General features: G+C 31.6%; 6 protein-coding genes and 1 pseudogene across 7 annotated transcripts; 4 read left to right on the top strand and 3 right to left on the bottom strand.

Moving 5' to 3' along the window:
* The first annotated feature begins 3321 nt into the window (after nucleotides 1-3321).
* LOC113862841 (laccase-17-like) lies at nucleotides 3322-5579 on the top strand. Its single transcript, XM_027496087.1, has 6 exons — nucleotides 3322-3330; nucleotides 3477-3628; nucleotides 3740-3984; nucleotides 4086-4214; nucleotides 4606-5322; nucleotides 5449-5579. The coding sequence occupies exons 2-6, from the start codon at nucleotides 3477-3479 to the stop codon at nucleotides 5577-5579; spliced, it is 1374 nt and encodes a 457-aa protein (XP_027351888.1). The 5' UTR covers nucleotides 3322-3330.
* Nucleotides 5580-11397: 5818 nt separating this feature from the next.
* Nucleotides 11398-13860, top strand: LOC113863015 (laccase-17-like). Of its 2 annotated transcripts, XM_027496382.1 has the most exons (7): nucleotides 11398-11511; nucleotides 11610-11761; nucleotides 11876-12120; nucleotides 12209-12337; nucleotides 12605-12891; nucleotides 12952-13576; nucleotides 13730-13860. In XM_027496382.1, exons 1-7 carry the CDS (start codon nucleotides 11398-11400, stop codon nucleotides 13858-13860), a joined length of 1683 nt encoding a protein of 560 aa, XP_027352183.1. The 2 variants fall into 2 exon arrangements, with proteins under 2 accessions (XP_027352183.1, XP_027352182.1); XM_027496381.1 differs by having other exon boundaries at nucleotides 12605-13576.
* Nucleotides 13861-16082: 2222 nt separating this feature from the next.
* On the bottom strand, nucleotides 16083-18340 carry LOC113862851 (laccase-17-like). Its single transcript, XM_027496105.1, has 6 exons — nucleotides 18332-18340; nucleotides 18034-18185; nucleotides 17678-17922; nucleotides 17448-17576; nucleotides 16340-17056; nucleotides 16083-16213 (listed from the first exon to the last, which is right to left on the bottom strand). The coding sequence occupies exons 2-6, from the start codon at nucleotides 18183-18185 to the stop codon at nucleotides 16083-16085; spliced, it is 1374 nt and encodes a 457-aa protein (XP_027351906.1). The 5' UTR covers nucleotides 18332-18340.
* A 54639-nt stretch (nucleotides 18341-72979) lies between these two features.
* Nucleotides 72980-74079, bottom strand: LOC113862394 (annotated as a pseudogene).
* Nucleotides 74080-77762: 3683 nt separating this feature from the next.
* Nucleotides 77763-94401, bottom strand: LOC113861828 (galactokinase-like). Its single transcript, XM_027494880.1, has 12 exons — nucleotides 94044-94401; nucleotides 93696-93742; nucleotides 92722-92816; nucleotides 92506-92588; nucleotides 91879-91947; nucleotides 90959-91144; nucleotides 90140-90274; nucleotides 89882-90016; nucleotides 89472-89542; nucleotides 78493-78570; nucleotides 78132-78273; nucleotides 77763-78053 (listed from the first exon to the last, which is right to left on the bottom strand). Exons 1-12 carry the CDS (start codon nucleotides 94383-94385, stop codon nucleotides 77934-77936), a joined length of 1503 nt encoding a protein of 500 aa, XP_027350681.1. The 5' UTR covers nucleotides 94386-94401; the 3' UTR covers nucleotides 77763-77933.
* An 18287-nt stretch (nucleotides 94402-112688) lies between these two features.
* Nucleotides 112689-116381, top strand: LOC113862393 (WD repeat-containing protein 44-like). The gene is made up of 7 exons (XM_027495483.1): nucleotides 112689-114239; nucleotides 114341-114431; nucleotides 114809-114966; nucleotides 115094-115145; nucleotides 115273-115352; nucleotides 115447-115540; nucleotides 115621-116381. The coding sequence occupies exons 1-7, from the start codon at nucleotides 112689-112691 to the stop codon at nucleotides 116379-116381; spliced, it is 2787 nt and encodes a 928-aa protein (XP_027351284.1).
* A 4224-nt stretch (nucleotides 116382-120605) lies between these two features.
* LOC113863793 lies at nucleotides 120606-125523 on the top strand. The gene is made up of 5 exons (XM_027497508.1): nucleotides 120606-121250; nucleotides 123739-123796; nucleotides 123874-123991; nucleotides 124089-124206; nucleotides 125331-125523. The coding sequence occupies exons 1-5, from the start codon at nucleotides 120723-120725 to the stop codon at nucleotides 125382-125384; spliced, it is 876 nt and encodes a 291-aa protein (XP_027353309.1). The 5' UTR covers nucleotides 120606-120722; the 3' UTR covers nucleotides 125385-125523.
* Nucleotides 125524-144179: the final 18656 nt, after the last annotated feature.

Here is a 144179-nt window from a genome sequence, read left to right as displayed (position 1 = left end):
GGTTTTCATGGAGTTTCTCCATGTGTTTAGGATGAAATCCGTGAGGGAAAGCATTTCTTAGTGGATTTAGCGCGTGGGATGTCAATCCAAGGTAAAAGGGGACTCTATCCTACTCTTTTGTGCATGAATTGTTGTTATTTTGTTGAATATTGTGTTGTGGCTAAATTAATGGGTAGGAAATTGCTGAGAAATGTAATGTGGGCCATGTGATGTGATATGTGAACATGATGTGTGTTGATCCAAAATTGATGGATGTGAATTGTATGTAATGTTGATTGTTACATTCATTTTTCAGGTAATCAAGACGATCAGCACCAGACTCAGTGAAGGAGTGGATGGAACTGCTATAGGACTTAAGATATTATTTTGGAAAACTGTTGATTTGAATAAGTCTTATAACAACTGTTTGATATAATTTGTAACCCTTTCCTTTATTTGAAATGGTTAATGAAACTTGAATTAAAAAATAAAAATTTTATTATCTCAAAAATTTATGAAATTTCTTATTTATAAAAATTAAATTTAAAGTGTTATATTTATGACCTAACTTCCATAAACTATTCTTATTTACTAAATATGTCATATTAAGACTTCTTTAAAAGTCTATTTAATTCAAATGGTAACAAGTGAAGTTTCAGCATTCCAATACATGGGATGATGATATTGGAAGTTATTTATAATGACAATTTATATCTTTCTTTCATTACTTTTTTCATGAACTGAAAATTCGTACCAACTAGAATTTTCTTAAAATTAAACAGTGGGACTAATTAATAAGAAATTAATTCCGTAATTCTGGTAATGAAAATTTCTCATCAAAGCAGTTGCTTCTATATTGTTTGTTTTCTGCAGTCAAATGGTGACATGAATGATAACTAAAAATTTGGTGCAGTTCCCTTTTTTATTTCAAGTAAAATGTAAACAATATAATTTCAAATAAAGATTTAAAGCTAAATAAAAAATATATAATTAAACATCAATAAAATTACTAAATATGTGGATGAACAGGTAAACAGTTGTTTCAACTTAACTTTGTAATTTGGAGTTCGAGTGAATGCACTTGCTCAAGATTGTCTTGCTGCAAAAAAATAGTAGAATTAATTAAAATAAGTAAACAAAAAAATTATATTAAATTTACTGAAAAAAATGAAAATTTTAAAAATGAAAGGAATTAATTTAATAATATAGGTGGTTAAGATTTGAGAAAAAAAAAAAACATAAGAAATTCAAAAGTAATTATTTTAAGATATGTGATTTATAAATAAATTTCATTATAAAAGAAATTTTTTAAAGCAAATACAACAATAAATAGCAGCAATAACTTTATCTTGATCAGCTACATATAAATAATATTTCAAATTATTTTAAAACTAGAAGCATTAAATAAAAGAGAAATTAAGATACTATAGAAGATGTTTTTCACTCCCAGAGGACTCTATTTTATTATGCAGGAATGAATCATAAATTAATATATTACTATGTACTAACTGGACTCTATAAAATTGAGAAATTCATCAAGACGCATCTACGTATATGTCATAGTTCACTAATAGAACATTCGTATATAGCTTCCCTTCTTTTCATGCAGAGATATATTGAAAATGACGAATTTATACTTTATTAACAAGAAATGCTTAGTTTAATGAATCATGTATACAGAACCATATGTGTGTATGCTTCAGAGTGGAGAGAGGTTGCATGATATAGACAGAGAGGGTGGTTCGAAATATTTTCTGAAAGTGATATAAGTGTAATATAAGGGGCATGCATATGAGATTAAGATTATGATGCATATGTATACATTACTTTGCTCATTCCTCACTATGCATGCATGTTATTTGTCATGTAGTTTGTGATAATGTGAAAAAAAATATAGCAAACTTGTCTACAATAACTGTTTGAAAAAACCCCCTTCTCACTTACTTTGGCTTCAAGAACATCGGTTGTGAGAGTTACATCTTACCAAAATTTCTCAATGCTTCTCTGTTGGTGATGAACCTTCATTGGCACAATTTGCTGATTCCAAACTACTTTAAGGCTAAGCTTGTGATAAAATAAGTTCAATCAAATTGATTTGGAGATCTAAGATGATAGCAACTGATAGGAAAAAGCAGTTAACAATTCCATGATGAATTGAAAAATCTATACACCCTTTAATCAATTGAATGATGAATGGTAATGAGTTTTCCAAGAACATTATTAAAAAGAGCAAATCCAGAAAAGATTTGACTTCTGAAAATGATTGTCGTGTGAGGCATGTGTGTGGGATTAAATGTAGAAATGAACAAAAACAAAACTAGTTATATAGGTTTTATTAAGATTGTGATGCAATGGAATATATTAGCAAAGTATGGTGCTTACAGCTTAGCATGTTTCCTTGAAAAAGAATTGCGTTCATTGAGGTTTCCTTATTATGCATGCATGTTATCTGTCATGTAGTTTGTGGTAATGCAAAGGAATAAGGGAAGCAACTCGTCTACAGTGACTATTTGACAGAACTGAGAACCCCCTTGTCAATTGCTTTGCCTCCAAGATCATCGGTTGTGAGTGTTACATTTGACCAAAATTTCTCAAGGCTTGTAATGAACCTTCATTGGCGGTAGCTTTGAGGTTTCAAGCCAATTTAAACTTGTGGTAGAAAGAGTCCAATCAAATTGATTTAAGAGATACCCTTTAATCCAATTCGAGAAAACAACTGATAGGAAACAGCAGTTAAAAATTTCATGATGAAGTGAAAAGTCTATCGCTTTTTGTTTGTTGAACTGTGAGTTTTACTTATGTCACTTCATTTTTTCCATTGTATTAAATTTACTAACAAGTTCCTTTATACTTGAACAGCATGGACTTGACTGTTTTGGATATGTCGTTTTTAATGCACTAGAAAGTGTCAAATATATTGTAATATGAGTTTTGCAAGAACAGTGTTAAAAAGAGCAAATTTCAAAATGGTTTGACTTCTACAACAAGGAGGTCAAACTGTCAAGTGAAATTGGTTGTCTTGGACACCACTCCAGAGTTGTTCTAACAACTGATCTCATTAAAAAAAAAGAGAAAAAACATCTGATGGTCTTATAGAGACTTTTTATATTGCAACAACCACATGAGATCATTCCTCTATAAATTGCCTCCCAATGAACTCTGTTGCATCCACAATTCAGACTGAAAAGACAGTGTTAAAGGATCCCATTTTCTGTCTTGCAATCTCTATAACAAAGAAATATGGGTGTTCCACCTCTTCAATCATTTGCATTGCCAACAATTCTTCTCTTTTCTCTGATCATCATTCCTCATCTTGCTCTAGGGGGCGTTACAAGGCACTACCATTTTGATGTACTTCTCAAAAGGACTTCATAACTTTATCTTAAAGCTAGCTTATTTTCAAAAAATAAACTATTTGCATTTTATATTCTTTTAGCATAGTTTCCAATATATGTCTGTTTGCTTTGTACCTAATGGCTTGGCTTTCTGATGTATAGATGAAGTACCAAAATGTATCAAGACTATGCCACACAAAGAGCATGGTGACAGTGAATGGTCAGTTTCCTGGTCCACGCATTGTAGCTAGGGAGGGTGATCGTCTTCTTATCAAAGTGGTTAACAATGTTCAGAACAACATCTCCATACATTGGTAAATTTAATTCTATTTTTTTAAAAGAAACAAGTTAAGAAAGAAAATTGTGCATAATATATAAATCGAACTTTGATGTGTTAAGAAAAAACTTGGTAACCTTCCAAATAGGCACGGCATTCGACAACTTCAATCAGGGTGGGCTGATGGACCAGCATATGTGACTCAGTGCCCCATTCAAACAGGCCAAAGTTATGTATACAATTACACCATTGTAGGGCAAAGAGGCACTCTCTTTTGGCATGCTCACATTTCATGGTTAAGATCAACTCTCTACGGTCCTCTCATCATTCTTCCCAAGCATGGAGTTCCATATCCTTTTACCAAACCTTACAAGGAAGTTCCCATCATCTTTGGTAATGAATGACAAAGTTATTGACATCATAACATCGTGGCCCTATATTTACTGCATGTACTAAGGACTAACCTTACTTTGACATATAATAAAATTTTTTAGGAGAATGGTGGAATGCGGATCCTGAGGCAGTCATAACACAAGCCCTGCAAACTGGTGGAGGCCCAAATGTCTCTGATGCCTACACTATTAATGGACTTCCAGGGCCATTGTATAACTGCTCTGCTAAAGGTATCAAGTGCTAAAAAAAAGCAACTAAAAAGTACCCCCATGTTGTGAGATTACTAGTGGTTAACTTCCTAAAATTATGAAGAATAATACTTTACCTCATTTGCATATTCTATATGCAAATCATGGTATTTTTCAGATACTTTCAAGCTAAAGGTCAAGCCAGGGAAGGCATACCTTCTCCGTTTAATCAATGCTGCACTTAATGACGAACTATTCTTCAGCATTGCAAATCACACCCTTACAGTAGTAGAAGTAGATGCAATTTATGTGAAGCCATTTGACACTGACATTATTCTTATTGCCCCTGGACAAACCACTAATGTTCTTCTCGAAACCAAATCCCAATACCCAAATGCCACATTCTTCATGAATGCTAGGCCTTATGTGACAGGGCAGGGCACTTTTGACAACTCAACTGTTGCTGGAATATTGGAATATGAAGTGGCACCACAGTCTCTTCACTCAATAAATTCAATGAAGAAGCTTTCACTCTTCAAGCCCATCCTCCCTGCCCTTAATGACACTTCTTTTGCAACAAATTTCAGCAACAAACTCCGGAGCCTAGCAAGTGTTCAATTTCCAGCTAACGTGCCCCAGAAAGTTGATAAGCACTTTTTCTTCACAATAGGACTTGGAACAAGTCCCTGCCAGCAAAATCAAACATGCCAGGGACCTAATGGAACAAAGTTTGCAGCATCGGTGAACAATGTTTCTTTCACAGTCCCAACAACCGCTCTTCTTCAAGCCCACTTCTTTGGTCAATCCAAAGGAGTTTACACTCCTAGCTTTCCCGCTAGTCCATTGATCCCATTCAACTATACAGGCACTCCTCCAAACAACACCATGGTGGGCAATGGGACAAAGGTTGTGGTTCTTCCCTTCAACACAAGCGTAGAACTTGTGATGCAAGACACTAGCATTCTTGGAGCAGAAAGTCACCCTCTCCATTTGCACGGCTTTAACTTCTTTGTTGTTGGACAAGGTTTTGGTAACTTCGATCCAAATAAGGACCCTTCAAACTTCAATCTTGTTGATCCCATTGAGAGAAACACAGTTGGTGTCCCATCTGGTGGATGGGTTGCTATTCGTTTCTTGGCTGATAACCCAGGTAATTCATTTCATTCCCTTTATTATCACTATGCAATGTTTAAGACATTGGATAAAATATGACTAAAGAATCATCTTTGCTTTGGTGATATGAACCTTCGGATATTGTTAAAAATTATGTGTGCAGGAGCATGGTTCATGCATTGTCATCTTGAAGTCCACACTAGCTGGGGTCTAAAGATGGCATGGATTGTGTTGGATGGAATGCTTCCACATCAGAAACTGCTTCCACCACCAGCTGATCTTCCACAGTGTTAAATATTTACTAGGATTTGTGGTCATAACTTTTTTAATCCGTTATTATTCCGTATTTTTTCCCCCCTTTTATAGGGCCATTTTTGGCTAACCGATTGTGACTAGTTCTATTTTTTTGTTTTTTCATTCGGGAGATGAGGTGAAAGGGTGGAATATGTTAAGATGCATCTATATTTACAAATTCGTTTTCAGTGTTGTAATATTCTTTCATTTTAATGAGAATTCCATGGTTTTAATTAGCCTACATATTTGAACATTCTTTTCTCCAAACCTCTCTATGATTGATGTCAATAGATTTTAGGATTTATCTCATGAGAGGATCTTTTATGTGAAAATAAAAGGAGTAAATGGTAAAAAATACAAGTTCCTTATTATTACATGACCATTTGAAATGTTATATGATTTTTATATTTTAATCATCTAATGACTTGTTTCTTTTATTGTTTCGTAAAAAATGACACACTTATTTTTTTATATACCATGTCAGACGAGCAAACACACTAAGTGCACTAAATGCAGAAAACTTGCTCTTAAGGAAATCCATTGTTTTTCCATAGAGATTCACTTAGTGATGAAATAAAAGTTGGTAGACATATTTTACATTTATTCTATTTTATTAACAATTTAAACAAAAATTTAATTTAATTTTCTAAAATTGCATGTATTACTATATCTTATATAAGTCTCTCAAAAATTTAATTTATCATAATACAAATATTTCTAAAAAGCTATTGTGGTAAAAGAAAATGCGGAAACTAACTTGATAATAATTAGTTAAAATATCAATATAATTTTCATATATAGAATAGTATGAATAAGAATACAAGACTTTTACAAAAGGGATCCAAAAATCTAACAAGATATGATGACAATATTTAAGAACTCGTTCAGGGCTTAATAATTTTATAAATTTATTCTATTTTACAATCGTATTTATTTATTATTTTCTTAACAAGCTTTGTAATTATATTTAATTAAGTATAAACATTTGTCTGGAGAAAGTATTATAAAAACTTTGATTGATAAATGATATGGTCAGTTTAATATGCATATCTACATACGCAAACACGTAAAAATAAATGTTTGAAAAACAGTTGACTCTGATTTAAATAATCAGTTTTAGTTAGGTAACGAAAATCTCAATAAAGGCGTTGCTTCGATATTGTCTGTCATGATTAATCTATAGAATAATGGTGATTTGAAAGACAACCCATGAAAAATAATGTGGAGCGCATCAGACTCAGCTAAAATAAAGAAAAAAGTGATTTTATATATGGTGTAATGGTGTTATATCTTCTCGTAGGTATTACCTGTAACATCCTCGTTTTTCTTAAACAGTTAATTTGTTAATATAGTTATAATTTAGATTATAATTCTTTAATTTTTAAAAAAAAATAAAAAAAAAATGCTCGTTTATACCGGTTAAAATTGTTCTGAGGATAAAAATAGCATTTTTAATCTAGAAGAATTATTTTAAATAATAAAAATTTATATTTTAATTAGAAATAATATTTGGAGTGTAAAAATAATTATTTTGGTAATTATTGCTTATTTTTGAATTTTTGGTAAATATTGTTTTATGTGTTCACAGGAACTGTGTGATTTTTTTTTTTTCTTTTTCTTTTTAAGTGATAACTAAAGAGATATTGATGTCAAAAATTATGTTATAATTATTTTAATTGTTTGGTATAAATTATTTTTATTTTTGAGTTTTATTCATAATTATTTTATTTAATTACATTAAAATAGTAAAATAATTGATTATTATATTATTATTTCTTTATATATTTGACTAAATTGACCATTTCTTACGTAAATCTTCTTCTTCTCCAAGTCCATAACCCCTTCTTCTCCCTTATGCCATTTTCATTTTCTTCCACTCATTTAAGCTTGTTTTAAGGTATGTTTTTAATATATATCCTTAATTAAGCTTAATTAGTTGTTAATTATCATTTCATCCGATTAAAATTTTAAATTTTTTCTATTTTTGGCTGTCATGAACAGTAAAAATGGGTCTTACTTTACTTCAAAATTATTGGTTTTTAAACTTACTTTCTTTTGTACTATATGTAGACTATGCATGGCTTATATTGTTTACATAATTAGTTTTTCAAAAATGTGATTAAAAAGCACTAAACCCTCACAAGGGTTGGCTGCCATGTAGTTTTAGAGAAGGTGAAGTGAGTGTTTTTCAATTCCATTTTATTCTTTTATATTAGTTAGATCATAGAAACTAATTTTGTGTTAATCGGACTTTTATAGCAAAAGTTAAAAAATTTCAATTTTTACATATACATATAAGAGTATAAAATTAGCATCTCCTTAGTATTAATTATGTTTAGGCATGATTAATTGATTAGGTTGATCGTTTCGAAGATTGGATTGTTCGAGTTTTCTAAAGAATCAGAAAAAATTCATTCATATCTTCATCAAAGAATATCCGTAAGGTAAGGGGTGGGATAATTTTATTTCAATAGGTGGCATTAAGAACCATAAGGGAATGATTCTCTATTGTTCTAATCAAATAAAATGAATTTGGGTTGTTTTAGAGCTATCCCATAATTTTTAGAAGATTTTGTTATAGCACTTGACATGTGTGAAAGGTTGCCTTAGACCAGGAAATTGATTGAACAAGGACTCTCCCTTATATGTAAGGTCTTTTGTGTATTTAAATTAATGTAATGGAATGATTTATGGTTGAAGTGCTGTATTGAAATATTTCTTTATAATTGGTTGAATTCTCATTATGTGCATGTGTAGATATTCTTGTTGGTAGGAATGCCATATAATAGTAAAGATTGGAAGTAATATAGTTTCATGTGGTGTGAGCATATAGATTGATATAATCTAAATGTCCATTAAGACTTGTTGGAAAGAAGAAAATATGTTTTTAAGGTATATATATATAATTATCTATTTTATATATAGTACAAGTATCTTTTGACTTCTTTTGAAAATAGATTTAATAAAAATAAATAAATAAATTATATTACTGAGAAAGTAGTATTGGATATTTGGAAGGCTTGAATCATTTTTAAAATGATTAAGTTTTAAATTTTTAAGCATAAAAACATATTTAAAGAAAGAGGGGAAGATACGATTTCCATGGATTTTGAGATGATGGAGGTGGAATTTAATGAATTAGAAGTATTCTGGATTTTTTCTGGTTGTTTTACAGGAAGAAGAAAATTTTGGAATATCTGATTTACAGAGGAGACTCTGTCGAATTTTATTGAGAAAAGAAAAAGTTAAGGATTGTACTTAACAGAAAAGAAAAATTAAAGTTTTTCTCTAATTACATTAATTAGGAGTGAAGACATGCATCATGAACATGTGATAGTGTGATGAGTGGACAGGGAAGTATAAGAAATCTAGGGGCGGCTCCAGGGTAGTCTTGGGGATAGTGACGTGTGATTGAATCTGACAGTGGCCAAGGCTCGCCATCTTGTGCTGTAGACTCTCACTGCAAAACTTTACTATCCTGACTGGTTCCGAGAGATTCTTGTATTAGTAGAGCTGTTACTGTATTATGAGATGAACAAAGTTGGCAGATAAGTAACAGTGAAACTCCTGATCCTTCCCTGAGTAAAAGAAACATATTGATGGTTTTGGGCCCACATGCATGTGTCAAAATGTACTAAGTTATAATAATGGACTTGCATCACTTCTCATTCATGGCATATGCATTTGCTTGGTAGATTATGGGTGTTGATAATTAATTGTGTGATTGAAACCCTTATATGTCTTTTGCTGCTGGAGATTGAATTAAATTGTCTCACCCTTTTATTGCTATGTGTGTTGTGTGTGAATATGTTTATTAGGTGAGAACATTGATGGCTCGACCACCGTACCAATTCAGCGTCTCGATCAGATATGATCCTGAGGGAACATGGGTGCACGACTGGGAGCAACAACGATTCACCCACACTGGCTCTATTACCTTTTTGTTAGATAGAAATGGCCCAGGCCCACGAGCTTACCCTATCCCCATCCGAGTACCCATGAGACTTACTTTTCCATTTCCTCCAGATGTACAATTTGTGAGACCCCCTACCCCACCTCCTGTTCTTGTATTATCACCCCCGGTATTACCCCCAGGTTTTCTTAGACCTTTACGTCCTTCTATACCATATTTACCACCTGTTGAACGAACTAGTTTAGTTGACACACTTTTAGCAAGACTTATCTCTATCTCATCCACTTCCTCTTCGTCTTCCTCTAGTTCTTCAGACTCTCCTGATTCTTCTCACTGTGCAAACACCTCTTCTGCTATCGGAAGGAAGAGGACTGCTTCTCAAGCAGGACTCCCTCCTAATTTTACCTTCTCTGAGTAGGAATCTAGTGGAAAAGGAGAGTAGGATAGAGTCGAGTAAGGAATAATCTATACATATACGTAGGTGTAAGTACTTTTGACTGAAAAGAAAAATGGGTATATAGGAAGCCTAACCTTACCGTTGTTGAATTTTGGGAGGAAATGGGCACTTTGGTGATCATGGATCCAGGGGAAAGCTCGTGAGGTCTTCGTTTTGGGTTGTCGTCTCTGATATCGTGACCCCACTTTAGTTTGTATGTAATTCAGTTATGTATATATTTAGATAACTGGATGATTGTATAAATTAACAGATGATGTGTATATATGAAATGAATACTTCTAGTAATGGTAGTGTATTTAATTTCACTATATCTGAATAGATATAGACCCATGCATGTGATGTTCTTACTGCTTGGTTATTTTATGATTATATTTATATTTATTGCTTAGTAAGTAGTAAGGGTGTCACATTACCACTTACCAGTGACTTGGTTTGGTTTCCATTCTTTTTCCTGTCTTGTTGGCAGTGTCACTGTTTTCTACATGCTCGATGTTTTAAGCATGGTTTTGTTGCCTTAGTTTAAAAGTCAGATCATGCTATAAGTTTAAATTAGATTTCACTTATAAATGAATTATCAAAAGGAAAAAATAAAGTGTCATGAACTAGTCTTGAATCTAAATTCCTCTTGTTAATGTTATTCAATTGAGACATCAAATTTAGGAAGAATAAATTAGTTTATTTAAAAAACAACACATATGTCAAACTGAATTTCAGGACCCCAGGAATTGAAAAAATAGACATTTTAAACGAGACATGGCTGTTATTTTGTTTTATAATCTATTAATTTCATATTGGCAAAATTGATTGTTGAAATCATGGTAGAGAAATAAGTAATGAAAGAAGAATCATAAAATTAAAGGAATGAAAAAAGTGATTACGACATAGCCATGTAAGTTGAATGTATATTGGTCGGGACGTCACTAATCGTCTCACATATCACAATGTGATCAAACTAACAATGTTTGTTATATTCCATGCAAAATAGATATCCGTTTTGGGGTAATAAAAAAGAAGAGAAAACAGCAATATGTGGGCATGAACACTTCCTTACTTGGGAAACAAGGACATTGGTTGTGAGAGATACATGTGACCAATAATGATGCACAAAATAATCACTTCAGTTCCTTTCAGACGCCATCTTGCAGACACAATAGTTTGTCAAACGAACTAATTAATGGGAATTAAATCTTCAATAATTTGAACAACAAAAATTTGTTAAGGACTTTGACTTGCACAATAAGTAGGTCAAATGAAATTGAATGTCTTTGACACTACTCTAAATTTGTTCTAACAACTGTTTTGGTTAAGACACAGCAACGTTGATTTCAACATCTCTTTGAACATTCAAAACCATAACATCGTTTCCCTCCTATATATATTCACTTACATTTTGTCTCATTCCATCAATTCCTATTTCCTAGTAGTAGGAAGAGTTTAAAGATCAAAACATGGGTGTTTCCCTTCTTACATCACTCAAAATCTCAGTGTTCTTTGTGTCATTGAATATATTTTGCATTTTTGAGCTTGCACTAGCGGGCACTGCCAGACACTACCATTTCCATGTAAATGGGCAGCACCTTTTTCAATTCTACATTATCTATCATGATGTTTTAATTTTATTCATATGTAGTAATAAATTTGAGATTCTATGCTGAAACAGATAAGGTACAAAAATGTGACAAGATTGTGCCACACAAAGAGCATAGTGACAGTGAATGGCGAGTTTCCAGGACCTCGCATTGTAGCAAGGGAGGGAGATCGTCTTATTATCAAAGTGACAAATCATGTGCAGAACAACATCACCATTCACTGGTAAATAATAGCATTCTATGTTGACATACATAGAAGAAGAATAACTGTAGTGATTTTTTTAAGTTAAATATTGAGCATAAATAAGTGTAAAAAACATGGTAATCTTTGGAATAGGCATGGCATTCGACAGCTTCAATCAGGGTGGGCTGATGGACCAGCGTATGTGACTCAGTGTCCCATCCAAAGTGGTCAAAGTTATGTTTACAATTACACCATTGTTGGGCAGAGAGGCACTCTCTTTTGGCATGCTCACATTTCATGGTTAAGATCAACTCTATACGGTCCTCTCATCATTCTTCCCAACCGCAATGCTCAATATCCTTTTGCAAAGCCACACAAGGAAGTTCCGATCATATTTGGTAATAAAATTGCTAAAGGGATGAACCTTGGTCTGCCCATTTCTTAATTTGCATAAACTTATCATGCTTTAACATATATTATTTTTAGGAGAATGGTGGAATGCAGATCCTGAGGCAGTCATAACCCAAGCCTTGCAAACCGGTGGAGGGCCAAATGTCTCTGATGCCTACACAATTAATGGACTTCCAGGGCCATTATATAACTGCTCTGCCAAAGGTATCAATTGCTAATGAATACACGTTTTAGGAATATTATCATGTTGAAGAAAATAATTACTTCAACTGGAACCATGAAAAGCTTTTATACATAATTCCACTATAGATAAAAAAAAAAGGGTACTCCCCAAGTGTTTCCTTGAAAATGGCATTCACTATTTTAGGCACCAATTTTGGCATTATGATACGGTACAACTAGAAATGATTGACTTATTAAAAGATATATGGTTTAATTCCAAGTAAGAGACTAATGGGTCATTGTTGACAGACACATTCAAGCTGAAGGTGGAGCCAGGGAAAATTTACCTTCTACGATTGATCAATGCAGCACTGAATGATGAGCTATTCTTCAGCATTGCAAACCACAGCCTCACAGTTGTTGAAGCAGATGCAATTTATGTGAAACCTTTTGTGAGCAACACCATCCTTATGACCCCTGGCCAAACCACAAATGTTCTTCTAAGGACCAAGTCTCACTACCCCAATGCCACATTCCTAATGACTGCTAGACCATATGCCACTGGCTTGGGCACTTTTGACAGCTCAACTGTTGCTGCCATATTGGAATATAAAATGCCTCCTAATGTTCATCATTCAAGTGCTTCACAAAAAAAGCTTCCACTCCTCAAACCTGTTCTTCCTGCACTCAATGACACTTCTTTTGCAACAAATTTCACCAACAAACTCCGCAGCCTAGCAAGTGCTCAGTTTCCAGCTAATGTACCCAAGAAAGTTGATAGGCACTTTTTCTTCACAGTAGGACTTGGTACAAGTCCCTGCAAGCAAAACCAAACATGCCGGGGACCTAATGGAACAATGTTTTCAGCATCAGTGAACAATGTTTCTTTTACACTCCCAACCACAGCACTTCTTCAAGCCCACTTCTTCGGACAATCCAAAGGGGTTTACTCTCCTGACTTTCCAAGCAAACCATTGATTCCGTTTAACTATACTGGCACCCCGCCAAACAACACCATGGTGAGCAATGGGACAAAGGCTGTGGTTCTTCCCTTCAACACAAGTGTAGAGCTTGTGATGCAAGACACTAGCATTCTTGGTGCAGAAAGTCACCCTCTTCATTTGCATGGCTTTAACTTCTTTGTTGTAGGACAAGGTTTTGGTAACTTTGATCAAAATAAGGACCCTTCAAACTTCAATCTTGTTGATCCCATTGAAAGGAACACAGTTGGTGTCCCATCCGGAGGATGGGTTGCTATCAGATTCTTAGCTGATAATCCAGGTTGGTAAGATTAGTACTTGATATCAGCTTTAGTGCGTAGTTTATTCATTCTTAAAAATTTTACATCATAGTTCTAAAAATATGTCTGGGTACATTTTAATAAAGTATAAAAGTAATTCATTAATATGTAATTATGTTACATTGTATGTGCAGGAGTATGGTTCATGCATTGTCACTTAGAAGTGCACACAAGCTGGGGTCTTAAGATGGCATGGGTTGTTTTGGATGGAAACCTCCCAAATCAAAAGCTGCTTCCACCGCCAAAGGATCTTCCCAAGTGTTAACTTCAAGATGAAACATATGTTTGTTCAACTTAGGGCAATTGTGTTTTTGCCAGATGCTTTCATTTTATTTTATGTTTTTGTGTGCGTGCGAAAAACTGTTGCGGCTTGAATTGAGGTTGAGGGTGGACACTTTTCCTTCCTTCAGACGAGAATTTTATTTATACACCGCGCCTTCTTTTACAAAATTGTAACATATTCATTTGAATGAAAAATCTTTATGAAAATTTTTTATCATAAATTCTTGTTACTTTAGTTGTGTAATTCTAGTTTAGATTCACTGTCAAGTTATTAATTGACATAAACATCTAAATTTTACACTAATGGATCTAACTCATATAATATGAGAATAAAAATTAAAGTACAGGTCATCAAATCGCACATAACTCATCAAAATTAAAGATTAGTTTAAATTACGTGATTTCAACCTATAAAAACTCTATGATTAAAATAATGTATTTTATTCAATACTCAATTTTGAGGTATTTGAAGTAGAAAAGGTTAAAAATATTAGTCGTGGATAAGATTAATTTATTTTGACATGGATAATAGAAAACAAATCTTTTTTTTTTCAGAAATGATTAAATTATATTTAATACTTAATATTATGACTTTTTTTTATTATGGTTTTGCTAGTTTTAAAATATAGTAATTTAGTTATTCTAATTTTTTTTCATTCTTCACAATCTGTTCATTTTCTTTCTATGAAGTATTATTTTATGAATTAAGATATGTTAACACTTACACCATTTAATAACTTTTCATAGAATCTAAGATTGATCAACTTATATAACCATTAAATCATCTTATTATTTTCATATAATTTGAATATTTATAAGTATATTTTTAAAATTTTATATTTACTTGCATTTTAAAAATATAATATCTATTAGGATAAAATAATGTGATGAAATACTTATTAATTTTATTTTTTATAAAATTTTATAAAGATATATTTAATGAAAACATCCCAACCAACCGTTAAATTGATTAATATGATATTCCATGAAAAGTTATTAAGTGGTGAAAGTTTCTAAATTTAATATTATTGGAATGAAACATTTTTAAAGCATTCATTGACAATTTTGAAAAAAAATGAAAAAATGATATTTTAAGGGATCAAAATTTTAGTTAGTTGTGAATATCATTTTTTGATCCCTTATTTTCGTATGTAGATATGCATATTAAACTGACCATATCATTTATCAATCAAAGTTTTTATAATACTTTCTCCAGACAAATGTTTATACTTAATTAAATATAATTACGAAGCTTGTTAAGAAAATAATAAATAAATACGATTGTAAAATAGAATAAATTTATAAAATTATTAAGCCCTGAACGAGTTCTTAAATATTGTCATCATATCTTGTTAGATTTTTGGATCCCTTTTGTAAAAGTCTTGTATTCTTATTCATACTATTCTATATATGAAAATTATATTGATATTTTAACTAATTATTATCAAGTTAGTTTCCGCATTTTCTTTTACCACAATAGCTTTTTAGAAATATTTGTATTATGATAAATTAAATTTTTGAGAGACTTATATAAGATATAGTAATACATGCAATTTTAGAAAATTAAATTAAATTTTTGTTTAAATTGTTAATAAAATAGAATAAATGTAAAATATGTCTACCAACTTTTATTTCATCACTAAGTGAATCTCTATGGAAAAACAATGGATTTCCTTAAGAGCAAGTTTTCTGCATTTAGTGCACTTAGTGTGTTTGCTCGTCTGACATGGTATATAAAAAAATAAGTGTGTCATTTTTTACGAAACAATAAAAGAAACAAGTCATTAGATGATTAAAATATAAAAATCATATAACATTTCAAATGGTCATGTAATAATAAGGAACTTGTATTTTTTACCATTTACTCCTTTTATTTTCACATAAAAGATCCTCTCATGAGATAAATCCTAAAATCTATTGACATCAATCATAGAGAGGTTTGGAGAAAAGAATGTTCAAATATGTAGGCTAATTAAAACCATGGAATTCTCATTAAAATGAAAGAATATTACAACACTGAAAACGAATTTGTAAATATAGATGCATCTTAACATATTCCACCCTTTCACCTCATCTCCCGAATGAAAAAACAAAAAAATAGAACTAGTCACAATCGGTTAGCCAAAAATGGCCCTATAAAAGGGGGGAAAAAATACGGAATAATAACGGATTAAAAAAGTTATGACCACAAATCCTAGTAAATATTTAACACTGTGGAAGATCAGCTGGTGGTGGAAGCAGTTTCTGATGTGGAAGCATTCCATCCAACACAATCCATGCCATCTTTAGACCCCAGCTAGTGTGGACTTCAAGATGACAATGCATGAACCATGCTCCTGCACACATAATTTTTAACAATATCCGAAGGTTCATATCACCAAAGCAAAGATGATTCTTTAGTCATATTTTATCCAATGTCTTAAACATTGCATAGTGATAATAAAGGGAATGAAATGAATTACCTGGGTTATCAGCCAAGAAACGAATAGCAACCCATCCACCAGATGGGACACCAACTGTGTTTCTCTCAATGGGATCAACAAGATTGAAGTTTGAAGGGTCCTTATTTGGATCGAAGTTACCAAAACCTTGTCCAACAACAAAGAAGTTAAAGCCGTGCAAATGGAGAGGGTGACTTTCTGCTCCAAGAATGCTAGTGTCTTGCATCACAAGTTCTACGCTTGTGTTGAAGGGAAGAACCACAACCTTTGTCCCATTGCCCACCATGGTGTTGTTTGGAGGAGTGCCTGTATAGTTGAATGGGATCAATGGACTAGCGGGAAAGCTAGGAGTGTAAACTCCTTTGGATTGACCAAAGAAGTGGGCTTGAAGAAGAGCGGTTGTTGGGACTGTGAAAGAAACATTGTTCACCGATGCTGCAAACTTTGTTCCATTAGGTCCCTGGCATGTTTGATTTTGCTGGCAGGGACTTGTTCCAAGTCCTATTGTGAAGAAAAAGTGCTTATCAACTTTCTGGGGCACGTTAGCTGGAAATTGAACACTTGCTAGGCTCCGGAGTTTGTTGCTGAAATTTGTTGCAAAAGAAGTGTCATTAAGGGCAGGGAGGATGGGCTTGAAGAGTGAAAGCTTCTTCATTGAATTTATTGAGTGAAGAGACTGTGGTGCCACTTCATATTCCAATATTCCAGCAACAGTTGAGTTGTCAAAAGTGCCCTGCCCTGTCACATAAGGCCTAGCATTCATGAAGAATGTGGCATTTGGGTATTGGGATTTGGTTTCGAGAAGAACATTAGTGGTTTGTCCAGGGGCAATAAGAATAATGTCAGTGTCAAATGGCTTCACATAAATTGCATCTACTTCTACTACTGTAAGGGTGTGATTTGCAATGCTGAAGAATAGTTCGTCATTAAGTGCAGCATTGATTAAACGGAGAAGGTATGCCTTCCCTGGCTTGACCTTTAGCTTGAAAGTATCTGAAAAATACCATGATTTGCATATAGAATATGCAAATGAGGTAAAGTATTATTCTTCATAATTTTAGGAAGTTAACCACTAGTAATCTCACAACATGGGGGTACTTTTTAGTTGCTTTTTTTTAGCACTTGATACCTTTAGCAGAGCAGTTATACAATGGCCCTGGAAGTCCATTAATAGTGTAGGCATCAGAGACATTTGGGCCTCCACCAGTTTGCAGGGCTTGTGTTATGACTGCCTCAGGATCCGCATTCCACCATTCTCCTAAAAAATTTTATTATATGTCAAAGTAAGGTTAGTCCTTAGTACATGCAGTAAATATAGGGCCACGATGTTATGATGTCAATAACTTTGTCATTCATTACCAAAGATGATGGGAACTTCCTTGTAAGGTTTGGTAAAAGGATATGGAACTCCATGCTTGGGAAGAATGATGAGAGGACCGTAGAGAGTTGATCTTAACCATGAAATGTGAGCATGCCAAAAGAGAGTGCCTCTTTGCCCTACAATGGTGTAATTGTATACATAACTTTGGCCTGTTTGAATGGGGCACTGAGTCACATATGCTGGTCCATCAGCCCACCCTGATTGAAGTTGTCGAATGCCGTGCCTATTTGGAAGGTTACCAAGTTTTTTCTTAACACATCAAAGTTCGATTTATATATTATGCACAATTTTCTTTCTTAACTTGTTTCTTTTAAAAAAATAGAATTAAATTTACCAATGTATGGAGATGTTGTTCTGAACATTGTTAACCACTTTGATAAGAAGACGATCACCCTCCCTAGCTACAATGCGTGGACCAGGAAACTGACCATTCACTGTCACCATGCTCTTTGTGTGGCATAGTCTTGATACATTTTGGTACTTCATCTATACATCAGAAAGCCAAGCCATTAGGTACAAAGCAAACAGACATATATTGGAAACTATGCTAAAAGAATATAAAATGCAAATAGTTTATTTTTTGAAAATAAGCTAGCTTTAAGATAAAGTTATGAAGTCCTTTTGAGAAGTACATCAAAATGGTAGTGCCTTGTAACGCCCCCTAGAGCAAGATGAGGAATGATGATCAGAGAAAAGAGAAGAATTGTTGGCAATGCAAATGATTGAAGAGGTGGAACACCCATATTTCTTTGTTATAGAGATTGCAAGACAGAAAATGGGATCCTTTAACACTGTCTTTTCAGTCTGAATTGTGGATGCAACAGAGTTCATTGGGAGGCAATTTATAGAGGAATGATCTCATGTGGTTGTTGCAATATAAAAAGTCTCTATAAGACCATCAGATGTTTTTTCTCTTTTTTTTTAATGAGATCAGTTGTTAGAACAACTCTGGAGTGGTGTCCAAGACAACCAATTTCACTTGACAGTTTGACCTCCTTGTTGTAGAAGTCAAACCATTTTGAAATTTGCTCTTTTTAACACTGTTCTTGCAAAACTCATATTACAATATATTTGACACTTTCTAGTGCATTAAAAACGACATATCCAAAACAGTCAAGTCCATGCTGTTCAAGTATAAAGGAACTTGTTAGTAAATTTAATACAATGGAAAAAATGAAGTGACATAAGTAAAACTCACAGTTCAACAAACAAAAAGCGATAGACTTTTCACTTCATCATGAAATTTTTAACTGCCGTTTCCTATCAGTTGTTTTCTCGAATTGGATTAAAGGGTGTCTCTTAAATCAATTTGATTGGACTCTTTCTACCACAAGTTTAAATTGGCTTGAAACCTCAAAGCTACCGCCAATGAAGGTTCATTACAAGCCTTGAGAAATTTTGGTCAAATGTAACACTCACAACCGATGATCTTGGAGGCAAAGCAATTGACAAGGGGGTTCTCAGTTCTGTCAAGTAGTCACTGTAGACGAGTTGTTTCCCTTATTCCTTTGCATTACCACAAACTACATGACAGATAACATGCATGCATAATAAGGAAACCTCAATGAACGCAATTCTTTTTCAAGGAAACATGCTAAGCTGTAAGCACCATACTTTGCTAATATATTCCATTGCATCACAATCTTAATAAAACCTATATAACTAGTTTTGTTTTTGTTCATTTCTACATTTAATCCCACACAATGCCTCACACATCAATCATTTTCAGAAAAAATAAAAAAATAAAAAAAATTCAACAACCCTCTTACTTTCCTCTATTTTTCTCAAAAATGGTAGGTGTGAGGTAATAATGTTTAAACAACATAGTAGCCAAATTCAACATTTAAGCTGAATTAAGTGTTGTCTTTATCATGCAACCTCTTTCCTTCTCTCTGAAGCATATATAGTTTCACACATACTTGTGGTTCTGTTTATATGATTTATTAAACTAAGCAGTATTCCTTGTTCATCAAATGTAATTTCGTTATTTTCAATATCTCAGCATGAAAAGTAGAAAAGATATGATTGTTCTGTTCGTGGATTATCACGTAAATGGCTTTTTACCAAGTATTGTAAAGAAAGCATAATTGATAACACAAGGCACCGTTATTCTCCTCAATTATAATACAGAATTACTTAGTGATGGGTTGTGATATGTTCATAAAGTAGAGATTTTAGCATTATCGTTATAAATAATCATATGGGAATGTGTACAAACCAATGCATTATTGGAATCCTACGGTGAATCGAAAACAAGGACATTCTAATATTAGGTAAAAGGGATAAAAAGAAACTATCAAATTAATAAGAACATATCAAATCTACCAAGATGCGTCTTGATGAATTTATAAACTTTATAAGCATTAGAGTCAAGTTAATAAATAGTATATATATATATTTTTTATAGTTCATTCCCACACACTAAAATAAAGTCTTCAGATTAAAGACATTTTTATCACATTTTCTTTTTCTTTAAAACAAGTGACTTCAACAATTTATTTATATATCAAAACATTAAAATTATTAATTTATTTTTAATATTTTAAGAATGATTTTTTTTCTAGATCTCACGTTCCTCAAAATAAATACTTTTGAAGTTTTTGCATTATTTTTCATCCCAAATTTCGACCATTTATTTTCTTAAACTAATTCCTTTCACTTTGTTAAATTTCTCAACCAGTTATTATATATTTTTTGTTTATTTTTTAATTAATTATGCATATCTTTTGAGTACATCAAAGGTATTCCGTAAGTGATAGTTAGAGACAAAGTCATCTTGAGACATTATTGAAATGGGTTTTATTATAAAAAATTTCATAGACATAATTAGGAATCGTACCTGAATTAGTATACTTAAAGGACTCATCAACTGTGTTAATTGCTAGTATTGTTTATGTTAATTTAATTATTTAAGTTTTACTAAAAAAGACAAATGCAGGAAATGCTTCATGGTAAAGGTAAAAGTTATACAGGAAATAGATATCGGATAGAATATGAAAAATATGACTCGGTTGCTCCCTAATCAAGTGACTAAAAAGTGAGGGAATCTTGCTTTAATCTTCAATAAGACAACGTACGGATTAGAATTAGTCAGAGATACTTTCCGTTAATCAAGAAAAAAAATTAGCTCTGGCTAAGGTGAGGAAGCATAAGTAGAATGAAAGGAACCATTTCCATTTAAATATATAAAACACATTGATAGAGCCATGACATTTAAAGATTTTAGGAATATGCACTTTATGAGTGGATCAAGCTAAGAATAAATAATGAGAATGTCTTATATATTCCACGTTGAGATAAATAAGTGGTACAAGTAGTCAAGATCTTTGTGCTTCAAAGATAGAGTGAAATGGGGATGCTGAAGAACATTGGAGAGCAATTTCTCTATTGTTGTGTGCTTTTGCATGTTCTTGTCGCTGAAGGTGAAAGTCTAGAAGCACCAGAACTGAAGGTAACTAACAATATTTATAACTTTGGTTATTGTGACAGGGTTATGCACTTGTATAATAAACACTTGAATTAAATTGAAGCAATAGCTAGATTATATTAATTGATCATTTCTATTCCTTTTCATTAAGAAGCATGAAAATTTATCAGTCATGCGACAGGACACATGAGATGTTGTAGCGAGATTGACATACCACCAACATAGGTACCTTTAATAGCGTCTTTTTCCAAGACTGTCAAATATTCTTTCCTCCTTTAATTAGGAAAATATTTCATAAACCCTTCTCAAATGCATACACCTAAATATAGCTAAAAAGAGAATAAAAAAAATAAAAAAAATATACAAGTAATGTGATATGATAAGGAAGAGACATCTAGATATTATTCATTATGTAATAAAAATATTTAGATTTTTATAAATTAGAATTAGCTTAATAAAATAAAAATGAAAAGCGTATATTGATTAAAGAAATATATCAATTTTTTTTGTTATTTGGACAAAAGAATACATTATTGGAATGTACTCTTTTCTTTCTTTTTTCTTGCAATAATAATCGCATAAAATTTTGATTGCATGCCAATGTAGGATCCAATTGTAAAAGTCACAGGTATTTGAGTTACATCACTAAAGAGTTTTTCTAATAAACTTGTCTTTGCACATAGCAGAAAAATTGCACCTATGTGATCACCATAGAGACCACGTGCACATGGGGAGCTGAAACCTCAAACCATGTAAGCCTAAGATTTGGAGACACAAACTCAAATGACATATTGGTTAGGCACCTAAACTCGAAGCACCTAAGGAAACTTGACCCATTGGATCCTGTGGTTCTTGATGACATGCCAAGGGAACCATTTCAAGCATGCATGGTGGACCAATTTGAGGTCACAGCACCATGTGTTGAGTCCCCAATATGTTACTTGTACCTCAAGCTCATCGGAAACGACGATTGGCGGCCGGATTTCGCACAGGTTCGGGTGCTCGAGGGCTCCCGTCTCAGCTCCGATTACTTCTATTTCCGGCGATATCTCCCTAGACATGTATGGCATGGTTCAGATGTGTGTGACAGTGAAGTTACTCCTTTTGGCCTCAAGAAGAAGAGAAAGGTTTATGTGAACATTCCTTGAGTCTCAAGTAATAGGTTCACACTTTATTTTATTTTCAATCTTTCTTTTAACCAACTATACAATCAACAATCGGTTCTCTTGATATGTATATCATTTAATAGTGTCTTTGAAATAACGGGACAATTATATAGTAGTTGTAGACAATGTAAATTACAAAATAATTATGTAATAAATTAGACCCTGTAGAGAAAATATTATTTATAATTCTTAAAATTGAGTTTAAGGAAAGGTTTTATTAAAAAAATATATATTTATTATTTTAATACGATGCATGTATTTATCTCTAATAAAAATTTATGATGCGCAAGATTAGTTCTAAAATTTCAGGTTAGTAAAACTCTTTTTAATATTACTATTAATATATTTAGGGTTTAGGTTAGTAAAATTCCGGTTAGTAAAACTTTTAATTTACACATGTTTAAACTCTTTTAATATAAAATTATATTAGTTGTAATATATATTTTAAAAAATCTTCAATTTCTTTAAAATTCTAATTTATTGAATTGTATAGTTTTGCTATTATCCTCATTTAATTTATTAACAAAATAAGTTAAATACTAAATAAATCATGATCAAATTAAATAATATAATACAAAATATCAACAAATCAAAAATATATACAAAATTGATTAGATTAAAAAAGTGATATAAAATAACTTTTGTTTTGAAATGTTAAATCACTTGATAATAAAAGTTAACGTTGTTATAATATAAATAATTAATTAAATTAAAATGTGTGATGTTTGATAAAGTTAAAAATTAATAAACTTATTTATAAATTTTAAAGATTAATTTAGTTGACTTTTACACTTTTAAGAACTAATACACAACTTTACTCAATATTTTCAAATTTTATTATATATACATATCTCCATCATATTATATTATATTTGTAGCTCATCTTACATTCATACTTTCTAAATTTAAACAAAATAAACTTTTAATTTACACATGTTTAAACCTAATTTAGCTAGCAAAGTACAACCCATTAATATGAAACTATTATATTAAATATATTTAGTTAATAAGACTTTTTTAAAAATGTGTACGTAATTATTACTTTAAAACAAAGATTTACATATATTTAAAAATTAATTAAAATAAACTGATATTATTATTCAATCATACATTGTCACTACATTAAACAATATTTTTTCCAATAATTATTTTATAGTTATATTTACCATGAAATCTAATTAATTAATAGTGTAAATTTTTTTACATTAACGGTATATTAAAATTAAAATTTTTAGAAATAAATAATTTCAAATTCTCTCATTTAATTAATTTAGAAGTATTCAAAATTAATATTTTAGATCCAAATCTTATAAATAAGTAAAGAGAACGTTGACCAGTGACCTAACCTCAAATCCTATAGCCCACAACTGAAATCATGATGCACTAGAACAAATGGGCCATGACAATCCAAATTGATGCTCCAACTAGAAGTTAAAATTACACTCAACTAAAAATATAAAAACTAAAAGTGTCAACCCAATGGGCTAATTTAATATTGTGAGTTAATGATAAAAATTTTCACTCTATAATTGCTTGAACTACTTTCTATTTTTTGAAAAAAAAAAAAACTACTTTATATTTGAACCCCTTTTTTAATATTATATTACTTTTTATTTTTTATATCTTTTATTATACTTGGCAAGCAACATAGAAATTAATGGATTAGACTAGCAAATTGTCAGCTAAAAAATTAATTTACCCAGTTTTTCTTAATAGAAAAACACATTAATGTACAACAAGCTAACCTAAATTAATAGCTATGAAAAAGGCGTCTCTCTCATGCTTTTATTTTACGATGACACTCTTTGTAGCAAAGTTAGGAGCATCGTAAGCATTGTAGTCGTAGATAATAGGATACATGTTAATTATTGGTATTAAAAGTGGGAAAAGATAGCTAAATAAATGGAATTATGGGAATGACTTGGTGCTTGTTTGTATTGACCTTCCAATTCAACTTTCATTTTGTGTTGGTCAAATGGTTTGTGATTTTTTATTTGTGCTTGGGTAAGACATTTCTCATTTTAAAATTGTGAAAACTATAAATTTATATCACACAGTGAGTAAAATTTCAACTCTACCCTAGTTAAAGGTGACAGCAATGAGTCACAAGTTAGTATTTAACGTATAATATCTTATTAAAATATAAATAAATGTTAATTAATAAATAAAAAACTTATAAGTATTAAATTATGTAATATATATATATATATATATATATATATAATATTGTATGATTTTAATTTTATATTTTATTAAAAGATTATTAAATGATTTAATTATCGAAATTTAAAATTTAGTAAGAATATTTCTCGTTTTAAAAGTGTAACGATTGTAATTTAAATCATATATATATATATATATATATATATATATATATGTATAGTTAAAAAAAGTTGTGTTATTTTTTTCAATAATAAATATTTAAATATTCTCACCTAAATAAATTCCTGAATATACATGCACGATTTGTTAATCATATATGGACAATACAATATTATTTAGACTAAAAAAATGGTTACTATCTCTTTCTCTTTTTTTTATTTTTATTTTTTGTTATATGTGCATGTATAATATATGACATCATTAGAAGAATGATAATTTGGACTAATCAATCCATTAAAATTAAAAAATAAATCAAACTATAACAACTCTTTTTTTATTAGGCTGATTTGGTTTGAGTTTTAAAGAAAATTAAGAGAATACTCCCTCTAATGACTAGTCCTAATAAGAACAAATATAAAACTATTTTTATTAAGCTATATAATATATAAGCAATCAATTGAAAATTATTATGCGTGTTTTTAAAATAAAATATAAATTTATTATATAATGATATTTTATTCATCTTAATGAATTATTTATTTATTTTTATAAAAAATTAAAGAAAGAATAAAATTAAATCAATTTATTTTTTATTGATTTAGATTTTTTTCTTCAAAATAAAACTAAATTGACCGTAAATATCATTAATTTATATAAAATTCGATTAAATAAACATATACAATATAGTGCTTAAACTAAATAAGTGATTTGCTCGTAATATAAAGTATTAGCTTATACTATGATGTTTATTATGACATATCCAATGAAATATTATTCAAACAACTAGGTTCGTATAAAATTACATTGAAATAAACATTTACAGCACAAAACTCATTCTTTTAATATGAAACATTTACAACACAAAGTTTTATCACTGCATAGAGTAGCTACAATGTCTTTTCTATGGACCACAAGGGTGTATATAATGTTTAGTTACATTGCAACATCACTATACAAATGGAGCTAACTTGCATGGCCACTTTTCACAAAGGTGCTGCTGGTCCAAATAAAAAGGCTGAAATATTGATATGATGTTAAGCTTCTGCACGCTTTGCTTTGGCCCAGTTATACTCCCAACTTTAATATTAACACAGATGGTACTGATTTTTTATAGTGCTTCATTCGGATATTTTGTAAGTTCAATAGAAAGATATGTTTAAAGCTTCGTCCCCTTTCTAAATGCACCTTTAGATTGGTTTAGTTATATTTGTATTCGAAATTTGTGGGGTCCGCTCAAGGGCATTTATGATCTTAGACAAAAGTTATATTGAATTTTTTTTTTGTCATGTAAAAATAGTATATGGGTGTAGAATTTGCTAATATTATTAGTATAGGTAAATAAGTATAAATACCATACCTAGACTTAAATTCATTAAATAAATATTTATCTTATTCATCATTACTTTATTTTTAAGTACCCAATGAGCATAGAAATCATTGGCATTCCCAAATAGCTCTAAAAATTTTATATAATGGGAGTATAGAAATTATTCAACATTTAATTAGTTATTAAGAAGATATGAATTTATATTTTAAAATACATACTTTTGTCTCAATTTTAAATGTAGATAATAAAAGATTTTTATGCCGCTAATATTTTTATATGTTTTGTAAGACTTGATAAATGTGATAGGATAAGATAAATCATATCTTTTTTAATAAATATTTTGGAGAGCTAATAGAATAGGATAAATTTATCCTATTAGTTGCCTTGTCCTATTAGTTTAGTATAAGATTTTTTTTCTTGGGGAATGTTGAGTTTTAACTTATAATGAGTAGGATAAAATAATAATATCTTTCTTCTCATCTTCCTTGAGTTTCCTATCACTGCCACTAGTCAACTTGTATAACCAACAATGTCATCACTCAACACCTCATCACCGCAAACATTGCTTAATTCCCCCACCATTGCTATGTCGTCTATTATCATTATTTTTTTAATCATCATTTACTATTACTACAATAATTATCCAACAACTTTCACCAATGTTATTACCACCAGACATCATTTATCAACATCATTGAATGCCCTTCGTCATCGTCTTAACTAGTTAACACCTTTTATGATTTTCCTTCTCAGCAACTTTCTTATATCCATTCCTCGTACTTTTAATTAAAGTTTGACCTCGTGCAAATAGAAGTTTCATATATATTACGTATAAATGTGTCACAACATTTAAATTTAAAGAAAAGAAAAGAAATAATATAGTGCTCGATTAAAGGTATATTTATAACAATTTATGACTAGATTATGAAAATAATTCATCACTTTTATAATCTCTTTTTATGATATAGTTTATCAAAATGCTTTTTTATTTATTTCAATAAATTTTATAATCAAATTTATGTCATTAATTCTTCTTGTAAAATAAAATCTTATTGGATAAACATTTCTAAACTATTTATCCAAATGCATCCTACAATTGCACCTGGTCTTAAGGCAGCAAGCCAGTTAATAAGGTTAATTAAGCTTACACAGGGTATTAGTACATGATCTTGTTCTTTTAGCCATGCCATTGGCGTTGACGGAAACAGCTCCTAAATTATGACCAATCATAACAATAGTTTCTGTTTTTAGTGAATGAAAATGTGACACGGATCTGCTCAGAAAAGGGTGCACAAAAAGTCATGACAAAAGCAGGCTAACCTAAGAGGAAAAAGAGATGAAACATGGAAAAGAGAAAAAGAAAGAAAGCAAGTACAGAACTTATTGCATGATTGTGAATGTGAGTTGTTTCTGTTCTGACTATAATAAGTCAATAGCAAACGACACAAGATAGTGGACAACATGAACACTGCGTTCAAAGAAACCAAGTCCGAATCCTATAAAACTCCAACCAGACATGCTCTCGTAAGTGGACAGGGGAATCATGCTCCCATCATTACAATACTCTTATTTCGATTCTACCTCATGTCCTTAGTTTTCTTATTATTTTTTTTCACAATCAATGATAAAGATCGATTGCATTCACATCAGGATCAATAGAAGTGTTTTTCCTCGTTATAATAATTTTTAAAATGAAACGATCTGTGTCAATTTTGCAGATCCATTAGCATCAGAAGTTGCTGCTAAGTAATACATATTTAGTTTTATTTATGCAAAATTTTAAATTTAAATTTTGCATACGAAAAGAATTTCTGCTGGAAAAACTAATTTCACATACTGTAAAGGTTTACGACTCAAGCAGAATCGTTTTTTCTTTAAGGAACTGTGAGTTAAATATATATATATATATATATATATATATATAACTTCCTTTCTTGGTCTTACTAATATGCAAGTAACTAATGAAAAGGTTTAAATATTTTAAAATTTTTAAAATAAATAAATTTTACTATCATTTAGAAAAAAATTATTTTAAATTTAATATTTAATAAAAATCATCAATATGATTGTAACCGTTCACTAAGGATAAAAAATACTTAATTTTAATATTTTTTTAAATATAAATTAAATTTTTAGTTCAAACCATCCAAGCTTAAGTAAGTTTACCCTCTCACGCATTATTAGATTGCACTCCATCAAATTTAATGATAATAATAATATTCTTATTCTTATTAGTAGTATTAATTTATTTAAATAATACAACTTACTTTTTTAACTTCGCACCTCAATACCTCTGTTTAATTCAAAGATAAAAGACTACTTTCTTCCTTTTCAATATAACTCTGAAATTGACTCGATTGAAACCAAAAAAGAAGAAGGTTGATTTGACTATTTGAGTTTGTATTGATAAAAAGACGTGTGATTTGAATCATTTGTTTATTGTCGGGTTGGGATATCAAATCATATACCTTTTTAACTTGTTGAACCCAACTCAATTACCTTTTTTTTCCTGTACTTTTAATTATTTCTCGTGAGATTCATTGAATGTTTTTGAGAGGCATGCAGTTTCTTTGAACAAGAAGATTGAATCGATGTAATTAATGTAAAATATGTTGAGCTGAAATAAAAAAATATTATAAGAGTAAGTGCTACAATAGCACACTTTTTTTTTTAAAGTTTTTTAATTATTGACTAAATTTTTTTAAAATTTTAAAAGTAACGTCGGTCTCATCTTTTCTTACTTCTAATTTAATTTTTTTATATTTTTATAATTTTTTATAAATTTTAATTAATAATTAAGATTTTATAAAATATTTCGTTTATTTTGCTCAAAATTATAAAAATTTAAATGACAAGGTAGTGAGAATCAAACTAATTAAAAGGAAACTTGAAATAATATTAATATATATTGTTCTAATGAATTTATAAAATGTTAATATTAGCAAAATATACATCAAAATACATTAGGACTCATCTATATCATTTATAAAATACAAAATATGATAAATTCTAATGAGCCATCTATCCACTAGAGGACCAAAGCGTCATCCCCAAATTATCCCTCAATCTCTGCTATCTCCTCTCGGGATAAGTCCTCGTCTTTATTGAGGTCACCCTCGTCAACTACTAGCTTAAGGCCCGTGATTCTCTCGACAGTTCAACGACTAGGTCTCCCATGTCGGTCATGGTCCAAAAAGGTGTACAAGTAATTCCATGCATTTGGTAGCCTGGTCAAACTTTTGTATATAACTACACTAACAATATGGTGGATTCTACCACTGTCTAGATAATCTAAAGGTACATCATATCTTATGGTCATTTCTAAAATAAATATAATACCTAACTCGTCATTACTACGTACAATAAAACTACAATGCATAACCACTATCATTCTCTAGCTACTGGGTCTATTCTACTAGTAATGAGCAACTCTAACAGACTAACAAATCTTTATGGGTCTGTCATCTGTATTCCCTGAAAGGTTATATAAGGATAAGTTTTTATTCTCATTAACAAGTATGCATTAACAATTAAGCCAACAATACAAACGAAGGCAATACAACAAACTATTATGCCACAAGATCATATTCATATAAAAGCAACAATCAATAATTACTTGGCTTATTACATACCCTGTTTATTAATACTTGAAATTATCATTTCACACTTTCATTGTCCCTGCGATCCCTCGAGGTCTTATCTAGCATAGATAGTTGCTGGATAGTCACATCTACACGGATACAACATGTGCTGACTAAGGCTCTTTTAGCAAAAGCGTGGTCAAGAGTTTAAGTAAGAAAATAAATGTGAGGCTGTGATGCTCTTACTCTCATTTGTTATACGCAATTCAAGAAAAGCATCCACCACCCTCATTTTCCCAAGATTTCTCAATCGCCTCCATCTTCCACACCCCAAGTGTACCTCTAAACTATTCATACTTATCCTTATCATGTTTTTTCCTCATTTCATTTCTTTTTTCATATTTCCCATCTCATTTCTATATTTTTCATTATGAATCTATTATTCTCATTAGTCATTATGGCCTAAACTCTATTTATTATATCCCTTCATTTCTCTATTTTATTCATGTTCATTACTAATTCATATATCAATAAATCATTATCGAGGGTTGGTCACTCCCGAACTCAGTTCACAACATACATATATATACACTCAAAACAAAGATCATATACATCATCAAACACCACAAAAACATGCTTCAATCAAATATATATTCACAATCATGCATTACATAACAACATTTTTATGAACACAAATATACTACGTTCTTAGTAACAAGATAAAACTCTATTTACCTTGAAGTGGAAGTTTAGTGAAGGGTGTTTGAGAGATCTTGCTCAAAAGGCTGGATTCTTCCTAAATATCATAAGAGATCCTATTTAGAGTGATGGAACGATGTTTCGCTACTCGTTATGCACAAAGATTGTCGTTAATCCTCATCAAATATGCGAAGAAATGCATGCAGTACTAAGGTGTTGTCCTAGGTCGTCTCCAAGGAATTTTTGGTTGGGAACATACATTGAACAAGTGTAAACATAGATTTTAAAGCTAGTAAATCGGGGGGAGGTTTGTCAATTTCCAGATTTTAATCAAGAGCAAAATGTAAACTAGTGAAATTTAATCAATTAAGGAGAGTAATCCTTAGTCAATCAATGAGTTCTATCCCTATTCTTTCAAATGATTCAATAATCCCCTATTTTTTCCTTGAATTAAGTTAATTTATCAAGCATAAATTAACTTTAGCATCCCAATTAAAATTAAGCATTTTAATGGGCTCCAATCTCTATCCCTAAGATTAAGCAATCTCAAAGATTAATCAAAATTAAGCAATTTTGGATTAGAATTTTGTTTAGGTAATTTAGGGTTCATTAAGCAATGTTCCTCTCATGTAAATTTCATTTCATTCAGAGATTGGGGTTAATAAATCCAAGGAAAGAAAGAGTAATATTGCCATTAAACCCAAGAATTCAAGAACCATATGAGTTGACTAGGAATTAAAAGAGAATTTAGCCCTCCATATGGATCGGTTCACAAATAAAAGAAAGAAATGCAGAAACATAAGTAACATTAATGTAAACTCAATGAGAATCAAAGGAAAATTAGAAATCAAAACCTATAATGGACCTCTGGCTGTCACCCAAGGTTTCAAAGCTCTGGAAAGAAAATGTCTTAATTTGGCAAAGAGAATCAAAGAAAAGTAAATGTTCAAGTCTCCGTACCCTAATTCCTAATATCTATTTATATTGGAGGACATATCAGCAAAGTGTCCACTTTTGCCTTTGAAAGTGTCTACTTTGGCCCTTGAAAGTGTCCACACGCATATTTACGTAAGCTTGCCAATTCTCTGGAGTTGCCACTTTTCATGCTGAAAGTAGCTACTTTGGATGCGCGTAGCCACTATGAAAGGCAATAGTGACCACGCGCAAATTGTTTCCTAAAGTGGCGTCCTGGAGCTTTCTGGAGTTGGTACTATGAAGGTTGAAAGTAGCTACTTTGGAACCTTTAATGCCCAGACTTGCTGTAGTTGCTACTTTTGCTCCTGAAAGTGGCTACTTTGGGGGTAACTTTCATCCAAGGGCCAAGATTTCTCAAAATTAACTTGGGGACTCTGCAAAATTATCAAGATAATTAAAATTGCAATCTATATCTATGTAATTAAATGCAAATTAACCAAAAATTAATAAACCTATGATATTTACTCAAAATGTGATTTCTGTATTATTTGCACTATCTAAGTCCATTTTTTTTTCTATCAAAGAGCACCAAAAAGGCAAGTAAAAATATAATAAAAAGTGGATTCATCACAACCCCAAACTTAATGGACCTATAATGGACCTCTGGCTGTCACCCAAGGTTCCAAAGCTCTGGAAAGAAAATGTCTTAATTTGGCAAAGAGAATCAAAGAAAAGTAAATGTTCAAGTCTCCGTACCCTAATTCCTAATATCTATTTATATTGGAGGACATATCAGCAAAGTGTCCACTTTTGCCTTTGAAAGTGTCTACTTTGGCCCTTGAAAGTGTCCACACGCATATTTACGTAAGCTTGCCAATTCTCTGGAGTTGCCACTTTTCATGCTGAAAGTAGCTACTTTGGATGCGCGTAGCCACTATGAAAGGCAATAGTGACCACGCGCAAATTGTTTCCTAAAGTGGCGTCCTGGAGCTTTCTGGAGTTGGTACTATGAAGGTTGAAAGTAGCTACTTTGGAACCTTTAATGCCCAGACTTGCTGTAGTTGCTACTTTTGCTCCTGAAAGTGGCTACTTTGGGGGCAACTTTCATCCAAGGGCCAAGATTTCTCAAAATTAACTTGGGGACTCTGCAAAATTATCAAGATAATTAAAATTGCAATCTATATCTATGTAATTAAATGCAAATTAACCAAAAATTAATAAACCTATGATATTTACTCAAAATGTGATTTCTGTATTATTTGCACTATCTAAGTCCATTTTTTTTTCTATCAAAGAGCACCAAAAAGGCAAGTAAAAATATAATAAAAAGTGGATTCATCACAACCCCAAACTTAAACTTTTGCTTGTCCTCAAGCAAAGAAAATCAAAATTCAAGCAAATTAAATGAAGAGAGTTAGATTTATCCAATTTTTTTTTAAAATAATTTTCATTTCAACTTCATGCTTTAATTAGCACTTCCAACATCTTCGCAACCATAGACTCATTCAACAGAGGAATCATATTCATGTCAAATATTCTATGCAAAGTCCCACTAAATTGAAACAAAAGAATCAAGCAAGGTTTCACGTGACTCACATAATGCAAAGAAACTATCCATCTCACAAGGTGGTGTTTCACTCATCACTCAAGAACAATTCAGGCTAAGTGTTTTCCCTCAATCCATGCATTTTGCCTCACCCTACAATAGGCTTGCCCATATTCTCAATCTCCTTTACCTAGACACAATGAACCACCTATCATGAGGGCTTTGTTGGTCATAAATGGGGTTAGGATAGGCTCAAATTTAATCAAGGAGGGTCACAAGATCAAGTGGGTACTCAAGAGGAGGGAGTTCTTTTGAGTGATTTAGTACAACAACTAGAGTGGAATGCCTTAAATGATGTAGCTTAAGAGGTTCAAGCATTCTTGCACCACATTTTTTTTTAATTTGCCTTATGTGGAAATCCTTTTTCAACTCAAATGCCTTGCTATATTTTTCTTTCTTTCTTTTCTCTTTTTTTTCATTCATTCATTCATATTTTTGTGATATCATGGACTTTGACAATCAATTTTTTTTTACATGTATTATGAACATGTATGTTGTCCACCACCCCAAACTTAAGACATTGCTTGTCCTCAAGCAACTACAAGCATAATCAACACCCCAAACTTAGTTTCTTGCACTCAATCTTGAGGCAACTCAAAAGAAATACCTCTATTAAGGAAAGGGAATTATTTTTGTTGACTAAGTTTGGCAAAAGCAAGAAGTGGGGAACAAGGAAATGAAGTGCAAGGGTGGGGGGAAGGGTATGTGCAAAGAAGGCCTCAATCATCTAGATGGAAAATTGCCCAATGCATGTTTAACTAAGAAACAAGACAAGTTCTAGAAGATGAATGCAAAAAATACATGTAATATGCACACAGAAAAGAAGAAGAAAGGCCCAATTCACTACCATGGTAAAAGTGATAATAACTTGCAAAATGAGAGTACAATTCACCTGACAAGAAAATATGCTCAAAATGGTAGGGAGAGTAAATATGTATAAAAATGAGAATGAGTGAAAGTTGGATGAGAAATGCAATCAGAGCATAAAAGCAAAATTACAAAAGGGAACTAGATTAAAAGGAAAAGAGAAGAAATGAAATAAGGAAAATATTTTTGTATTTTAGCTAGTACGGTGCAGGAAAAGTAAGCTATAAATAAATGCAAAATAGGGACAAAGAGTTCACCCCCCTTTTATAGATGATGTACTCGAAGTTCAGGGGCACAATGATGCTCCTCCTGATGGAACTGAGGGCATCTAAGCAGAGAAAGAAAAGAAAACACGAAAGGTGGACTAAGTGGCATCTTCATCAGAGGTGGATGAGGTGGCGTCTTCATCTTCCTCTACTTCTTCTGCTTCCTCTGAGGAACTAAAGTTGGGGGCATCTCTGGGTGCATTGGGATTGAATGGAGGCAGGTCATTCTGAACAACAGCTCTGAGGAAAGGGGCAGGGAAACGGGGGGCATAATAGATCTGGTCTGAAGTCATCCCCATCTTCTTGCCAATGTTCAGCATCATGGTCTCCATGAGAAGGAGCATGTTGTTCTGACCAGAGTGGATGGCAGTCTGCCTCTTTGCTATTTGCTGCAGCTGCTCCCTGATTATTGTAGGGGTCTCCTTCTTACATTCCGCTGGCAAAGTGAGGCCTGGGTCTGAAGACTTCTTTGGCTTAAATAAGTCCTTCACCAAGGCAGTGGAAATGGGAGGAAGTGCTCTAACTCTCTGCTGGTAGTCTCCAAAATCAACACCTGCATCCTGGCACAACATAATGATTAGAGAGGGAAGAGCTAAAGAATCTCTGCTCCTTTTAAGGACTTCCAGCATGGCGCTACTGATGACCTCCCCAACATGGATGAGCATGCCAGTGAGAATAACATAGATGAGTTCTGTCTCTTCACTGCAAATGGTGGAGGTGTGGATGACTGACATGAATGAGCTACAACGAAGATACTCCACACCTTGGCAGTAGGGAGAAGGTGTTTGGTGGTCAGATTCTTGGCCTGCATTTTACCATCAAATTCCCAATTTTCTCCTTTAATTTGTAGAATGCAGTGAAATCCAGCTGGCCAGGTTGCTTTTGCAGAGGAGGGATGTTTAAAACCCTCTGGATGGTGGCTGGAGTGAAACTAACTTGCTTACCCCTGACCATGGTGTGCCTGGGGGGGTAAGTGTCAGCTTCCAGGCACAGGGCATTAGCATAGAATTCCTGGGTGATGTCCTTCCACCCATTACCTGCATAGGAAGTGAAAAGTCCCCAACCATGCCTGTCTATTTCCTCCTGAAACTGTTGAAATGTCCCCTACTGGATTTCAAAATTCCTGTCCTGGATGATCTGGCGCCGCAGGATGTTCTCCTTGAAATACTGTTCATGCTCTGGGGACCTGAACCTGGGGTCATGGGTTGGAGGTGGTTAAGATGAAGAGGCTTCAGCTGGCCTGCTCCTCTTGGTTCTGAGGGTGTTCCTTCTGGGAATGTTAGACATTATCCTGTAGAAAAGAAAGAGTATGTGAATGGGTAGTGCAGGAAAAATTGGGTCAACCCTCCATGGTAATGAACAACAGCAAGTAATCAGATCAATGAAAGGAGATGCAAATTATTTTGATGCAATCCGAAATGACTTGTACGCATAAAGGGTGTATAGTACTACATATGACTCAAAGAGTATTCAATGTTGATCATGGTACATAGTCAAAACACGCTGCAGTCCATGAAAGATGCATTCTATGGGCAAAGCATAGGGCTCAGATGATACATACAATTGCAATTAAGTACACATAAATGGTGTGGCAAACGTTCATCTTGTATAGCAATTGACTGTAGAACACAATGTGACTGCTAAGTTTAAGGGCCATAACACAGTAATAGTGAAATTAAAGTCATGAAAAACATGTTCAACACCCAGAAAGGCCAACAATCAGAGCTAATTATAGAAGGGGCATGAGAATCAAGTGCAGCAACAGCAAAATAACATGGAATTTGAGAAGCACAACAGCAAAATGGAGAAGTTAGAACTCAATGTAAATGGACATGAACCAAATTTAGACATCAACATGCATGAATATGAAAAGGAATGGCATGATGGGCATGTTTGAAAACATAAAAATAAGGGGAGGGGCATAACAAAAACAACAAATGAGATTCATAGCAAATGGGAAATAGGCATGGCCACTTTTGGGGACAAAAGTGGGAACATTGAACATGGTGGCAGCCACACATGGCCATTGGGTGCAATTAAAGGACCTCACCCACTCTAATTCATACAAGAATGCTTAATTAAACAAGAAATTCACATCAATTTCAACATATAAGGGCACAATTAAAAAGCCCCAAATTGGGGATCCAAGAACCCTAACCCATGAATTAAGAGAGATTGAGAGATTTACCTTGCTTGGAGCTTTGGGTGTGGTGGCGGAAGTAGAAATGTGAGAATTGGAGATGCAAAAACTCAATTGGGAGGTAGAGGGGTGGTGAGGTGCGTCGGAAGTTGTGACGTGAATGAATGGAGTGAGTGGGTGTTTGTGGGTGTGCGTTGTGAGTGTGTGTGAGCTGGGCATTGTAACTTTCAAAGATTTTAGGGGCTGCGCGCAGTGGGTAGGCCCAAGAAATGGTGCGCGTGGCCACTTTCAAATGAGAAAGTGGTAACTACAGTGAGTTCCTCTTTGTGGGCATATGCGCGTGGCTACTATTGGGTTTAAAAGTGGGAACTACAGTGGGTTCCTTTGGGGGACAAGTGTGCGTGGCCACTTTCAATTAAGAAAGTGGCAACTACAGTGAAGCCAAAATTTAAGGTGAATTTGTGCATGGCTACTATTGGACTTGAAAGTGTCCACGCGCAAATTATTGACCCCCTGGGTGTCAAGGTAGCCACTTTCACTCTTAAAAGTGGGAACTACAGAGTGAAACAAGCTTACCTTGAGGCAAAGTGACCACTATGGCCTATGAAAGTGGCCACTCTCACGAAAAATAAATTGTGCCAAGCATGAATGAGTACCAAAGTGTTTGCTGCTGCCACAATCCCTGCAAAAATTTTGAGTCCACAGAAAATTATTTACACAAAATCGAATTGTATCAGAGATCTATCTACAAATGAAAACAAATAAAAACAAAAACTTAGTTGAAAGAATGCAAAGGAAAAGAACAAATTCCTTATTCACGTGTGAGTTGCCTCTCACAAAGCGTTTCTTTAACGTCACTAGCTTGACGTGCAAAGTGATTTACTCAGGACAGGGGTCTTAGTTGAAGGAATTGATAGGGGAGTACACATCCACCTCTTCAATCTCCTCCAAGGGAACTGAGTTCTCCAAAAAATGCTTCAGGCGATGTCCATTCACTGTTAAATATTTGTTAATGGATTCACTCTTGATTTCCACTGCACTATTAGGAAATACTTGTGTAACTGTGGATGGACCAATCCACCTGGAATGCAGCCTTCCAGTCATGAACTTGAGACATGAGTTGAATAGAAGCATCTTTTGACCTACATAGGACTCTCCTCTACCTATCAATTTATCATGATACTGCTTGGTTCTCTCCTTGTAGGAAATACTTTTCGCTACTCGTTATGCACAAAGATTGTCGTTAATCCTCATCAAATATGCAAAGAAATGAATGCAGTACTAAGGTGTTGTCCTAGGTCGTCTCCAAGGAATTTTTGGTTGGGAACATACATCGAACAAGTGTAAACATAGATTTTAAATCTAGTAAATCGGGTGGAGGTTTGTCAATTTCCAGATTTTAATCAAGAGCAAAATGTAAACTAGTGAAATTCAATCAATTAAGGAGAGTAATCCCTAGTCAATCAATGAGTTCTATCCCTATTCTTTCAAATGATTCAATAATCTCCTATTTTTCCCTTGAATTAAGTTAATCTATCAAGCATAAATTAACTTTAGCATCCCAATTAAAATTAAGCATCTTAATGGGCTCCAATCTCTATCCCTAAGATTAAGCAATCTCAAAGATTAATCAAAATTAAGCAATTTTGGATTAGAATTTCGTTTAGGTAATTTAGGGTTCATTAAGCAATGTTCCTCTCATGTAAATTTCATTTCATTCAGAGATTGGGGTTAATAAATCCAAGGAAAGAAAGAGTAATATTGCCATTAAACCCAAGAATTCAAGAACCATATGAGTTGACTAGGAATTACAAGAGAATTTAGCCCTCCATATGGATCGGTTCACAAATAAAAGAAAGAAATGCAGAAACGTAAGTAACATTAATGTAAACTCAATGAGAATCAAAGGGAAATTGGAAATCAAAACCTATAATGGACCCATGACTGTCACCTAAGGATCCAAAGCTCTGGAAAGAAAATGTCCTAATTTGGCAAAGAGAATCAAAGAAAAATAAATGTTCAAGTCTCCGTACCCTAATTCCTAAAATCTATTTATAGTGGAGGACATGTCAGCAAAGGTCCACTTTTGCCTTTGAAAGTGTCCACTTTGGCCCTTGAAAGTGTCCACACGCATATTTATGTAAGCTTGCCAATTCTCTTGAGTTGGCACTTTTCATGCTGAAAGTAGCTACTTTGGATGCACGTAGCCACTATGAAAGGCAATAGTGACCACGCACAAATTGCTTCCAAAAGTGACGTCCTGGAGCTTTCTGGAGTTGGTACTATGAAGGTTGAAAGTAGCTACTTTGGAACCTTTAATGCCCAAACTTGTTGTAGTTGCTACTTTTGCTCCTGAAAGTGGCTGCTTTGGGGGCAACTTTCATCCAAGGGCCAAGATTTCTCAAAATTAACTTAGGGACTCTGTAAAATTATCAAGATAATTAAAATTGCAATCTATATCTATGTAATTAAATGCAAATTAACCAAAAATTAATAAATCTATGATATTTACTCGAAATGTGATTTCTGTATTATTTGCACTATCTAAGTCCATTTTTTTCTATCAAGGAGTACCAAAAAGGCAAGTAAAAATATAATAAAAAGTGGATTCATCATAGAGGGGGAAAAATAAGAAAATAACCAAAGGAGTGGATAATCAAACTTCAAGATCTTACCAAATAACAAGGAGAGTGAACTTCCAAGCTTAGATCGAAGAATGATTGCAGCTTTTCAAGTATTTTCTGAGAAAAAGAGGAGAGAGGTCAGACAAAATGAAGAAGGCTCATAACTTAGATTATAATCTAAGTTTTTCAACTCAGAAACCCCTTAAATACCCCTCAACTCGTGCCATTCTCGCTACAATGAGTCATTCTCTCGTTGCAGCGAAAAAATCAGACAGAATTTCTCTTTATTGCCTGTCATTATTCTCTACAGCAAAAGCTCCTCGCTACAGCGAGAGCATTCTTGCTACAACAAGAGAGCATCAGAGAGCCTAGTTCTGGACGCTCATTTCTCGCTACAACAAGACACATCTTGCTACAATAAGAAGTCCTGCAACTCACACACCTAAAACTCTCCTAATTCAAGCAATGTTCGGAGGGCAAGTGTACCCATCGAGAAGTAATAAATGGTTCTTAAATTAAGTTCCCGAAATATCGTCCCACAAGGATTATTTTCCAATTACTAAGAATTTCCTAATTCAATTGTTTAAGCTTCAAAGATATGAGATTAATTAAAACAAGAATTTATAAAATTAATTATAAACTAAGAGCAAGGAATACAATGCACGTCTTGGTTAAACTTATCGAAGAGAAACCTAGGGCATATGAGTTTTCTCATTCAATCCTTTATGTTATTTTTCTATTTAACTCTAAATTCGATTTTCTTGTGATTACCAATCATTCATACGAATACTATTAATACCCAATGGTCATGCATTATTAATATTCTTTTCTCTAAATCAACATCTCCAATGGTCATTCAAGACATTAATTTAAGAAAGCTTTAGGAGCCTACGAATTTGTTAATTTAATAACGATTAGAAGAGAAAGATTGGTTTGATCCACCTAATCCTTTGTCTCGTTTTACCCTATAGATCTATTAATTAACTGAAGTACGGTCGCCTGACGATATAATTAATTAGGATTAAGAGAGAAGCACAATAGGATAAAATCTAATCAGGAAATGGAAATCAAATTTAGATTCAAACGTCAAAACTCTATAAATTCATGAATAATAGTTCCCATAGCCCTCGCTATGGACTTAGTTACTCATGTTAAAGAGAAGAACTAAAACAATTATAAACAAAGTCATAATCAAAAGAAATATCAAACTAGAGTATAAGATGTGTTTCCGGTCTTCAAGTACGATCGCTTGAAGCTCCAAGTCTCGCCAAGCATGTGCCAAGGATCCCGTACAAGAGAGACGAGATCAGATGTATTCTAGAGCCAAAGCCAAGATAAAAACGATCTTTTTTTACGATGTCTGATATCTCCTTTTAATAGGGTTTGAAAACCCTAAAGAATCTTAATAATTGGACTTCTCGCAGATGAGCACGGCCGTGTAAGGCCTTAAGCACGATCGTGCTTGTTGAAAGGGTCTGGGCATACTGACTGCTGCGAAGGTTTAATTTTCTATCAATTTGGACCCAAAACACACCCAAAGTATACTTGTGGCATCTTTATACCAAACTGCATAATTAATAAATGAATTAGTGTAAAACTCAAATAAAATAAAGGTCAAATATGAATATATGGGCTGTAAAAGAGGAGCTAATTACATACTTATCAAGCAACATGCATAAATAATTATCATATAAAACAAATTTACTAAATAACAAAAATAGGGTTGTTATAAGGTATTAGACTGCTATCTGCATGGACTTGAGTCTTGAAAGGTTGTAGCATGTAGTAAAATCTATTTTTCTTTTAGATGATTTTTATATGGTGTTTATTAGATCCTTTTTCCACCATAAATTCAAAAGATAAATCGTGTGAATTACCAATTAAGTTATCCTTTTAGCTATTGCACAATCTCTTAGATTTTATCAAACTTAAAAAAAAAATCATTTAATCATATGTTATTTGTCCTTTAAGGATAGCAAATTTTTACACTCTTAACCACTCTTCACTGGAGAAACCTATAACTTCTAATAGTAGTGAATCAACATTCATTATCACATTAATGTTGTCAATTTAGATTATTTAGTTTGATCTAAGTCAACTAGTTTATTATTTGAATTGACTCACATAGTTATAAATTTATAAATGTCCTCATTTGATAAAATAATGATAAAAAAAATATTAAATTTTATTTTTACTTAAAACAATATGATTTAAAAAATTAAAAATATAAATAAATAAATAAATCATATGAACAACATGAACCTGGACAAGCTAGTCTATAATGAAACTACTTTTGATGTGGTCTAAATTGAACTAAACTTACATTCTAACTATAGTTGATCGTTAAATTTAATGCTCAAACCTACACTTTTTTGTAGATATATTTAAATTTGTTATCCCATTTTATCAACTTTAGTAATTGCTTCTAATAGGCAATTTGTTGGCAAGTCATTAATTACTTGTAGCCTCTATGTTCCACAAGTCTTGTTGTAATGCCCCGAATTTTTGGGATATTGTTTAATTATTAAGTATCTATATACATATATTTTATGTGTTGATTGACATGAAGATGATGGATATATGTGTGTAATGATGTGGACATGTATAAAAATGATTGTTGGAAAGTCCGTATAGTATAGTTGGAGTGTAATGTGAATTATGACTGGACTGGAATAGATTGAATATGTGTGTGTGTGTGTGTGTGCAGGCTAAGTGTGGATGCTGCTAAAAGGCATTGTCGCTGTAGCGAGAGGGTCCTGAGCATGAGGCATGAAACTGTGCCTTTCTTGCTGTAGCGAGAAGGCATTGGGAGAGAAAGATGAAATTGTCGCCTTGTCACTGTAGCGAGAAGTCTCTCACTGTAGCGACAAAGCCACAGTTTGGGCTACATTTATAGGTGCAGTCTCGCTGTAGCGAGACTCTGCAGAAATCAAAATGCAGTTTTGTCTGAGTTTTTCGTTGCAGCGAGGTTGCAACGAGAATATCTCGTTGTAGCAAGAATGTCGCGACTAGAGAGAATTTAAAAGGGGTCAGGGTTCGAGAAAGGTTATTTTCTCACCTTCCCTTCAAAATTTCTTCGATTCTCTCGACTCACAACCCTATTCCACTGATTAAATTGCCTCCAAATCCGTTCGGAAGCTAGATTGAAGGTTGGATTCGTGTTGGGAACGCTTAGAGGTGAGTTTTAATGGTTAGGGTTTTGGTTTTTCACTCCCCTTCCCTGTTTTCGTGATTTCCCTAGGTTCTCATATGATTCCTCTATGTATTTAGATCAAAAGTTCATGTGGGGAGCCTTCTCATTACCGATTTTGTGTGTGGGTCTTTATTTGAGGTAAGGGAGGACTCTATCCTATCTCATTTTACTTGAAAACCTATTTATTTGCTATGATTTTGTAATGTGATTGAGATTGGATGTATAGAATTGTGTATTTTGATGGATAATGTGTAGTGGGTGCGACTTTGATAATGTAAAAGCTAATTATGAGTGAATTTCTAGAAGGAATTGATGTTAAATGTGATGAGTAGAATGGTTGAGCCTAATATGGGTTAATAGGTGTGTTTGCGTGTCTTTGAATGATGTAAATGGACAAGTGTGTCACGTGTGGTAGATGAATGTGGGCCTGTGGGTCGTATCCTATGAATGAGTGTGGGCACTTGTGCCATGTGTGCAAATGAATGTGGGCCTATATGTCGTGAAATATTAATGACTATGGATATTGTGCCGTGTGTCGTGAATGAATAATATGTGTGGTTGAAATGTGTGTTTGAATTGGGCATATTGAATGTCATTGTAATGATGTTGTGAATGGTTCAGCGATATACTAGAGGTGTGAAAGATGAGGACTGTAGAAATACCTTGGGGAAGAGAGAGTTGTGGTGACACCAACAGTGAGCATGGGTGCACCACGGACAACACACTCTCCTCTTGACTAGACATCTAACCACTACCTTTTTTGAGTGACTCGTGACTGCCCACGCGATATTCGTGAGGCAGGGGTAACCGGCAACCATTCATGGTGTGAATCTATGATCACAGTGCCACAGTGAGTGTGGCTAGGTGCAGTAAGCGCAAGTGTGTGAAATATTGGTGTAATGAGTGCACCGGTTGTGTTTTAAATTTGAATAGATGATAAATGATGATTGTGGCTGAGATTGAGATGCTTGTCTTGTGAATGCATAGTTTAGATATGTCAGTAATGTGTAGTATTTGAGGTCAGTCTCTATGTTTGTGTGTGTTGGATAGTATGGAGTACTCACCCTTACGTTCATTTTTCAGGTAATCAAGACGATCAGCACCGGGCTTAGTGAAGGGGTGTATGAAATTGCTATAGGACTTAAGATATTATTTTGAAAATTTTGTATTTGAAATGGTCATGTAGCAGTTAATTGATATAAACTTGTAACCCTTTCCTCCGTTTTGAAATATTTTGTAAAATCATGTGATGAGAATTTTATTTAAATAAAAAATTTTAATATCCTTATTTTCGCGAAATTTATTATTTGAAAATTAAATTAAGGTGTTACACTTGTCATCTCATCCTAATGTCCTCATATATTGTCACTCCTTTGGTGTTGTCACTATGATTTGAATCCTTCCAAGACCTTTTTCTCCTCAAAATTTCATTATAAGGCCTTTGTAATGTAAGAAATCATATATAAATCGATGAATTTTGGCTGAAGTTGTGTTACATAAATCTTTAAAAAGAAGAGATGCAACTATCATTTCTTATACAATAAAAATTTATGTTCTTCTAATGAACTCTGAAATCAATTCTTAATATTATTAGACTCAAACATTTTAGTTCTTAAAAATTTAAAATGCTTTTGATGTATCTTAGAGTTTTCTCTCTATTAATCTAGTCTTTAAAGTCATCTATCATTAAGAAATAATAATAAAATATTGATATGTCACATTATGTGACATGTATAATTTATTGTATGATAAAATAATTTTGTGTACAATGTTTTATTATAGTATAAAGTTTTCTTTCATTTTTATTCTCTAAAATTTTAAAATATTTCATCTACTCATTCTTCTTCTTTAACAATATTATCGTAAAAAACTATTATTATTGAAAATCATCAATGTTAGAAACCACCACATTGGGGAATTTGAGAAATCAAAATGAAATACACACACAAACATCAATCATGACGAAAAATACCTATCCCCTGGAGTGAGCCTCGATCGAATTCAAAAGTAAGAACCTATAATCAATTAAACTGATAATAGTAATAGTAGATGCCCATTTTGACCATATTTTCTTTGGATTGTGCTGGTTTTGGGTTATGTGGTTTTTATATTTTTTGGTTAGGTTCTTGTAGTTGTAATTTTGTAGTGAGATATGTTGTGTAGAAATTAAAAAAAAAAAGAAGCAAAAGGTGAAGATTTAAAAAGAAGAAAAACTCAAATGATAACTAAGGACACGCACAAGATATGAAAAATAAAAATATTAAGAAAAGAATATATAACTTTAAAGAAATTTATAGAACCCACTATTTGAAACATGAAAATAAAAAGGCAAAAGTAGAAAATCCATATCCAAAGATGGAAGTAAGAATTCAACAACAAAAGTTAGAAAGATAGAGTTGCAAAGGCAAGAGATGAAATCATATAAATAACAGCGCAAGAGTAAAGACTTTTAATGTAATGAAATTATGGTTAATTGGAAGTTACACAGGCTTGGGTAAGTGTTTTTGTTATTTTTTTTAACAGATTATTATTAAAAGTGTAAAATAAATATAAATTGGTCAAGTCAAGTACAAAAATTGAATCGGTATTTTACCATTTTTAACTATCTAAAATTGAGTTTTTAATCTCTTTTACTCAATATTTGAACCAATCCACTCAATATATATTTTTTGTTGTTCAATTAACATGATTTGAGTTGATCTACTGAAAGTTGTCCACCCAAATGTCTCCACTCTTTGTCTTCTTCTTTGTCCTTTAATAAAATTTAGACAATTCATTAAAAACTAGCATGTCAAATTCCTATTTATCCAACTATTAATATTAAAGTCGTTACTCTTTTCCTTTGCCTTCTTAATGTCAAGTTTTAACCTCTTTTCATTCATTTCTCTGTTGCATGCATACATAGCTTTTATTTTCACGATGAAACAAGCTTGGATTCTATTTGAATCTTAATTCGATTCTAATTACACAATTTGTTAACCTTTTGTTTTATGACCTTCTACATAAAATATCATCTTTTATTTATAAATAGAAAGTTCGATGTTCAACCACCAATTTAGTTCTCTAATTTCCTCGTTACTTAGTAAGTGTTTGACGAAATGTCGTACAAGAAAGTGATTTTATGATAATGAGAAATCTATTATTACTACTCAAAGGCTTTAAAGAGTGATTATATCATATTATATTATATTATATAGTTGAGAAAATGAAATAATAACATAAACTTGGGAGAAAACAATCAATTTCATTAACAAACTATTGTTACAAAAAAAAATTATTTCAAATAATATCACATTGACCTTTAAGTCAACTCTCTTTTTATTGTTTTGTATTTAATTGTTATTGTTCCTTTTGTTTTAGAAACTCCAATTAAAACCACATAAATATATATAGAAAGTCATAATAATAGGCATATGAAGTGGTCAAAGCTCTCCTTTGTCATTCATTGTAGGTGCGTAGCTGGACATATTCAACAATTCTTCCCATCTAACTATGTATGTAAAGTTATCATCTAAAGTCCATTCCAACAGTGTCTTTACATAGTTTAAGTTTTTACATAGTGATCACTTTAGTAAGCATATGGTTTAGTGGCCAAGTGTACCCGTTGAGAAGTAATAAAGTGTTTTTAAATTAAGTTCCTGAATTATCATTCCATAAGAATTGTTTTTCGATTTTTAAGAATTTTCTAATTCAATTGTTTGAATTTCAAAAATATAAGATTAATTAAAATAAGAATTTATAAAATCAATTATAAAATTAAGAACAAGGAATACAATGCATGTCTTGGTTGATTTTATCATATATGAAACTAGGGCATATAGGTTTTCTCATTCAATCCTTTATGTTATTTTTTTTGTTTATTTCTAAGTTCTATTTTCTTTTAATTACCCATTATTCATATAATTACTATTAATACCCAATAGTCATGTAACATTGATATTCTTTTCTCTAGATTAACATCTCTAATAGTCATACAAGATATGAATCAAAGAAAACATAAAACATCTATAAACTTGTTAATTTAATAACTTTTGGAAGAGAAAGATTGATTTGGTTTACCTAATCCTTTGTCTCGTTTTATCTTATAGATCCATTAATTAACCGAGATATGGTCGCCTGACAATATAATTAATTAGAATTAATAAAGAAGCGCAATAGGATAAACACTAATCACATATAGAAATCAAACATAGATTCAAACTTTAAAATCCCATAAATTCATGAATAATAGTTCCTTTAGCCTTAACTATGGACTGTTACCCATGCTAAAGGAAAGAACTAAAATAATTATAAACGAAATTATAGAATAAAGCAAACTAGAATGAGATGAATTTCTAATCTTCAAGTATGGTCGCTCAAAACTCTAAGTCTTGCCAAGAGTATGCCAAAAATCTTGTTTAAGAGAGATGAGATGAAAGGTGTATCAAAGAACACAAGACAAGATGTCCTATAGGATGCCTAAAGTCTCTCTTTTATAGGGTTTGAAAATCCTAAAAGTTCTTCGTAATTAGGCTTCCCGTAGATGAGCACTGTCGTGCAAGGAAATAAGCACGACCGTGCATGAGCTCGAAGCACTCTTGTGCTTGTTGAAAGGGTCTGACTGTGTTGACTGCTACGAAACTTTGATCTTCTATAAATTTGAGTAAAAAATGCACCCAAAATCCACTTGTGGCCTCTTTATACTAAAATACATAGTTAACATATAAATTAGTGTAAAACTCAAATAAAATAAAGGTCAAGCATACATATATAGGCTATAAAAGAGGCCTAAATGCAGACTTATCACATATGTGCTGTATTCTTATCAGTGTGAATTTTCACCAAACTTAACTCTTGTTAGTCCAATATGTTATGAATCCAATGATAATAAACATCAATGAGTTTTGTGCGGAATAATACATTCAATTTTTACTCAATTTTAAAGCACTTTGACTATCATAATATATGATATACTCAATTTGTTTGATCAAAAAGTCTTAGGGAAAACGCTTCAACAACAATATGTTGGTCCTAAGTCTTTAATATCAAAGAATTGAAAAGTTCCCCTTCAAATATTTTATCTTTGTTGCTTCCTTATCAATTATCAACATGTCATCCAAATACAATAGCAATGCAACAAAGTTTCTTTCTAGGGATTTTTGGAAGTAGACACAGCGATCCACTATTATTCTCTTGTAGCCTTGACTCACCGTAAAAGAATCAAATTTCTTATATCATTCTCTTAGAACCTACTTAAGGTCATACAAACTCTTATTCAGTTTATACACAAGGTTCTCTTTGTTGTGACATGTGTATTTCTTCATGGAAGTTACTATGAAGAAATGCAATATTCGTACATTCATTTGTTTAGGCTATAAGTCTAAGCTAGCAGTTAATCTAAGAATGGCACGTATCAATGTCATTTTTAACATAGGCAAGAAGATTTTATCAAAATTAATTCCTTTCATCTAGAGGAATCATTTAACCACTAGTCACGCCTTATGCTTCATGACCTTTTAATTGCTATCTTTCTTAATCTTAAACACCCATTTATTCCTTAGCTTCTTCTTTCCTTCACAGATCTCAATTAAATCATATGTTTGATTCTTTTATAAAAAATTCATCTCACCCTACATAACCTGTAGCTATTTCTCCTTATCTAGATGAGAAAATACTTCTTTGAATCCTTATGACTCTCTCTCTTCAATGAGAAGAATACATTGTGATTCTAAATAATTTTTTGAAGAAATCCTCCCTATATCTAACCTCCGTAACTGAGGCTCATTTGGTTTTAGTGGCACTTAATTTTCTAGTCCTTCTTTTGATTATTGAAAATCCTCTAACTCAATAACCTTCTCTTGATACTCCTATAAAGCTTTAGGCATGTCATCATACACTTTTGCATTTTCTATGATAATAGGTGTTGGATCTAGAATATCTTTAATAATTAGACCTTTAGTCCTTGTAGGTTTTTCTAGATCTTCATTTGTCTAGTTTATTTGGAATATCACATCTTTATTCCTAAACACCTTCCTCTCCTTTAGGTCCCATAACTTGTATCCAAATTCTTCATCTCCATAACCAACAAAGACACATGATGTGGTTCTTGCATCAAGCTTTAGCCTTTGTTCTTTGGATACATGTACAAATGTCAAGAAAATTTTCCAAGCGTTAGAAAATTTTCTTGTTCTTCATACTCATAGAAGCACTTGTTAAATTCTTTGCTAAAGTTTGGAAATTTTCCAAATATAACATTGAGATTTTTCTATGCATTCTAATACAAATGTCAAATACAAAGGCAATGACATGTGTTTTTTTTGCTATACTTGTAACATCCTCAATTTCATATAAAAATAACTAAATAAATTTTTATAATAAAAAGGAAAATAAAATAATTTTGTTCTATTTCATGGATTTAAAAATTGAATAAAAACAAAACTTGCATTCCTTCTATGAAAATTTTATAAAATTTCACAGTATTGAAAACTTCCAAAGAAATAAGTTCAAGATTTCAAAGTAATAAATAAAACTTAATTTACATGTAGCAAATTATTTGGTTCACATTGGATACATATAAGTTTAGAATATCATTAAGAACTTTTCCAAGTTATTTATTACAACAAAATTCACCACAACATTATAAATTCTAAAATTTGACATTAAAGAAATATTTATATAAGTTGGTCAATATGAAATGTAATTAGGATAAAATATTATAATTTCTCAAACTGTCCTAGTCCCTACAAAGTAGTCCTCTTTCCAATACCACTGGATTATGATCCTAGAATGGACCAGCCCGCTCTTCACTTTCATTACCTGAAATATATTATTAAGGGTGAGTATCTTCTACTCCACTAAATCTCTTATTTGACAGAAGAAAGGTATATATACATACAAATATAATATTAGAAATATTATATTAATAATAACACTCAGAGCATATAAATCATTATCATAGCGGAGCACATACATGAAAACTAATCAATTATCTTTATAATTATGTATGACATGCATTTCACACTATATATCATAATAGATGTATTATACCACATCAATTAATATGTCATAATACATGTGTTCTAATCGCACCTGTCGATGTATTATAACACATATATCATAACAACATCAACCGATATGTTACAATGCATATATTATAATCAAACAATTTCTATACTACTTCATATTCATCACACTTTTACTTTCATTACACTTTCATATTCATTGCCCCTGGGATCCCTTGAGGACTTCATAGTATAGATAACTGCTGGCTAGCCACAGCAATATGGATATACGTGTGCCGATCCGGTCCTTTTTAGTAAAGGTATAGTCAGAAGTCTTGTCAGGAAATAAGTGGTGGCCTGTGAATACTTTCACTTTCAGAAAATCATTGTGCACCCATTTACAATTAGCATTCACCACTCTCATTTTTTCAAGATTTTCTAAATCTTCTCAGGCTCTATATCCCAGTGTATCTCTGTAACTATCTATACTTACTCTCAACATTTCTCAACTATTCTCATTATTTTTCATATCCTTCTCATAGATTAATGTGTCATAATATGTGAGTGTTGATCATATAACTTAATGTATTACAATACATGTATTATAAGTACACCTTTTGATGTACCACAATACTTGTATCATAATCACATCCATCAATCTATTCTAGCGCACACATTATAATCACATTTCTCACAATTCCATCATCATGTCATATCATTTCATTTCATACATAAAACTCTTTCTTGTTTTAAGAACAATATAACATTTTTTTATCAATAACCTAATTTCATCCATTTCAACATACCTTAATCATCAACAAACATTTATCTAACACAAAAGATCCTCAAATAATTTTGTAACACCCCGAATTTTAGTAATATTAATTATTATTATTCTTATATATATATATATATATATATATATATTCATATGTGTGTTGATTTATTTGAAAATGATGTTTTACGTGTATTAAGTACATGGATGTGTGTATATATGTGTATGTATGACTGGTTGGGCTGAAATAGGCTAAGTGCCTAAGTGCAGGGCGTGATACTGGGCTGTTCTCGCTGCAGCGAGAGGATTATCGCTGTAGCGAAAGGGCCCTGGGAGGAAGGACCAGAATTGTCGCCTTATCGCTGTACCAATAGTTTATGGTGCATTTTTAGGTGCAGTCTCGCTGTAACGAGAGGGTCTCGCTGTAGCGAGATTCTGCAAAAACCAGAGTGCAGTTTTCTCTAGTTTGTTCGCTGTAGCGAGAATATCTCGCTATAGCGAGAGTGTCTCGACCAGAAAAGGATTTAAAGGGGGCTAGGGTTCGGGGAGAGTAATTTCTCCATCTCCCTTTGAAATTCCTTTCGATTCTCTCACTCCCACACCCTATTCCACTGATTAATTGCCTCCAAAGTCGTTCGGGAGCGAGATTGGAGCTCGGATATGTGTGAAGAACGCTTGGAGGTGAGTTTTAAACGGTTAGGGTTTTTATTTTTCCTTCCCTTTCTCTGTTCTTGGTAATTTTTGGGGTTCTCATGGAATTCTTCCATGTGTTTAGGCCGAAAGCTGTGTGGGGAGCATTTTCGTGGTTGAGTTTGGGTGTGGGTCTTCAATCCAAGGTAAGAGGGGACTCTACCCTACTCCTTTATGTGTGATTTGCTGATATTTTGTGTGATATTGTGATGTGGTTAAGTAGAGAGTAGGAAATTGCTGAGATATGTGATGTGGGCACTTGTGCTGTTTATACATGTGTGTACATCTGAATGAACATTGTAAAAATATGGGCCCGAGGGCCGTGTAATATGAATGGAAATAGGCTAGGGGCTGTGTGTCTTGAATGAATTATGGGCTATGTGCTGTAAAAATGAAATGTGGGCCTAGTGCCGTAAGGTTGAACAAATATGGGCCTAGTGCCGTGTACTGTTAAATGTGGGCTATGTGCCATATACTGAAATGTGTGTGATTCGGGTGTATAACACCGTTTTAATGTGTTGTGAATGGTTCAGTGATACACTGGGGGTGTGGGAGATGAGGACGGTAGAAATACCTTAGGGAAGAGGGAGTGGTGGTGACACCGACTGTGGAACGGGTGCACCACGGGCCACACACTCTCTTCCTGACTAGACCTCTGATCATTACCTTTGTTGAGCGACCTGTGACTGCCCACGTGGTATCTATGAGGCGAGGGTAACCAGCGACCATTCATGGTGTAAAGATGTGATCATAGTGTCAATGTGAGTGTGGCTGGTGTGAATATGCATGGGTTCATGAATTGTGCTTATGGATGTGATAATGCTACCTGTGCTTGTATTTGTTTAATGTATTGGAAATGTGCTGCAGGTGAGACTCTATGCTTAATAGTATGTTTTGGTAGTGTAGAGTACTCACCCTTACATTCATTTTCAGGTAATCAAGACAATCAGCACCAGACTCAGTGAAAGGGGCGAATGAAACTGCTATAGGACTAGGATTTTAATTTAAAACTAATGTATTTGAATAGGTCTTGTAGTAGTGACTTGATAGAAATTGTAACCCCTTTCCTTATTTTAAAAATATTTGATGAAACCAAGGGTTGAGAACCCTATTCGAAATGAAATTTATTTTATTCCAAATTTGTGAAATTATGATTTATTGAAATTAAACATAAGGTGTTAAAAATTTCACATCACATAAATCAATACAATGTATCATAGGTTAGACACCTTCGGACTCAGCCCAATCGTACACACTTTCTTAGTAATAACAAAGTGGTCTATCCTATAGTTCAATATCACTTGTTCATACGTAAATAATAGTAAAATTAAAAAAAATTCTCTAGAAGCTTAGTTACTCATCTTTTCACTATAAAATTTTATCTAGATAATCTTTGGATTAAATTATTGGTTCCTTATACCCAAAATTTCTTCTGTAGTAATACAATTTAGAGAATCATTGGAGTTCTATTACCCAAAACAAAATACCAAAGTTAGGGTTCAAAAGCAAGTTTTTGTGTCAAACTCTCTATCCTACACATTAGATTTTTAAGAAAACCTTAGTATTTTAAGGTCCCAATAGAAACTTAGCATTTTCCAACTAAAATACCAAGAAAGAGTTAGGGTTTGGGATCAACACTCCTTACCTAGAAATGAGTCTCTCAGATCGAGCTTTTCTAGAGATTCAAGGGAGAGGCACAACGTCCTGGTAGAGGATATCGTCTTAGGGGATAGGGTTTCCTTGAGTATCACAAAATACAAACTTTTAGATTGGATAAAATGGAGAAATAAGAATGAAGTTGAAGAATCAAACTCAAAGAAACTTACTTGATCTAAATGGTTGAACTCCCAAGCCCGGATTCAAAGGAAGATTGAAGTTTAGAGGAGGATTTTTGAGAAGAGAGGGTGAGAGATCAGAGAGAATAGAAGGAAGGTCAAAAATTTGTATTGTAATCTAAGTTTTCTAGGTTGAAGGCCCTTAAATATTCCTTAACTCGCGATATTCTCGCTATAGCGAGCTAATTCTCTCTACAACAAGAGATTCTCGTTACAGTGAACCCTCCTTTCACTGCAGCGAAAAAAATTAGACAAAATTTCTCTTTGTTGTCTGTCATTCTAGCTACAGCAAGAGCAACCTCGCTCCAGCAAGAGAGCATCAGAATGTCTGATTCTAAACGCAACTTTATTGCTACAGCGAGATACCCTGTACCCAAAACTCATATTTTTCTATACAATGGTCACAAAATTGAGGGTGTTACAATACCCAAGCTGATGCTTTTTTGCCATTCATGCATCTTGGTTAATAAGGATAATATCATACTTTTTTCTCCAAACATAGCTTTAACAAATTATAAATATTGAACAACTACAAAAAACTTTCAGCAGTCTCATCATATAACAATGTAGTGCCAAAAATAATACTAAGCTTATGATGATTTATTTTAATTAACATTGCAAATGGTCAACCTTCTTTATTTTTCCTATATTTAGTATCAAAGAAAACTATATTGTCAAAGTATGAATATCAACCATCATTTTTGTACCTACCCAAAATATATTAGTTATCAAATTATCCTCATCAACTTGTATTGCATAGGAAAAGTTGGAATCTTCTAAAATCATTTGAATCATTCTTTCATAATATAAATAATTTCTATAGTCTTCTGAGATGAATCAAAGATCCTCACAACCATCAGCTCTCTTAGCCCCTAACTCATAACTTGCTTTTAGAGTAAACTCTCAGATATATCAACCTTAGCTACTTGAGAATGAGTTATTTTCCTTTTAGATCTAAGTAGATGAATCTTACTATAATTGTTGTCTATTTTGTATGATCAACAATAAATTCAGTAACTAGATCCATTTTGGTTAATCAACCATTAACTTTCATCCTTTCCAAACAACCAACTCTTGTTATTACACGAGGATTCTTGACAATAGTCTCTCGCTTGTCTTTCCTATAATATCCTTCACATGAACAACAAAATACTCTATTAACTATCTTGCTATCGAAATCTTTATTTGTTTACTAGTTCTTACACTAAAACCCACTTTATGAGCATAAGAATTATAAATATATAAGCAACATATTTTGTGTCAAATTCCATCCTTTTTGTATAAGTTCACTTGGAATTGTAGCATGTATCTCATCAATTATTTTTCCTTTTAAGCTCATCACTACTATCACAGTCAAGTGTTTGATCCTCTCTTTTCACCATAATTTTTTCATTTGATCACCCTCAAAATAGACAAATTTCACTAAAATTTATTATATAAATTGCATAAATGCACTAAATGAAAAGTTAATGAAAGATAAATGAAAGTTTCAAATTTGCATCATGAATTGATTTGCTAGAAATTTCTTTTACTATTGTATTATTATTACTTAATTCAAAAACAACAAAAAAAAAAGGGTGGAAAGAGTACTATAATTATTTGAGTATAATTAAATATTCTTTTATGTTTTAGTTTTTTATGATACTCTAGTTCTTTGCTCTAACCCCATGGCTTAAATATTTTACCAATATTGTACCACAACTTTCAGTTACATAAACTCAAAATTTCTTTCAAAACTAATATTTGTTGAAATTTTAGAGTATTTGTAACACCCCTATTTTTATTATTTATTAGTTTTGTATTTGATATGAGTTGTTAATGTATGTTGCTTGAAATTAGGAGAGTTTTAGATATTTAAGTCGCAGGATTTCTCGCTGTAGCGAGAAATCAGCGTCCAAAATCAGACATTCTGATACTCTCTCGCTGTAGCGAGAATCTTTTCGCTGTAGCGATGATGCTCCCGCTGTAGCTAGAATGATAGACAATAAAGTGCAATTTTGTCTGATTTTTTTGATATAGCGAGAGAAGATCTCACTATAGCGAGAATATCACGAATTGAGGGGTATTTAAGGGTTTTCAAGTTAAGAAACTTGGATTATAATCCAAGTCACGACTCTCATACATTCTCTCTGACTTCTCTCCTTATTTTCTCAGTAAATCCTTGAAAAACCTCAACTTTTCTTTGATCAAAGCTTGGAAGATTACTTCCCTTGTTCTTTGGTTAGTTTTTGGAGCTTGGTTCTCCATTTCTTTGGTTATTTTCTTGTTCTTCCTTATCTAAAGATAAACTCTTGTGATATTTAGGAATAACTCAGCCTTTTGAGCAAGATCTCTCAAAAACACTTTACTAAACCTTCATTTCAAGGTAAGGAGAGCTATATTTTGTTACTAAGGGAGTGGTATGCGTGTATTCATGAAGAGGTTGTGATGAAATGTATGATTTTAAGTGTATGTTGGATGAAAGCATGTTTTTGTTATATTTGAAGCCTGTTTTGTGATGTTTGATGATGTGTATGATTTTTATTTTGATTGTATATGCGTGTACATAGTGGACTGAGTCTGAGGGGACTAACTCTTAGCAATGATTGATTTATGTGTGATATAATAATGAACTAGAGTAAAAGAAAGATATAAAAGCACGAATCATATGTGAATAAATAGATAGTGAGAAATATAGAGATGAGATGGGAAATATGAAAAGAGAAAGTGAAATGAGAATGGAATATGATAAGGATAAGTATAGATAGTTCAAAGGTACACTAGGAGTGTGGAAGATAGAAACGACTGAGAAGTCTTGCAGAAATGAGGGTGGTAGATGTTCCTCTTGAATTGCGCAAAACAAATAAGAGTAAGAGCAACATAGGCCTCACACTCGTTTCCTGACTAATACTCTTGACCATGCTTTTGTTAAAAGGGGCAGGGTCGGCACATGTATCCGTGTAGCTGCGGCTATCCAGCAACTATCTATGTTAAGGAAGACCTCAAGGGATCCCAAGGGCAATGAAAGTGAAATGAGAATCCAAAGTATTGAGAAAGAGATAAAGAGTAATAAGTTGAATACTTAAAGATTTTTGCATGAATATGAGTATAACTTTGTAACATGATTGATTGTTGTATTATCTTTGTTTTACTATGTGAATGTATGCTTGGTAATATGAATAGAGACTCATCCTTACGTAAACATTTCAGGGAACCTAAATGACAGCACCCACCGAAAGGATTAGATTAGTAGATAGCTCTGTAACTAATAGACTGAATTATGTATTTAATGAGTATCAAAGACTTTGTTTCTTTAGGATTGCTATAGATGTAAATGATGTACCCAGTAATACTATTATGATGGAAATGGAATTAGCTTTTGGTGTCCCTTTTAATTTCCCTTCAAGTAGAATCCATCATACTCCTTGTGTATATATATTTGCTAGTACTGTGAGGACCCCAACAGCTTTGACCTACCTATTCATGTACCATGACCACGATCATCTTGGGAGGCCATTTCATTGGACGTTTGAGTGGATCACTGGTGCCCAAGTTACTGCGGATCAGATCAGATGACGATATCGCGATGATAGAGGGATGGCACGGGGATGACTAATATCTCTCTAGTTGTGTGATGGATATACTGCTCATTAGGACTTATCATATTTTGTATTTTGTAAATGTTGAAAAATGAGTCCTAATGTATTTTGATTATATTTGATAAGATTAGTCCACTGTAAACTCTTCATAACTATATATTTATTAATGTTATTTCATGTTTCCTTTTTAACTTGTTTAATTTCCATGGATTTGTTTCTCTAAATTTTTATAAGTATAAAGGAAAATCAATGAAATGTTCTATAGTTACATGCTTCATACTTGACTCGCAAATGAATTTGAAGTAATTATTCCTTTTTAACTAATAACTTATTTTCTTATGATTTTGTATAAAATAAGGATGTTAAAGTATTTACATGGTTTTAATCCATAATTATATAACTAATCTCATTATAATATGGTGTTTGATATTATTTATAAGAAAAGAGGAAGTTAATGATTATGTCTCTTGGGTAGTTATTCCTAATTATTATGTCTCTTGGACTTTTAGGGTAATTACCAAGTAGTTATGTTGAATTATGATCTCTTCCAAGGAATTTCTCTGTATATAGGACTTATGTCCTATTATGAATGATGATAAAAATTTTCATTCTAACATTCTCATATAATACACATCAAAGTGGAGAAGTGTTGCAAAACTACTACTTCTTTGAAACACCAACAATACCTAATAATATTTATCTTATGTTCCTATTAGATATTACTTTTCAGAGCGTGAATTATCATTGTCAAATTTTTTTGTGTCTCAAAGGCAAATGTTGTGGTATCTTACGCTCTTATGAGGGACAAAATATTATTTTTAGGAAAATGTGTGTTTATGCCTAGAAGATCATATCGTTATTATTGTAAATCTTATTTTCTTTGTTTAACAATATTGATTTTAAAATGAGCATAATGAAATGTAGTTAGGAATGTAAGATGTGGCAATTTGTTTAAGGAAAAAAAATGGTACAATAAGCCATATATCAATAATTGAAAAAAAATGTATAAGGCTTTTTAAATAATAAATTAAAAAATTATTTGAAGTATTGAAATATAGGGAAGGATCTTCTTACACCAGTGTAAGTCTAAAAACTCTTATACCCAATATGAATCTTTCATTTAACTTAAATCTAACGGTCAGTAAAGTAATAAATTATAACTTATTAAATTTAAGTTAAATAAAAGACTTATATTAGGTGTAAAAGTTTTTAGATTTACACTAGTGTAAGAAGATCCTACCTTTTGAAATATATTTGAAGAAAAAATTGAACAATAAACCATATAAGCAATGACATAACAAATAAAAAGAATTTCAAATTTAAAGTTAATAGTGGGTTAAACAATTTAAGAAGCGGAAGCCATGAAAAACAAAGAGATACCTTTTAAGAGATTAATAACAACAATGCAAAGAAATAGAGTAGTTGATGATTACTCCAAATAACCAATGCCTAAACAAAATTCGTAGGAGAAGTAATGGAGATACAAATTAAGAACACAAAAAGACACACTATATGACTTTTACTCTGAAAGTAATAAGACAAGGATAAATGCAAACATGTTGCAGAATCAACAAAAGCTAAAGGATTTGAAGCCAACGACAAAAAGGGGCATGCATGAGATATGAAACACGAGTCTAGATGTGGTCTTTGTGAATTACAGAAAATAAACATAAATGACACAATGCATATGTGCTGCAAAATCAATGAAGGCACAATGATTCAAAGTCAACAAAGAACGCGAGTGTGCATGAGTTATGAAACACAAAATCCTCCAAGAACATACTTAACAATAATTGAAAAATAACAAGAAATATAGAAAAGAGAGGCAAGAATAAAATGGTATGAATCTCTATATCATACTGGTCTCAATCATTACACAATTTATAGTCTGCACAATGAAAAGAATGACCTAAAATCTAGAAAAGGATAAGAAGGAATCAAGGCATATTTTGTACTACATGACAACTGATAAGTCTGTAATTAGACCCTATTTTATAGCCCATATATTCATATTTGACCTTATTTTATTTGGTGCTCACACTAATTTATATATTAATTATGCAGTTTGGTATAAAGATAATGCAAGTATATTTTAGATGTGTTTTGGGCTCAAATTGATAGAAGATTAGAGCTTCGCAGCAGTCAGCACGCCCAGACCCCTTCAACAAGCACGGGAGTGCTTCGAGCCCATGCACGGTCATGCTTAAGGCCGTGCTTAAGGCTTTGCACGGCTTTGCTCATCTGCGAGAAGTCTAATTATCAAGAGTCTTTAGGGTTTCCAAACCTTATTAAAAGGAGATATTAGGCATTGTAAAGGACAACGTTTTTACATCTAGTCTTTGGCTTTTCGGATACACCTCTCATCTCGTCTCTCTTGCACGGGATCCTTGGCACATGTTTGGCGAGACTTAGAGCTTCAAACGATCATACTTGAAGACTGGGAACACATCTCATACTCTAGTTTGCTATTTCTTTTGATTATGGCTTTGTTTATGATTGTTTTAGTTCTTTTCTTTAGCATGAGTAACTAAGTCCATAGTTAGGGCTATGGGAACTATTATTCATAAATTTATGAAATTTTGATATTTGAATCTAAATTTGATTTACGTTTTATGATTATATTTTATCCTATTGCGCTTCTTTCTTAATCCTAATTAATTATATCGTCAGGCAAATGTACCTCGGTTAATTAATAGATCTATAGGGTAAAACGAGATAAAGGATTAGGTGGACCAAACCAATCTTTCTCTTCTAATCGTTATTAAATTAACAAGTTCATAGGTTCCTTAAGCTTTCTTAAATTGATGTCTTGCATGATCATTGAGGATGTTAATTTAGAGAAAAGAATATTAATATTACATGACCATTGGGTATTAATAGTATTCGTATGAATGATTGGTAATTACAAGGAAATCAGATTTAAAGTTAAACAGAAAAATAACATAAAGGATTAAATGAGAAAACTCATATGTCCTAGGTTCCTCTCCGATAAGTTTAACCAAGACGTGCATTGTATTACTTACTCTTAGTTTATAATTAATTTTATAAATTCTTGTTTTAATTAATCTCATATCTTTGAAGCTTAAACAATTGAATTCAAAAATTCTTAATAATTAGAAAACAATCCTTGTGGGACGATATTTCTGGAACTTAATTTAAGAACCCTTTATCACTTCTTAATGGGTACACTTACCCTCCGAACAACAGTTCATGCATTCTAGAAAGATCATCAAAAAATGAGTATGTATATACGAGAAATAGAAAAAGAAAATTATATGGTATTGGGGTTGGAATTATATGTTTTCTCTGTTAGCCCCCCACAAGCTAGGAGACAAAAATATCTTGTAACTGCAGCTTGAAAAAGTTGGTGCTGAAAGATTGAGGAGGAAGAGCCTTTGTGAAGATATCTACAAGTTGTTTTGAGGAAGGAACAGGCAGTAGCAACATGAGGCCAGCTTGGGATTTTTCACAAACTAGATGGCAATCTATATCCAGGTGTTTGGTACGCTCATGGAACACCGAATTGGCAGCAATATGGAGAGCACTATGATTGTCACAGTAAAGTATGGATGGCTTTGAGAGGGAAATTCGTAAATCGCTGAGAAGATAGGTAATCCATTGTAATTCACAAGTTGCGGAGGTAAGGGCCCTATATTAAGCATCAGAAGAAGATCACGACATTGTAGGCTGCTTCTTTGTTTTCCATGAAACGAGGGAATTGCCTATAAAGAAGCAATAATTAGTAATAGAGCGCCTAGAATCGATGCACATCGCCCAATCAACATCATTAAACCCAAGGAGTTGAGGAGAACAAGCCCTTGGAAAAAATAGACCTTTTCCTGGACATCCAGGGTTTGTTGTTGAAAAGGTGCGGACGGCCAGGGTATTTTGGGTGTCCGAGTTGGTATCCGAATTTGGAGTAACAAACATCACTCGTGTAACCAACACGATCACAGTGGCTGCACTTTGGCAGCATGGTGTTTGATTTCTGGAAACAGGTATCAATTGTGTGACCGAGGCAGCCACAGTAGTCGCATTTTCGAGTGGTTTTGCCTTGGCCCTTTCTAGTAGTAGCATTAACAAAAGGGTTTGCTTCCAAGGACGAAGAATATGGGCTGGAATGTTGTCTCTCATGCTGGATGATCATGGAAAAGACATAGTTTGCAGATGGAAGAGGATCAAGGAGAAGAATCTGGGAACATACCATAGCAAAATGTTCATCGAGCCCTTTGAGAAAGCAAATGATAAAGTCTTGCTAATGGTAGTCTTTAGCTGAGACAGAACAGGGAGTCAAAATGTGTTAGTTATCCAACTCTTCCCACAAGAACTTCAGATTAGTGTAATAATCAATTACACATAGGGCACCCTATTTAAGAGAATAGATCTCTTCCTGTAGCTTAGCAACTCGAAGTAAATCGCCCTATGAAAATTGTTCTTTCAGGCCAAGTCAAATGTCAATAGCATGCTCGAAAAAAATAACACTCTAAGCAATAGATAAAGAAAGTGAGTTGAGAAGTCATGACATGAGGAGAGTATTACAACGTTCTCAAAAGGGTACATGGGATCTGTGGTTTGAGGAATGGGAATAGAGCCATTGAGAAAACCCATCTTATTCTTAGAGATGAGAGCCATTCAAAAGGAATGGGACCAATATTGAAAATTATAGCAAAGAGTGGAGGAGTGACAATCACAGAAGTAGGACTCTCACTAGGATAGATATAATAAAGACTAGAGGAATTTTGACTAGGATCAGTAAAAGGAGGTGGTGGGGAGGAGAGGGAGGTAGAGTAACATCCTTCTCACTAGAAGAGCCAGAACTTGCCATAGGTAAGCAAAGGGTTGTAACTTAAAAAGATCTTAATACCATAACAAGGAATATAGAAAAGAGAGGCAAGAATAAAATGGTATGAATCTCTATATCATACTGGTCTCAATCATTACACAATTTATAGTCTGCACAATGAAAAGAATGACCTAAAATCTAAAAAAGGATAAGAAGGAATCAAGGCATATCTGTACTACATGACAGCTCATGCATTCTAGAAAGATCATCAAAAGAATGAGTATGTATATACAAGAAATAGAAAAAGAAAATTATGTAATATTAGAGCTGAAATTATATATTTTCTCTGTTAGCAAACATTTATAAAATGTAAAAAATCTAACTTAATTAATTTTAATCAACTATCTATTTTATATTGGAAGAACACGAAAGGGATAGAGTCGTAACATATAATTTTTGTTCTACTAAAAAAACACTAATTATTCATATATATTATATTTATATGTTAAATTAATATTATAGTCAACAATAAATGAATGATTGCAAGGACTAAATTGATTAATGGAGAATAATTCATAAAATATTAAAAATATTTTAAATTTTTATAAACTAAAATACTTGATCAAAAAATTTCAAAGACTAATTTTTATTCACAGTCCAAATTGCAAGCTTGCATTTCAAACACAAAATTTAATAAATTAGATTAGTTTATTTCATATTCTTAGCGTTATCTATCACAATATATTAAATTTGATTCTTAATCCTTAACTTTAAGCTTAAATACGAGAATTTAAAAAAATTTGTTTATTATGTTATATGACTTCTTTAATATTGAGAATTTTTAATTTAATTCAAAATTATTTTGAATTTTAATTTTTTTGTGATTTTTTATTTTAAAAACTTTATCTTTTAAACTTAGTCTTATTTAATATATTAAAATGTCAATCATTAATATTTATTACTAAAATTGATTAAATATTAAAAAATAATATAATATATACTCTTTAATTTTTAATAAAAAATTTAATCGAATAATATTTGTTCAGGCGCGCATAAGAAACTTATTTAGTGTTAGTTAATTTATTGCCAAGAAGAAAAAATTATTCAGACTGAAATAGGTGATATCAATTTTTTTAACAATAAAAGTTTTAAAACAAATAAAAAGTAAAAGTCAAACAAAAATTATACAATGTAGAGAGTAGCAAGTTTTATTAAGAACAAATATTTATAATATTTTTATTTTTAATATTTTTTTGTAAGCTTCTTTTACATATTAAAAATCAATTCTATAAAAGTTAATGTTAATATTTACTAAAATTTTATACCGTTAAAAATTAAACTTATTAGAAAGCAAATTTAAATTAAATTATCTATTATAAAGAAGACAAACTCAAATTGAACTATTTTTATCATAAAAGAAAATAAATTTAATTTGAAATTGTTTATTTAAACAAGAAAGTCTTTTAAACTCTATAAAATATAAAATTTTATTGTAAAATAATTTATTACTTAATTTTTATTATAAAAGTTTTATATTTGAAAGAAATTCTAACGAGTTTTTTTATAATTATTTAAATCTGTAATTAGTTATTAATAAAACTAAAATTTTAATAATTTTTTTAATAAAAATATTATTTTTTAAATATTTATCTTTATCAGAGCAAAGATATTTTAATTAGACAATTTATTTTCATTGCTAATATATACGCCAATAAAAACGCGATAACATATGTTAAACGGTGGGCGTCAGTCATAGTATAGAAGGTTCGAGGGAATGTAAGTGAAATCTGGAGACATTCGAGATAGTGGTGACAAAATCATGAGCCATTGCATGACAAGAATTGCAATGATTCTTCATCACTGTGCGTGAAAATCTGTGTTTCCTACACTACAATTATTTGCTTAAAACCATGCGGCCGCCAGTGCTCTCTCTTTAATTATAACAATGATATTTACACGCTTCGAGGAAAGGACGTGAAATGTAAATAGCTATAAATAAAGGTTTTGGTTAAATTTAGTATTGAGTTTCAATATTTATAAATAAAATTTTATTATTATTAAGTGTTTATTCTTAATTTAAATTTGAGATTAACAAAATTCATAAATAAAATATAATATTAAATAATGTTATAAAAAAAAGCTAGTATAAATCAAAATTAAAATTAAGTAGATATTAAAATATTATATTGCTTTAAATCGTGTAAATTTGTACCGTTACCAACTACTACATAACTCTACACGATTAATTAGTCACCAAATCAGAAAACTTCAAAAAGGAATTCAATGATTTACGTTCCTTGATTTAACTTGATGATCTGGGTGGCGTATATTAAAAGAAAAAACCAATTTCATTACCAGTCATATCGAGTTAATTGTATTTAAGTATTAATTGCTAGTTTTAATTAAATTTTCTTACCCCCAACGTCAGATTTATAAATTATATAATGTACATTTATGTATTTTATTCAATTAAGAGCTTAAATATTTCCTAAATTGTAGCAGTAGCTTTCTTATTTGGAATTTCTTACCAGCATGTGTAAACTTGTGAGCTAGAAATAGAATTAATATAGTATATTGGTTAAAAATATTCAATATTTTTATTAGATAAATAAAAAAAGTATGCAGTTTACGAAGAAAACCAAGCACTTAATTTGTTGCATGCAGTGACGTACGTTGCTTTTTAACAAATTAAAATTAATAAAGTAAACTCATTTTTCCAATATATGACGTCTCCAAAAAATTAGAGTACACTACTGACTCAGCTGTACGTAGATATCATAGTAGTTGTGGTTGATAATATTAGGGGACAGCTACCCTATATTTCGAAGCTCACCAAATCTGAAATTGCTTCTAATTTCAGTAAAGGAATCCAAGGTCACCAATCTCTTAATTAAGTAGAAGAATGGGGTACTAACCCTTTTATTTCTTCGCCCGTTACTCCAAGGCAAAGTAGAAAGCGACCATCATAAAGGAAAGAAATCCAATACAAGCACATATATAGAAAACTACATTTCAAACTGTAAAATCTTTCAGGTGGAAAATCATACGTAGGCCAAATTCTTCATTTGGCTAATAAATTTTTTTCTCCTTAAGGTTTTGGATTTTAAATTATAGTTCACCTGGGTCCGACTTTAATTAGTGTATTTCAATCCGAAACACATGAACCTATGTTGCTGTGTAGTTCTTTTAGCCCTAAAAGAAAGAAGAAAAAAAGGTGTTTCGTTAGGGAGAGGAGAGGTCTTTGACCTAAGTGAAAAAATTCATTAATTTGGTTAGTTGATGTCATAGACAGATGTTGAATTTTATGTCATATGATGTGATCTATCCTTGGATACTTTAATGATTGTTTTATAATTAATAACCAAGGCGCTTTATATTACACGGCTTTTGTCAGTTTGGGTTTGTATTTTCTCTTATTCACCCCATTAAAGAATGAAAGATAAATTATAAATAAATTCAAATTATTGTAAAACGAAAACATAAACACATTAAAAAGTACTGGGATCGAATCCAAGTGTCCCTTGGAAATTGAGCTGGGTTTCTGGAATGATAATAGTTTTGCTATTTCATATTTTTGCCATAAAATACCGCACTTTGAAAAAGCCTATATAAATGAATATATTGATGTAGACCTTCTATTAAAGTCAAATTTTTGGTACCTTTAGTTCTCGAACTATATTGCTTGTAAGAGAAACAAAGCATCGTAGTCATGATAGATGTATCAAATATAGCAAGAGATCTGAGATAAAGGGCATCCCGTAACATTAGCAGGGTTGTGAGTAAATGGTCCCCAAAAAAGCAAATCACGTGCATAGATTCATTAAAGTTCGTATATATCAGAAAAGCAAAGCAAAGTTCCACGATACAAGTTCTATGTAATTCAAACAAATTGTTTGTCATCAAAATCAATCAATAAATAATAAAATTAGATTAACATAGTACCATTAAAGTTGGAAAAGCCTAAAGACCAAATTTCCCTAACATAAATAAATCATTGTATATTATGTCAAAACTTATTTCAAAATAACTAGAGAGTAAGTAAACTCAAACCGAGTGACTCAAAAGAACTTTGGACCGGTCTGAAATATGTATGTATCATTGTAAGCTCTTTTTTATGACTTTTTAACATATCTTAACTTTAGAACGAAGCAATTCCTCGTATGCTAATTCAATTTATGTTACCAAAAATAAATACTCCAAATAGAATAGCCAAGAGTTGCTGGGTAATCAAGAGAGTGAAATTCGCAACTTCATATATATCCATTAAAAAGTTGTAATATTGGAGAGGAAGAAATGCCGGTTAGTGAGAGAAAAAAGATATACAAATTATAGAGAAATAATATTCTTAAAAAATTAGTGCATAATTTATACAAAAATGTAAAAAAAAAAATCATAATTTTTAACACGTGAAATAAAATAAAAAATGACATGGTTTTGTCTTTATGTATATATGTAGTTAGTAGATATATCGTATCTCCAAATTATATGAGGTGTTATTTAGAAAAATACAAAACTTAAGTACGTTACATGTAAAGTTTCAGTTCTGAGATAGTGACCGGTATGAGTTTAAGGAGAGTATAACATTGAAGTTAGTACCAGTACCTTTATCCTTGACACAACTTGATAACAGATCCAATAATGCATCTTATATATAAAACACTCTCAACGTTCACTCTTTGTGAGACACAAACCCAGTTGGTAAGAGAAATACATCCCCCAAAAGTGCAGCCAAAGAAGCAAAGAGAAATCATTCAATGAAAAGGAAGAGATTTTGATTTTACGATTGTTATATTCCACCATAGGCTCTCTATAAACATGTCCCTAACTCTTTCTTACTTATCTATTCTTTCTTTTGCTCTTTGCCATTGTTTTTTTCTTCACCGTCAGCATTATTATTAGCTTCATTTCATGCACTCCAAACGAGTATAAACTCTTCTCAAGCATGTCAAATGATTCAGAGCTCTTTCTCATCAAAGATGATAAAGAAGATTTAATTAAGAACTTCCAGATTGTGAAGAGACCCACGCTGAAGTTCCAAAGTGAGAGCTTTGAAACCCTTTCAAGCAGTTCCAATTCTCAACATTCACTAGATACAAATGAAGAGAATAGCAATCATGTGATAGAGGAATGTCATCAGATCTGTAGAATAGTAGCACCCAAACAAGCAGATTCAGAATCAAGTACTCCATCATCAAGAGAAAAACTCAAGGAAAAAGATGAAGAAGAAGAAGATGATGAAGATGAAGATGGGTTCAAAACTCCAACATCTTTGGATCACAGGATTTCAGTGGCCTCACAGTGCCCACCTGCACCAAGAAAAAACAAATCATCTATGAAAAGAAAAGCACCATATTACAATAACTGCCACGGCAGACACCCACTTGATTTGTCCAAAGAAGTTGAATCGTTGTTCCCAACCCAGCATTTTAATCCACTTTCTGACTCACAACAAAGCACCAAGAAAGTTCGAAGAGAGGAACAGAAGTGATCCATGCAATTTTGGTGCAACAAAAATAAAATACAGTTGTGCCATAGTCTGCGTGTGTATACCTCATAACGGATGCAAAGTTTTGGTCAGTATCATCAAGTTTCATTTCGGTGGTTAATTAATTAATTTGTCTTGAAACATTTTATTTTTTCTTGTTGAGAATTAATTAGTATATATTCTGAGAGTAATTTATTATGGTGCAAACAGAAAAGATAAAGGTCTTGAAAAGATTAATGTGTGAAGTGTGATGAGTGGCAGTTGTAGAATTTCTAACTTTACTGCTCCGACCAGTTACTTTTGTACCAATTAAGATGTTGGTTCTCCCTGTTCTAAAGGAAGAGAATTTATTCTGATTGATTTATTCTTAACACAAAAAACAAAATCAAGATTCATTTTAGCTAATAAAGTGTTAAATCTGGTCTTCATTTTCTTTCTGTATTCTTGAGAGAGATTCTTCCATTCCTTCCAGTTTACGCCTGGAGTTGTGTATGTCTTCGGATTCCACATAAAGAGATAGGGGTTGGAGGGATAAGTTGTCAATGCTGGAATGATTATAATCTACCCTGGTCGCATGTAACGAACTGGATCGTACAAAAATAATGATGAATAATAAGATTATATATTGTGAGAGAGAGGAGAGAGTCAGATTCATTTGACATCTCAAACTAAGACATATAATCATTAAAAAATTTCATAGAAGAATAATAATTTTTCATTATATTAATCTATTTTAATGAATAATATTTTTAAAATATAAAAAATATCAAATTTTAAATAATATATCTAAAAATATCAAATTAATTATTTGATATTTGATATACATTATTATCAGAATAATATAAAATTATTCGATTGTTAAATTTGTCAATTTTGTTAAGTAGTGTAAATGTATAAATTTCAAATAAAATATTAATGAATCCTGATTTGTGTGTATCTTTATGTTATATAATATGAACATAATAATAAGATTACTATTTGGTCACTTATTTATTATAATTATATTTTAGCCTTTGTAAGTTTTTTTACTTTTTTTTAAAAAAATATTTAATTAATCTTCTATTTATTCGTTAATTGATTATGTATTTTTTTTAAAAATAAAAAATAAATAGAAAATTAAGATATTTAAAAAATCGAATGAGTGAAAAAAATTAATTAAAATAAAAATATTTTTTAAAAATCTTATTTTTAAAAAATTTAAAATATTTTATAATCATACTTAATACATAAATTATATCAAGATAGAACAAATTATTATTTATATATAGGTTACACAAAGCATAAATGACTTTTAGTAAACACTCTTATGGCTAAAGTTGAGTACAACTCTACTTTAAGTATAAGTCGCACAAAGGAAGAGTGACATATAAATTACACATAAGTTACACAAACTTTGAGTCACTTATGCACTTACATAACCATATTTGTAATAAGTTCAATCATGTTAATTATCAAACACGTGATCGTACTTAGTTTAAAATGGACATATTTTCATAACATGTTTTTTTATTTTTACAACTTTTGTTGTTTTAGATAAAGGGATAATGTGGAGATCAAATAGTATAATTCTTTTGTTGATAATTTGAAGGACTAGAAACATGACTATTGCTTTCTAATTAGCTATTTTTGCATTAATTGTTACTTTATTTATTTTAATGATTAGCGTATATGTCATATTTGCTTTTCTTAGTAGTTGGACGAGAAAAAAAAATTAAATTTTTTGATATATTATAATGGATTGGATTAATATTTGTAGTAAGTATTTTCTCGGAAACAAATGAAAAATTATATTCAACAAAAAAAAAGTATATATATTCAAATACAAAAGAAAAAATACAATGACTAAAGTTGTAGCATTTAAATTTATTTATTTACACACAATTATATTGATTATTTTACAAACATAACCTTAGATCAATTGAATTTCAGGTTTTTATATTATTTGGCCTTCGTACAAGTCTTGTTAAAGAAATATTATTAAATTTTAGGACGAAGCCGAACAGGTGAAGACATTAAACTGATAAATCCTAACCAAACCAAATTGATTATTATTATGTTTGATTTGTTATGGGTTTCAGGATGCACAAAGTGATAAATTCAATTGGTTAGGTTTGATTCTTAATGTAGTTTAATTGATTTGGTTGTTACAGAACCAGATATCGAATGAAACCCAACTACTGATTACCCATAAACAAGATTGATCACCATATGCGCATTAATTATTTCTTGGATCGAACTGTTTCCGTGAGGTCAAAAAGCTATCACTGACTACTGAGAGTGTAATTCTTATACTTTATACCATTTCTTATTTTGTTTAAGTTCATTATATAATGAAATTACTTGATCCAAGTTCAATCTTATTTATTATTTAGACTTTAATTGTTAAATCGATTCTGCGATGCATCTAACAGTTTCCCTCACAGTGAGTATGTGCTTTTTAAAAAAAATAGAACAATGGAGTATTTATCTTTTACATACCTGTAAGTTGAATGCATACCATTAGACTAAAGCTATAACTATCGGTCAAGATAAAACAGTTTTTTTCACCTTAAATCTGAACGTTACAATGTGATCTAACTTTGACCTTACTTTTACTATAATCCTAATTACCAAGCAATATTATTGAATCCGCACCTTGTATATACAATACATACTTATATACATATACACAAATGATATTAGATGTTAAATTTAATAAAGTAACGTGTTTAACAACTTTTTATTGAAAGTAAATTTTATTCATGCAATCGTATGAATGACAATGGGTAGGATACATGTAGAGTACTATAGTATCCATCTTCATACTCGCGTTTTAAAAAAATATTCATACCTAACATCATACTCGCATGGGTAATAACATTAATTTTCATACTTGTACTCTCTAGATATCTGCATACCCATACTCATACCCATTACCCGCACTTATTTGAGAAAAAATATCTATAAAGAAAAATATGCTTATATAACTTCATATAAGTAGCACAATTATACAAAAATTTAATACGTAATTACCGACCAAGGTACAAGCATAGATAAAAAAACAAATATTCAAATATCACAAGTGTTAAATATATTTTAATACCTGTAATTTGCAAGATTTGGATTTTAATGAAAACTCTTTCACTTGACATAAAGGCAATATTAAAGAGAGAATTGAGAGAGTTGTTGTCAATGATTTTTGAAAAATGTTTTTTCAAAACAGCTCTCTAATCTACCTCCCTCTTTTAAAATTTAACTCGGATGGGCTCTGGTTAAGAATTAGAAATAAAGATAGTTTTGAATCTCATAGTAAGCCCTTTAAATTTTTATTCCCTTGGGTTTATCATAGTGATATCTCTAACCAAGTTAACAACTCTTGGATGATTTTTAGATCTTAGAATGAAAATATAAATTGTTTCCAAAAAAATATTTCTAATTAGAACTTTAATACCTTCAGTAATATTTTTAAAAGCAAAAGGCATTTATAGAATAGAATTAAGGGTATATCCTGCAAACTAACCTTAAATGAGAACTCCTTCCTAAATAATCTTATGAAAACTTTATGGATAGAATACCAAAAGAACTTAGACTAGGAAGAAATGTTTTGATTCTATCATTACAAATCTAATTGGTCTAAGCTTGGAGATAGGAACAACAACTTTTTTCATAAAGCTGTTGTAATCCACAAGCAAAGTAATCTTATTGAAACTTTCAGAGATGATTTGAACAATTGGAAATTTGACCCTAGAAATTTCAATCCCTTGCTGTGAATTACTTCGAAAACATATACTTTAATTCTTTCTCTAATAGCCCTCCCCTTAGCACTATCTCATCATTTTCCCTTCCTAGGGATTGTGAGGTGACTGTTTTGAATGTTGATCTGACTATGAAAGAAATAAAATTTGCTTTATTTAGTATATAAAACTTGAAATTCCCTAGATCTGATGGTATTCATGCCTTATTTTTTAAATGTCAATGGAACTTTTTAGCCCTTTTATTTATACTTTTGTGTTCAATGTTTTTAAAAATCCCAAGACACTAGCCTTAGATTAGGTATTAGATATTCTACTCAATTTGGTAAGTACTTGGGCATTCTCTTTAACCACCTTACTCCTACTAAGCATGATTATGCCTGCTTAGTTGATAAGATTAGAAAAAAGGTTTATCTTTAAAAAATAAACTCTATATTTATAGCTGCCAAAATAACTTTTGCTCAGACTTTCATTATGAGTATTTTAACCTATTTTATGAAATTTATGCTAATTTCAAAAACTGTGTGTAAGAATATAGATACTATCTGTAAAAAAAAAGCTTATTTAGAAGCCTTTGGGTAGTATGAAATGTCATTTAAAAGGTTGGGAGAAAATCTGCAATCCTAAAAAAGAGGGGAGGCTAGGCTTCAGGGAGACCTATCTAGTAAATCAAACCTATATTATGAAATTATGTTAGAGACTCATAGCATCTCCTAATGATCTGTGGGCCCAAGTCATTTGTAGTAAATACAATTTCTCTCTAGCTAGGAACCCTAATCCTAGTAATTTTTAGCACTGATCCCATATGTGGAAAAGCATGCTTTCTGTCTAGCAAGCTTTCTATAATGAGCTTGGATGGATCCTTGGTGATGGACTGACCATCAAATTTTGGAAGAACAATTGGATCCATTCCCAACGTAACCTTAAAAAAAATTTCATTCAACATGTTCCTAACTATGAATTAGATGAGCCTATGTCTTTGTTTGCTCATAATGTGTAACGCCCTGAATTTTGATAATATTAATCATTATTGTTGATGTATATATATATATATATATATATATATATATATATATATATATGACTAAACTAGCATTTTAGTCCCTGAGAGAGTTTGAGTCCAGCATTTTAGTCCCTAAGACATTTAAAATATCATATTAGTCCACAACTTCCTTCTCCGTTATGCATTTTAGTCCCTGACATTAAACCCTGTTAAGAGACCGTCACAGAAGGCTGAGTTGTCACGTTAAGTGCTACATCAGAATCCTAGTTGGCAGCAACGACGTCGTTTTGGAAACTGACGTGGCACAGATAATTGCGAAACGGTGTTGTTGTCATTGAAACCCTTTTGCTCAAATTGAATCAAACATTTTCTCATTATTGTCGAAGAACCCTACCCTAATTCCAGGCTCTCTCGCCCAAATTCTTATTCGTGATTGTGTTTGGAGGTGAAATATTTAAAGATTGAAGTTTGTTATAGTTGAAGAAGGGCCAATACATGGAGAATTCGGTAAAATTAGATTCCTTTGAATTGAATTGAGGGTCTTTGAGTTAGCGCACCTTTCTATTACGCTGATTTCTGATGGATAAAGATAAAAGCATCAAAGCATTGGTGAGTTCTTTGACAAACCTTAATTTGAATCCCCGATCCAACACCAAGTCCTCCATTACAATCGTTTACCCTCAATTATGTGATAATTTTATAACTCCCTCTTTTTTAATGATGCTGAGCTTCTATTTTTCTCTTTTCATAAAGTGGGGTGTTATGTTTTTATTGGGGTTTTTGGTAAAGCTTTAAACTTTGCACTTGCTCTGTTTTAGGCGCAATGGAATTTGAAAGAGTTGACAAGACAAAACAACTCTATAATGCAGTGGTTCTTTGTTTTTGAGATGATTTTAAGTAGAAGACTTTGAAAAAAGAAAAACACTATTTTGGATCTTCTATTGTGGTTGATTTTTGTTTTGATTATGTTGCCTGGTTTTGTGAGAAGTGCATATTATCTATTGTGGTTGATTTTTGTTTTGATCATCTTACACATGATGTAGGTTGGTAAACATTGCAATTATTTTGCATGAGCTGATAACAAAAATAGCATGGAGGATACTTATAATGCTGCTAATTATCCAACCTCTCAAGTAACATCTCCTATTACAAGTGCAGCAACTGTGAATGAAGAATGGATGGAGAATTTGTCTGCCAAAATAACATATTTAGAGGCTGAAATTAAGAAATTAAAGTTGTTTGTACAGATTATTTATATTTTGATATGTATTGTCATGTATTTTGTTGTAAGATAATGATAAAATTTTGTTTTAATATTAATAAAGAATGCTTTTGTAATCATTGTTGACCATCATTTATGTTTGCTGAAAAATATGTATTTGCAATTGGATACTTCTCCAAGATAATACTCTTACGATGTGCCTTAACATATAACGCATGATAATACTCTTACAGGAGAGGATTATTAATTATATTTTATGACAAATACTTTCCACTTTTGGCATATGTTCCCTATGAATTTTTGTTATATTATGGTAGTGTACCATGGATGATTTCCTAACTCAACAACCTCTAGAAACAGAAATTTGTCTCGCATACCCAGTTCCAACAAATTTTGTTAGATAAAGCGATTTCATGATTGTGGTCTCTGGTTGGTAGATGATTATGCACTTGAGTTTCCAATAGGTAGGTTATGATTAAAGCAAAATATGACAACTTGTCCAATCAAAATAACTATTCCAATTAAAACATGTCTAAATGACACAAGTCTTACATAATACAAACTTGTTACATAAAAAATAATGAAAATAAGTAACATAATCACAACTCATTCTGCAGTCTTAATTCCAAGTGTTAGCATGAATTGTGCAGCTTTTGTAGAGTCATCTCCCTTTTCATTTGGTGAAGATGGTGGTAGACTTTGTTGAGGTGATGTAAGAACATTTGCATCAGATGACCTTGTTGGTACTGACATGCATGGGCTGCCAACTTCAACTTATTAGTACTAATTGTTGTCATGATGTTGCATCGGACTTCTTCCAACATTGTTAATATTGGTTTACACCTTGCGTGTATAATCTTTGAGTTGAAAACCTCGCAGTTATTGTCATAGATGTTATCCACCTTTGGCCATTCACTAAAGTATGCCTTAGTCCATGTTGATCTTGCACATTCTCATACAAGGTGCTTTAAGACTTTATCCTTCCATTGCTTACAGAAATTTGCCATAGATGTCACACACAAAACCTATGGTGTGCACCTAGCATCACTTCTTGCAAAGCTGGAACTAAACCTGCAATAAAATACGAAGTTCATTTTAGTCCTTAATAGAATAAAAATCATGCAATTTAGTCCCTAGCTGATTTATTATTCATGCAATTAATTCCCTGTCAATTCTAAGTAATGAGTAACTTCATTCTACGTAGATATTTACCCTCCTGGAAAGAACCTCTAGTGCTATATAAGCTGGAGTTCCAACAATTGATTTGGGTTGTGAATGAAGCAAAGACGACTAAACCACAAATAACAAACATTTAGAAATATAAAGGCTAAAGAACATATTATTAGAACATAGAAACTAGATGTTATTCAATTCAATACCTTAGGTGTAGGGCTTCCATCTAAGAGGGTATCTTCTAGCTTCAAATCTCTGTGGCATATTTGCTGCAAAAGAAGAGTAAAAGCATAAGTGAGATATCATGATTATGCCATGGCATGACAGTAATGGACACCAGAAATCAGCTACTGAAAGAAATATCTAGCCTAAACAATCAAAGGAGAAAATAAGTGAAATATGGCTACAATATTAATGGCACTAAAATCGAAAGAATGAGATAAACCAGAAAATTCAAAGATTAACCTCATCTTCACTGAACCTTCCAGAATTGCATATCCTCTCAAATAGCTCTCTTCCATGTGCATACTCCATTACTATTGCTAAATGAGTGGGGGTCAAAACCACCTGCAAAATGAAAGCCCCATTGAAATGTGATCAGATAACTAGTTATATAGAGTATTTAATACAAAGTGATCCAACAGGTAAGCAAATAAAGTCCTTGGCTCCTTAAAACGAATTATATTGAGGTGACGAAGAGACCTGTGGTTGATAATCTTGTGAGCCACATTCTCATCAATCTGAAAATGGAAGACACATGAAAAACTTAAAATCGAATGTAAAACTTAATTGTCTGCATTTATAGAGAAACAATTATCAAGAAAGTCAGCACTGATTAAGGAGAAAGAAAACAGCTAGGGTTCGTTGTCTCCAAAATATTGAACACTTATGGTTCGTCGTCCCTAAAATATTGAACAGTTAGGGTTCTTCATCCCCAAACCAAAAAAATGACTCAATGAATTAAGAAATTTTTTTTTTACCAAATTCTTCATCTGTTGACTCTTCTTTCACTGCAACAAACTTCAATCTTTATATATTTCACCCCCAAGCAGAACTAAGAACAAGAATTTGGGTGAAATTTTGCGTGGACTTAGGATAGGGTTCTTCGACAACAATGAGGAAATATGTGATTCAATTTGGGCAAAAAGGGCTTCAGTAAACGACATTGTTTCGCAATTATTTGTGCCACGCCAACTTCCAAAACGACGTCGTTGCTGCCAACTGTGATTCTGACATAGCACTTAACGTGACAGTTCAGCCTTCTGTGACGGTCTCTTAACGGGGTCTAACGTCAAGGACTAAAATGCATGACGGAGAAAGAAGTTGCGGACTAATGTGATATTTTAAATGTCTCAGGGACTAAAATGCTAGTTTAGTCATATATATATATATATATATATATATATATATATATATATATATATATATATATATGAGAATGAATGTTTAAATGTGCACTCAAGTGCAAAATGATGGAATGCGAATGGCATTTTAATGTGTGGTAATAATGTATGAGTATATATATATGTGCATGTGAATAAATATAGGAATGTTATGAGGGTATGACTGGATTGGCCCTGGGAAGAAGGAAGTTAAATTGTCGTCTTCTCGCTGTAGCGAGAGGTGTCTCGCTGTGGCGAGAAAGCGACAGTGGGGACTGCATTTCTGGGTGCAAACACGCTGTAGCGAGAGGGCGTCGCTGTAACAAGATTTTGTAGAAACCAGAATGCAATTGCGTCTAAGATTTTTGTTGTAGCGATAGAGGGTGTCGCTGCAGCGAGGGATGTCTCGCTGTAGCGAGAAGGCGTCGCTGTAGTGGAAGTGTCGCGATTTGAGGGATTTCAAAAGAGGGTTTAGAGATTTGAGAATCATTTTCTCAATTTCCCTCCTAGATTCCTTCAATTCTCTCGACCCCAAACCCTTTTATCACTGATTAATTGCTTCCAAAGTTGTTCGTGAGCGAGATTGGAGCTCGGATTCGTGTGGAGAATGCTTGGAGGTGAGTTTTAATGGTTAGGGTTCCATTCTTCATTCTCTTTCTCTGTTTTTGGGGTGATTTCTGGGTTCTCATGGAAATAACCCGTGTGTTTAGGCAGAAATCCGTGCGAGGAACGTTTTTGAGGCCGAATCCGTGAGTAGGTCTTCAATTCAAGGTAAGCGGGATTCTACCTTACTCTTTTGTGCGTGATTTGCTGTTATTTTGTCGAATATTGTGTTGTGGTTGAGTTAGAGAATAGGAAATTTATGAGGAATATAATGTGGACCACCTGCCGTAATACATGAATATTTTGTGTGTTTACCCGAAATGAAGAAATAGGGATTGTATGTAAATGTTGTGTGATAGAATTTGGGCTTGTATGTCGAACATTGTGAATGGGTATGGGCACTTGTGCCATATATTTCGAATGAATAATGTGAACCAATGTGGGCCTGAGGACTGTGTTATACAATAAATATGGGCTATGTGCCTAATAGTATAGAAGTAGGCTATGTGCCGTGTGTTATAAATGAAAGTGGGCCTCGTGCCGTGTATTATGAAATAATGAAAATAGGGCGGGTAATCGCTGGTATATAATAAAGAATGAAGCGGGTTGGCGCCGATATACAACAATGTGAATGGAGCGGGTTGCCGCCGGTGTACAACAATGTGAATGGGGCGAATAATCGCTGGTACGAAATACTGTGATGGGGCGTGCCAACGCCGGTGTAATATGTTATGTGTTATGAACATGAAATGTTGTGGGTACCATAAGTGCACCGATGTTTAGTTGAAATGAAATTATACTGGAATGCTGCTTGTGAGTATATTTTCATATACCTATCTAAGTATATTTAAAGTAGCTTGAAGGTGAGACTCTATAGTTGACTGTGTATTTTGGTAGTGTAGAGTACTCACCCTTACATTCATTTTCAGGTAATCAAGACGATCAGTATCAAACTCAGTGAAGGGACGGATTAACTGCTATAGGGCTTAGGATTATTTAATTGGAAACTGTTGTATTTGAACTAGCCTTGTGACAGTTATTTGATATAAACTTGTAACCCTCTCTCATTTTTGAAATATTTTATAGAATTTATTATTCGAGTTTGCGAAATTGTTATTTATTTGAAATTAAAGTTAAGGTGTTACATAATGGCTATTAGAATTGGGTTAAGATTAAGTCACTGCTCCTTGATCACATATGTGATTCAATTAATCAAATTAATCCCCCTGTACTAACAGGGGGATGAGACCTATTTATCTAGAATCTTACTGGTAATGAATTTTCTCTATGAAATTTGCTTACAATATTATCTCCCTCCTTTATCAGGATTAAATTATGCATTGTAATCTCTTTAACCTAGGTTGGTCCCCCTAAAATTAATGTTTTCTTGTGAAAAATTGTCCATGAAAGACTCCTTATTAATGATGAAAGATATAATCATGGCATGTCTAACTCTTTTGCTTATTCAAAGTGTAAAGTTGTTGTTGAAACTGTAATGCATGTTCTCAGGGACTACTAGTTTACCAGGCAGATTTGGAACCAGCTAATCCTCCCTAACAGTTGGCTTTTGTTTTTTAGTAAAAGATTGAGTAGCTGGCTTAAATTTAATCTATCCAAAGCCAACTTTCCCTTGCATCCTTATTAGAAGTTATTGTTTGGATTAACTGTGTGAAATCTATGAATTAATAGGAATAAGAAGACCTTTCAAAACTCCCCCGTAATAGTGAGTCTCTTTTCCAAAAATAAAATTAGATTTTGACTCTCTTTTTGTGATAGGACTAATCAAAAGGTGGGAGCTAGTTGGCAAGGAGCTGATTGCTTCACCAAATGACAACCCATTATGAGCTTGCAGCTAAAGTTAAATGTTGATGAAACTATTTCCTAAGCTGCTGAAACTGCTAGCTGTGGAGGTTTCATTAGACACAATTATGGAAGGTTCATTGTTGGTTTCTATAGAGCCTTGGATCTATGCTCTCTCGTAGTTGCAAAGCTCTAAAATCTCTGGCTTGTTATTTCTAAGAAGATCCAATTAATATGAATTGATTGTGATTCTAAGAAAGCTATCTCCTTAGTTGTTAACCTTTCCTATTATTAGTGAGATTAAGAAGTTACTAAAAAAATTTAAATTTATTAAATTTAACCATATTTTAAGACAAACTAATCAAAGTGTTAATTGGTTGGCTAAAATTGACTATAAATGTAGGTTACCATTTCTCTATTTTGAGGAGACTCCTCCTTCCTTAAATGTCTTTCTTAATATTAGACCTTTTAGGAATTTGGTCACCTAAATTTCTTTGTGTTTTTTTGGACTTTTAAGGCCCATTTAATAAAAAAAATATTAAATATCATTATTTTTACTAAAATTTTATTATCTATTAATTTTTATTACATGTCTTAAAACACATTAAAAGGATTGTTTACTTTTACTTTTTACTAATTAGATCCAGTGAGTTTCAATATCCACGATTGGGGAAGAAATAATAATAATAATAAAGAAAAAACATCATATCACTGGAAAGTGGAGTTCACAGTTTTTGTGGGCTTTTGGCTAGAGTTTAATTTGCGGAGAAAATTTTTCACGACTCACAATTCAAGCATTGAATGTGTTTATTACCTTATGGAGAGACATTTTGGCTGGATCCCCATGGTTCTAGCAGGAATTACAAAGTATCAAGAAGCTATGATGATACATAGCTCTTCTATATCATAACATAAGCTGACTACACTGCTAACTGGCAACAACATTGTTCCCTTTAAGTTAATTATTGGTTTGAAATATGAGAAGTAATGTCACACGAACTGAAATTTTGTTCTATCAGAGATTATTGCATCATGTTTTCAGCCTTGGAAAGTTAAAAAGATCAAGGAATTGATATATTGAAAATGGCAGCACCAATGGAAGGCTTGGAGGCAAATACATAAAGGTCAAGATCATTCTTGCTGATGTCACCCTTGTCGATCCTAGACTGATAGAAACGTTCCTGATATAGATTTAGAATCTATCATTAACTAAGCTTAGTCCAATGTCTAACTATGATTGTTAAGTAGAAAAAGCAAACCTTCAAATTATGGATAAATTGTGGAACGATGCTCTCTTTAACCAAAGCAACAGCACAACCACCCCATCCAGCTCCAGTAAGTCTTGCCCCAAGTGCACCATTTTGGCGACAAATTTTGATGAGCTCCTCCAACTCTGAACAACTGATTCCATGAACAAGGAAAAAAATATTTTGTTGTTTAAAATGAAGAAAATTAATAAGATGACATTGCACAAGAAACAATATTTAACCACTGATTTAAAGTTTGAAAAAGCTCACACAAACACCAAATCATGTCTATTAGCCCACACGTAATAAAAAATACATGATCTTCATAAACAAGAGAGACTGCATTCTGAAACTTAGTATTTGGTGTTAGTACCTGCATTCATACAAAACACTACAGCTATAATGACTCTCATTCATAAGGTCACCGATCTCCTTCAGCATCTCCTCCTCACTGAAAAATATAACGAATTGTTAAAATTTAATGAAATTGGAAATATATCTTACCAACAAAAGGACACATATATACAACTCAAAATTAGAAGAGTCCTCGAGATATTTTGATGAAATTACAGAGACATACAAATATCCGTATTATAGTTAAATCATGCTATATAGGGTGCGCATTAGAAGATATTTTGTTACTTTACTTCGGGAGATAATCACGTTCGTCTCTTCTCACTGAAATATTTGGAGATAATTACCTACTCTAATATACTTTAGGACACCCTTATGGAAATACACTTGGTGTGTAGCTAATTGAGTAGCTCTTGAAGTGTGTAAGATAAAAGGAAGTGAACTTAGCTCTTGCTTGAAAGTACGGATTGTAATCCAATAATTATTGTTTATTCTATTAATAATTAATTGCAATTAAACTCAATTCAATCTTTTTTTTAAAAAGATTGGGCAGAATACAATAATAAGATAATGTTTTGACAAAAATAATTATTGCTTTTTTATTTTATATATATATATATATTTTATATTAAATTTTTTATATTATTTTTCTATCATATTTTTATAGGTTTTTAGTTTTCAATAGAATATAATTTTTATTTATTATAAAAAATAATTATAACATAATATTAATAAAATAATTACATAATTGAATAATAATAATAATAGAATTAAAAATATAAAAAATATATTAATATAATATTATTATTTCATTTTTAAATTTTAATTTCTTTATTTTTTTATTATATTCTTTTTTTCAAGATTAATATTGACAACAATATCAAACAAATATAATCTAATTGTGAATAAATAAATTGATTTACTAAAGTCATATAGACATTTTTTACTTCATTAAACGGTGGTTCAATAGATTTTCTACAATATAAATAAGAAGCTTTTTTTTTTTTCTATTGAAAGAAAATTGATTAAAAAGTAAATTATAAATTAAATGAAATATATATATATATATATATATAATGTATAATGTAGTATGACAAATTCTAAAAGGAAATTGTTACAAAAAAAAAATTGATACAAGAGTTCAAATTAAACTTCTCATTAAATCATTAGTTAAAGTAAAATTTTGTAATCTATTTGGACTGATTTATTAGATTTTGATATGATCTATTTTTGCAAATATGCAAAAAAAAAACATTATTAAATTATATCCTAAAAAAAATGTATTAAAACTTTAGCTCATAAACATAAAAATACTATACGTATTTTTATTTTCTTTTTAAGAATTGGAAGAATTATTTTTGAAAGAAGATATTTTTTCTTTGATCTTTCCAAGAACTTCTACTTTACATAAGTTATAAATCGACTTTGGAATTTGAATATTCTTTTTAGCCACAATTTGATCTAATCAACCATTTATAAATAGTTATGATGCTTTGTAAATGAATTTATCAAAATTATCATTAAGTGAAGATAAATAAATGAATTTTATTTTTATTAGTATTTTATCTCAATAAAATTTTAAAATGGTCATGTAAAAAAAGTTAGGATTTGGGGTTTGAATATTTTATTTTCTTATAATCTTGTCCTAGAGAATTTATTTAGGTTATATGTATACACAAGGAAAGTTATGTGCAATGAAAAATTTAAGCACGGCTTAGGGAGATATCTTTTTCTTATTTTATTATTGTATTGAATTTGATTTAAAAAATAAATTATTTACTTCCACCAAATAGTTCTGTTTTTGAGTCTGGATAACCAATTTTTAATTAATATATCAAATAATTAATATATGAAAATTATATGTACATACTATAATGATATCTAGAAAACTCATTTTTTGAACAAATGAAATGGAATAAAAAGAAAAATCAGATAAATCTAGATGAATAAGAGTGTATTATGAATATTGGTATTGGTTGATAATGGTATGTAAGTCATGTTATACTAGTGAAAAGCAAGCTTTTAAATTATCTAGTTATAGAAAATTTGTGTGCTTGGGAGTTCTTTATGATTAAATGAACCAAGATTTTTACTATGGCTGCAATGACAGTCCTTATGAACTAATTATTCTAGATTTCTTACTTGGTGTAGCTTGTTACATGGCTTGAGAGTGGGAATGAGAACTTAATTTTCATCTTAAGCATGTGTCCTTATTATTGCATATTCAGCTCCCATTGCAGGACTACTACTATTTTCTTTTATTCGATTGATCAGGAAAGCTTTTTGAATGTATGTTTTTAGGAATTTCTGGTACTTTCAATTTTAAAATTGTATTTCTTGGGCATAATATTATTATGCATTCATTTCATATGTTAGGTATAGCAGCTGTATTCGACGGCTTCCTATTCATTGTTATACAAGATTCTTTGGTAACATATAGTTTGATAAGGAAAACCACAAAAAATGAATCTACTAACAAAAGTTACAAATTCGATCAAGACGAAGAAACCTAAATAATGTAGTTGTTCATAGTTATTTTAGCCAATTGATCTTTCAATATACAAGTTTCAACAATTTTGAACTTCACATTTCTTCCGGTTGCTTTGCCTATAATAGATATTTGGTTTAGCACTATGACTTTCAATTTAAATGGTTTCAATTTCAATCAATCCATCCTTAATAGTGAAGGTCGTGTAATTAATACTTAGACTAATTGGGCTAACCTTGGTATGGAAGTAATGCATGAATGTAATTCTCATAATATCCCTCTAAATCTAGCTACGATCAAAACTCCATCTATAAATGGATAAATTTAAATATGAAAAATTACAAGTTTTGAAAGTAAAGAGTAACATATACTCTCTTGATATTACTCTTTTTCTTTACTTTTATTAATAGTTTTAATATTTATAAATATTAATACATATATTCATTTTTTATTCACTTCAACATTCTTTAGTAATTTTGATATAGTAATTTTTTTTCTATAGTATACGAATAAGGGCAAATGTAGCCAAGTGTATCAAGGTACAATTCATTAAATGCACGGTTCAATTCCTATTGTTTGCCCATTAAAAAAATTAAAATAAAAAAAATAGACATAGAAAACAAACATTCAAAAGAATTTTTTTTTTATAATAAGCATGACAGTTACTACGATGACAAAGAATCAAATTATTCCTATATTTATTTCCTTATCTACTTCTTTCAAGTGCAAGATAATCTTAAGAAGTTGCGAATTTTTTCTACAAATTGGGGTCCTCCCTTCATCACTCCCACAGGGATAGTTTACAGGTTTTTATAACGACTCCTTTGACATTTACCTACCAACATTTAGATATTTAGATCTGGATCAACCCAAACTTTTTTAATTTACCCCAATATTTCCCACTTCTCTGGATGTTGCCAAGTAGTTTTTGGATATCAAACAAACCTCTCCAAAAGATAATTTTAATGCGGCCAATTTTTTCTCTTTTGCAATCAATTTTGCTATAGCACATGCTACTCTAACTAATTGTGCACCATTTCCAAGTGTGATTTCTATGTAATGTATGGTCATGCCTAAGGGCATATCGATTGAAGTATATTCTTCTTTTTTATTAATCAAAACCCTTTTCCTAAACTATACAAGCTTTTTTCAAAGCATATGATTTTCTTGATGTAGATGATGATATCTATAGAAATGGATCTTATATATATAGTAGAATTCTTATATATATCCCACAATCAAGTACCACATGAGAATATAGAGGATTCATATTATGATCTCTTATATCTGAAGTCTTTTTGTTTCTTCGTTTGACTTATGTTCTTCATGTAACATTCAGACTGAGTGGCTTTATAAAATTACATTTCTACTTTCACATGGTATGGGTAACATAGGAGACATCTCTATTTTTCTCCAGAGACGATGGGGAATATCAATACAATAACACAAACACAATAGGAGAGCAATAAGTAGTGGAAAAATATTCCTCCAAACTTGCAAAAATCAGTGAGGAGCACCAATAAAAATAGAGCAAAAATAGAATCACAAAATATAGGAGACAAACAATTGTTAATGTGAAAAAACCCCTCACAGTAAGGGTAAAAAATCAAGAGTCATCTAGACCAAAGAAATAATCCATTATGATCAATAAAAGGTACAAGAAAGTCTTCAATGAGTGTACAAATTGTGCTTACAAATAGTTAAAACAAACAAAGCACCAATGCTCAAAAACAAGAAGCAAGAAGATGAAAAAACTCAATTGCAGAGCACGAAATCGCAATATATGTTTCTCTCTCTCCAAATGTTTTCTCAATGATCCAACTAGACAAAATAAATATTCATGTGTTACAAACCTGATGTCAAAAATCAGCTTGATCCAACGGTGACGGAAGCCACAATTGCAAGCTGAAAAATAATGCTCTAGTGATGTGCGAAAAGAACAAGGGGTTTTCTTTCTCTTTTCTCTCTCAATGTTTTGCCATAGAAAATCTCTCTTTTTATACCCTATCTGACCCCTCTCCATAATTTTAGTGAGACATAGCAGACCAACATATGTGGCCTTTCTCCAGTTAGGAAAGAAGCCCAAAAATCTAACAATTCTCCTCCTTCACAACTATGTGAAGATAACCTATAAATTGATGATCTCACAATAAACTTCAAACTTTTGATAACACTTTAGTCATCATATCAGCACCATTATCATTTGTATGAACTTTGGCTAACTCCAACAACTTAGTATCCAAAACATCTCGTATTCAATGATACCTCACATACATATGTTTTGACCTAAAATAAAAAGTTGAATTCTTACCAAGATGAATAGCACTCTGATTATCCACAAATAGTATATACCTTTCTTGAACAAAATCAAGCTTCTACAAGAATTTCTTCACTCATAGCAACTCCTTACATGCTTTAGTCATGACAATAAATTCTACCTTTGTAGTTGACAAAGCTACACACATTTGTAACTTAGATTATCAAGTCACTACTCTTCCCTAAAAATTTTATCACATAACCCATGATGGACCTCCTGGAATCAATGTTTCTAGCCATATCTAAGAACCCCACCAAATTAGGCTTGTCACTACTGAAACAAAGTCCCAAGTCAATAGTACCACAAAGATACCTCGAAATCTACTTCACAACATTCCAATGCTCTTTACCTAAATTTGACATAAATCTACTAACTGTACCCATAGTATGTGCAATATCGATTTTGTACACACCATTGCATCTATCAAACTATCCACAACAGATGCATAAAAGACTCATTGCTTATCTAACTTCTCAACTGAATTTGATAGACTCTATTTAGAACTCAATTTAAAACGAGCTACAAGAGAAGTGCTCACCCTCTTTGCTTTTTCAACGTGGAATCTCTGCACACCTTTTCAATGTAGTGTTTTTGTGACAGCCATAACTTCTTTGTCATGTAAGATTCTTATTCCAAGAATATGTTTAGCAGCTCTTAAGTCCTTCATGGCAAATGACTCACCTAATTGCTTCTTTAACCTATCAATTCTGTAAATATTTTTTTCAACAATAAACATGTCAGCAACATACAATAACAGGATAATGAAGTCATCATTAGAAAATTTCTTGAAAAATAAAAAATGGTTAGAAGTAGTCTTCTTATAGGCATTGCTCACACATAACAGACTCAAACTTCTTGTACCACCAACTTGGAGTTTACTTCAAACCATATAGGCTATTTCTCAACCTATAGACACAGTCTTCCTTGCCTTCAGCAATAAAACCATCAGGTTGTTTCATGTAAATTTCTTCTTCCAAATCACCATGAAGAAAAGCAATCTTTACATCTATTTGCTCTACCTCCAAATCAAGAGTAGCAGTTAAACTCAATGCAGCTTTAATAGATGTTATTTTTACCATAGGTGAGAAGATCTCATTAAAATGAACACCCTTTCTTTAACCCTAGCCCTTAGAGAGATAGAGTTACTTCCACGCTTCACTCTATAGATCCACCTGTTATTCAAGACCTTCTTACCCTTAGGTAACTTCACCAAATCAAAAGTATGATTATCATGTAGGAACTTCATCTCCTCCTTCATTGCATCTAGCCACTTTTGCTTTTCATCACTCTCCATGGCTTCTTCAAAGTACTTAGGTTCTCCTCCATCTATAAGCATCACATACTCGTGGATTTCTTGTGTTAAACTTGAGGTGATTCAAGAACATCACCAAGATTTTCATCCTGTGACATCTCATTTTCCTCTTCACCATCATCATCATTAACAGAATTATTTACCCCATCTTCAAGTTGTTGGTCACCATCATATTGCACATCATTCTAAACATCATTATCTAGATTCTAAGGAGGTGTCTAAACTGGATGGATATCAATCATGTCATTGTCTTCCTTGGGTGTAAACTATAGTGTGAAATTGGTGTTCGTAACACCGACAGCGGAAAAGGAGAATTTATTTTGTACCAAAATATACCTGATCAAATGAAAAACTTTATAATGTGCACCTATTGATGATCTATCGAGTCATAAAATTTCTTCAACAGTGTGAAGACTCCATGTGTATCCACATCGAGATTAGTCCTCTTGCGTTAACTCTTTGACTATGAAACAATCATTAGCAGCAAAATATAATGAGAGGAAAAGAACTCTATTGATTCCTTTTTATTTTTCTAACAGCGTAACATTTTGCACTTTACTTAAAATATATAGTAATATATTTGTAGTAGTTTTACCAACCATTGACAACTGTTTTACCAACCCTTGGTGACGGTTTATCGACCCTAGTATATTTGTTTCATTATTTTATTGTTGTTAGTTTGTTTTTCCTCATTTTGTCAATAACTCGTTAACTAAGTCAATTGCTTGAACCAACAAATGTACTTTCAACAATTACATTTTAATATGTTATCAAACAACAAACTATATTATGTTGTTTTCTTATTATTAATGTTCTTGGTACTAGCAAAGAATATAATAATATTTCACTTCAAAAAGAAATATTATTTATTTAATAAAATGAATTCCAAAATCTTAATTATCAAATAATAAAATTCTTCTTTTGCAAAGATTAGAACACTTGTTAGTATGTGACTTCGTAGTTCAATACTAAGCCAGTCAAATCAAAAGAAATGACATTGTGAGGTAAAGTGAAGAGTTGCTATCCTGGTCCCTCAGGTCCAATAGGTGCACCTAATTGTCACTAGTTCAATTGAAACAGAAGTCACCAACATTCATAGGTGGAGGGAGCTGGATTGAAGTCTCTTTATTTAACTATGGTAATCATGTGGACGAGCTAAGAGAATTATTCAAATTACTCCCTTGGAAGTGTTGATGCACTTTCACATGGCCATAGGGTAATATCATTAGTATTGGATGCATCATTAGGTTATGCCAAGTCAAATCAGGTCCCTCTTTTTCTGTTATAGAAAGGAGATCCCTTCCCCCACTTTAAAAAATGATGAAGATGAAGTTTACTGGGCTGCAACTACTATGGATCCTTTAACTCCCAATCGGGTAGCCTTCCCAGGTCTTGCTGATTGTAGGTTGTGATGTGCCTCGAGATGGCCGTCTCTTGTCTCCCAGTCGGTGGGGAATCCATTCCCAGGTCATCACTTACATCTTATGGCCTGTCCTCTAGGCACTTTTTAAAGGCAGGGAGTGTGACAATGTACACGCTTTCCTTTACTCCACTCCATAGGCCTTCTCATCAATTGCAGGGTTTGGTAGCCCGAAATTGACTTGGCTTCACCAAAAGGCCTTATCTCTAAAAGCCTGGCTCGCGAGGCGTTCCTCTCGCAATAGCGTTCCAAACCTCACTTCACTCTTGTGACATACGATTTCCCTTCCTCATGCTATCTTTCCCCTCTCTTTATGAGTAAGTCAATGTACTAGTAATAATCTGAGTAGTAGCTCAACAACTACCAAGTGGGCATAAAGCCCCTCAATAGTAGTTGTCAAGGCACCTTCTACTCCTAGGCTCGCACAGGCTCAAGTATAAAGCCCAAATGTGTGTAAGGTAAGTGTTAGTGATGTGTGTGCATGAAGCATACAAGTCTTTACCCTATTAACTATCCATCTAACACGGACTAACAAATTCAAAAAATATACAAGAGTTATTTATCTTAAGATTCACAATATAGCAAGAGAAATAATAGTAACAAAATATTTACAAAAATAAACTAAACAATAAATAAAATAAAAGGAATATACAAACAAACTGAGGAGTGAAATAAATATAAAAAAAAGTTAAAAATATTGCACAATCAATTAGGTTAAGCTTGACTCTCAATCATGTCCCTAGTGGAGTTGTCATCTGTCGCAACCGGGGTCACAACGGGACGGTGATAAAAGGAGTCACTACTAAAGCTTATTTAAGAAAACATTGAAAAAGACTTTTTTAAATAAAATCTTCGAAACTAAATTTAAGCTCAAGAGTCATTTACGTGAAGAAAAGGTAATAACACTGTACGAAGTTCATTTATTAAAACGGTTACTATTCCAATTAATTATGAAAAAATTATTTTACTTTAAAATATTTATTTCACTCTAAATGAAAACCATTAACATTCTTCTTATTATTTTCAAATTTGTCATTATTTTTTAACCTTATTTCTAATTTTTACAATTTTTTTTAGGTTTTAATTTTATATTTTTTATAAAGAAATAAAATTAAAAATTTGAATTAAAGGAATGAATTATTTATAAAAATGCTATTTTTTTTAAATAAATTTAAATAAGATCTAACTTGATTTTTTTCTTTTTTTTAAGTAAAAATTCATTTTTATATATTTTTTTTAAATAAAGAACTGAAAAAATTAATTAGAATTAAGAAATGGATTATTTATAAAATATTATTCATTTTTTATTTTCATATTAAATAAATTTAAATAAAATCTAACTTATTTTTTTATTTTTCTTTAGCTAAATTTTTTTTTATATTTTTTATTTTTAACTAAAAAATTATAATTAAAAAAATTAATTTGAATTGAGATAAAAGATTATTTATAGAATACTATTTTTTTATTTTTGTATAAGAGAAAACAACCTTAAAACATTTTATTTTGATATTTTTTATTTAACTTTTTATTAAAATAAACACAATAATTTTATTTATTTTTTAGAATTACTTTGAATTACTCTTAGTTTAAAACTTTCTAAAAAATAATTTAGACCTGAAAGAAAATTTGAAAAATTTTTGAACTTGATGGGTCAAGTTCCTGCTCCTATGTATCTTTCGTATGCAACGAAAGAATCAAAGCTGTCACGTAGTTCTTTTTTTGAAAATTGTATTTTAGACTTTTTTTGAAAATTGTATTTTGGATAAGTTTCAAATATTTTCTTTCTCTTTTTTTTGTTAAAAACTTGATTTTTTTTTATTGTTATTTCTTAAGTAAATCCACTCCTACACAGGATTTAAGTTAGCACATGGCTACTCAATAAATCTTACGATCCAAACAACGTTGAAGATGGATCCACCACTCTATCAAAATTGTTTAACCATTGCATGAATTTAAAGTATTTTCTAATATTAATTTTTATCTTTTAAGAAATAAATCCATCCGTTTTGTTTAGAACACAAAAAAAAAAAACATAATATATCTTGGTAGAAAAAATGAAAAAAAAATAATTTTAGCATTAAGAAAGTATGAGTTTTTAAGATTTGCAAAAAGATGTTTTTTAAGATTAGAAAAGGTTAGCTTTTTTTCAAGGTTTGCAAATAGAACTTTTAAGGTTAAAAGAACATTAAGGTTTTTAATTTTGAAGAAAAAAAAAAAAAAGGATTTATCATTGAAAACATGTTTTTAGAAAAAAATCATATTCTTTAGGGTTTTGCAAAATGATTGATTTTTGGAGTAGAAACAATTAGGCTTTTAGTGTTTTTTTTTTTTTACAAAATGAACAAATTTTCCATGTTAGAAAAAAAAATTAGGATTTGCAAAAAAGAAAATTTTAGAGTTAAAAAGAAAATTAGAAATTTTGTAGGTTTATAAGAAAAGGAAAAGTTTTTAGGTTAGATAAACTAGAGTTTGCAAAAGGAAAAAAATTTAATACAGACACAAGAGAAAATATATAAAGATAGGATGAGTAAAAGAAAAAATAACAACAAAAAAAAAAGAAAATAATAATTCTTACCGAAAGATAAAGAGAAGTGAATTCTATTTTTGTTAACTCATCTGTGATGACTCAGAATTTTTTAGTAGATTTTTCCTTCAACCTTTTAGATATGTTCTTTCTAATTGATTTATAAGACTATGTTTTTACCTCTCAATTAATTTCTTTTTAGCTCTTTCCTCTTTCTCTTCGTTTCTCAAGCTCTCTCTCTCCTGAATCTCCTCTTTCTCTTCGTTTTTTAAGCTCTCTCGCTTGAATTATCTCTCTTTTTCTCTCTGTGCTCTCAAAGTGTCCTCATAAAAAATAAAAAGTATTCACCTAAAAGTCTCCGTCTTTGAAAACTTAAGCTTCCTATTTATAGGCATTTTTTAAAATCCTAAATTTTAATAAAGGCTCTCTTATTTTTCAATGACCAGTAATTAGTTTTTTTTCTTTCTCATCCATTCTCTTAAAAATCTACTAACTACTTTGACTATTTCAAAATCTGATTTTATATTTAAAAATTGAAAATTTAAATTAGTCTTTTATCTATTTTCTTGACCTCTTTAAAATATCAAATTATTATATATAATTTTTTAAAAAAAATTATTTTTAAAAGGGACCAGATTAATACCCGTATAACTTCACTAAAATTTCACAAGCAAGATATTGTGGGCAACATTTTGTCATCAGCTTGTGTCTTCAATCTACAAGTTGAAAAAAATAGAAATAGCAGGCACCAAATAAGATAATGTGGGCAACATTTTGTCGTCAGCTTGTGTCTTCAATCAACGAATACTTTAAACTTTTCTTGGGCTAAGTATATGCCGCAAGACAGAGTCATTCCAGAAAAGTGTTGAACGATAATTAAACAAAAAAATTGAAAGAGAATACATAAATTTGTATAGCTACCAATATAAACACTCACCTTAGTTTTGATGATACAATATCCTTGAAAGCATGTACCCTCTGGGCTTCAGAATACACATGGCGAGCTCTCTAAATATTATGGCGTGAAATTAAATATCAGATAAACGGTAAAAACTAAATGATGATAGGTTTACAACGACTGTGAAATTATTTCCATAATGTGATTGAGAAGTTAAAGAAAAAAATTGGATATTTTCCAACTGCAGAAGGTTACAGAATGACTTCTAGATAATTATTGGATCCAGAGTATTAAACATGACCACATCAGTATTATAAAATGAATACTGTTTAAAACCGAAAGTTGATGAAGATAGCTCAAAAAAGACAATATATTTATAACTTAACATGGCTACTTAATTATACCATTAAGGTTAAAGTAACTAAGCTAATAGGATGTATAAATAGTACCTGATGTAGCTTGTAGTGCTCGGCAACTTTTATGACATTCAAATAAATTGGATTAGTGCTAAAAATTGAGGTGAGCTTTTCCTCAGTAATTTTCTCAATTTCCTCAGCTGTGTATGGTTCTTCTTTCAAAAATTCCTGTAGAAAAAGGAGATATTTTATTTAAACAAGGAAGGATTACAATATGGTGAATGGGAATATAACACAAAATTAGAAATTTAAAAAGATAAAACATGAATGATACAACAAAAGGTAGATTACCTTGACAGCAAGGACAGGATCAGAAGATTTATGACTACTTGCAAATGATGAGCATAGCCCTTCCACATCAGAGAGTGTTTTAACTTTGAAACTTGCCTCTTGTGGTTTCATTCCTAGCTTTATACCCAAAACAATCTAAAAAAATTTATGATAATACATTGAAAGATAAAATATATAGATGAAAAACTGCATTTGTGCAGATCTGTGAAACAAAAGAGTACGGGGTGTACATAGACAAACACAGCACACAATAATTGCCCTTTTCCGCATTAACATTAATAGACCAAAAGCAACTAAAATCAACACATTTCACTTTTGTTCTTCAAATTTAATAACATATATAACTACTGAAAAGTTTCAAATTATGATCTACGAAAAAACAAGTCAAACTCTACCAGTCTACCTATCCATCAAGTTAGATGCATAATCTTGTATAATAGGTTAAACAAGTATTATGAATTAAGAATCGTGTTTAACAATTGTCAAACATGAATAGCATGAGTTTTCTGTATAATCAATTAATTTTATTCTATACATATTTGAACAAATTAATGAAGCCCAACATTAATTTCTCCTTTTTTTTATTTATAAAGGACTATATGTTTACTTTTTTGTTATTATTTTTATCAAATGCCTAGAGTAGCAGAATAGGGGCAGTATATCAAGTAAATGCAACAGAAGAGAAAGGTGGTCAGCAAGTGATTGGATCTGCATCCCACCCTCAGCCTCCATCTGTGGCAACACCATAGTTCAAATTGCGCTAAGGGGTATACGTATTTGAAATTAAAAATATACAATCTTAAGTGTAAAAGTACTTACTGATGCCAAATGGCACTCAAAAACCCTATTATTATAATTTGTAGCGGCAGTGACAGCCTTTTGAGACTCGGCCAAAGAATGAGCTATCACAAATGTCCCAGCAGCTGGAAGTTGGACATCTGATGCACGGATAGGGTTAAAATCAATCAGCTCAGCACACCCAGCTTTGGCCATGACAGAGATTGCCTATGAAAAAACAGGAGAATAATACAAGTCTTGATACAAGGTCAGAAGTTCAAAGTGCAAGATATATATTTTGCAGGCTTATCTAAAGTACAAAATAGATAAAATAATATGAAATTCAAAACCATTTAAATCTATTTTTAAGAAAAGCTATCATAAACACTGGATGGAAGCAGAGTAATGTAACAGCCTTCAACTGTGATTTGAAGCCTATAAAAATTTTCAAATTCAGTTCTGATATAAAGGACTTGTTAGTAAACAGCGAAGAAATTAATGAAATAAAAAATTAACATAAATACAACTTAATATGTTACTATCTAAAGATTGGTTCTAAAAAGTATTCGATATTCTTCTTAAGAGCTTATGTTTCAAAACACACTTCATTATGATAATAAACAGAAAGCAAAGCCTAAGTTGAATCTCCTTATCATAGCTTTACTCTGAATAACAGATCGGTAAAACTACAAATACATTCAAAATACACACTTCATTATGATAATAAACAGAAAGCAAAGCCTAAGTCGAATCTCCTTATCATAGCTTTACTCCGAATAATACGTTATCTGTTAGTTAAAAATTATCAAGTCAATGTGTGCCAATTTGCAAAAAGCTAATATAAAAGCAGTTACCACTGTCATCGTTGTGATTGGGATGAAAATCCATGCCAGGACAGTTTATTTAGACAATTTTTTATCATATTACAATAGAACATTTCTGAAAATAAAGATCTGTACAACCTGATCCATTCCTCCAGATTGTGTTCCAATATATCTTTCACATTCACACGTAAGTTCTGCAATTTCTTTCTGTAAACACCCAACAACATATGAATACAAGAACATGAAATGTAAATAATTTAAAGAAAATAATAAAAGGCATCCAATAACCCTGTGCTCATTTGTAATCACTTCATGCAAAAGGTATTTGCATCTCAGATAATGGACAGGCTATTGACAAAACTAAATTTGACAATTACATAAAGCATTAGATATTTAACTTGTGTTGAAAACATTAATTTCAACTGTCACAGATAGTTTAAAATAGAGATCGTTAAATGAAAAACAAATGAAATTTCAGTAATATGATCCTATCAGTGGTGATGCTAATATAAGATTAAGATATAATATTGGCTTACAAGTAAAAAGTTCATGTGTCATGTGTGTTAGCTGAATGCTGATCACGTCAAAATTCATTGGCACTGTCATATATGAGAGATATCCAACTAAAATACTTGAAAAACAATTATCTCCAGGATTAAATCAAAAACATTTCATAATGTCACAATTTAGCCTGATTGACCATGCCGTTTCCATTCATGTTATTTAAAACAAACTACATAGTACATTCCAGCATAGAGGGAATACCTTAGGGAAGTTCAAACCAAAAGCGGCCATAACAGCAATTGTTGAAGAACAAACAAAAGCGGTAGAGCTTGATAGTCCCGACCCTTCATAAAAAGCAAATATTGTTCATTGGGATTTTACTCCATTAACAAATAAAAGACACGGTTCTATCATCTCTGACAAAGTATCAAAGATAGTGTAATCATCAACCAAGTTTGGTCAGTTAGCCAAACACACCAGTCAGAACTGTTCCATCAACAAGAACATCAAGCCCAACTGGTTGACCAACATCCAATCCTTTCAATTTTACGTAGTCATAAAATCCTTTGTACCTGAAATGACATACTGTCAATGTTATAAGAAATTACAGAAAAAGCAAAACATTTTTCTAGTAAGTATCACTGAAAAATCGTGTACAAAAGATGACGGTCAACATTGATCACTCATGGTCATTGCTGTAACATATCATTTTGCTTTGCAATCCACAAAAGACATATATTATTAAAGTAAGTTATAAGCATTTTTTATTTAATTTAGAGAATTACACCAAGCACTTAACATTTAGTGTGTCAGACCCTGTTTGGTTAAGACACTAAAATAGTTATTATTTGAATAAAGCTTATTAATATATAAGTGTACTGTCATATGTCCAGTCTAAAACAAGCTGTCTAGCATTTGGATAACACTCGAGAAATGACCATGCAAAAATTAAATTTCAGCAATCTATTAACCTTTTAGGCAGATAGAAAAATATCCAATCCTAAGCTAATTTTTAGGTTTGGAAAAGGCTTGTTAGTCAAGTAATACACCAAATTAGTTTCTGAAATAATAATTACCCATCAACTAATTCCATAAAATATCAAATTAGCAAACATTGGTCATTTTTTGTTATTATTTTGTAATTTAGGGAATAAATAATTGTCTTTTGGAAATTATAGAGATTAAAGTAACTTTTTTATAATTTTAAAGACTAATTTGATTGATAAATATAATTTTAGGGATTAATTTAATATCTCACTCAGTTATTTAAAAAGTTGGGTCTAAAGTCTAAACAGCTAATACAGGCTTCAGAAGCTGTTTTAAGAAACTCATCCAATCACAGTCCAATGTTTTTGCTCTCGAAATGTAACTACGCAAAAGTACCTATTCTTCTTCCAAATTGGGTCTAAATAAAAAACAATTTGCATTCTATCAACCAACTTGTAACTCACCCACAAATAAAATAATGGCCCCATTCGTGATTCTTCAAGTCCAATACCTACAAGAACATCAAAAGCTAGCTCCAAATATTATGAAGAAAAAAAAAAGGGGGGATGGAATAGTCCCAATTAAGGCTTCCTTATTAATTTTCATTCTCACAAATTTTTAAAAATTTAAAAAGATCCATACTGCCGTTTACTACTAATAATAATAATTAATATTAATGTGACATATTAAATACATATTATGTCAATATTAAACAATTTAATAAAAAGAATTAGAAACAAAAATCAGATTAACCTATATTTATAAGGAATAATAAAATAACAATAAAATCATATTTTATTAGCATGCTAAACCTGATTAGGATCAGCAGGATAAGTGCACATGGGATATTTGTGATGGTTGGTGTTAGCAATCCTTAGAATGTTTTGGTTTGGGACTTTGCGAAGGGCAACGATGGTGTCTTGGCGAATGGCCATAGGCAAGACGGAATAGCCCTCGTAGTCGATATGCTCACCGATCAAGTTCACTCTTCCCGGTGACCGACCAATCACCTCGGGAGGGTGACCGAACAGCTCCGCAAATTTGCACCGCAAGCCATCGTAACGACGCCGTTCTACTTCCAGCTGAGACCCTTCGCCGTACACTGCGTCCAGCGCCTCGTAAATTGGGACAGGGAGGTCCTCGTGCTTTGCCATTTTTCTAATTGTTGAGAACGGGTACAGTAGCGGAGTGTCCATTATAAATGTGTAGCCTTTGTACTTATTTTTAGTTATTGAAAATAAATGTAAATATTCAATAAATTTATATTTTTTATATGATAATTTTTATTAATAGTATTTTTTTAAAACAATGTGCTCAAGAATGGAATAAAATTTTTTTAAAAACATCTAGGATTGAAGAAAATAATTGTGAAAAGTATTCTTCAACGTAGAATAAATTACCATGGATGTGAAAGTGATTTTGCAAATGAGACCAATTATTGCTACAATCAATTATTTTGAAAGCGTAGATAATTAGAAGGTAAACACTCGGTGCATTGTAGTCAAGAAAGCATTTTTTATAATTTTTTAATAAAAATACACATTTTCAACAAATTATAATTAAATTAATTTTAATAACGTGCAATTGAAATGAATGAAGTTAGCGTAACTTAAAACTAGAAACAGAGAGATTATCTTGGCAAGAACGATAAAACGAAAGATAAAATATCTTCACAATAAGAACAAGATCAGAAGATTTATGACGACTTGCAAATGATAACCATGATCCAGTCGTTTCATTCCTAGTTTTATACCCAAAACAATGTGGAACAGTTTACAGGAACACACTGCAATGTCTCCTCCTATTGGAAAGTGTCAGCACTGGATTATTGGCTTTCGGTGGACATGCATCACTCTTTGGAATGCTGTTATGCGTGACTTACAAAATAACGATGTACTGGATTTGGTAACAGTAGACTTGGACACTGATAGATGTGATGTGTATTGTATTTGGTAATAGTAAACATGTCTATTAAAATGTGTGTATATATGATGTTTAGTTATTTTAGATATAGGAACAGAATATATAAAATTACTAAACATTTGAATTATTTTTAATTTTTAGTTTATTATAAATTTTAGGTTAAAATTGAAAAACTTTCTCAATATTTATCATTGTAACAAATCTAAAGCAACCATCTTCATCTATCTTCCAATGTGGAGAAGACCAATACACAATATAGCCTCAAGGTTAAGTTTAGGGTATAAGGACAAATGGGTGTCATTTTCAAATATAACTCAAGGTATTTTAGTCAATTTGTCACTATATCCATATTAATCTCACCTGTGTATCTTGTCTTTAAAGGAATACAAAATTTGTGTAATTTGTGTCCCTTCCTATACTTCCTTATCCATGTCCTTTTATCTTCAAATGCCACCTATAGGTGTCTGTGTCCCTGCCTACAGGACATGCTTAGGCAGCGTTTGGTTGCGGGACAGAGACACTGAGACAGAGACACAGAGGTACGCGTATTATGTTTGACTAGTGTCTTGCTGGAGAGACAAAGATACAAAGGATACATGGGACACAAATTTGAAGGATACCAGTGTACTTCCTGAAAAAATAGACACTAGCGTCTCAACTCCAGAGACAAAGAGGGTAAACTTGTAAAAAAAAAAAAAAAAAAAGGAGACAATAGTGTCGCTATCCTTATTGTCTCAGTGTCTTTGTCTCTAGTGTCCAGGAACGGTAACCAAACGCTGCTTTATTATCATGTTATCACATGTCAAGCTTCAATGTATTATTTTAGTTGAAAAGGTATCTCTCCTCATGATGGTGTAACATATCTTGATTTGAATAATTGTGCCTTTTCATTTTATGCATAAATGTAATATAAATACATGCTATGGAAGTTTACAAATATGCATTTTTTTTTTTTTGTATTTTAAATTTATACATTTATTTTGTTATTAGTGAAATTTATTTAACTCATATTTTGTAATTGTTTTTATTTTAATTTTTTTCTAACATAATGAAATATTAGTATATATATTTTTAAGTATTTTAATTTTGTTGATAAAAGTATTTAAATAGGTTAATTGTTAATGTATTTTAATTAAATAGTATTTAAAGAATAGAAAAATTATTAAAAATGAAAAAATTTATAAAGAAATAAAACGTTTAATGTTTGAAAGAAATAAAAAATAATATAAATAAAATGTAATATTAGTTACTATAAATTTAAGCAAAAAAATTAATTATAAATTAAAATTAAGAAAAAATAAAATTATTTCAAATTAAATGTGACTAGTAATTCTTTTATATGTCATGAAGAAAAATATAATAATTTTTAAATATGTGATAATGAAAATGTTTAATGATGATAACTTTAATTATAATTTACTAAATATAGTATAAACAAGAGATGATGATGTTGATGATGGTAAAATTTTTCATGGCAATGAAAATGAAACTGATATTAAAAGTGGCCTTGATTTAATTGTTCAATTAAGTGAAATTAGTACTCCAATTTTGTTTGGTAATTTGCAAAAATAAGGTTAATTAATATTTATGTGAATAATACATTTATAAGTTAAATTAAGTAAATATTTTACATAGTATTGTTATATTAACAAATAAGATCAAAGTGTATTTTGGAATGATTGTCAACATTATCAATACATTATTTAGGATCATTTTGGTGAAGAAATAAAATTTGTAAAATCAAATTTAGTTCATTCTTGGAAAGTGGATAATGAAGATTCATCAATCATTTTTTGTAATTCAATTAAAGTCAATTAATTTAGATGTGAAATGTCAAAATAATGTTATTGGTTGCTTATGAAAAAGTGCAGGCTCACCTCTCCAAAAAAAAATAAAATTAAACATGTAGGTTGTTAGTAAATACAATGGTTGACATAATTGTATAAATATCGTGATGTTGTAAGATCATATCAATTTTGATTAGAATTTATTTGTTCATGCATCTTAGGTATGTTTTAATTGAATTTGTTATTTTAATATGTTTAAATTATTATATATACTTTTATTGAAATTAAATATTAAATTATAGTAATTGTACTATTTAATTTTACTGTATTGATTTATTATATTTGCTAAAGGATGATAAGTCAAGAACTATCAATCACCATTGAATTAACACAAGAAAGGATTGATAGCTTATATGGTTATAAAGTATCATATAAAAAGGTATAGAAGGCAAAAAAAAAAAATCAACTGGTCATGTATTCATTGGGATGAGTCTTATGCAATGTTATCAAGATGATTGCATCATTCAAATAAAGTTGATTCTCAATATAGACAATTTTTTTTGAGTATTTTAGGCATTCAAGCAATATTTTGATGCCTTTAATTTCGGCAAACCAATTAGACAAAGTGATGTAACTTTCTATATGGAAAATACCAAAGAACAATTCTAATTGCAACAACCCAAGATGGTAATAATTGCATTTGCAATTGTGGAAAGGGAGACATAGTATGCTTGGTCAGGGTTCTTAGGTTTAATTTGACAATATGTTACCCAAAAAGTTGAATTTTGTATTATATCATATTGACACATGTGTATAGAATCTACTATTGCCAAATTCTCACTTAGGGTGGCAACCTCCTTATTCTCAAAAATAAAAAATTAAAGCAACAACTTTTGAAATTAGGTAAGTAGATATGTATTTATTATTTTTAGGTGTATAAAATATATTTTTTACTTAGAAACGATGTTATATTTTTATTTTTCACTCTTATGTAGTTATATCCCATCTAAGTTTGTGTTTGATAAAAACTTGATAAAATTTTGAGAAACAAGCCCCCTTATGTTGCAAGATGAATTCATAACACTCCAAAAGATAAGTGAAGTTTGACACACGATAACCATAATTGTATATATGACCACATGACAACGAACTTGTCACTTGTCAAAGACAAAATATGCTATAACTTTGTTGGTGAACTGCACGTATGGTAGATTGGTGGAATATTTTGTACACACAATGGTCAAGCAAAAGTTTAAATGAGTGAAGCCCAAAGGTGTCAAGTGTAAGTTACATACATGGCACCATATGTTTATTATGGGTGTAACATACCAAGATGTGTTAGTGTGATCCATGAAAATCTATCGCATGCTGATGACAACCACAAATCGTGTCGCCGAATTAAACAACTTTGAATTGAATTTCACACAATAAAAAAAAATAAAATTATTAGGGCACAAATAGGAATTGAAATAAGAAGAAAATTAATAAAAAGTGAAAACAGAATAGAGATGAAAAATGGCGCCACAATCGCAAAATTGATAAGCCAAGGAACGATTGCTACAAGAGTCTTGGCCTCTTGATAAGATCAAAGAAAATTGGCTCACTTACGAACCTAGAGTCACACACTCTCACAAGAGTATTCAATCTCAAATTGTATTCAAAAACTAATTAAAAGTGTGTTTACAAGAGCTTATATATGTCTAATGCTTGTAAACTAATACTAACGCAAACCCTAATGGGCTTCTTGTACCAACAAGCCTAAATTCAAATAAACTAAATAAAATAACAAGATTTTATCCTAAATAAAAAAACTCAAAATAAGTAATGACTAATATTAAAATAAATAAACTAAACATAATAATTAAATCCTAATAAAACTCGTTAGAGTTCAAATCCTCTAAGCATATGTAATTGATTATCTTGGGCTTTCCTAACTCTAAATTAAGCTCCCTTTCAAATAAGACAGCAATAATATTTTCTAAGTCCCCATTTATTCTTTTTGCCCTTACCCTTGTCATTGGTTCTTGAAGTTCTTCCAATGCATTCAAGTCTTTGTCTTTAATGGGTCTTCCTTGATTCTCATCACATGCCCATAGTTAAATTAATTGTGTTAGACCACAAATTTCTTTGTTCTCATAATTTGTGCCACACATAACTATCAGTATAGAGTTACAAGCACAATTGAACTCCAACTATATTCATTCCATTCATCTAAATTACATAATAAATAAAGATACCTCTACGATACCCTATTACTAGAGTGTTATGTAAAAATAACACCTTCAATCAATCTCAAAATGTATACTCACATATATCATTCTAACTGTATTTCATTGTTAAGATGATTGTTTATATCACCAAAATGATATAACAACCAAATCATCTTCAATTAGCAATGTACAAATCTTATTTGGGAGGTGATATTCCCAATAGCTTTTCAACAAACGCTAATCACATTTCATGATTTATTTTCAATTACTGGTTGACCATCAATGTGTAGACCTGTTTGAATAGTAATATCTTGTAGTGTAGTTGTACACACTTTTAGGGGTAAGTGATAAATGTGTCTTAGGTCTCCACCTCTCCACTAATGTTGAAGTAAGACTTGTTTAGTTTGAAAAAATGACAATTGTACAATTTCCAAAAATGTGTGTCTTAGGTCTCCACCTCTCCACTAATGTTGAAGTAAACCTTGTTTAGCTTGAAAAAATGACAATCGTGCAATTCCCTAAAAATTTGCTTACTACAAATATAGTATGATCTAGTATGGTAAACTATTCTTAGGTTGTAATCTTTAATGTGAATGCCTTAATTTTAGGGCCTATTTGATAGTCATGATAGAATCAGAATAGATATGATAAGAGGATTAGATAAGAGAAGAGCACGATAAAATAAATTAAGAATATTTTAGGACAAACAATTGCTATCATTTCTTTTCTCGTTTGACCTAATCACATTCCATGATAACAATTACTCTAGTCCAAATAGATAAAATATGTAATAAGATAATTAATCCTATCCTTATGGTTCAACAAACACTTGATTAAAAATAGATATGATATGTTATCCTATACTATCTATATAACACCCCAAATTTTGACTTCTCAGATACCTTATAATTTGTGTATTTTCGCAGGACATAAAATAAATTTCAATTAAACAAACAATATAAAATATAGAAGAAATTAAAACTTTTCTGTGGATGAATTCGTTCACAAAATTAACAAGGGAGTAAATGTACAAAGAAAACTGTGACTAAGTCATTATATTATACTGAAATAGTTAAAGAAATATATATATACTAAATTCCATTTACATATCAATATTGTAATAATTTACAAATTATTGATCAAAAAATTGTAGGACTTAGAATAAATATTTACATAACCAAAACAAACTAAGTCATAACAACAGTCCTATCCACACCTATGCACTGAAGACCTGGTCCTAGCCATCAATATCGTGCCAGTCCACTATCTCGACCAAATCCTCAGCAGTCCATTCTTCATCTTCTCTAAGGTAGGCATCATCAAAATCTGTCACAACCTCTATACTTGAAAATCTCTCAAATGTATATCAGGTGGGTCTCCCAAAAAGGTCATGATCGTGGAAAGTAAAAACATTATTTAAACCCTTGAGAGCCTAAATGTTCCTTAATAGATATAAAAACTAAAGATGTGATAGATATGACTATTTACAGGAACTTAAAAGAAACATCATAATTTACATTTATCTCTACGGTCCATATATTATCATCCTCACAATCCATATTAAATTAAAAATACACAAAACACTAATACTCCCTACAGTCATAGTACATTCTACCACTAATGAGATAGTCTACTAATCTAAATTGTCTTTGTGGTGTCGTCAACTTTATTCCCTAAAATATTTATTAAGGATAAGCATTTATCTTATCATTTAAACATAACACTATTTCAAGGACCAATATCACAGTACAATCATAATCATGGAATATAAGAAAATATAATAATATTAATCCCAAAAACAATGTATATCAATAATTATTGGCTACTTACATAGTGTATTTATTATTCTCGCACAATCACACATGCATATATTCTATCACAAGTCATTACATTCCTATCTTTTAAATACGTACTCTCAATACACTATGATCACAAATATACGATGCCTCCAGCAGTTCTTAAGGTCTTACTTAACTAGGTAAATAGTTGTCAGTTAGCTCATATACACAGATATAACATATACAATAACAGGCCCCTTAGCAAAGGTATAGTCAGGAGTCTAGTCAAGAAACAAGTGTGAGGCCATGTGGTGCATTCTCTCTTAGAAAGAGTGTGTACACATATGCAAATGTCGCTCACCACCTTATATTTCTCCTAGATTTTCCATTATCTTCGAACTCTATACCCCAGTGTATCGCTGTAAATATTCACACTAGATCCATTCAGCACTTTATACTCATCACATACTCTTTTTCATGTCAATCTCATTATTCAAGTAAAAGATCGTGCTTAGTAAAACACTCCCAAACTAAGTTCAAAACACATATACTACCAAATATAGTACTAATACCCAAAATCAGCCAAACATGCTTCAATAACCTTTCACTACAATCTAATATCATTCAATCATGTATTTACATACAAGAAAACACACAAAAGTACTTTCATGAGTACAAAATACTTACTATGTTTAAAATAACAAAATAGAACTCTTCTTACTTCAAAATGAAGTTTTGGAGAAAAATTTATGAGGAGTTTCAGTGAAAAGTCCTAGCTTTTCCTAGGTATCACAAAAGAGAGTATTTTGAGAAGTGAGAAACATATAAAACAAACAAAAATGAGAGAATTAAACTCCAAGAACTTGCTTAGAGTTGATTGGTTGAACTTCCAAGGTTAGATTCAGAGGAAGGTTGAAGTTTAGGAGAGATTTTCTGAAAAAAAAGAATAAAAAATCAAAGAGAATGGAGGAGACGTCGAAAGTTGGATTATAATCCAAGTTTTCTATGTTGAAAATCCTTAAATACTCTTTAACTCGTGATATTCTCGCTATAGTAAACCTTTTTTTTGCTAAAAAAATTAGACAAAATTTTTCTTTTGTTGTCTATCATTCTACTTACAACGAGAGCTACTCGCTACAATAAGAGAATCCTCGCTACAGCGAGAAAGCATGAGAGAGCCTGATTGTAGACTCTCTTTATCTCTACAGCGAGATATCCTATAGCTTATACCATTTAAACTCTTCAAAATTCAAATGAATTCACATATACAACCAACATTCAATGCTATAATAATAAATATAAAATAAGGATGTTACAACATACCCTTATGTTGGCCACCTAATGGGTCCTATCTCACTACTATTCCGTATATATTCTAATATGTGTACATTTTAATATTTCAACAAACTCAAATTATTTGAATTGAATATAATAATACATGAATGTGATGATTCTCGTTATCATAATCTTAAAATATAATTACATTTAATAAAATGATTAAATAAGACAAAAAAAATTGAAATAAAAACAATATTCTTCTAATAATATAATTACAAACATATAAAACAAACAAAAATGAGAGAATTAAACTCCAAGAACTTACTTAGAGTTGATTGGTTGAACTTCCAAGGTTAGATTCAGAGGAAGGTTAAAGTTTAGGAGAGATTTTCTGAGAAAAAAGAATAAAAAATCAAAGAGAATGGAGAAGACGTCGAAAGTTGGATTATAATCCAAGTTTTCTATGTTGAAAATCCTTAAATACTCTTTAACTCGTGATATTCTCGCTATAGTAAATCTTTTTTTTGCTAAAAAAATCAGACAAAATTTTTCTTTTGTTGTCTATCATTCTAGATACAACGAGAGCTACTCGCTACAATAAGAGAATCTTCGCTACAGCGAGAAAGTATGAGAGAGCCTGATTGTAGACGCTCTTTATCGTTACAGCGAGATATCCTACAGCTTATACCATTTAAACTCTTCAAAATTCAAATGAATTCACATATACAACCAACATTCAATGCTATAATAATAAATATAAAATAAGGATGTTACAACATACCCTTATGTTGGCCACCTAATGAGTCTTATCTCACTACTATTCCGTATATATTCTAATATGTGTACATTTTAATATTTCAACAAACTCAAATTATTTGAATTGAATATAATAATACATGAATGTGATGAAGATGAATTCATTCTCGTTATCATAATATTAAAATATAATTACATTTAATAAAATGATTAAATAAGACAAAAAAATTGAAATAAAAACAATATTCTTCTAATAATATAATTACACGTATTTGAGTTGCTATATAATTTAATAGTTAAACATATTATAACATGTCACACATGCACACACTTGTATTATCATATTGAAAATTTTATTATTCATTTTGTAATTTTAAATGACTAAACTTTCCTTTAAAAATAATTTATTTGAATAACTATATATATTTAATTTAACTTAAAGTCATATATCGACAGTAATTTTATAACTAATATACAATTTAAATAACACAATTTTCATGTAATTATTATAAAACTATTATGTTACTAAATTTAATATAGGTTTAAAATTATTTTAAATTTTATTATAATATCACAAATATTACTTTACATTTTCTAATTTTTACTAAATTAACTAAATTTTAAAAATAATTTGTTAAACAACATTATTTTTCCTTTTCATAAGAAATTATATATTAGTTAATATTTTACAACTAATCACATATTTAGTAAACAAATTAACAAATTATATTTTAATTATATAATAACTATGGAATGAAAAACTAACTTAAAAAAAAAAAAACCTAATAACATAGTAACAATTGGGGAAAAAAAAAATTTCTTTGCATAATTCTTGTAACCTCTTTTCTTGGTCTTTCTCACATCCCTCTTGGTAAGGAAGGAAAGTTAGGAAGGCAAAAAAAAACAGTGATCCCACTAAAAAAATGAAGGAAACAACTCTACATGCATGACATATATTACACTAAGAACATATAATGCCTATGTGATAAAAATAAAAATTTATCTTTACACGTTTCTAATTTTAGTGTTTTAGCACGTCTAGGTTAGTCTCACTATTTTACACTTTTTCTATTATTCCTTATATTTTAGAAGTGTACTATTATAGTATTCTGTTATGTATTATTTAAACCTAACCGACTTTAAGTGTATGATTTGGACCTAGTTTTAATTTTCAATTCAAGCTTTGTATAAAGGATTTATCAATAAACAAGATAGAAATTAATAAAATAAAAAAATTAGAGAATATTTGATTTCTCTTTTAAAAATAATTTTTTATTTTAAAAAATATATTATAAATCTATATTATATTTTATTTTTAAAAACAAAAAATTATTTTAAAAAAAAATGTTTTTAGCATATATGTTTTGTCCTATATCACATGATTAAGATATGTTATTAGCTTACAAATGCTTAAAAAAATCAAGTGTAATGCTTGTTAGATAAATGTTAAACATGTTAGTCCATCGTATTAAAAAATTATTAATATATATATATATATATATATATATATTAATATATATATATATATATATATATATATATAAGGAATGAAATTGAAAACATTTTATAATATCTCAATTGAGTTAGACTGAGCATGTCGATTTGATAGGAACCCAAAAATAATTCTAGGCACTCAACGTCCTACGCGAAGCATGTAAATAATATTACAGTTGTTGATTTTATTTTGTTTTAAACTTTGTTCACTTCAAATTAGGGGTAATGGTCAAGATCGATTAAATTAAGTTGGATTTGGATTAAAAAAATTTAAATTGAAGTAAATTGACCATGACATATTAACTTTCGTTTTCATTCGAAACATTTACAAGATTTGTAGGATCTTGATGAATATGACAAGCAAGTTTTATTTGAGTGGTTGAGTCTAGCATGAAGGAGAGCTAACATCAGAGGAAGTGATTTTTAACAGATCCAAATCACGCTATGATTAAAGGTTCAGAAAAACGATTAATAATCGATTTTGACGCAAACGAGTTAGTTGAGCCAAAGCTATACGTCGATGCTGAGATGGCAAATCCAACGGTGTGCAAAAGTGATAGGAAGAAGCTGGAGAATGTGTGGTTGAAAGGATTCCATGTGTCAAAGACTTGAAGTATTAATAGATCAAAGGCAATGGTAGTTAAGAAGAATTTGGTGTGAGTTGTCATTTTCCTCTGAATCTTAGATTTTCTTCTTGGAGAATTTTCTTCTTTTGTTTCTTGTGTTTGGCTATGAATCCAAGCGATCATAAATTTCTTCCTTGTAGATTCTTTATTTGAATTCAAATGAAAATTTGATCGACGTTTCTCTCTAAGTTGGTTAATTTTGTTGTAAATTCTTATTCCTGTAAATGCCACCTTACATTTGGTACATTCATTCCCAAACATGGCAAATAGCATATGATTGAAAGATTCGCAGAGTGATATCTAAAAGATCTTGGAGGTTCTGGATCTAAAGGATCGAGAGTGGAAAGCTAGAGATGAAGAATATCGAAGCCGGTTTGAAAGATTATAGTCAATGTTAGTGAGATGCAAATTAGGAGAGAAAAGGGTTGTGCTTCACTTGTGATGCTAAGTTCACTCCTAGCCATAGATGTCCTAATCAGTAGTTGCTCTTAATGCAAGTAGAGGATTATGAAAGCTAGAAAACGGAACCTGACTCACCTGAGAAGATGAATATTAATACTGATTCTGAACATCACTTGTCTTTTAATGCACTGAGAGGATCCAATAATGTTGGTACTTTTACATATCAGGGATAAATAAATGGAGTTGATCTGCATATTCTTGTCGATAATGGTAGCAATGACAATTTTATGCAATCCAAACTTGATCATTTTCTGAAACTTCCTGTTAAGTTAGCCTAAAAGTTTCAAGTCTTAGTTTGTAATGGAAATACACTTATAGCTTAAGGTTGTGTCAAGGATTTACAAGTAAAGGTTCAAGGCTATATGTTGAAGTTATCTGTCTTTTGCTACCTATTATCGGTGCTAATTTGGTATTAGGGGCATCATGGTTAGCCACTCTTGGTCCACATGTGGCTGACTATAGTTATTTAACTTTGAATTTTTCTGTTGATGGTCAATTTATCACATTAGTTGGTCAACAAGGTGTGAAACCTACTTCAACATAATTTCACCAGTTAAAAAGACTTTAGAGTACTTATTCTATATTTGAAATGTATATGTTATGAATTCAAGCTTCTAATACTCCTTAAGATCAATTGGTAGGTCTTCTATCAGATTTGGAATTTGAATTAGCACTGCTGTTACACACAGACATAGGAGTATTTGATGTACCTGTGGCATTGCCACCTGTTAGAGAATAAAATCATGCTATTAACTTGATTGAAGGGTCTAATCCAATGAAGGTTAGGCAATATAGATACCAGATGCTATAAGAAGGCATTATACAGCCAAGTACAAGTTTATTTTTTTCACCAACTATTTTGGTTAAGAAGAAGGATGGTAATTGAAGGTTCTGTATTTACTATAAGGTATTAAATGCCATTATCATAAAGGATAGTTTTCATATGCCTACTGTTAATGAACTTTTAGATGAATTATGTTGAGTTAATTTCTTTTCAAAGCTTGATCTTAGATTTGGATATCATCAAATTTAGTGAATCCTGAAGATAGGATGAAAACATCATTCAGAATCTATCAAGGTTAGTATGAGTGGCTTGTAATGCCATTTAGATTAACAAATACACCTACAACTTTTTAGTGTTTGATGATAGAATATTTTAGTAGTGTTTATAGCCCTTGCTGGTCTTCCTATTTACAACATTTGGAAGAAGTACTCAAGATATTGCAGTCTCATAAACTCTTTTCCAAACTAAGTAAATGTTCTTTTGGCAGAAGACCAATTAAATATCTTGGCTACATAGTTTTTAGCAACGGTATTTCAATGAACCTAAACAAAGTAGTAGTTATTGTGAATTGGCCAGCTCCTAAGACCTTGAAGTAATTAAGAGGCTTTCTTGAGTTAATTGGCTATAATAGAAAATTGTCATAGGATTTGCTTTAATTGTGGCACCTTTGAATCAACTTAAGAATGATGCTTTCTGCTGGAAGGAGGATAATAAATTTTCTTTTAATCAGTTGAAGAACGCTGTTACTCAAACACCAATTTTAATATTATATGATTTTTCACAACCTTTTGTTTTAGAAACAGATGCTACTGATTCAGGTATTGGTGCCATCTTGAGTCAAAATCATCATCCTATAGCTTTTTTTTCTAAGAAACTTTCATCTCAGTGGCAAAAATAATCTACTTTTGCTAGAGAAATGTATGTTATTACTGCGGCATTGTCTAAGTTCAAGCACTATTTACTTGGACATTATTTCATCAGAAGAACATATTAAAAAAATCTAAAACACTTGATTGAGCAAACAATCCAGACTCCTGAATAACAAAACTGGTTGTATAAGTTTCTAGGATTTGATTTTAAGATAGAATACAAGCTCGGCAGAGAGAATGTAATTGTTGATGGCCTATCAAGGACATTTTTATTAGCTTGGTCTGAACCTAAGTCGTTATTTTTGTAGCAATTGAAAGATGCTATTGCAGCAGATGCTTTACTGTCTAAAGCAATTAAGTGGTGTTTAGCCAATTACAGTAGGAATCCTAACTATTCTACTAAGGACCAATTGTTATATTGGAAACATAGATTAGTGATTCCTAGGGACCATCAGTTAATGTATCAGATTCTTGAAGAATATTATAATTTTCCTTTTGGTAGACATGCTGGTTTTGTAAGAACAACAACAAGAATTAAGGAGTTATTAGCCTAAGATAAAACATGATATCAAAAAGTTTGTGCAAGAGTGCTTGGTGTGTCAGCAAGCAAAATCACTTACAATCTCTTCAGCAAAATTATCATAGTCATTGCCATTACCTAGCCAAATTTAGGAAGATATTGCTTTAGATTTCATAACTGGCTTACCTAATTCTCATGGTTACACAGTTATCATGATAGTAGTTGATAGACTCTTTAAGTATGGACACTTCTGAGCCTTGAAGAGTGATTACGCTAATAGGCAAGTGGCTAAAGCATTCATGATTAACATTGTGAAATTACATGGCATTACAAAATCTATAGTTTCTGACAGGGACAAAGTTTTTACAAGTTAGTTTTGGCAACACCTTTTTTGATTGCAGGGCACCAAATTAGCCATGACTTTTGCTTATCACCCTCAGTCTGATGGTCAAACTGAAGCTTTGAATAAATGTTTGGAGCAATATCTAAGGTGTTTTACATTTAACAATCCTAGGTCTTTGTTTAAGTTGCTGACTTGGGCTGAGTATTGGTATAATATTGTTTTTCATAATAGTTAGGGAGCTACACCTTTCAAGGCAGTTTATGGTCGAGATCCTCTTTCATTGAATAAGTATAGAGTTGATGATAAAGATTCACCTTGACTCCAGGAAATGCTTCAACAGAGGGATGTGTTACTTAAGCAATTAAGGAACCATTTAGAAAAAGCTCAGGCTCATATGAAGACTCAGGTAGATTAAAAGAAGAGACAAGTTGAGTTGTAAGTTGGTGATTTAGTTTTAGTTAAACTACAACTGTTAAGTTGATAAAAATAATACATCTTGAAAATTTCATATTATTCAAGGTATGTTAGAAAAAGTTCCACATCCAATAAGATGAACAAGGGAGTGACTTGAGTCCATGGTGTTAAGGCATTCCAGTTAGAAACACTTTAAGCTTGTGTTTGACTTTTCTTATACTCTTGTATTAAAGTGTTGTATTGGGGGTAAGGGAGAATAACCTATGTATTATAAAAATTTTCATATAGTGTTATCCTCTAATTTTTATTAGACAATAACCATGGTTTATTCTCCAGTTTTGGAGTTTCCAAGTTATATTCTTGTGTTGATTGTTTTCATCTTATTTCTATGATAGAAAGTTAATTCTCAAGGGGTAAAGACAACGTTTCCTTTTCTTTTTTCCCAACAACCTTATAGGTAATTATCAATATCTTTAAAGAACAATCAGAAGCTCAGTACGAAGTACTTTGGTCCATTTCCTATTATACAAAGAATTGGCTCGATTGGTTATAAGCTACAACTTCTAGAAAAATGGTTAATAACCGATTTTGGCGCAAACAAGTTAGTTTAGCCAAAGTTACACGTAAATGTTGAGGAAGCAAATCAAACGATGCGTAAAAGTAAAAGAAAGAAGTTAGAGAATGTACAATTAAAAGGATTCCATGTGTCAAAGACTTGAAGTATTAATAGATCAAAGGCAATGGTAGGAAGGATTTCATTTCCTTTTAAATCTTAGATTCTTTTCTTGGAGAATTTTCTTCTTTCGTTTCTTGTATCATGCTATGAATCCAAGCAATGATAGATTTCTTCTTTCTTGTAGATTCTTTGTTTGAATTCAAATAAAAATTTGATCAATGTTTCTCTGAGTTGGTTAATTTCGTTATAAATTTTTGTTCTTGTAAGTACCACCTTACACGGTCACCAAAAAAATGGGAATGGAAGATATGTTTTGTAAAATATTTAGGAATGGAAGATTTGATGGATCTTTAAAATTTGAAAGCAATTCAAAGCAGAGAAAAACATGATTCCTTCTCTCACACACTCACTAACTCATTCTTGCCCTTCTTCCATGGGTCTATGGTAGAAAAGTATCTTCATCAACCTTGTGTCTTCAATCTCTACACGTATTGTACATATTTGTAGCTTGCATTTTTTTTAGATAAGATTAGATAACAAAAATCTTAAATCTAAAACCGAATCCAATCATATATATTTATTACAAACTAAAACTTTTAAAATGTTGATTCGAAAAACCTATTCTGATCCACTCGTTGCACCATTTTTTCTTCTAAGTTGGTGTGGATTTGATTGGAGATGCTGACCCCTAATTCAAATTATTGAAAACAAAATTGCAAGTTAAATTTTTGTTTTAGAGAAGGGTTAAAGATATACTGATATTTTTTAAATATTTTAAATAATAACTAGAAATACGTTAAAATGAAGGATAAATTGTAAGTATAATATCATAAAAATATTGTTGGTATGGTATGGTTAAAATTTCACATCAGTAATGTGTAGTAACATTGGTGTGCTGATTGATTAACATTGATATATTTATTATACAAACACTTTAATAACGATTAAGAAACAGTGCCTATAATATAATATCTAAATTTTATCTTAAAAAGAAACAAACTAAAAACTACGTTGCAGCATTGATGGAAAACATTTGGAAAAGTTCACCCCAAAAGCAGCCTCGTATAATATAGCAACTGTTGAAGCAGCAGCAAAACCTGGACAGCATGATAGTCATGACCATTTATCAAAAGCAAATACTGGTGATTGGTTTTAAGACGATTAACAAACAAAAGACACGGCTCTACCATACCTGACATCATGAACCAAGTTTGGTCAATTTGCCAAACACACTTGTCAGAACTGTTCCATCAACAAGAACATCAGACCCAACCGGTTTACCAACATCCACTTCTTTCAATTTTAAAACAAGACAATCCTATGAATCAAGATCATCTAAAATTAAATTTGCAAAACCCTCACCAAATGCACACTAAATTGCTTGAACAACCAACATAACAAATTCATTACGGGTACCGGGATACCCATGACAACAAATATAATACTTTTTCCGGTCATTTTTATAAAATAAAATAAAATATTAAATTATTAAAATAAAAAAATAATTAAATAAGTTATATTTTTATAAATATAATTTTTTTAAAAATACTTATAATATTAAATGATGTAGTTGATAACTTGTATATTGAATGGTATTATTACTATTTAAAAACATATATTTAATAATAAAAGAATAGTATAAAAAATTTAATAATTAATACATCTTAAATTTATTATATATTTTTTATAATTAGAATAAAAAAAATACTTCATTATGTTCCTCATAAAAGAGATCGAAAGAATTATAAATTTAATATTTTCTTTTACAAAATAGGCATATATAAAGTCCTAATTGTCCAAATTCCTTTTAACTACTTGTATATACATCGTTACTACCGTACATTGTTAGTTTATCATGTTTCACGATAAACCAATGTAAATAATGCATACAAGCAAATGTTATTAAGTAAGAATGTTTGTAGGCTTGATGTTTTTCAATACACAATGTTCTAAGCATATACAACCAAAACTTACATTTATTATATGAATACAAGTGAAGTTGTTTTTTTATTAAATAGGAACTACAAGTCTCTAGTCTTAAATATATTATGCTGAGAAGGGGTAAATATACTAAACATTCTTCTTCAACAACTAATATATCTTCTTTTTTTTTTTTTGCATGTTGCTAAATTAGTGCATTAATCTTTGTAAAATGTTAGACACTCCCGCTAGGTCTCCGGGAGTTCTAAGTCATGCACACCTGTATTATGCATGTTGTATGCCTTGTGAGGGAATCCATGAGTTTTGTCTTTATTGCCTTTTCTTTAGACTTTTCTTGTAGTTACTTTGGGTTAAAGTTTGAAATTCTTAGACTAAGTCGTAATCTTATATTATAATATTAGACTTATCTTTATATTATTTTAATTTGTTTTTAATTTTAAAAAGTAACAGGGACACTGTTACAAATACTACCAATATTTGTTTTTGAAATATAAGGTTTACTTACAAATTTGTGTGTTAAACAGGTTTAATGAATAGATAAAAAATCTAATAGATAATGTTATAAAATAAATAAATAAAAGAGACGATAATATATATATATATATACGAGATAAATTAAATTATACTGATATAAATTATATTTAATTTTATATTATTAATAATTTTAAATAAATATAATTTTTTAACCATAAAATTATAATCATAATATATTATATTAATTTTTGTTAAAATTAAATAATTATAAAAATACAAACGAAAGATCTTTCTTTTCACATATTTCAAATGTATATATTAAATTAAATTTGATGTATGAAATAATATGTTAAATAATTTTAGATTGATTAAAGAAATTTACAAACATAATTCATATAATTGAAATTTTTTCAATTTTAGAATTCAATTATTTAATAAAAAATTAAACAAGGAAAGAGTAGATTTAACTAGTACTAATATAATTAGATTTGTTTTCGCACACATATATATTATATATTATTTTAATAAAAAAAAGTAACTATGACACACTAAACACAGAGAAAAGACAAATTTAGAGAGAGAATGGTTTGAGACACCAAGATATAAAATAATATAATTAAATAATAATAATTGACGAAACAATTTTCAAAGCATAAAATTCAGAATCGTGGCAAGCAGTTATCGATGAAAGCACGTTGACAAGGAAGCAAAACATGGGAAGGTGGGATGGATTTGAGAAAATGAAATAGCAAAATAGATAGGAACCCAGCACTCTTTCTACCTAAGAAGCAAACAAAGCATGTTGCACAACTACACAAAGGGAAATCCGTTGACCGTTTCTTTGCCTCCAAAATCTATAACGGTAACCGACCTTCCTTAGTCCCTTGATTTCCTCTCTTCCACTTTTCCCCACCCCAAACCTTGTAACGCAAAACACATTTTTAAAAAATAACACAATAATAAATAATAAACTATTATTACAAATATTTATTTACTCATTACTATTAATTTTAAATAATTAATAGTAATAGTAATATAATAAAGATCAAACATTACATTCCATTCATTTTAGTTGGCATTCCCGTTATCGTCCCCTCCAACCTGTTGCCGCCGATGGCCACCATGCAACGCCGGAAAACGATGACCATGAACTGGGATGGCCTCGGCGACGACGACGATGACGAATTCTTCGAAACCTACAACCGCCTCTCTACCGCCGTGCCCCTCGACTTAGCCTCTTCCTCCGATGAAGAAGACGACGATTTCGAAGACAGCCGTCTCTCCTTCGCCTCCACCATCTCCTCCATCCGCTCCATCAAACCTCGAACCTCCAAATTCGCCGCCGCACCATCCACGCGTCACAACTACGACATCTGGATGGCCGCGCCTGGATCCATCACCGAACGGAGAAGAAGATTGCTCGGAAGCATGGGACTGGACGAAAACAAGGAGTTGCTCAAAGCCACAAGCATCGCTCTCGCTCGTGCCATCACGAATAAGTTCGAAAAAATCCCTAACCAATCCCCTCCTCCTCCTCTTCCTCCTTCTTCCACCACCGTTCCTTCTCCCTCTGTTCTGGCGAAACAGAAAACACAACGCTCCCCTGTTTTCGTCCTCGTCCGTTCGCGTTCCGAGGGCGACATCGATTCCTTCTCGATGGAGAAATCGAGGAAGGAAGAGATAATCGGAAAAGTCTCTAAACAACGGTTGACAAGGACGTCCACGGAGATAGCCGCGCTGCGTGGTCGCGGTGGTCGGCATTCCGGCGGAAAGAGATTAGTGGTGAAGGATTCTGTCGAGTCGAATCGGCAAATAGCGTCGCCGGCGACAGCGGTGTCGGTGGCGGGTTCGGGAGTGGGAGCATTTTTTTTAATAAAGAATTTGGACACGGGAAAAGAGTTTATCGTGAACGAGTACGGTGAAAACGGAATGTGGAACAGATTAAGCGATTTGCAAACGGGGAAGCAGTTAACAATGGAGGAATTCGAGAGAACGGTGGGGCATTCCGCCGTCGTCAAAGAACTCATGAGCCGCGCCAACGTGGCAAGGAGAGGCGATGGTTATGGGAAGAAGCTTTCAACGAATTCGTACATTTCGAAGAGTTTGAGGCTAAGCAAGAGAAGAGGAGCTTCGTTGTTGAAGAACATAAAGGGTGTGGCGAGTGGATTCGTTGGGGAACGTGAAAGAGAGGTTCCTGTTCAGCAAGTGGTGGAGGCGAAAACGCAAGGGAAGAACGAGTGGGTGCGGGTTCGACAGACTGGGAAGTCGCAGAAGGAGTTATCGGCGTTGCATTTGTGTCAGGAATTTCAGGCTCATGATGGGTGCATTTGGACAATTAAGTTCAGTTTGGATGGGCGTTTTTTGGCCAGTGCGGGTGAGGATAAGGTGATTCATGTGTGGGAAGTGCAAGAATGTGAGGTTATGTCCATGAAGCCTGAGGAAGGCAACCTCACTCCTATTCATCCTTCGTTGCTTTCGTCCATGGAACGAACGGATCCTCCTCCTTTGTCTTCTGATAAGAAGAAGAAGGGCAAGTTCGGGAGTAAGAGAGGAAGTGCCATTCCCGATTATGTTCTTGTTCCTGAAACCGTGTTTACCCTCTCTGAGAAACCGTATTGTTCTTTCAAAGGTCATCAGGATGAGGTTCTGGATTTGTCCTGGTCCAAATCTCAGGTAAGCTTAGTCCAGCAATTTTTTTATTTTCTTTTTGTCTATTTTTAAAAATAAAAGGTGTTTTATTCTTTTTATTTTTTAATGTGCTTTCGTCCTTGCAGCTGCTTCTCTCATCTTCCATGGATAAAACAGTGAGGTTGTGGGATTTGGAAACTAAGACATGCTTGAAATTCTTCGCACATAATGATTATGGTGATATTTTTTACTTTGGTCTATCATTTTATTAAGGGTAAATTATACTCACATTTCACGAAATTTAACAAAATTTCTCCCAATGACCCCCCTTTTTTAGTTATACTTAGTGTTATTTTTTTTAATTTATGTAACAACATAATGCAGCATTTTATTTTAGATTACACAAACAACTCTTAATTTCTCATGCAATTATATGAATTAAAAGAAGTCAAAATAATGTGTATAAAAGAAAAAATAGGTATATGGTGAAATTTTGTTAAGCTTCTAAGGATGAGAATAATTTGGCCTTTTAATCTTGAGAGATGAAATATGTTGTACTTGAAATTTATACACTAAATTGCCTTTTTTTTTTTATTTGCTGTTTGTTATGGCAGTGACCTGCGTGCAGTTCAACCCCATAGACGATGATTATTTCATTAGTGGCTCACTTGATGCCAAGGTCAGAATGTGGAACATCCCTGCACGTCTCGTCGTGGACTGGACTGATATCCATGAGATGGTTACTGCTGTTTCTTACACCCCTGATGCTCAGGTATGTTTTTCTTCCCCTACACGCATTTCTTATTTGTAGTCATACATTGGTTATTCTAATTCTTTGTTGATAAAGTTATATAATTTCACATTGATTTTGATCATTCTCATAACTTTTCATCTTGTAGGGTGTTCTAATTGGTACACAAAAAGGGAACTGTCGAACTTATAGCATAGAAGGTGCTAATCACTCCACTAGTCTATTCTTGTTTATATCTCGTCCTCAATTATTGAGAAATTTTACAATGTTATTTCTCTCATAATTTCATATCTGCTACGTAGTTAATCTCATTTCTATGTTCACCAGATTACAAGTTAACTCAAACTGGCACAGTTGAGCTTCGAAACAAGAGGAAAAATCTACTAAAAAAGGTCACTGGCTTCCAGGTAATTTCTTTTCTCCGTATCCAGAAAGATTGCTTTTACGGTTTCCTACCGCTGAAAATTGCTTTATGTATTAACTGGTGTTGCATCGTTACAGTTTTCCCCAAATAATCCGTCAGAAGTGCTTGTTACTTCAGGTGATTGCAGGATAAAAATTGTGGATGGTTCAGATGTTGTTCATAAGTTTAAAGGTGATGATGATGCATCATATTGTCAAATTTTTTTTTCTCCTACTTGAAAAATAGTGTTACTAACATGTTGGTAAAAGCAGGTTTTAGAAATGCAAGCAGCCAAATTGCAGCTTCGTTTACTCCTAATGGGAGATATATCGTAAGTGCAAGTGAAGATTCTCAAGTGTATGTCTGGAAGTACGAAGAGTCTCGCAATTCAAGCTCTGGAAAAGCCAGAAGTCTGCTTATTACAAGCTCTCACGAGCACTTCCCATGTAAAGATGTTTCGGTAGCAATACCTTGGCCTTGTGCCATTAAGGGTGATCCATCATCAATGCCAGTGCAGCAGTCCAAAAAGAACACAAAACGTTCAGCGGCACCACAGGATGAAGCTGGCCCTGGTGCAAGCAAGAGAATCTTGCCACCACTTCCAAAGAAAAACAATATCCTTGCCATAGAAAATGCCCCAGCCTCACCAGAGAATGACCCTTCAGCAATTTCACGAACAACATCTGGAATTGGAGATTCATTTTCTAACAGCAAGAGAATGCTGCCACCCAATCCTAAGAAAAGTAAAAACCAGGCTACAGAAAGTGACTACAATCACATCGAAGAAGAACTTGAAGCAATCACAAGGACGGATTCAGGATTAGGTGATTCATTTGCTTCAGGTTCTGCATCCATTAGATATGGTGATTCACCTTCCAATTATTCGGAACCTAGTACCTCAACAACTCATCCTTCAGCATGGGGCATGGTAATTGTGACAGCTGGGTTTGGAGGTGAAATTAGGTGTTATCAGAATTTTGGGCTGCCTCGAAAGATAGGTAGGCAGACCAATCTTTTTGGAGGACCTACATAACATCTTTTGTCATGGCAAAATTAACATAGCAGCTTTTTTCCCTCCCTTGAGAGATTGAAAGGAAGAAATGATACATGCTAAATGTAAATTTTTCTTTTTCTCATTAGATTGGCATATGATGTGACAATTTTGATACCTGTGTCCAGTGGGTTAGTAAGCATATAAACATTATAGACAATATGCAGATGACCTTCAAACTCAGCCAAGGTAAACAAAAGGTTGGCTACATAAGATTAGATACATTAAGTTAATTAAGCAATTGTTTACAGCGTCTCATTTTTATGTATCATCTTACTGATGCGGTGAGTGATCTACATAGATGTTAGATTAGTTTAGGAAGCACAGATGAATAAAAATTGACAAACAAAAGGAAAAAGGTGTAGGAATAGAAACTAGACATGGCAACGAGGAGGGTGCAACTCTCCCTGTCCTCGCCCTGCCAAAGACGCGTCGCGGGTTCGGTTCGGGTCGGGTTTAAAAATAATGGAGATAAAAAATAAAAACTCAACACCTTCCTCATATGAAGTTGGAGAACCCGCGGTAACTCGTGAAAAATTCCATTCAATATTTTTTCGTTATAAGGAATCAAAATATTAAAAATAAATAATTTAAATTATACTTTTAATAAAATATGTAATTTTAACTTTATATTTTTAGTTATTATAAAAAAATAAGAGTGTGAAAATAAAAGTATAACTAATATATACAAAAGTAAATATTTATTTTAGTATCTAAAATATGAAACGTCCTTTAAATAAATACTCTAAATTTAAAATTTAAAATTTAAAATTTAAAATATTATATCTAAAATTAATATTTATTAATTATTTTAATTTTTATCGTTAAGAAACAATATAATTAAATAATAAAGTAATGATTTATATTAAGTAATGCGTAGACATTTATGATAGATTTTAAATAATATTGTTTTTCATGATGTGTAATCATTTAATTTCCTCTTTAATTATTAAAATAATCTATCCTAACCTCTTTATTAAATACATGAATGATTATTATTCTTGTTCATTCATTTTTGTGTTGCATCCATTTATTTTATAGGAGACAACACAATGATCAGTTATTTGATTGTTAAAAGAAAATAAGTATTTGTTGTTTGTGAGAAAGATACACTCATATATATATATATATAACAATCTTCATTTTCTTCTTTTTCTTACAATGCAATGTTCTCCAACAATATTGTGATTTACCCCCTCCCATTATAGAGTGTTTATGTTTGTTTATACTTATAAAAGTCATAATGTATGTCTCTTACATATGGTTTTGAAGGGTTATTTAGGTTTTTAAATTCTGATTGTCTTTCACATGATGATTTATATATATTACCTTTATTTTATACATGTTATTAATTAATTAATTTGAAATTATTTTATTATACATAATAAATTTTATTATAATTCACATCCACCATTGAAGTAAGTTTGTGAAACAAGCTGATGAAAATATATAGCATGAACAAGAAAAAGTTTTAATTTGGCCTAAAATTAATGATGAATTGTTGGATGTCTTCAACTTTAATAATTTTTGTCATGTATTAGGCTATGATAAAGTGGATAATGTGTCTTGGTTGCAATCCAAAAAGAAGTTACACACAATATTAAAGATATTAAGAGGCAATGTTGATCTATTGGAGATGGCAAGTGCACCAATGAGAAATAACGATGAGATGCATATGTACTACAAACACTCAATAGATAAAGTAGGATATGTTGATCCTGTGTCAAGACATGAAAGTAATGTAGAAAATGATTAGATTGGACAAATGCAAAGGATACTATAGAAGTAAAACAAAAAAAGGTAGCAAAAATATAATTCAAAAGGGTGAAAAAAGTTATTACAAGGAAAGAGAAGCAAAGGTCAAATCAAAGTCAAAGACAAATATAATTAGAACAAATAAAGGCAAAGTAAAAAGGAGAAAGAAGAAAAATGATGAGATATATTTGACTAAGTGTGTAAGGCACAATAATACAAATACAAGTGATGTTACTAATGAGAAGGATGATGATGATTCATGAGTGGTCTAAATAATTGAAAACTCTTATTAGCTCTAATGATAAAGAATATGCATGTAGTAAATAGGTTTTCCAACTATTCAATGAAGAATTAACTTTTTAAGCATATGAACCTTGAACTTTGGGAATGAGTTTGCAAATTTGAAGGCTTTTAAGCAAAGAGTGAAGGACTACAATATTAAATTAGGAAGAGAAAATCTTTGGGTGAAGAATGGCATAGCTAGAGCAAGGGCCAAATGCAATCATTACACTACGTTTGATAAAACAAGTTAAAAGCTATAAGTTTGTAACTTTTAGTTGTGAAACTATTTAAAAGTTGTAGATTTGTAACTTAAATTTTATACATGTATAAGTAGCTTATAAAATTAAATTGTTTAACAAACAATTTATATAATAAATTAATTTATATTAAATGACTTAAAAAAACATATAATATTAATATAATATAATATTAAAATTAGATATAATTTATTTTAACACATCTTATTAATAAAAATGGTATTATGATTTAGACAATAACTTGAAGTTATTTTTAAAATTATTAATTTTAACGTGTTATATTAATAAATATTATATGAATTGATTTAAATAATTTATTTTTTAATTTTTAAAAAATATTATTTTCTATTTAATTTTTATCTAACAAAATATACTATTAATTATTAAAAAAATAAAAAAATGGTGAAAAAAATGAAAAAGGACTACCTATAATATTAAAAATTACAAACTCTTTTAATTTTATATTTACTAAATAATAATTTATTGACCAAGCATAACCATAATCTTTTCAAAAGTTGAAATACATTTATCTTATGTTATGTATAATGCACATGTCTACTTGCTTTAAATTTAATGTTCACATATTTTTTCAATCTAGAAAAATAAAGATTGTTAAAATTGTAGCTTAGATAAGTAAAAAAAGTAAAATGTATTGAGAGATTAAATCTGCTTATTAAGATTTCTTATCTTTAGCATTTTAAACGTAAAAAAAAAAGAGAAGGGCTCTTAATATCTTTTTTGTTTCTTTTCTACGAAAATGTTTCTATACATGACGGAGGATGCAACATTGGTAATTTGGTATCTCTGTCAAAGTTTAGTACTTGAAAGAGAATGAAGAGCTTTGCTATTTAGTTCCAACTACATTACATGATTTGACTATGGATATCGCGGTTACTATCGACTTAGTAGGAAAATTAGAAATTATGGTAAAAAAAAGAATGAAAATAGTTGATGTTTGTTTTTTTTATACAAATTTATATTTATGATAAATAAAATTATTCTAAAAGATAGTTTAGATGTACTACGTCATACGGCATTTTGAGAATGAATGACAATTTTTGTTTGAAAAATTTATACATCCAACAATGATTCAGAAATATGTTGATATCGATAAAAGTCTTGCTATTTAGGCTTGTTTTTAAAAATTTATAAATTTATTAATACACATGAATACATTTTAATGTAATTTAAATTAAAAAATTTAATTAATAATTATAATTTCATATTTTTATCTTGAATATGCATCTTTCATTTAGAAAAACAATTTCTTTAATAAACAAGTGCATCTTTAAGAAAGTATTTATTATAATTTTTATTTTAAAAAAATATGTGAAAAATTCTTTTATTAATATTATATGAAAAAATTTAAACAAAAATTACTTAAATAGAATGAGAATTAACACTTATAAATAGCAATAGCGGTGCCTTATTATATTTTTCTTTTGTTATTTCAAAGGGAGCCGTCCTCATCTTTAGTAACAACTATTTTAAGAAAATAAAAAATTTTTATAATAAATTTATCAAGAAATTACGGCAGCGAATTTAAAATTAAGCTAATATAAACATGTGCTAAGTTCGAAAAACATATATTAAAAATTTTAATACTTAAAACTTTGTTTAAATCAAGAAAACAAATAAAGAAACAAATACGAATAATAATGTGCAACTTTTGTTTGGCTGAAAAAAATGACTTTTAAAAAAAACATTTTTAAATTTTTTATATCTAAATTTATATTTGTATTCTTTATTTTCTTTCTGTGGAAACAAACTAGATTCTATAAGAAGGAAGAAGAAAAAGAAGTTGAAATGGCACGACGTCGTTTTGCTCTTCTGTGGAGGACCAGTTCAAACTTCAAACTGCGACTCCCGCGTGGTCCTTTCAACAATTCAGATTCAGACTTTCACTCAACGCAAAATGGAACTCGATCAACTTCACTTCGATTGCGAGTTCCCAAATCTGAATCTCACACCGAAACCCTAGAAAATACATTTACCCCTTCGCACAATCACAAACCCTAAATTTCCGAAAATGTCCTCGCCGATAACCTACCCTGTGGTGGTCGACGACAAGGACCTCGACGACGCCGCATTGTGGGCCATGATCGATTCAGCCTCTGCCTCTCTTTCCTCATCGAAGAGCAAATCCCTCACTAACGTCAAGTATTCCAACCGCCAATCCCCTTCTTCGATCTCGAAACCCTCGCCGCCGGCGCCGAAGTGCCGGAAGACCCTCCGTGACTCCGGCGATAGCGGCGAAGTGGTATACGACCCGTGGCCCTACCGTCCACCGAGGAAGGTGGCAAGAACATGTCCTTCGGAAGAAAGTAGCCCTCTTGCTTTGGTCAGAAACGTGCAGAGGATGCCGCCGGCGAAGGTTTATTCGCCGCCGGAGATGAAGCAGTTGCCGGACGTGCAGGAGCTGAGCTGTTACACGGAGGTTTCGCCGCGGTGTTTCGGGAAGAACGAGGAGGAGAAGGAGCACAGCGTGAGGCATAGCTTGTTTGGAATGTTTCCTTCTGTTTCGTTGTTTAAGGAGTACCAGAATGCAGCTATGGCGGTAATTTTTCTCATCCCTTTGCTTCAGTGTTCCTTTTAAGCTTCAGTTTCCCTCCTTTTTTTTTTAAAAAAAATTGAACGTTCTAATTGCTGCAATGGAGAAAGAGGATTTGTAGCGTGGAACAATGCTTCGTCGGGAATGAAATGAATGATATTTGTTACCACTACACCAAAAAAAAAAAAGAATTATTTTATTTACAAGTTTTCTAACGTACATTCAATAGAAAATTTACATGATATCATTAAACGTTAATTTTTTAATAAAAAAATGTATTTATTTTATTTTTGCATATTAGAAAAGCCGTTTTATGTAATTTATTAGTTTTTTTCCTCCTAACATGGGATGTGGGATAAAACTAATTTATTATTTGTTCTCATCTTTGCGATTCCTTTTACATATTAAACAATAATAGGTTTGACTATTCCATCACAAAATATTTAAATAATGAAATAATAGTGTTTTATTTTATTTCATCGAATTCCATTGACCATGGAATATGTAATGAGAAACCTATAATTTGGCGTAAAGATATACTATATGGGGTGCTGAAGTAGACAGTGGAATAGTAATGTAGCGATACGATGACAATTTCTTTTCTTTCCCCCTTTGTGTTTAACTGTCTTTGTGCTTCAGGTAATGTTCTTAAACTAATCATTACATAACTGGCCATTTTACAGTTTGAATATGTCCCTGATTGACATCATATTTTCTGAGCATAGTAACCATACTTCACTTAAACCCATTTTCCGTAGACAAAGAAATGCTTTGGGAGGATGTTTTCTAATTTTCAAAATCTGGATAAATAGGTAAAATGGAGACAGTTTTATAAACTCTTTTGTTTTTTCAAATTTTCAGTTAAAACAACAGCAATAGTGACATGTAAAGAGAAGAGCACGCGAAGCCCCATTAAAAAGGCTTGATAATAACTTTTACCCGTTTGATCTACGTCATCAACCCGACTTAGGACAAAAGAGATTTTGTTGTCGTCGTTGTGTAACTTGTGTTATTAAAAAAGAAAAGAAAAGCTTGTGTTTGGCAGAATCTCTTAAAATTTGAAAAAAGTAGTTTTTATATCACGAGAGAGGCCTAATAATTTTGTCCCCTTTCCCAACGCACATTTAAGGGCTATTGCTATATGCACCAAATATGCAAATAAGGATTCGAATTCTCTTCATTTTCAGCTTGAATATGATGGTCCAGTTGAGAATCTCTTAAACAAATCATATGAAAATGACCAAAAATTACATCAAATTTGCTTAAGCAAATTTTGTTTCATGATCCTATCTCTTCAACTCTGTCTAGCTTAGAAGCAATCACATTCATGCTATTGATATATGTTTAGTTTAACTGTCTTTTCACTTTCTTTGTTTATAAAGAGTAAAGCACATGCATACACATTGTAGCAACTAAGAGAACGTGAAGCTTATGTATTGGATTTTCAGTGATAAATTTTGGTATCTATTCTAATTGTAAGTTAAGTTGGGATTAGTGGTGTGAAAAGGTGAAGAGGACTAACCTTAAACAATGATTGCAGTTACCGGTGTTTTTGAAACTGAACTTGCTAGTGAAAACGGGCTGAGAAATGTACCTTGAATTTGGAAAACTGGAGGCTGCATTCTGGTTTGCTGTCGAATTAGAAGACGAATCTGGGATCGAGTTTGGCTTTCACATTCAAATGGAGCAATCTTGAACTTTATTTTTTTAACATGTTCATGTTTTTCCAATGATTCACTTCCAACCTTATCACCGTCTCTCCCACTTTGTCTTCCAATTCTCTGTTTTAACCGTCCAGGAAAGGAATGTAAGGGATGATGGTAGCTATCAAATACATGGCTAATCTTGTGACTTATGAGGTCATATAAAGCAAAATTTGCTTTAAGTGAATTTTATGTGACTTTTGGTCATTTTCATATGATTTGCTTAAGTGAAGTTTAATTTGCTTAAGTGACTTTTGACTGAACCGTCATATTCGTGCCAAAATCAGAAAGGATCCGAATCCACTTAGTATGCATCATATTAGGTATAGAAAAGATAATTTTTCCTGTACTTTCTGTCTTTTCTGCGATGAATAAGAAACCTTGACGATTGATTCCTATTTCCCCTACATTTTGATACACTGGTTATCCTGAAAAATCATTGCATGATATTAGCCACTTTCTTTTGTAAATATCGTAACTGCTTGAAAACATATTTGCTTGACTTCCATGTCTCATTGGGACTGTCTCGATCAATACAAGGCGAATCTTGAGTATTCTTCTGATATTTTTTAATTAGTACACGTTTCCAAATGCTCAAAGCTTGGAATTTTGCATCTGTGATACACTTCAACTGCTGTTTGTTGTTGCTTTTGCATATAATTACACTATCTCCAATCTCGACAGCATTTTATGCAAGTATATGAAAATGAGAGTTGCGTGTGATGCCACTATTTTCTGTCACTTAGGAAGGATATACCTAATCAATCCTTTGTCATGTCTTGAATGTTCAGATTTTGGAGAAAACTGATTACACTTTGATTTCGGGGAGTCCTTACATTAAGAAGTCAGGTAAACATAGTTTGTCGTCTCTTACTTGTGAAAATGCTACAGTTGATGATGTAACGTGGTGGATGCATTTTCTATAGGTTGGAGAAAGATATCTTGTTACTTCAATATTTCTTATGAGATCAGAGACAAGAATATTGAGTTTGATGAGAATCGCAATGTTCAGCGTGCTGAGTTTGTGATTCGAGCATACATGCAGTATGTGTCTTGTTTGGTTGTTTCATTATTATATCTTCCAAATGATTTCTTTTCTCACGACAATTACTGCCGTTTTTATTGATTTTCATTACATCAGGGGTGGTAGGTTCTCAGATGGTTGGGGCTCTTGTGAGCGACGCGAAAAGAGATTTCAGAAACCAAATCATGATATTCCAAGCACAGCGGAAACTAGAGCCAAAAATAAAGCTTGTCAAGTACGTCATGTTTATCATGTTATGTTTTTCTGTAGACTTAAATAAGTTTAGGTCTTCATAAATGTTGTTGGTTTTGAAATTATGCTTTTATAAAGTTTTTTGTTAGTATTTATTTACTCTTAAATATTTTAAAAACATAAAAAATTAGTTCCTATTATTTATTTTTTAAATGTTAGAGATTAAATACTGACGAATTTTTTTTTTTCAGAGATCAATTCTAATACATTTATACATATCAAAATCTTATATAAAGTTTTTCTAAATTGTATTTTCAATTCTTGGTGTGGCTTTCTATGGCCTTTAGCTGCTTATTCCCCACGTCAGATATTGACAGCCTCCATCCATTTGTGAATTCATATAGCTACCTAATTCTGAATCAGCCTATAGCCAGTCTTTGGAGCACTTGGTTGTGCTCTTCAATGCAACTTCATTTTGGCTCATTCTCTTTCAGAATTTAATATATATGATAAACATAATAGAGGGTTTTATCAAATGACATTACAATTTCCACAAAAAGCCTTAAACGGAAGCTTAATCAAACTTCACAATCGTAGTTCTCTGCTGCTGAAATGATCCGTGTCAATCTTGGATCGGCACAGCTCTGTAGAATTACTTGGTGCATACCCAAAATATTTTTCTTTCCTCTAGTGGATTTCCATGTTTTATGAAGACGGTTCCCCAAGCAACACAGCATAGTGGATTTCTATGTTCTTTGTCCGCGAATGTTTTTTTCTATCTTTGATAGGCTTGTATACAAGTTGCTGAGATGCTTGATTTTTCTATTCGGGCTTCTTGTGGCATCACTATTAATTTTATTTTAAGGTCGGGATCCCTTCATTAATAATGTTCACCGTCTTGCACGCCTTGGTTTCCAACGACGCTAAAAACGATGAAAATTTTTGTTGTGTATATATGTACCTATCGATTGAAGGTTCGATTGGTTATTTGTGGTTAGCAACACGGTTGCCTTGATGTAATTTCTGTTAGTGTACTAGTTGTTTTCTTTTCTTTTTTTTTGTATCTTAAATTTCCTTCTCAGATGGTTGAAAATGAAAACTTGTATGAAAACTTCATTTCTGAACGTGCGTTTAAACTAAATTTTTATCATGTTGCTAAATTTACAGGACCTGCTAGGAATCGGGGAATATCGACCCGGTGCAACAAGTCAATTTCATTGATGTTGTAAATGTTTTTGTAATGATTTAACATGCCCAAATATTTGTTTAGGGGTTAAATGAACAGAACATTTTTTTTAAATGTATCTTATTGATGAATAATTTTGTAAATGCCATTTAGCACGTATTTGGTGCTCAAAGCATTCAAAATTTCATTGCGCTAGATGCTAACATTTAGCAACAAATGCTATTCAGCATGAATAGCCTGTTATGTTTCATGAATTTAAAATTAACAAATAAGTTCTTACATCATACTTCAAGCCGGAAAGAAAAGAAATGAAAAACTTAGAATTTATTTGTTTTCTCTTTTTAAATATAATTTTTTACTTTCAAAAATAAAAAAAATGGAAAAACTTTATTTGTTAATGAGTTTTAAAAGTTATTTTTAAAAATAATTTTTTTTCAGTTTTTAAAACTGAAAAATAAAAATAAAATTTAGGTGTTTTTGTTTTTCTATTTCTCTTTTTAAAACTAATAAAAGTTTAACTAAAAATAGTTTTAAAAACTAAATTATCAAATAAATTTTATTTTTATTTTTTCTTGAAAATAGTTTTATAAAATTGTTTTGAAATGTATTTTTTAAAAATTAAATATTAAAACTAAATTGAACAAGCTCTTAAAGTTTTGACTAATTTTTGTAGTATCAATCTTTTTCTTATTTAATATTTTTCTTTTAATAATTGGTATGAAATAATTTTAAATGATTTAAATATATTTTTTTCTAAAAATAAAATATTAATTTTAATGCTTACGAAAACCTTATTCTTTTTTTAACTCTCAATATAGATAACTTTTTACGCAGAATGTGTTGTCAATAAAAAAGCTAAAATATTATAAAAGATGTATTTACTTTTTTGTTTAATAATGTATAAGTGTTTTTGTGGTATCATGACTAATTATTACTTAGCAAATTATATGATTACGCTTTTTATATTAACATTCAAAATATAAAGTAGGTTAAGAACGTTTGGACTTAGGGTGATTTTTTTTTTAAAATTTCACTTTGATATCAATATTAATTATTTTAATCATTCATCAATTTTATTTATTAATTAATAGTTATGTTAGGAATAAATTTATTTAGAGGAAAGTAATATAACTAGATATGATTTTAATTGGCTCATTGGTAAGAAAACTTTGTACCAATACATTAGTTAGAGGTGAATTTGATGCTTTCCTTATGTATAAAAGATTAAATTTTTAGTTTGATTTTTTTTTTTTTGTGATGTCCTTTCCACAAATTAATTAAAACATCATAGTAATTTGATATCTTTACCTGTTTGTTTGAATGTCATACTTATACTAAGAATTTTCTCTATTATGTTAAAGACTATCTAATAACTAAAGTTTTGTTTGAAAGTTTAGATGAGAAGGGAAAAGAAAGGTCTAAAGGGGGAAGGAGGAGAGAGAAAAGAAGTGAGAAGGAAGTTAAACCTTTTTCTTATTTGAAAGTTTAATATTGAGAGAAGGTAATGGAGAGTTTGATTATACAAATAATATTATTATATTTTATATCTTTTATTTATATATTTTTAATTTTACAAAAAATAAAAAATAAATATTTTTCTTTTTCAAAAAATTAATAATTTTAAAATTAATATTTTTATCTTTTATAAATTTTTTTAAAAAATCTCACTCAAAAAAACTAATATTTTAAAAAAATTTAAAATCTTAATAGTGTGAAAAAGAGAAAATCTTAAGAAAACTTCTTAATTGGAAAAACTCAAAAAACTAGCGTTATTAAGATTTTGGGGGGTTTAAAAAAAACCCTCAAAACTTTCCTTCCCTCATCTCCTAAACTTAGTTCTCAAACATAACCTAAAGAAATATGAATTTGTGCATGTTTATGGACTGACGGATTTGCAACTTCTTTTAATGCGAACTAGATTGTGATTTAATATAAAATAATTTTCCTTTATTTTTACTTACACTTTGGTAGGTATGGAGTGTCAAGAAAGCTAATTGTATTGCTTGGAAAAAAAATAATCTAAATTTATAAAATTATGTTCAATGTAATGAAGCTTACTAACCAATTTCATTTATGTGAACAAGTGTAATAATCTCAAGCTCACCTGAAAAGTTAGGTTCATTAAAAAGCTGATCATAAATTTGAATTTATTTTTAATGTTGATGGGAGTACTTGAGTAAGCCTGCAAAAGTTAATTTTGGTGCTCTTATTAGAAATAAGAATGAAAATTAATTTATATGAACTTCTGTGTTCATTGATATTTCTCACAATATGCAAGTTGAACCATAGCCATGCTTTAATGTTAAAAATGACTTGAAATCATATTATCGGACATCTTTTGTGTTATTCTAACAGGATAGAGGTCAAAAACTTTGTAAAGAGAGTTGTTTTATCTTTTCACATATTAATCTCATTTGAAATATAAATGAGTAAATGAAAAAAGATTAACAAATGATCATTAGACACACATGTCTAAAGGCAACATATGTACAAATTTTTTATAATTAAACTGGGAATTTTTTTTTTCATATTATAGTTTCAAATATTAGATCTAACATCCTACAGATTTTAAATTATTCTTTAGACTCATATGTAGGAATTCCATATTTAAGTTTTTTCTTTTATTTGTTTTTTTTACTTTCTCTTAAAAAGTGTCATGAAGTGGAGTGAAAGTAACTTATAATTTTTCTCTCGATCAATCATTAATCAAGCTACAGTTGCTCAGGATCGATACACCGTTAATATCGTTGTTATTTTGTAAGAAAGCGAAAACCTTCAACATGTATTGAGCTAACATTGCATATAGTATTGGATTTTATATTTTTATCTTAGTAAATTTGACAATGTTCTTATATTGTAAAATCTAGGTGTATGATTGAAAAGATATAACCAAAGCTAAACTTTTTATATCTATGCAAATCTGAAGAACTCAATGTTTTCCTAAGAATTCACGTAATTAAAAAAATACGAATAAATATTACGAAAAAATGTAAAATCAGAAAATAAGAAAAAATTACATTTAATTAATTAATTTTCATTTTATAAACCTGATTTCTCATTCTTAAAACTAAGATAATTCACTACATATTTTTCTATTTATGTAATTACAATATTTTTCTTTTCATAAAACCTATCGATTCAATGTTTGTTCATCCTTAGATAATTATTTACATAAAAAATAGAAAAAAAGGTTTATTTTATCTTTCATGTATTTTGGGTCAATACAATTTAAATTTGGTTTTTAAATTGTAAAATGTAACGTTCTTTATTTATTAAACTATATGAAAAAAATCCTTCCATTACTAGGATATTAAATTTGACTATTAACTACTCAAATTTCTCACATGTGCAAGGTGTTGTTATATATATATATATATATATATGGAAAGAATTTTCTAGTATAAGTTTAAAAATTTTTACATTTGATCCGAGTCTTTTATTTAATTTACATATAATGATTAGTGAAATAATAAATTATAACCCGTTAGATGTAAGTTAAATATAAAAGACTCAAATCAAGTGTAAAATTTTTAGACTTATACTAATGTAAGAAGATCTTGCCCCATATATATAATTTTAGGAATAAATCAAATAATATTTATAATTTTAGGAATTAAATGAACATATATCTGCAATTCTGAAAATAATGTATTACTACTTATAATAATAATAATATTATTATTATTAAAATACACAAGAGTATTGTAACCATGGTCATTAAGATGCTGTTCAAGTCATTCATTATAACAGTATTTCCATTCGTTTTTAATAAAATTTTCCCACTTGCCATCATCCTTTCTAGTCATTTTACCATATTTTGAACTTGTTACTTCCATATAGCTTGTACCAGAATCATCCTCGCTTCCACTTCCAAACAAACCTAAGAGAAAAAGAAGAGAGAAAACTTTGTTAATATTTTTGTGTTAATTTTTAATTAAAATTATAGCTAATTTTGATAGTCTATGTCAATATTACATATGAATTTATATTATATGAATTATCAGAATAAAAATATAATTTTAATTAAGGAATAATGTTAAAAGTATTTAAAGAAGTGCAATTATGTTTTTAATTATTATTAAGAATCAATGCTCACGTGACTTTAGAGCCATCTTGAACGTGGTTAAACTGTTCTTATTTGGAACCCAGAAAGCTCTTACGGCTACGTATTTTCGACTTTGGTTAAACGCCAAAATTATACTATTTTTGAATGTTGATACAACCTATGTTTTGTTGTTTATGCATTTTGTTCAACAATTCTTCTTTCGTGTTCTGTTGGTCCCATGGTACACAACCTGGAGCTGATATGCATACATCTTTGTCTGAAGTGAATTTTTGGGATTTTTTCTAATATTTCATTGGATCTGTTACTGCGTTTGCTTATACTTCTCAAAATCATTCAGTATGACAGTAATGGCTTCATAGGTACCAACTCTCTCACGCGCACAATTACATCTTTTAATTCTTAACTTTATTGTTAAACTTCTTATCAAATAGATAATATATAAAGACCAGCATGTTATTCATCCTCGTTGCAAGAAGAAAAAGATACAAGAGAGTTTAAAGGTGAAATCTTCACAAAATGGCTTTGTGCCCCTATCGGCCATTTTTCCTTGGAACTTTATGCATTGTTTTTGTCCTGACTTCAGGTAACAAATGGAGATTAATTTCACCTCTTAAGTTTCTTTTTTTCTTCTGCAAAACAATTAGCTAAAAAAAAATATGAAAATAATAATGATCATAATAAAATCATGTATCCTTCTATTGTTGTTTCTTCATAATTTATTTGTTTAAGAAACATTTTAGTGTTAGGCGAGCAAGATCTTATAAAAAAATATTAATAAACTATTTTATGTAAATTTCTATATATTTTTTAAGAAATTCTATCACTAAATTTGTCTTTTGAACGACTAATAAATATTACCATATTCCTTTTTTAAAGATTTTATTATTATATTATATTTTAAAAATTAATATTGTGTTTTTCTGTACAAATCAGTAGGGCACAAATATGACACCACCTCTAGGTAGCTTTATTTCATTGGCTAAACTACAAGTTAAAAATATGAAATAACAAAAGGAAAAGAAGAAAAATAATGCTTGCGATTATTCCATTTCATATCGTACCAAAAGGATTTCCGTTTCGAAAATTCAAAACGTTGCCAAATTCGTGATTCATCTTTAGGTAAATTGGTGAAACAAAACGATTTAGAAAATATTGTGTTTCTAAAAGATTCATGTAGAGACAAACAATTTTATAAGAATTATATAATGACAACTAATTTTATTAAAAATCTTTCCACAGAACCAAATTAAAAGTTTGGTAACATATGTTATGTCAAGATCAATAAAAGTCTATTAGTCACATATTAGGTACTTATCAATACCTAATATCATTAATTTCATGTTAATGATATGTTTATAGAAAAAAGAAGGAAAACAATGAGCTATGTGCATCACTTTGTTAACTTATTATTGCAGGGCCAGCCATATCTGTGCATGAGAACATGGAGGTAGCTTGTTCAGGGCCATGTTTACCATTGTGCAACGCACAATGCGTACTCAATGGTTATGACGTGGGCCAGTGTTTTGCACTCGCTGTGTGTTGTTGTAATTGGAGTTTTTAAGAGCACTTGACTTGAGCTTATACAGTGGCTTTTGACTGGATAATCAAAATATGCAATATAAACCAGTCATCATCCATATTTCTTTAGTTTTGAAGAGAAAACATAAATTTCATATATTAAATTCTTAGTAACAGATGATCAACTATTTGGCAATTGGGATTTTCTTTCATTATCCAGGTCAGTGATCATCGTGGCATTCACTCGTGTTTAATTTGGTACATTATAAGTATTTTAGAAATATAAAATAGTTTAGACTGATAAATTTGTTATGCTTTGTTTATTTGATAAATGACTACTTTTTGTCCTTTGTTATGTATTTTTATACTATGTTAACTAATGTATTAATGTTAATTTTACTTCTTTTAATGTATTTATATTATTGAGTAAAAACTCACACTATGCATGAATCTAAGAAATAGCGAGAATTCTTGATCTCTCTCAATATTTCTCTCAATTCAAAAATTCAGGATTTGAATTGATGTTTTTTCATTGAATCCTCCTAAATTGCATTGATTTATCCGAAAGATTTCACTTCAATTGAAATTTGGTTATTTACCATGTATGAGGATTCCTCCTAAGCATCCATGGCTGAATGGTTAAAGCACCCAACTCATAATTGGCGAATTTGTAGGTTCAATTCCTACTAGATGCATGCCAATGGTACCCTCCCTCTAATAAGTCTAATCAGATTTTTGTTCAAGAATGAAATAGTCAAAACAAAAAAATTAAATAAAGATATGATATATTAGTGATATAATTATAGCAACTCAAATATTTCATAAAAAACAAAAAAAAAATGAATATGATTATGAGTTGTAGAAGCAATAAAATAAAAATATACAGATAAATGAAGGGGTGAGATTTGAGAGCGGTTCCATTTTGAATTAGAGAGTTTAGAGTTACTCTAAAATCTTGCGCTATCTGATGTGTTATATTTAAGAGATTGATTATTTAATAGCTCTCAAATGTTAAGATTGGAGAGCGGTTCCACGTGAAACTTTTGAGAAGAGAGAGGAGAGCAAAAAAAGATTGAAAAAATTTGGGAAGAGATGTTCAAAAAAACATAGAGAAGTATGAGGAGCTGAAAGGCAACTGAGAAAAAAAGAAGAAGAGAAAAGCAAAAATTTTAACCCATACTCACATATATTCCCCCAAACCGCGATCATCAATCGTCTAACTTTTGCCGAAGTGAGTACTCCTTGGGTCTCAATCTTCTCCTTGTCCATTTTCTCAATCTTCTTTCTTGTCCATTTTCTTATTCTCAATTTTAAAAGATAGAATTATTTATACAAAATTTTCATATTTTGTAATATTAATGGTATGACAATAATAATAGAAAATGATAAATATCACATAATCATAATTGATTAATCTTAGTATAACAAGTTAATAAAAGTCACTTTATAAATGGGTTTGTTGTAAATAAAATTTTCCATATACATGCAATATTAATGGAAAAATAATATGTAACACCCTCATTTTGTAATTTATTATTATTGCAATTAATGTTAGTTATTTATGTATGTTATTTGAAATTAGAAGTGTTTAATTGATGTGAAATGTAGGATATCTCGCTGTAGAAAGAATGAAGCGGTGAAAATGGAACATTCTGGAGCCCTCTTGCTATATCGAGGAGCTCTCGCTGTAGCGAGAATGATAAATAGCAAAAGAAGAAAACTTCTGGTTTTTTCGCTGTAGCGAGAAAGTCGCGAGTTTGAGAGATATTTAAAGAACTCTCGCCTTAAAATGGGGAGGAAAAGGCGGCTAAAGGGTAATGAAAGAGTGAACATGGGGAGGAATGTATCAGCTCTTTTTGAGAGGCAGAAAACTTCCATGCCTGAGAAATGCAAAGATCCAGGGACGTTTACTATTCCCTGCATTATAGGCAACAATAGGATAGATAATGCCATGCTTGATTTAGGTGCATCTATTAATGTTATGCCTTTATCTATCTTCACATCTTTGTCTCTTGGACCATTGCAGCCCACAGGTGTCATCATCCAGCTAGCAAATAGGAGCACAGCACATCCAGCTGGACCTGTGGAGGATGTGTTAGTGAGGGTGAATGACCTCATTTTTCCAGCTAATTTTTACATCCTTGACATGAAAGAGTCAATGGATAGTGTTGCACCAATCATTTTGGGAAGACCGTTCTTAAAGACTGCGAGAACAAAGATTGATGTGCATGCAGGATCACTTACTATGGAGTTTGGAGACAGTGTTGTTCGCTTTAACATACTGGATGCCATGAAGCACCCAAATGAAGAACACTCTGTTTTCCACATTAACCATCTTGATGAATTAATAGATGATAGTTTGTCTGAATTTCTAGTAGGAGACCCTCTCCTTAATTTTTCTGATTGTATAGATACTTTCAATTGTGAATCGTGTAATAGCTCTTCTCTGTGTGACATTTGTGCTGAGATTTCTGATTATTTGAATGCAAATTCTACTACTTTCAACATTGATGAACCTGAAAATTCCATAGGGTTGGAATGTGATGTTTTGAGTACAAGTACAGTTGAATCTAACGCCTTTGGTTTGAATATTGCAGAGACTTTGTCAAATGAAAGTGCCAAATCACTTCCTTCTGTGGAGCAACCTCCCACATTGGAGTTGAAGCCCCTACCAAAAAATTATGAGAAGCTCCCGGTCATTATTTCCACCAAGCTTGAAGGCGATCAAGAGGAGCTATTGTTGGAAGTAATTAAAAGGCACAAGAGAGCTATTGGATGGACTTTAGCTGACATTCCAGATATTAGCCCTGTCCTGTGCATGCACAAAATTCTGTTGAAAGAGGGGACTAAACTAGTGAAGCAGCTTCAGAGGAAAAGAAAGAGAAAGAGGAAAAGGAAAAGGAAGCCACAACTCCAAGAACTAGAAGTGCTGCACTTAGGAGCATATGAAGACTCAAAAACCTACAAGGAGAGAACCAAGCAGTATCATGATAAATTGATAGGTAGAGGAGAGTCCTGTGTAGGTCAAAAGATGCTTCTATTCAACTCATGTCTCAAGTTCATGACTGGAAGGCTGCATTCCAGTGAATGGACATCGCTTGAAGCATTTTTTTTGGAGAATTCAGTTCCCTTGGAGGAGATTGAAGAGGTGGATGTGTACTCCCCCATCAATTCCTTCGACCAAGACCCCTATCATGAGTAAATCACTTCGCACGTCAAGCTAGTGACGTTAAAGAAGCGCTCTGTGAGAGGCAACTCACACGTGAATAAGGAATTTTGTTCTTTCCCTTTGCATTCTTTCAATTGAGTTTTTGTTTTTATTTGTTTTCATTTGTAGATACAATTCAATTTTGTGTGAATAATTTTCTGTGGACTTAGAATTTTTGCAGGGATTGTGGCAGCAGTAACCACTTTGGGCACTCATTCTTGCTAGGTGCAATTCATCCTTCATGAAAGTGGCCACTCTCGTAGGCTATAGTGACTACTTTGGCTCAAGGTAAGCAAATCCTTCTCTGTAGTTCCCACTTTTAAGAGTGGGAGTGACCACTTTGGCGCCCAGGAGCTCAATCATTTGCGCATGGACACTTTGAAGCTCCAAAGTAACCACGCGCAAATCTCCCACAAAACACCTTCTCTGGAGTTCCCACTTTGAAGCTCCAAAGTAGCCACGCGCAAATGACATGCCACACATCTTCACTGTAGTTCCCACTTTGAAGCTCCAAAGTAACCACGCGCAAATCTCTCACAAAACACCTTCTCTGGAGTTCCCACTTTGAAGCTCCAAAGTAGCCACGCTCAAATAACATTCCACACACCTTCACTGTAGTTCCCACTTTGAAGCTTCATAGTGGCTACGCGCAAATTGGAGCCAAACTTTAGCCTTTTAGGTGCCCCACGTTACTTGTTTAGAGTAGGCACGTACACCATTTGCACTATTCCCCTTGGGCCCAACCCATAGTAGGCACTAATTCCCTTCAAAGTGAACACGCTCACTATTTCACACACACTCCTCCCACTTCACGACGCATTCACACCGCCCAACGTCCAGCACGCACCATTTTCATCTCACCCACTCACACCCACTCACTCCTAAACCCAAAATGCACCTTCCCTCACCACACCCAAGGCTTCAAACAAGGTAATTCTCTCAATTTCTCTCCATTTATGGTTAGGGTTCATAGATTCCCCAATTTGGGGCTTTTCAATTTTACTTGTTTTTTCTTGAAATTGAGGTGTAATTCTTGTGTAATTGAGCATTCTTACTTGAATTAGAGAGGGTGAGGTCCCTAAATTACACCCAAAGGGGCGTATTACTCCCATTCAATTGGGCGTTCCCACTTTTGGCCCCAATAGTGGCCACGCCCACTTCCTCCTTGCCATGACTTCCATTTATCGTTTTTGTTATGCTCCCCTCCCTCATTTTTATCCTCTAAACATGCCAAAAATGTTATTAAACTTCTTGTTCATGTATGTTAGTGCCTGAATTTGGTTCGTGCCCATTTCCATTTAGTTTTGACCCTTCCATTTTGCTGTTTTGCTTTTCAATTCCATGCCATTTTACTTTTGCTGCACTTGATCCTCATGCACATTACATAATTAACCATGATTGTTGATCTTTCTGGGTGCTGAACATGCTTTTCGTGCCTCTAATTTCACTAATTGCTGCATTATGGTCCTTGAGCTTAGAAGCCATATTCTGCTATACATTGGATTGCTATACATAGTGAACGTATGCGACACCATTCTCTGTGCTTAATTGTTCCTGTCTGTACCATTTGAGCTCTATGCTTTGCCCACAGAATACCTCTTTTTATGGAATGGAATGTGTTTGTAGGCTATGTACCATGATTGACATTGGTTGCCCTCTGAGTCATATGTAGCACTATACACCCTTTTGCACACAAATTACTTAGGATGGTATCAAATTATTTTGCAGCCCCTGGTTTGATTGCTTGCTGTTGTGTGTTACCATGGAGGGTTGACCCAATTTTCCTGCACTATCCATTCACATATTCTTTCCTCTCTGCAGATAATGTCAAGTAATCCTAGAAGGAACTTTGAATACATCATCTATAAAAAGGGGGGTGAACTCTTTGTCCCTGTTTTGCATTTATTTCTCGCTTACTTTTCCTCATTTCATGCCTTCTATTTTCTTTTTAATCTAGTCCTATTTTATAATTTTGCTCTTATAATCTGATTGCATTTCCCATCCAACCCATACTCATTCTCATTTTTGTACATATTTCTGTTCCTAACATTTTGAACATATTTTCTTGCCGGGTGAATTGTGCTCACATTATTGCAAGTTCTTGTCACCTTTACCATGGTAGTGAATTGGGCCTCTTACTTCTTTTTCCTGTGTGCATATTACATGTATTGTTGCATTCATCCTCTAGAACTTGCCTTGTTTCTTAATTGAATATGCATTGTGCAATTTTCCATCTAGATGATTGAGGCCTTCTTTGCACATACCCCCCACCCTTGCACCTCCTTTCCCTTGTTCCCCATGTCTTACTTTCACCAAACTTAGTCTGCACCAATAATTTTCCTTCCTTAAGAGAGGCATTTCTTTTGAGTTGCCTCAAGATTTAGTGCAAGCACCTAAGTTTGGGGTGCCGATTATGAGTGTAGTTGCTTGAGGACAAGCAACATCTTAAGTTTGGGGTGGTGGACAGCATACATGTTAATAATACATGTCAAAAAAAAAAAAAGAAGAAAAGAATGATTGTCAAAGTCCATGACATCATATAAATATGAATGAATGAATGAAAAAGGAGAAAAGAAAGAAAGAAAAACATAGCAAGGCTTTTGAGTTGAAAAAGGATTTCCACATAAGGCAAATTAAAAAAAAAATGTGTGGTGAAAGAATGCTTGAACCTCTTAAGCTACATCATTTAAGGCATTCTACTCTAGTTGTTGTACTAAATCACTCAAAAGAACTCCCTCCTCTTGAGTACCCACTTGATCTTGTCACCCTCCTTGGTTAAAATTTGAGCCTATCCTAATCCCATTTGTGACCAACAAAGCCCTCATGATAGGTGGTTCGTTGTATCTAGGCAAAGGAGATTGAGAATATGGGCAAGCCTATGGTAGGGTGAGGCTAAATGCATGGATTGAGGGAAAACACTTAGCCTGAAATGTTGTTGAGTGATGAGTGAAACACCACCTTGTGAGATGGATAGTTTCTTTGCATTATGAGAGTCACATGAAACCTTGCTTGATTCTTTTGTTTCAATTTAGTGGGACTTTGCATGGAATATTTGACATGAATATGATTCCTCTGTTGAATGAGTCTTTGGTTGTGAAGATGTTGGAAATGCTAATTAAAGCATGAAGTTGGAATGAAAATCTCTTTAAAAAAAAAAAAAAATTTGGATAAATCCAACCCTCTTCATTTGTTTTGCTTGAATTTTGATTTGCTTGAGGACAAGCAAAAGTTTAAGTTTGGGGTTGTGATGAATCCATTTTTTATTATATTTTTACTTGCCTTTTTTATGCTTCTTGATAGAAAAAATAGACTTAGATAGTGAAAATAATATAGAAATCACATTTTGAATAAATATCATAGGTTTATTAATTTTTGGTTAATTTGCATTTAATTACATAGATATAGATTACAATTTTAATTATCTTGATGATTTTGCAGAATGCCCAAGTTAAATTTGAGAAATCTTGGTCCTTGGATGAAAGTTGCCCACAAAGTAGCCACTTTGAGGAGCAAAAGTAGCAACTACAGCAAGCTTGGGCATTAAAGGTCCCAAAGTAGCCACTTTGAGGAGCAAAAGTGGCAACTCCAGAAGCTCCAGGGACGCCAATTTTGAAGCATGATGCGCGTGGTCACTATGGGCTCTCAAAGTGGCTACGCGCATCCAAAGTAGCTACTTTCAAGACCAAAAGTGGCAACTTCAGAAGCTCCAGGACGCTGATTTTGAAGCCTTCCTGCGCGTGGTTACTATGGGCTCTCAAAGTAACCACGCGCACCAAAGTAGCTACTTTCAGCACAAATAGTGGCAACTCCAGAGAAGCGGCATTCCTTGCATTCTGCGCGTGGACACTTTCAAGGCCCAAAGTGGACACTTTCAAAGGCAAAAGTGGACACTTTGGTGACATGTCATCCACTATAAATAGATTTTAGGAATTAGGGTACGGGACTTTTGACACTTTACACAATTTCTCTTTGCCAAATTGGGATATTTTCTTACGATATTGGAGTCTTGGGTGACAGCCAAGGGTCCTCTATAGGTTTTAATTTCCAATTTCTCCTTTGATTTTTGTTAAGTTTACATTAATGATGTTTACGTTCTTGCATTTCTTTCTCTCATTTGTGAAGCCCATCCATATGGAGGGCTAAACTTTCTTGTAATTCCTAGTCAATGCACATGAATCTTGAATTCTTGGGATTAATTGCAATACAAATCTTTCTTTCCTTGAATTTATTAACCCCAATCTCTGAATGAAATGGAATTTGCATGAAGGGAACATTGCTTAATGAACCCTAATTTACCTAACGAAATTCTAATTCAAAATTGCTTAATTTTGATTAATCCTTGAGGTTGCTTAATCTTAGGGATAGAGATTGGAGCCCATTAAGATGCTTAATTTTAATTGGGATGTTAAAGTTAGTCTTCGCTTGTTAGATTAACTTAATTCAAGGGAAAGAAAGGGGATTATTGAATCATTTGAAAGAATAATGATAGAACTCATTGCTTGACTAGGGATTACTCATTTTAATTGATTGAATTTCATTAAATTTACATTTCGTTCTTGATTAAAACCCGGAAATTGACAAACTCCTCCCAATTTACTTGCTTTAAAATACATGTTTACACTTGTTCGATGTATGTTCCCAACCAAAAATTCCTTGGAGACGACCTAGGATAACACCCTAGTACTGCATTCATTTCTTTGCATATTTGATGAGGATTAACGACAATCTTTTGCATGACGAGTAGTAAAATATCGTTTCATCAACATGATAACCTATGAACAACTCCAATAGAGTCAAGATATTTACTGATAGAAGCATATTCCGTGCCTCCATTAGTTTCTAGACATTTTAATCTCTTACCAAATTGTAATTCTACCAAGGTCTTAAAATTCATAAAATGATTAAACACTTTAGACTTATTTTTCATAAAGTAGAGCCAACTGTATCTAGAGTAGGCATCAACGAAATTTACATAATAACGATATCCATCCCTAGAAGGAGATGGAGATGACCCCAAACATCAGAGTAAACAAGTTGAAGTGGTTCAGTATAAGCACTTATAGAATTATAGAATGGTAATTGTTTAGATTTACCAATGGCACAAGAATTACAAAAAAAAAAAAAAAGATTTACTGATTTTATTGCATATCGACATTTTACAATATTTCATTACATGTTTGACAGCCTTTAAAGAGGCATGAGTTAACCTAGAATGCCATAGGCTAAGATCACTAGTAGAATTCAACCAACTTGAAAAAACTGAATTTGTAGAAGTATTATAGGTACTGAGTTTATCAACAGAAGCAAAAGCAACAAAATCTATATTATTACAACATTTTGGATCAACAATTTTTACATGTTCAAACACAGAGTACATTTTTAAGTTTCCCTTGCAGAAGCACTTTCTTGCTGACTTGACATTTTACCAAGCAACAACTAGTGTGAAATTGAAAGTGTAACATCCTTATTTTTAATTAACATAATAATAATAATAAAAAAATAAATCAAAATCATCAAAATCGGAGAGATCCTGAATAACAAAGGTTTAAATCGGAAAACTTGAATAATAAAACATTAGTATTTAAAACTGGTAAATAAACATCAAATATTGTAGTCATAATTTGCTTCATAATGTACAACATATATTTGTATTTCAAATACACATAAAGTTATCAAAATACATTAGGACCATTCATTTACATTTACAAGTACTCAAAATAATAATGGTCCTAATGCGCAGCCGAACCACCCTTTAACCAAGTGGCACTAGTCATCCCCGTGCCAATCTTTTATCATCGCTAGGTCTTCAGCAGTTAACTCATCATCTGAGCCAAGATACTGATCGCCCGGGTCTGCAGTGACCTGAACACCTGTAATATGCTCGATCTTCCATCGTGATGGTACTCTAGACTGATCGTGGTCATGGTACGTAACAAGATACGTTACTGCTGCATGGGTTCTCTCAACACCAGAAAAGATATAAATACAGAAGGTGTAATGGATTCTATATACAGAAAAATCAAAAGGGATATTAAAGGCTAGCTCTAATTCTATCATCACTACCTCACTAGGCACCTCACTATCATGTACAAGGATTCTAAAGGAAGTAAATCTCTGATACTCACCAAAAATATCATTTACTATATTTACTTTTGAACTATCTACTATTTTAATTCCCTCCCTGGGTGTCATCATCTAGGTTCCCTGAAATGGTTACGTAATGATGAGTCTCCATATTCATTGCCAAGCATACACAGAGAATTCAATAATACAAGTCAAACATTTAACATGCATCATATAACTAATTCAATTATGCATTCACATTATGTTTCTCTATTTATTCTCTCATTACTTATTTCCAAACCCAGTATCATTCTCATTTCCATTGTCCCTGGGATCTCTTGAGGTCTTCTTTAGCATAGATAGTTGCTGGATAGCCACAGCTACGCGGATACAACGTGTGCCGACCCAACCCCTTTTAGCAAAAATGTGATCAGGAGTATAGGTCAGGAAATGAGTGTGAGGGCTGTGGTACTCCTACTCTCATTTATTGTGCACAATTTAAGAGGAGCATCCACCACCCTCATTTCCCCAAGACTTTTCAGTCTTCTCCATCTTTCACACTCCTAGTATACCTCTGAACTATTTATAGTTGTCCTTTTTGTATTCATTCCAATTTCCTTTCTCTTTCACTTTCATATCTCATCTTTCTATGTGTCTTTTTATTTCATTATTTCATTATATGTTACTTTCTCATAGCTGAGGGTTATTCCTCTCGGGCTCAGTACCTCATACACATGCCCAGATTCATATAAAACATACTCATCATCTGTCATTCCAAACATATTTTTGAACATCACAAAGCATGTTTTAAACACATGAATCACATATTATCATTCAATACATACTCATTTCAAGCATTTTCACTCATATATACAACAGTTCCTAACAATGATATAGAGCTTTCCTTACCGTGAGACGAAGTTTTAAAAGAGATTTTGTGAAAGGTTCTGAGTGAAAGGACCAAGATTTTCCTAGATATCACAAAAGAGAACATTTTGAGAAAGGAGAAACTTAGAAAACACCCAAAAAGAAAAACAAAGCTCCAAGAACTTACTTGGAGTTGATTGATGAAGTTCCCAAGCTTGGATTTGTAAGAAAGTTGAGGTTTTGGGGAGATTTTCTAAGAAGAGAGGGTTAGGGGTCGAGAGAACAAGAGAGAGCTTGAAACTTGGAAACCCTTAAATACCCTTAGACTCGCGGTATTCTCGCTACAACGAGAAATTTTTGCTACAACGATACTTTCTCTCGCTACAGCAAAAAAATCAGACAAAATTGCACTTTGCTGTCTGTCATTCTAGCTACAGTGAGACTTCCTCGCTACAACGAGAAGATCCTTGCTATAGTGAGAGAGCATCAGAATGCCTAATTTTGATGCTGATTTCTCGCTACAGCGAGACACGTCTCGCTACAGCAAAAAATCCTGCAACTCACACATCTAAAACTCTCATAATTTCAAGCAACATGCATTATCAACTCACATCAAGTATGAAATTAATAATTAATAAAGTAGGGATGTTACACAAAGAATACCGTATTATCTCTACAAAATTGAGACACGCTAATAAGATTCTTAGTTATAGTAGGAACATGTAGAAGATTAGCAAGTTTTAAAACAGTTGAATTATCGGACAGAATATTAGAATAACCAGGCTTACCGTTGCCCATGTGGATCTTATCGAATCCTGCATATTTTGATTTGTTGAACAAATTTGTAATTTTTGGAGTAAGATGATTTGTAGCTCCAGAATCCGGGTATCAATTATCATCATAAGCAACATTCTGATTTGGGCATGCTAACATAGCTTGCATACCTAAGTTTAAAGTTTGCATCTACTGATTATTGTATGAATTGGTGTTGTTTTGAGCCTGCTAAGGGAATTGTTAGTCAAATCGATGCCAACAATGAAAGGCTGAGTGACCTATTTTTCCGCAGACTTAACATTGGATCTTTAAGCCACTTCTAAACTGAAAATCCTACCTCTAGTTCTTCCTCTTCCATGGTTTTGTCCTTTTCCAAGATCACCTCTTCCTTGATAATTTTGAATCTTTTTGTTTTGATTTTGAACCAAATTTGCCTGCATTGTTGCTGAGTCATTTCTTTTATACTTTTCTAATCTTTCTTCCTGTGCCATCAATAAAGCTTTAATTTGTGGCACAGAGTAAGGATCTGTTCTTAACAAAATTATAACATGAATGCATTGTATTCCTCTGGCAATCCATCAAATATAGTATCAATGTGCTTTTCAGTGGACAAAGGTGACCCTATCACAGCAAAAGTATCTATGATCTTTTTTATTTCAAGAAGATAGAGATGAACAATAATGGTTTTCTTTGTTCCTCACAATTGAATCTTCAATTGCTTGATATGCGCTTTTGTTTGTGAAGCAAAATAGATTTGTAGGGTTTCCCATGCCTGATAGGACCAATCGCAACCCACAATCCTAACTTTGAATTGGGGTTCCATAGATTTAAGAAGCCACGATTTCAAAAGGATATCTTGAACTTCGTAATTCTCATATGCCTCTGTGATGTCTTCAGTGATTTTATCTTCTTCTTTCTTGAATTTCTCTAGGATCGAGTTTGCACCTGGAATGTATTTCTTCAATCAAAATCCCGTGATGGTTGCTTCAGCTTGTTGACACCAAGTGAGGAAATTATCCTCACTAAGACGGGACGATATTGGATTGGAGAAGGTTTGGAGCACAAAATTTGATGTAGCGGAAGCCATGGATCTTGAAGCTCTGTGATACCATGTAAAGAAACAAACTCTAAGAGAGAAAAGATGAATACAGAGTATTCTAGAATGATTTTAGAAACTGATTATTATTGAAAAACTGAATTCCTGAAATACAAGAAATTAAGAGTTTATAAAGCTAAATCTATTAACTTAAAGATAACAAACTAACAGAATCAACTTAATCTTCTAGTTTACTTTAAGTTCTTTAATAGTACAACTTAATATATGTTTAAAATAATAAATATAAGTACTAAATCTTAAGAATCAATAATAGTTGTTGTGATGACAATGAGCATATATTTCATCACATAATATCTACACTTCTAGCTTCTTTTTTGTTTGTGTGACTAGAACAAAACAAACATTTTGAACATTAAACTATAATAAATACTTTAACTGTGAAAATTATTAAATATTGAATTTATAGTTTTAAAAAGCATACAAGTGGATAGATTCATGTAAGATTATTTATAGTTGGGTTCTTATCTAAAAGACATTGTATGCTTCTATACATTTGTAATGAATAAAAATATTGATGTTATGTGAGCAATGATATATATGATATGTAAAATAATTTGCAACAAGTATTTTTAATAAACTTACATATAAATAATTTGTTTTATATATATATATTTTTAAGTTTATTCTATAACGAGCAAAGGAAGATGACTTTATTTCGTTTTGGACAAAGTATCAACATTGCCAATGACTTCTATAATTTGCTTTGGCTATTAAAAAGTGAAACCAAATTTATGAAAAGCTAATAAGAACAAACTTATTGATAATGATATGGTGCAAGGTAACACTGCTTTCGAACTTCATAAAGCATTGTTTGAATGTATGTTCAAATAAATTCAGGTTTGTTCCCTGTGCTCTAAATGTGAATAGGGCCAAAGAATTTGTATAAATGAGTGATCTCCTTTGAAGTGGAAGATGACGTAGGTACCAACATAATGGATATATAAAATTATTAAGTGTGTCAACTTTAACATTTAATTGACTAATACTTAAAAACAAATGAACTTACATTAACTATACTCGAACCACTAAAATGCAAAACATCTCCTAACTCATTATAAGCTCCATAATATCTTTTTGTGTCAAATATAATAGGATTGAATTTTTATTGCCTATAATTTCAACATTTATATGTAGCTAAAAATGTTGTTTTCGTAGCTTCTTCAACAATATACATAAGCATTCAATTACATCAACATCTGACTGTTTCAACTCATGAA

Source organism: Abrus precatorius, unplaced genomic scaffold, assembly GCF_003935025.1.
Source record: "Abrus precatorius isolate BTA unplaced genomic scaffold, Abrus_2018 Scaffold3, whole genome shotgun sequence".
Taxonomy (NCBI): Eukaryota; Viridiplantae; Streptophyta; class Magnoliopsida; order Fabales; family Fabaceae; genus Abrus; species Abrus precatorius.
This window is presented reverse-complemented; position numbering and strand designations above follow the sequence as displayed.

Excerpts from the sequence above, each read along its gene's own strand:
- LOC113862841 (XM_027496087.1), top strand. The coding sequence starts at position 3,477 with ATGAAGTACCAAAATGTATCAAGACTATGCCACACAAAGAGCATGGTG. Across the intron at positions 3,985-4,085 it reads GGAAGTTCCCATCATCTTTG|GAGAATGGTGGAATGCGGAT; the intron begins GTAATGAATGAC and ends AAAATTTTTTAG. Across the intron at positions 4,215-4,605 it reads GTATAACTGCTCTGCTAAAG|GGCAGGGCACTTTTGACAAC; the intron begins GTATCAAGTGCT and ends CTTATGTGACAG.
- LOC113863015 (XM_027496381.1), top strand. The coding sequence starts at position 11,398 with ATGGGTGTTTCCCTTCTTACATCACTCAAAATCTCAGTGTTCTTTGTG. Across the intron at positions 11,762-11,875 it reads AACAACATCACCATTCACTG|GCATGGCATTCGACAGCTTC; the intron begins GTAAATAATAGC and ends TCTTTGGAATAG. Across the intron at positions 13,577-13,729 it reads ATTCTTAGCTGATAATCCAG|GAGTATGGTTCATGCATTGT; the intron begins GTTGGTAAGATT and ends TTGTATGTGCAG.
- LOC113862851 (XM_027496105.1), bottom strand. The coding sequence starts at position 18,185 with ATGAAGTACCAAAATGTATCAAGACTATGCCACACAAAGAGCATGGTG. Across the intron at positions 17,923-18,033 it reads AACAACATCTCCATACATTG|GCACGGCATTCGACAACTTC; the intron begins GTAAATTTAATT and ends CCTTCCAAATAG. Across the intron at positions 17,057-17,447 it reads GTATAACTGCTCTGCTAAAG|GGCAGGGCACTTTTGACAAC; the intron begins GTATCAAGTGCT and ends CTTATGTGACAG.
- LOC113861828 (XM_027494880.1), bottom strand. The coding sequence starts at position 94,385 with ATGGCAAAGCACGAGGACCTCCCTGTCCCAATTTACGAGGCGCTGGAC. Across the intron at positions 92,589-92,721 it reads TGATGGAACAGTTCTGACTG|GGTCGGGACTATCAAGCTCT; the intron begins GTGTGTTTGGCT and ends CTTTTTATGAAG. Across the intron at positions 78,571-89,471 it reads ATTGTATCATCAAAACTAAG|TGAGGAGGAGATGCTGAAGG; the intron begins GTGAGTGTTTAT and ends TATATTTTTCAG.
- LOC113862393 (XM_027495483.1), top strand. The coding sequence starts at position 112,689 with ATGCAACGCCGGAAAACGATGACCATGAACTGGGATGGCCTCGGCGAC. Across the intron at positions 114,432-114,808 it reads CTTCGCACATAATGATTATG|TGACCTGCGTGCAGTTCAAC; the intron begins GTGATATTTTTT and ends TTGTTATGGCAG. Across the intron at positions 115,541-115,620 it reads TGTTGTTCATAAGTTTAAAG|GTTTTAGAAATGCAAGCAGC; the intron begins GTGATGATGATG and ends TGGTAAAAGCAG.
- LOC113863793 (XM_027497508.1), top strand. The coding sequence starts at position 120,723 with ATGTCCTCGCCGATAACCTACCCTGTGGTGGTCGACGACAAGGACCTC. Across the intron at positions 121,251-123,738 it reads ACCAGAATGCAGCTATGGCG|ATTTTGGAGAAAACTGATTA; the intron begins GTAATTTTTCTC and ends TTGAATGTTCAG. Across the intron at positions 123,797-123,873 it reads TCCTTACATTAAGAAGTCAG|GTTGGAGAAAGATATCTTGT; the intron begins GTAAACATAGTT and ends CATTTTCTATAG.